Source organism: Marmota flaviventris, chromosome 6 (assembly GCF_047511675.1).
Source record: "Marmota flaviventris isolate mMarFla1 chromosome 6, mMarFla1.hap1, whole genome shotgun sequence".
Classification (NCBI taxonomy): domain Eukaryota; kingdom Metazoa; phylum Chordata; class Mammalia; order Rodentia; family Sciuridae; genus Marmota; species Marmota flaviventris.
The window spans coordinates 143,410-285,667 of NC_092503.1; the positions used below are offsets into that span (position 1 = coordinate 143,410).

Sequence of the window (142,258 nt, forward strand, 5' to 3'; positions counted from 1 at the left end):
GAAGGTAGGGTGACCCCTCTTCCTGGAACCAGCGGGGTCTTGTGTGGAATCACGTTTAGTAGACAGCTCCTGGGTCTGTGCTGTCCCGGACCGCCTGCGTCTCAGAACCACAGAGTCCCCTGTCCTTTCCTCCAGCACAGTGTTCCTTTTCTCCACCAAACCCCTTTTAAGACGTTTTTTTGGATTTCACTCTTCCATCTGCCCGGGGTTCATGTTGGTGAGGTTCAGAGCTGCTGCCAGTTTCTCTGGGAGGCTCCTGGGAAGGTCCAGAGATTGCCACTTGCCACATGCTCTGCTGGGGCAGCCTGCAGTGTCACGCAGGACCTCAGGGCATGTTTCACTGTCTTGTAGAACTAGTTGCTCCATTATTTGTTTGTTTTTCAGGATTGCCTTGTCTACTCTTGTTTACCTCTTCACACGCGGATTTGGCCCTAATGGTTGAAAAACACCACTGTTTATCTGAGGTTCAGAGCTCTGGTGGCCAGGCCTCAGTCTGCAGGTCCCTTGGACACATGGCTGGGCTCCAGCTGTGGGTCTCACACATTCTTCCCACCACGTCTCCAGAGGCCTCCTTCCCTGGGCCCTGTGAGGTTTTCTCTCCCCCTTTTCCCAGCCATTCTGTGTCCAGAGCAGGGGCCGCTGGCTGGTTTGCGGTGTTCCAGCCGCACCCCAGCAGGGAACCACCTGACCTCCTTCTCCACTTCTGTGTCCCCTTCTCCTGTCCCAACCGCATGGCCCAGAGTCCCGCCCCTTTTGTCGACTTCATCCTCGACCAGTGAGTGCTTTCTCCTCTGTGTGCACGAGTCTGGACGCTGGGCTTCGTCCACGTCTTGGCATCTTAGCAGAGGTCGCTGCCGCAGCCTCGCTGCTCTCAGAGTGGTGGCACCGCCAGTTCCTGCCTCCTCCAGTCCTGTGTGCGGCCTTCACATGCCCTGGGATGCGCTTCCCAAAGGCGCTATTTAGGGTTTCCACATCGATTTTTAAAGACACAAGAATGGGTGGTGCGTTTCTTTACATGGATCTTTTTGGTGGTAATGTGACATGGGCTTGGGAACAGCTAAAAACATGTTGGAATGGATAGGGGTACAACACAGCTGTAAATCGACCTCTTTCATTCTTCAGCCAGGTCGCCTGGAAACAGGTCTTTTAAGGGCATCTGTGATAATAAAGTGTAAGAGTAGGAAACCTGTGAAGATTCCAAGTCCAATTTGTTCCCAGCACATGCTGTTAATTGTAAGTCAAATCCAGAGTTTAGTTTATTTATTTATTTTTAAACTAAATAAGCTGGATATTTATTTTTTTCATATTTTTTTAGTTGTTGCTAGACCTTTATTTAGGTGGTTATATGCGGTGCTGACAATCGAATCCAGTGCCTCACACAGGCAAGTGTGCTACCGCTGAGCCCCAGCCCCAGCCCCAGTTTAGTCTACTGATATAACTTGGCTTCTGCAAGAGCACAATGAGGAAGGCTCTGGAACACCGGCTGAACAAAGGTTGGGTCCAATCTCACAGGAGGCGAGGCCATCAGATAAAGGGTCCAACTCCCGGGGGGCGGGGCCCAGCTCCCAGAGCGGCTCCCTCCTGACTCGCTGGCCTGGCCCACATCTGGGACTTGCCCAGGCCCCGCACCGAGGACAGGGCATGTTCTCCTGCTCCGGAGGGACATTTCCAGCAGCCAGAGCAGGATTCTGGGGCTGTGACCACCAGAAGCGAGGACTAGGGGCAGCCTGGGTAGGACTTCAGGAGCTTGGGCTGGCTATTTTCAGTTGTGGCTTCTTCTTTTCCCAGTGGGCTCCCTGTGACATGTGGAAGTGCCATTGTGCATCCTCACTCCACTCTGCCTGCACCCAGACTGAGGATGCCCCAGGGAGACAGAGCAAAGCCTGGCCTTGGCCCTGGGCCTGGTGTGCTGGAGGCCAGGCCTGGGCCTTTCATCCTGAGGTATGTGAACACACTTCCCTGAGATGAGCTCATCGCGGCCTCTGTGTGCCTGCAGGCAGAGCCACTCTGAGCCTCCAGGAACTTTGGTTTCTGCTAGGCACAGAGGAGGCTCCCACATTGCTGCTGACTGTGGAAGGGCAGAAGTGCCATTTAGACTTTGTGACACCTGATTCCATCTGACACAGAAAAGAACAAAGGTTCAGTGAGACGCTGGTCTTGTGCCAAGGTTTGGGTCCCATGCAAGGTCCAGGCAGCCAGGAGGAAGTCAGGAGGCACTTTGCCTGGACTGGCTGACCACTTCTTCCATCCAAGTTCAACATTCAGAGTCCTCTGCAGCTGCCGCAGCACAGTACCACTCCTCTACTCACAGGAATGAGCAGACTGCTTCCCAGGCAGCTAAGGACAGCTTATCTGCTCCCCTGACCCAGCTCTAACCAGCATGGGGTGGACAGATATCCCACCCTGGGGCTGGATGCACTGGTAAGACTGTGCTCAGATGCCAGTCTGTGGTCCTGCCAAGGCCTGCTCTGGACTGGGGCCCATGAGGACAGGCCAGGGCCCCACTCTCAGATTTAGGGGCCTGCTTCCATGCTACCTGCTGGGGTGGGGGCAGAGTTGTGGGTGGAGTGTAGAGGGAGCCCAGGCAGGAATACTGAGGAAGGAGAATGTGGAGAAGCACCTCCGGCCTGTCCCTTCCCCAGCTCCGCCCCTGCCTGCCCCCAGCCCCATTCCAGAGCACAGATAAAAGTGAAACCTGAGCAGTAAATGTTTGCAGAGCAGCCGCCAATCAAGAGCCTTGTCTCCAGGGTAACGGGCACACTTCATAGCTCTGTGAACAGATGGTCAGTGAGCAACAGGCGGCATATGTTCCCGTGAGCCTGACACGGGCACAGATGGCGGGTGGGCGGGAGGTGGCCTGGGACATAACCTGACATTTCCTTCTCCCCCTTCCCGCTGAGGCAGCATTGTTGGAGAGCAGGCAGATCGGCAGGGGCCTGAAGAGCATGGGGGCTGCTGGGGCACCCATTACTGACACCCCAGTGCAGCTCTGGTGCAACTGACGGTGCCGCAAGACCCTCAGCAGCAACCCTGTGCCTGGATTACCTGATAGCCTCTGCTTTCTGTGGCTTTTTACGGCAGAAACCAAAGTTCCTTTTGTGGGAGCCAAGGGAGAGCCAGGTCTCCACTCAGCATTTTGAGGGTTACAGTGGGCAGAGGCTGGGTACCTTTGGGGAGAGGCCTCTAGCTGAGGGGACCCAGTGTGCTTGGCTCCAGGGCCTCAGGTATTCTCCGCATTTGACTTGCCCTGGAAGTGGTGACGGGGGATGTCGACAGCATGGGCACCACCCAGGGCTGTGACGGCATCTCTAAGCGCAGGCTCTCAGAGCTGCCTTACCCTGGGTCTTGCGGAGCCAGCCTGCATGTTCCCCACCAACAGGCAGCGAGCTCCAGGTTCCAGACCGCCAGGCCCAGCGCACTCTGGGAAGGCCCTGGCCTGCAATGACCTGGCTGTGTCTGACTGGGCTGGAGGGCTGGAGTGGGCTCAGCACGGGGTCCACTGCCACCAAGAAAGGTGACATATGCTTGCCCTGCACTCCTTTCTGCAGTGTCCCTGGGCCAGATATGTCCTCAGTGGGCAGGCCTTTGGGCCCTCATTATGTCCATGGTCTCTGTTCTGAGGCCTCTGCCCAATTCAAGACCCTGTGAGTCCACCACTCACTGAAGCCCAGTGACAAGAGCCATCTACTCCAGGACCCCAGGCAGACCTCCCCGGCTCCACCCCACTGCAGGAACATGGACCTGTGGCTTCTGCGCAGGCGACATGAGTCTCGGTCCTGAGCAGGGCTCTGCCCCGGGGACTGTGGAGATGCCTTCTGAACTCTGCCCCTGGACCAAATGTAGCAGAAATCCGTCTCCCAGTCTGAACGTCACTAGAAGAGGCCATGGGGAGCCACTTGGTCGTCCTCTTCTCCACACCAGACAAGGCGCAGTTAGGCAACCCTGAGCCACCAGAGAGACAGATCCACTTTCTATGGAAGCAGATTCCCAGCTGGGCCAGGGCTGACCTCTCATGATGGCACCTGCCAGTCCATCCATGCTGACAGCCAGGACCACTGCTGGTGAGGGGAACATGAGGGGTCATGCTCACGGTGTGACACGGGTCACTGGGTGAGGGGAACATGAGGGTGTCGTGCTCACGGTGTGACACGGGTCACTGGGTGAGGGGAACATGAGGGTGTCGTGCTCACGGTGTGACACGGGTCACTGGGTGGGGGGAACATAAGGGGGTCATGCTCACGGTGTGACATGAGGGGCCTCAGGTCACTAGGTGAGGGGAACATGAGGGGGTCATGCTCACGGTGTGACATGAGGGGCCTCAGGTCACTGGGTGAGGGGAACATGAGGGGGTCATGCTCATGGAGTGACACGGGTCACTGGGTGAGGGGAACATGAGGGTGTCATGCTCATGGAGTGCCATGAGGTGCCTTGGGTCACTGGGTGAGGGGAACATGAGGGTGTCATGCTCACGGTGTGACACGGGTCACTGGGTGAGGGGAACATGAGGGGGTCGTGCTCACGGTGTGACACGGGTCACTGGGTGAGGGGAACATGAGGGTGTCATGCTCATGACACGGGTCATTGGGTGAGGGGAACATGAGGGTGTCATGCTCACGGTGTGACACGGGTCACTGGGTGAGGGGAACATGAGGGGGTCATGCTCACGGTGTGACACGGGTCACTGGGTGAGGGGAACATGAGGGGGTCATGCTCACGGTGTGACACGGGTCACTGGGTGAGAGGAACATGAGGGGGTCATGCTCACGGTGTGACACGGGTCACTGGGTGAGGGGAACATGAGGGGGTCATGCTCACGGTGTGACACGGGTCACTGGGTGAGGGGAACATGAGGGGGTCATGCTCACGGTGTGACACGGGTCACTGGGTGAGGGGAACATGAGGGGGTCATGCTCACGGTGTGACACGGGTCACTGGGTGGGGGGAACATGAGGGGGTCATGCTCATGGTGTGAGGAGAGTGGGGTTCCTCTGGGCTCCACTCGGCTGGGAGAAATGGGAGATTCCACACACACAGTGACAGGTGCGTGAGGTGTCTTGGACTCCGCTGGATTTTGCTTTTGTCTGAATTTTCTTGGGATCCTTGGACTGTAGTTGGCTGCTGCAGTTACTGAGCAGCCCTCTGTCCCCGGTGGACACCTGCCCCTGCAGTCTTTGAAGTCTGCTTCATGCAGGTGGCCTGTGACCCCCCCTCCTGGCTGTAATGGTCTTGCTCTGGTGTTCCCTGGTGGTGGCCATAAGTGAGCGCCTGAGCACGCTGGCCTGGCGATGCAGCCTGTGTTCTGTGTGCATGTGAACTGACAGCCCTGCACAGAGGAAGAGCCTTGCCTGCCCACAGTGGCACCTGCTGCCTTTTGTCTGTCCTGATGAAGCCATGCCTGCCACCCCCACAGTGCTGTCCCTAGTCCTCATCATATGCGGCTCACGTGCCATCTCGCTAGCTGTGCTGCCCATCTGGGAGTTCAGTACAGAGTTTCTAGAAGCTTCTACTGCATGGTTAGGCCACAGTGTGGAAATGCTGAGGTTAAACTCAGCCCTGGTCATTTTAATCCTGCATGAAGAAATGTGTCACCCACAGTTGTAGCCCAAAGCACAGGGCAGCAGCTGTCTAGGAACCCCTCCAGCGCTGGACTGAATGAACAGAGTGGACGTTCAACTGGTGGCACTGGAGTGGCACTCCTGGAAGGCTCCCTTGAGTGGCAGCCGCTCTGTCTCAGGTCTGGCTGTTGTGCTCCCTGGGGCTGTGGGCACCAGCCAGGCCTCTGGCCCTCATCAGCTGAGGTCTGAGATGAGGGAGGGAGTCCCCCTCCACACCCGAGGTCTGTAACTGGGCCTGAGACAGGACAGGAGTTTGCTAGAGGCCAAGGTGGCAGCCCAGTGGCTGTGTGGGCTGGCAACTGAAAACCATACAAACACAGAAATACCTTTTTGGGGGGGTCAGAGATGGCTCTGAGGCCTCAGGTGTCAGCTCCCATGCTGGAGGGCAAGGGGAGCAAGGGAGGCAAGAGGCAAGAGAGAGAGCACACCTGAACCCCCACCCCCCACACTATTTATTGTGGAAAAGCCATTCATAGAATATTCTACTCAAATAAGGCAAGGGATTGGGTTTTAAAGGCTGGCCTTGCTTGGTGATGTCTTGTGGTCAGCAGGTTGACTGACACCTTGGAAAGCCACACCCATCTCAGGTGCTGTGTGGGATCACAGGCAGAGTGAGAGTAAAGGCACTCATGTGTGGCACAGCCCTCAAAACGCATAATGCCAGACCCCTCGTAGGCACAAATGCACACAGTTCACACACACAGCCCACGGGTGGCTCGCGACAGCAGCTGAGTCATCCAGTCTGCAGAGGTCCTCATAAACTCTCGCTCCTGATCTCTTCTGCACCTCACAGACTGGACAAGATTTCTCCTGGGCTGCAGTAACAAACCACCACCAACCTGGAAGTGCAAAGCAGCACAGGCTCATCTCACAGTGGGGCCTGACTCTGAGAGCAAGGCCTCCCCAGGGGGCTCCTCCTGACCTCCAGGGAGGGCCGACCCATCCTCCCCAGATCCTGAGACTGTGTACTCCTTGGCTGGTGGCCGCAGCTCTCCCACCTGCTTCTCTCTGACTGCCTGCCCTCCTAATGACCACTGGGGAGCCTAGGCAGACGGCCCAGGGCAGCCTCATCTCAGGTCCTGGGTTCCCTCACACCTGAGTCCCTTTGCAGCCCCCAAGCTGGTGGGGAGTATAACGCCCCCTCTCCTTCCCCAGTGGGGGCTCCCAGAGCTAAGCCTGCCACCTAGGGTCGTGGGGTGGCTGGCCTGCACGTGCCACGTTCCCACCCCATCTCTGAGCTCTTGGACATATATGTCCAAGAGAGGTCTGTGACAACCTTGGTAAGGTCAAGGGGGTGACACCACCACCACACCAGGAGGCAAGGCCCAGGGCAGTGAGGAGCTGGGACCACCGCCATGTCTTCACCCCTGGCCTCGCCCTGCTAGAGCCTTCCTGTGGGATGAAAGGTGGACAGGGACCTGAGAGGACGCTGACCCCTGTCCAGGCGCCCTGTCAGCAGCAGCAGCAGCAGCAGCAGCTCCCTGGGGATGTGGAGGGCCAGATCCTCTTTTGCTGGCAAGGGTCCCAGAGGTCAGGCCTTGGGGGCTGTGCATGCAGAGCTGGCCCCTGCAGCATCCAGCTGGGCCCCCGGGAGTGGCTCTCCTGTCACTGAGCCCTCAACACAAATGCTGCTTTATTTATTTACACATTGAGGGGTCACGGGGCAGCAGGATCCCTCGCTGCAGGCAGAGGGCTGTCGGCACGGAGTTGTCACTCCCAGCATCTCACTGGAGCCTCTGGGCAGGCGATGCTGTGACTGGCTTTCTCAGACTTGACAGGAAGGGCCAGGTGCATGATGAACTGCTTCTTCCTGCCTCTCTGCCAGTACTTGTGCCCCTTGCCCTGCCAGGTGAGGACATGGAGAAGGGGTTCATCTCGCATCCTTCACCATGAGCCTCTGGAGTGGTCCTCATCATTTAAAAAGTGACAAGCACTGCTTTGGGGGCATGTTGCACCCACTACCTGCTGGGAACCTCAGGAGAGGCAGGACCCAGGCAGGGATTCAAGGCCTGGTCACCCACCCTGGGGCTGCACAGACACTGTGGACAAGTAGAGGAATACACACTCAACTCTGTCCTCAGCAGTGCTACAGGCTGAGAGGCTCAAGGGCCTGCAGGCCTTGCTGGGCTGCTCTCCTTGTGGCAGACACTGTTTTGGCTTGTCATAGGACAGACAGCTTGGCAAAGGTGGAAGGGCAAATCCTACCCACTGGTGTTCTGAATGTCAATTAATAATTTTGTTCTGCCTGGAACTCAGCTGACTTCATCCATGTATTTTTCTCTTGGATTTTGGTATTTTCAGGAACAATAAAGCCAGATGGATACAGACTTCTGAGTGGCTGACTGATGGCCTGGCAGACAGGAGTTATCTAGATGCTGGCTGAGCAAAGGTCCTGGAGCACAGATCTTGTATCAAGACCCAGGTGCTTGCATGGGCCCCGGTCCCCAGGGAGCACTGTGAGCCCCTTCTTGTCCCCTTCCAACACTGCCTGGAACCCCAGTCCCACCCACAGCTTCTGGACAAGCAGGGCTCTGAGTGGCAGAGCTGGCCTAGGAGCAACTCTCAGCCCAGCTGTGGGCACAAAGGCTGCTCAACACTGGCAATGGGTGGACAGGTGGCATCCACAGCTTGGCTACCTTGCGTGGGGAGATGGCTCAGCAGGGTGCTCCAAAAAAAACAAGCTCCAGGTTGAGTAAAAACAGTGAACACTTGTGTGGCAAATTAAGGAACAACAGTGAGCCACAGAGGAGATGGACACCCCAAGACAGGCACTTGGAGAAGGAGTTAGCTGTGGGCGGTCTGCCCTGGTGGGACCCCATGTTCGAGGTGCCCACAGGTCTGGCACACTCGTTTTCTTTCCTGCAGAAAGGTCTTGCTTCCTGTCCTTCACTCATGGCTTCTAGGAGACCCAGTGACAGAACAGCCATTTCTACCAGGAGCTGAGATGTATCCCCATGGGGCAGAGCAGTGGGAACAAGGTGCTCCCAGGCTGTGGAGCACCTGCCACAGCCAGTGGGTCCTAGTGCTAGGGACCTTGCCCACTGGGCCGGCCCTGGGGCTCCCAGGTGAGGGCAGTTTTAGAAAGGCCATCCATGATGGCCTGCAACTCCAAAGCCCTGCAGAACCCAATCACATGATCAAACACAGGTGGTCAAGACATGGCAGGAGCCAGGAGAGGTAGGGCCCACCATACAGGACGGAGCCCTGCCCTTGGCAGTCTGGACTGGGAGGGCCAGTAACATGCAGTGGAGATGGGCCTGCACCCAGCACCCTCTGTCTCCAGGACATGTGGCTCCTGGGAGGCAGCTGCCTTGGGGACAGCCTTGCACCATCACCCACACTTGGCCCTGGAATCATACCATCACTTGGTGGAAGCTTTAGTACCCTAATTGTGTTTTTCCTAAGACACTTTATAATCAGCCCACTTTCCCTGCGTGAATGTCATTTGGGCAGACAAGGCTACCAACCCGCCCAAGGGGCAGCATGGGGGCAGCATTGTGAGCTACCAATCTGGGAACTTGGGAGCTGGGCACTGCTGGCTCTCTTCACCTACCCAGGCAGCTGCGCGGACCCTGCCTTCCTTTGGCTGCAGGTGGCTGCAGCAGAGGACAACTTGGGGTCTGTGTTCACCTGGGGCCTCAAGACAGCAGTGCAGTGCCAGGCAGCCAGAGGCAGGCTGCTCAGGACATAGGCTGGGCAGCTGCGGCCTGGGTGCTCCAACAAGTGGCTGGATGTGTGAGGGGGACGGTAGCCCTGGTCCAGATGGCCTTCCCTGGTCCACCTCCTGCATTCTTGCGCTGCCCACAGACTACTCTCCATCACCCTTGGCAGAGCTGCCAGTCCCACTGACTGCCCACCAGAGGGTGGTCACCACAGCTGGGAGACAGCAAGCCACACATGGGACCTCTCTGCACACTGGGAGCCTGTGGTAACATGGGACTAGATACAGCCCATGGTTGCAGCTGAGACCAAGCAGCCTACAAGAGGCCACGCAGCCTGAAGGTAGGGTCAGAGACACCCCCTCTGGGACCCACTGGCCGTGCCAGGGCTCCACAGCCTGGGGCTACCTCTTTTTATCCACCTCGCGTCCTGCAGGGTGAGGATTTCTGGGTTTAAATTTTTGGTGGACCAGTTGGCCAAAGGGGAAGAGCAAAACAGCTGTCAGGGCCTGGCACACTGGCCGGAACATCACGGCAGAATTCAAGTCAGGATGGCACATCTGGAGTCAGCCCTGGGCAGGAGAGGTAGGGTTCAGGCTGCCTCCCAACTCCTGTGCTGCAACTCAGTGCTTGAACTGGGTGACTTATGAAGGAAGGTTGGAGGGCCTGGTGCCATCTCAACTCTGGCAGGCAGCAGCTGTGTGCCTCAGGGCGGCTGCTCCTCATGACCAGGGGAATGAACCTGGGTCAGGTGAAGGGCTCAGAGAAGCACCTGCCATCCTGGAGCTCCCACGCAGCAGCCCCACTGCCTCCCACTGGACTCCTACCTGCTCCACGCAGGACAGGGCCTCAGGTGTGTCCTGAGTCTAGGAGGGAGTGAGCCTCTGGCTCAGCAACCCCAGACAGCACAGCAGTGTCTCCAAGGGTCCAGACAGCACACGGCACCGCCGTGAGCACAGTCTTCATTGCAAAAACATATCCACATTATTTTTTTACTGATTTGTTTTAAAGAGTCGTGAGATTGTTTTTAAAAGAGAGAGAGAGAGAGAGAGAGAGAGCGTGATGCAGGTGAGCGCTGAGCCCAGCTCCCTCTGAAGGTGCAGTGCACATTCAGGAAAAGCCAGCCTGATTCTGAAGCTGTGGTGGTGGTCTCCAGCCTGCCTCCCTGCCTCCTGTTGCCCGCCGGGGTGTGCTGCTGCCTGGCCCCCTTCAGCTGTGGCTCCAGCTGGCGGGGCCACCAGCCACTGCAGCCCAGAATGCCAGCCTCATGAGGCAAGGCCAAGGGCAGAGACCACTCTGCCTTGTGAGGGCTGGGCTGCCAGACTCCGAGGGCTGCGTCTTCCTCACTCACCAAGGAAAGAGGGAGCCCAGCTGTGCTAAGGACGCCAGAGACCAGAGACATCCGGAAGTCAGGCAGACTTGCCGGAGGCACCTCTGGAGAAAGAGTGACCCCTCTTCCTGCGGCCTCCACAGGGTGCCCCCAGGGTGCTACCTGCACCCCCCCCCATGTTTCCTGCAGTCCTCCTGCACCGCTGCCTCTGACTCCTCCTCTCCCCACCTGTCTCCTCCCACCACACCACACTCCCCTCAGTGCAGAGTGTGGGAGGTGCCTAGAGTCCTTACCCCCAGCTCCCATGGACAGAGCGGGAGGCCAGCCCTGCCGAGCAGGACAGTGCAAGCCTAGCTTGCTTGGTGCCTGGGAGGAAGCCTGGCCAGCTTCCAGCAGACGCCTCATGGGCACGCCACCCCTGCCAGCCTGGGCCCTGTCTGGCAGCCCAAGGTGTAGAGCACACCTCTGAGATGAATGGGGGAGTGACAGATGCTGGCCCCGACCTGTGACTCTGACCAGCACCCTGTGTCCCTCTGGCTCCTGAATCCACCTTTCTCAGGGGCAGACCTTCTTTCTGGCCTCAGCCTCACCAAGTGCACACTCAGGCACACAACATGGTGGGCAGATGCCAGCGGCCCACATCTGGCACACCCTTGTCATCAGAGGCAGCATCAGACTCCAAGGGGTGAGAGTCAGTGCCCAGCACTGTCCCCTTCAGGTGCCTCAGGGGCCTGGGGGGTTCACCCGTCCTCTGGCCGGCAGCATCAGGGGATGCTCATGGCCCCTATGGGACTTGATGGATGGCTGAGCTACTCACACAGCTGCTCTACCACAGGGGATTTTTTTAAAAGCACAGCCAGCCACCCAGACAAGGGGCATGTGGGGCAAGTCTGCAGGGCCCTGAACACAGGAGCTTCCACGTGGGAGTGGGGCACCTCTCCTGACTGTTCTCCTTGACTCTTGGGAGATCTCACGGGCAACATGACTGACAGGTCATGGGCCGCTGCAGAAAGAAGAAAAGAGATGGAACAACACTTTTGGCATCACTGACATCCTCAGAGATGCAGAAGAAAATGTGTTAGCCTGACAGAGTGCTGCAGAAAAGGGGCATCCTGAGTCCTCAGAGGCCACAAGTAGCAACCTGGAGGAGATAGATGAGCAGACTTTCCAGAGCAGAGCCAAGGACAGTGAGGCTGGAGTGAATAGGAAAGCCAGTCCCTGGACAATCGCACTGGTGCAACCTCCCAGGCGAGCAGCCAAGCCAGAGAAACAGGAGCATGACATCAGCGTCATCCCGAAAGGCTCCCAGACATAAGAGGTAGGATTTGGCTTTGTGCAGCCCTCCATCAGGCACAGGTGTGCTGGGAAGGAAGGCAGGCTGGACCTCCATGGCTCCTTGTCCACAGGTGCCATGGAAGCAGAAGAAGGAATAGCCACAGGGCATGAAGGGAGAGACAGAAGCAGAGACAGAAGCTTGCCTGGAGCCGGATGCTGGCTCTGGGAGGCAAGTGATGCGTGTGTGTGTGTGTGTGCGCGCGCGCGTGCCTGTGCGCGTGGACCCCCAGTGCATATCCCGCCCTCCTGATGACCTGGAGACAGGCGGGAGCCTCAGCAACACAAACAGCACTTCCTGCTCAGGTGGGACTTGGGATGCTTCTTATGCATTTCAAATCATGTAGAAAATAAAAAGCAAAGTTGCAAATGCAAATTACAATAAAGATAGCTCTTAATAATTGCTACTATGTATTTATCTTTCCTGGAGGTCTTTATTTCTTCAGGTGGCTTTAAGTTCAACCTGATGTACTTTCTTCAGCATTTCTTGAGCAAGCTTAGTATTAATGAATCCTTAGTTTATGTTTGGGATTATTTTAACTTCTTCATTTTTAAAAGTTTTGCTGGACAGAGTTCTCAGTTTTTCAACTTTTCTCTCACTGTTGCGAATGTATCAACCCATACCTTCTACCCTCCAAGACCTCTGACAAGAAATCAATGATGAGCCTACTGAGGGCTCCTTGTGATAAATGACTTCTCATTGCTGCCTTCAAGATTCTTTGTCTTTGGGCCTTGACAGTTGGGCTACAATGTGCTTCAGTGTAGATCTCTTTCCAAATCATTTTATTTGTAGATTTCCTTTATCAAATCTAGGGATTTTTCAGCAGTGTGTATTTAAATAGTTTTTTTCTGCCTCTTTCTCACTCTCTTTAAGATTCTCACAATGTGTATCTTGGTCCACTTGAGGTCCTTAAGCTGTTTACTTTTCTTCATTCTTTAATTTTTCTAAGCTTGATATCCTTCTGTCTTCAAGTTTGTGGATTTTTTTCCCTCTGTCTACTCAAATCTGTTTTTGAATATCTCTAAGGAATTTTTCGTTTTAGTTATTGTACTTTTCAGTTCTAGAATTTTTTAGTTCCTTTTTATAATTTGTGTCTATTTATTTAGTCTCATTTTGTTTGTACATCATTTAATGGACTTCGTCCATGCCTTCTTTTAGCTCTGTGAGCATCTTTAAAGTAATTGTTTTAAGAAGTCTTTCCTAGTAACTCTAAGGTCTGTTCTTCAGGGCAACTTCTGTCCCATGGTTTTGTTCCTTTGCAGGAACGATACTTTTCTGCCTCTTTGTGTGCTTTGTGACATTTTGATGAAAAACATGTGAATCTTACAATGCACCTCTGGAAATCAAATTATCTACCTCTTTAATGTTTTTATTCTTTTTTTTTTAACAATCCCAATTGGCTTCGTTTTTAATTTTAAAATCAGATAACACTTCATTCCATAAAACAGTTTTCCTATGAGCCAAGCACTCATCAAAAATAATTTGATAAGTTAACATCAGATTATTTATTTTTCTTACACAAAATAAGGACAAGGGAACTTCACTATTTCGCCAGTTGAGAATGGCTGTTCTCCCTCCAGTCCAGATTTCTCTTGGAGGACCAGATGTGTCAGCTTGGTTTGATTGACTCCATGTTGTTGTTGTTTTTCCCCCTGGACTATTGTCTCTGTTGAAAAATTGGCTTCACAAAGAAGGTGGCAGCAGGAAAATTTCAGAATACAAAGCTTAAAAATAAGTCTTGGGCAGTGTGGGGTTATTTTCTGTCTGAGGGGGATCATCCGGTGTCCGAGGCCTGGGAACAGAGGCAAAGTCCACAGCCGCCCATCCAGGAGATGTCACTCTCAGTAGTGTCTGGTGTCCTGACCTGTGCTCGCCCAGGATGACGGTGGGTAAGGAGCAGCAGGTCACAGGGGCCCCCTGACCCTCTGGGAGACAGAGCTCTCCCTGGGCAGACCCCAGGGCTGAGGTAGAATCAGCAGCCAGCCAGGGGAGAATCATGGTGACAGTCCCCACCTATGGTCCCTGAGGTCCTGGGGCAGGGATGCAGGAGGCAGCCAGTGTCACAAGACGTCCCCATCCCCAGCCAGGCGGGGCACCTGGCTAAGTGAGGAGAAAGATGGTGTCCCTCCTCAGGGCCTGGCCCCTGTGCCTTGTCTCACTTCCTCCCCGGCACTGCCTGGAAGGGGAGGAAGTGACACCCAGGGGAAGGCCTAGAAGTGAGGCCACTGTCACATTCAAGCTCAGGGTGCGACAGCTCCGTCTGCCCCCCAGCAGGCCCCATACTCAGCTCCCCTTCATGGGCCATATCCCTTCTGAGAGTCACGCCCTGCCCTTTATAGGCACAAGGAACCAAAAGTTCCAGGGACACGTCCATGTTTAGGCCCTCAGATCTGGAAGTGCCTCAAGCATCCATGTTTAGGCCCCTGGATCCAGAAGTTCCTCAGACATCCATGTTTAGGCCCCTGGATCTGGAAGTTCCAAAGGTGCATGTCCATGTTTAGGCGCCCGGATCCGGAAGTTCCTCAGGCGCACATCCATGTTTAGGCCATAGCATCCGGAAGTGCCTCAGGTGCACGTCCATGTTTAGGCTCTAGGATTCAGAAGTTCCTCAGGTGTCCATGTTTAGGCCCCCAGATCCGGAAGTTCCTTAGGTGCACAGCCATCTTTGGGCCCTCGGATCTGGAAGTTCCTCCGTCCTCCATGTTTAGGCCCCCGGATCCAAAAGTTCCTCAGTTGCACGAACGTGTTTAGGCTCTAGGATCTGGAAGTGCCTTTGGTGCATGTCCATGTTGAGACTCTAGGATCCGGAAGTGCCTCAGGCATCCATGTTTTTCTGTTTTTATTCTTTTTGGATTGGTAAAGAGTGCCTCTGTGTTGGTGATCAACCTAAAGGGGCAATTTCAGATCTTCTCAGACTCCTGTTTTCCTGACCACACTTGGTGGTTTTGCAAATTCCTCTGATACATGGTTGCTTTTGAAGGTCCTGATCCTTAAACATCTAGTTTCCAAAAGAGCAAAAATAAACCTCTGAAGGCCAACAGGTGTTGTTCCTCTAACTCCTGTGGGAGTCACTTCAGTCAGGGGTGGGACAGTGGTGGTCAGCCTGCTCCTGCTTCTTGGCAGCCCAGTGTTTAGAGGTCAAGGTCTCTTGCAATAGGCGGCACACGAGGCTGTCTGCCACACGGGTGGGAATTAACCACAACTTAGCATCCACACAAATTTAGGATCCAGAGTTGCAGAATAGTGTCAGACAGCCTGTGCCAGGGCAGCTGTCACCAAGGTGGGTCACAGATACCACTTCTTCCTGTTCAACCACTTCTTCCTGTTCTACCACATGGCAGAACAGGAATGATTTATTTAAAAGTTCTGACTTTTATTTCTTCAATAAGTATTCTAGAATGGTTAATTTCTAAGTAAAAAGACTTTTGCTTTTTATTTATTTTTTTGTTGATTTATAATTATTTATTTTCTTATAAACAGAAAATATGGCTTGTAGGATTTCAGTAAATTTGCTTCTCATTATTTTGATTGAAGTTTAATTTGGAGTCTAATATGTCATTATGAACTGTCTACATGTATTCGGTAAGAGTGAAAATAAGACATCTATTGACATGTATCTCTTAAAACAAACTTGTTCATTGACGTGTTCAAACGTATGTCATTATTCTTGGTCTACTTGACATGTTGATTCCTGTGAAATGTGTTAAAACATCATACCAATTTCTCCTTGTATTTACTTAAAATTTCAATTTATGATTTCAGTATAAAGATTAAAATTGGTAAGACCCTCCTTTTTTTTTTTTTTAATTCTAGTGTATTTCCTTACTTTTTAGCACACACTGTAACATACATTTTAGTATACACATCTGGATTTGACAGAAACCTACGTTCTAAGTAGTATGCCTTTTTATCACATTACCCAGAAACACACATCACTTTCCTTATAATAACCTGGGACTTTGGTCTCACAATTGTTTTTGCTTATTTATTTGCTTTTGGTTAGTAATTTCCTGGCAATACCTGTGCATTTTACTGATTTCTTTGCTTGCTCCCAGGATTCTTGTTAAAATGAAGGGCCCATTTTGCTGAAGCATCCATTTCCTCTTGGAAAGATAGGAGGGTTAGAGAGGAAGTGGCTGTTGCCTCAGTGTGGTCAACAGCTTCAGTCCTCTCCTGGAGATGCATGATCACCTTGCCCAAGAGTAGACAAAATGTGGACATTGTCTCAAGCTACCCTGAGTGTCTTCCCCCAGCACCCTGCCTGTGAGTTCTGACCGGATGACCCAGCGCTCGAGGGTGGGAGGAACATGGAACACAGCAGAGGGACACATGCAGCTGGCTCTGGAGAGTGGAAGCATGGATGGTGCTGGGCAGTGCAGGGCTCACTGAGGCTGGGGAGCATGAACTTAGGGTGGGCACAGCAAGGATGGCAGTAGGGCTTTCCCTAGCCATAGTCCAAATGCAGAGTTGGGTTTAACCCAGGTACGTGGTCTCACAATGAAACCAGTCTTGAAAATTAGGACCAGGTCCCCCAGTGTCGAAGATCAAATACCCAAGAAACACTGGGGCAAGAGCAAAAAGCAGATTTTATTAAGGCAAAGAGGGAGACAGGAAGGGAGAGAGAGTCTTGTCCTGTTAAAAACTGACCAAAAGGGCAGGAGGAGAGTGTCAGGGGTGATTGCTTGTGTTGGAAAGTGTGTCCCCCCACTCCCCCGCAGGCTGTTAGTAACCAGGAGATGGGGGTGGTATCTACTCATTTCCTTTTCTTTGATAATCAGCTACCTGTCCTTTGCCCTGGCCTTAACAGCATGAAGACTATACAGAAGCAGAGGACACAAGAAACCACTCTGCTAGGTAAGCAGCGAGGACAGGCAGGCTGACACACAGCTGCACGTGCCAGGTCAGTGGGCTGGCGGTCAGACCTGAAGGGCTACCAACTCTAGATGCTGCAGGGAAGTGTTTGAAGCTAAGGTCACGAGGGAGCAGCAAGGCCACAGGTGAAGTCAACAGCCGAGAAAGCAGAGAGCTAAAACCCTGAGAAGGCTGAAGGACCACAGCTTCCTGGGGGGGGGGGGGGGGTGACAGCTGGATGGCATGAGATTCAGCGTGCTGCTGTATGTAAGGGGGAACTTTGGCGGGGCTGGCCATGGCAGACCTTCAGCACCCTGCTCCTGCCTAGCAGGAGTATCAGCTTCATCTCCTGAATTGGACAGGCCTTTTTAGATACCTGCGTGAAAAGAAAAGGGCAAAAACGAGATGCTGCAGGACTTGAGGCAAGGCTGTGAGAGGGACAGGACTGCTGCCTGGCTCTCCAGCGTTGGAGATGCTCGTCCTGCACCTCCAGAAGCCCCTCTGGGAAGAAGTCCACGCCAGCCTTGCAGGCAAGTTCTCCAGGCGAGAGCGAGGAGTGGGCGCCCATGTGTGGTGGAGTGGCCCGTGACCACCATGCCCAGCCTGAACTCCTGACTCGGTCTGGGCCCACACCCAGTTCTGGGTGATGCACTGTGCAGGGTGCAGGGGCCACACCAGGCTGAAGATTGCACGAGAGAGACAGGCACAGAGAGCTGGCTACTCATACCTGGTGTGACTGATCAGTGAAGACCGGGACGAGAGGACACCACTGTTTTTGAGTGTAATTTGATAGCATCAGTCAAAATTTTAGATACATACGATAAAATACCATCTTTTTACATTGATTCGCACAGACACATACCATGTTTTAGTCAGCTCTTTCTCTGCTGTGACTAAAAGATCTGACCAGAACAATTTTAGGGGTGGGAGGAGTCGATTTGGGGGCTCATGGTTTCATAGGTCTGTTTATAGACAGCAGACTGCATTCCTCGGGGCTCAAGGTGAGGCAGGACATCAGGGTGAGGAGTGTGGCAAAGGATGATCAGGGAGCTGAGAGACTCCACTGACCAGACACAAAACATATACCCCACCAGCACACCCCCAGTGAACCACCTCCTCTAGCCACACGCCACCTGCCTCAGGCCCCCACTCGGTTAATCCCATCAGGGAATCAATTAACTGATTAGGTTAAGGATCTATGATTATAAGGGTGAAATTTCTCCTCTAAACCTTCCTGCATGGTCTCACACATGAGTTTTTTGGGGACACTTCACATCCAAACGCTAACACTGTACATGTAGCAGCAGAGTGTGGTTCGTGGAATGTTAGATACAGAAACATTCTGCATAGCTTTGGGTCCCCAACAAATTAAATTCTGATTCTAGAGGACATTTTTTCAATAATATCAATGCAGGAAATGAAATCTTGTGCAGTCTCAGGCCACGTCACACATACGGGGCTGTGCAGGGCCTGCACCTCCTCCATCTTCCTGGGCCTATCCCATAGGGACACAGGCCTCCCAACAGCCTCTCTTTCTTCATAAACATCCCAATTTACTGAATGTTGAAATGTCTTCCAAATTTAAGAAAATGTAAATTATGAGTAAACAATCTTTGCAATTAAAAATTGATACATATAGATTCTATCAGGAAACCAAACTCAGAAATAACTTATAAACAAACAATATTAAGATTACAAAACATCCAGTGCCCTGGTTTTCAAATGGAATGCAGGTCACACCAACACAACTTAAGCTTGTGAAAAGAACATAAATATTTTATTGATGAATCAGAATTTAGGTACTACGAAGGGAAATGTCTGTCTCAGAAGTCCATTTTCAGTCTAAGGGGTGAGAAATTTCACAGAAACACACACAAGCAGCAAAGAAAGAGGATTTCTAAAGGCAGCTGTGGTTTCAAAGGAGCAAAAGAATGAACAGGAAGTGGATACTCAGGTACATGGCACTCACAGGAAGAGCGGGAAACACCTATTTCCAAAGCCAGGAGGCAGAGCTGTAGACGCTGCGGACTCCCATGAAGCATAAGCAGGCACATGGACATCCTCAGCAACAGCTGCACCGAGTGGCCACTGGGTTTTCAAACCTAAGAAACACAAATGTGCTCAACGTCTGGAGATCACAGCCTGCTTTGCCAAGTACAAGACAAGCAGCAGGTGGAGTGCTGGGCAGGGCACTCCCTCAGGGGCAGAGGGAACCTGGATGTCAGTGTGCCGGGGGTTTGAGTTTAAACACAGCAGCAACCAGAAGGGAGCATTTCCTAGGAGAACCAAGCCTCTCCAGAGCTGTGCTGTGGCCTGGGAAGGACCCTGACAGGGGCAGCCAGCTCTCAGGGACCACGTGGAGTCAGGCAGCAGCCTGAGGTCACACAGTCTTCTCAGCCTCACCCTGAATGCTTTCCACCTCCACTCCCCAGAGGTGAAGCTCCTACAGTGTGGGGGGGCCAATTTCCAATTCTGGGGTTACTTGAAAATTCGGTGGAAAGAGCTACTCTGAACTTGGATTCATTTAAAACATTTTTTAAAAACAGAGGCTCTTCATTGCTCAGAGGAAAAGAGCAGTGGGTGTTCCACTCCCAGGGTCATCGCCCTGGGCCTCCCATCTGGCTGTTGAGAACCAGCCTGCCCTTGTGTGCACTGCTGAAAGAACTGAAAAGGCAGAGTGACCAGGTGAGCCCCTCGCCTGCCCTGCCCCAGCAGGACACCTCCCACCGGGAAGGTATGTGTACTTGTGCCTTCCCTTTCTTCTTCTTCTTCTTTTTTTTTTTTTTGTACTGAGGAATGAACCCAGAAGCACTTTACCACTGAGCCGTATCCCCAGGCACCTACTTAAATTTTTTTTATTTTGAGACAGGACCTTATTTTGGTTGTGAACTTGTGATCCTCCTGCTTCAGCCTCCTGAGTTGCTGGAACTGCATGCATAAGCCATCGTGCCCAGCTGTTCCTTCCTTTCTTTCAAACATTTCCAAGAACCAAGAGAAGAAATAGTTGGAAACTTGACTTGTTAGAATTTCCAACGAGAAAACAATTTGTGAAATGCCACATGACTGTCAGATACCACACGTCCAGCGCCTCGCAGGGACATGGGAAAGTATCCTCACAATGTAGTGTCCAGTTAAAGAACAGGTGAGGTCAGGCGCCAATCTCCTGGAGAAAGATGTCAATCACGTGTTACGTAACACAGAAGTTAATGATGACTGTTCTGGGCCCTGCAATCAAGCACAACCCGGGACACATGGGGAGAAGTCGCTGGCAAGGGTTTTCTCTTTTCAAGTGAACTCTGGTCCCACAGCCACTTTCCTTGCAGCTGCAGCTGGGCAGGGTGGGGTTCAGGTGCTGCGTCCTCCTCATCTTAACTGCAGGAGGCGAACTTGTCAAATCCAGCAGCATGTGAGCCCTGGGAAGCCGGGCACTCGGCAAGACTCAGTGGTAGACGGCTTCTCCTGGCACTTCTGGGGATGCAGGTGGAGACACTAGTACCTCCTCCACTGGTCATGCTCGTGGGTTCTGCTTCCTGCACCAAACAACATGACAGCCCAAGTCAGAAACCTTCCTCACAATCCAACAGAAAGCTGCATGTTTCTGAGTGCACACAAGAACAGAACTTTACTCTCTTTCCAGCAGTGGCCACCAGGCATTAAAATTTTCTTCTACAATCATCCATTAGAGTGGAAGCAGTCACTCCAGAGGTCGGGCTATGAGTGGAAGCTGACATCAGAACTGCCCTCTGAACACCACGTCCCACCGTCTACACAAAGCCCACTGCCAAGATGGCTCTCCCATTCACAGGGCTCACAGACAGAGTGTGTGGCTGCTGAGCCCAGAGCTTCTGTCCCCAGCCCACAGGGCACTGGCTGCTTTCTGCCTTTCTGAGAGAGAGGGAATGCTGAGAAAGGACCTGGGCAGAACCCACCTCCTGGTAAGAAAGGTCAGAGTTTTCCTAGCTTAAAAGTAACACTTACCTACAAATTTCATGCCTACTCTTAGTTTTCTTCTGGCAAAAGGAAGCATAGCCCCACGGCCACACCTGACAACCCCGTGTGAGGGCTCTGGCTCCAGAAGGAGGCTGGTAGCTGAGGTGGATTCCAGAGGGCATGGTTCCCACCATGCTGCCCGGATAAGCAGAGCCTTCTTCAGACCCACCACAGAGAAGAGAAGGTGAGACTCACAGGCACCTTTCAGCTTCTGACTGGAATTCCACACAGGACCCTTTGCTGGTGGGGCTGAGCAGGGCGAGGGGAGGGTGCACTGCTTTGTGGACCATTTGTGCACAAAAGCTGGGCCCTAGGCTTTCATGTGCGCCACCTCTGGGGTGTAGCCCAGTCTTCCCAGAGGCCTTCCCTGCTAAGACCCTGGGGCCTCAGCTCCACACAGCACACGGTGGTCAGGGCAGAGTAGGGCGCTGGAACCTGCCAACTCTGGCAGCAACTAGACCCTTTAGTTACAAGGTTCTTGGTGTTTTTTTCCTAACAGAAAGACTTTTGCCTACTGACACTGTCCTGGACATAGTGGCAACTTTCTACTCAGACTATTTCAATATCTGCAAGAAATACAAAAATGGGAGTTCAAGGTGGGCAAAACACAGCGGTTACCAGTGAAAACCTACACCCCAGTCCCAAGCCTGACTCTGCAGCAGCATCTCACACAGAACGTCTGAAAGCAGAAGACACCTGCACCAGCGGCCAGCCTGAGGACTAGGACGCCTGAGGCTGTGCCTGAGCCTCCCCTCGACACCCGCCAGCAGGTGGCTGCAGGAGCCCAGACCTGCGTGTCCTGGTGCCTGCCCGTCTACACCTTGCTGCCCACACTCTACCTCTGCTCCTCTCTGGGTCAGGAGGAACTACACCATTTCCAGTACCCAACTTTATATATGTGCCTGGAACCCTAAGGCAACGTATGTCAGAAATGAAATGTGAACATGTGTGCGCTGGAATTACAGCCAGAACCTGGGGCCCGTGACAGTGGGCTGGCATTAAACACAACATCCAGCAAGAGGGAGCCAAGACTCTGCACCTCAGCACCGAGGCCTAGCTCAAGAACATGCACGTCCACATGGTAAGAGCAGGACACGGGTGCCAGGCAGCCACAGCCGCACGGTGCTGCCCACTGAGCCTCTGCTTCATTGGCTCAGTGTGCACTTAGTTCCTACAGAATGCACACCTGGTATGGCAACGGCACCAGGGCCTGGAGCCTAGGGAGGACCAAACCCTGAGGGAAGAAGGGACACCGCAGGCAGAGAGAAGAGTTTCCATAGACCAGGCTGAGGTGTGACCACTGATGTTCAAAGAGGAAGAGCCTAGTGGGGCTGAGGAGGGGATGGGGGAGGCTGCAGGGCTAGGTATAACCCTGGGTCCTGTGCCAGGTCTCCAGTTTCTCATGGGGGCAGCCTGTCCTGTCCAGAAAGGAGTACAGGACATGACCCCTTATGAGCCCATCCCTCCTGGGCCCACACCCACCTCACCTCCACAGAGCCAGTCTGCCGGCTCCTTGCCTCTCTGGACTCTACTCACAGGGCTATCTTCTCCTGACCACCCCACATGACAAGTGCCCACAGTCCAGGCCCTGCAGAGCTGCCCCCCCCCCACGGGTGCTCAGGGCCACCATCACCCTAAGCCTGCACTGCAGTATCACAGGCCAGAACAGCTGCCCACAGGTGGGGCCTGCAAAAACACGATGGCCCTGGTCTCCTGTGGGACCAGCAAGGGCTTGGGCTAGGACAGGCTAACGTGCACACAGAGGCCCAAAGAGTTGCTGCCCTTGCACGGGCGCCAGGTCGCACACTCCCTCCAGCCCAGGACATACCTGCTCTCTGCCCTAGGGAAGGCCACTACTGTCTTTAACTGCCTGAGGAGGACAGGGTTTTGGATACTGTTGGTACTCTCTGCTAACTGCATCTGAAGAAACCAACTCTGTTTCCTACCAAAGCCGGGAACAGAGGTTACCGCCAAACTCCGGAATGCTCCTGTCTCTCCACAACCACCCAAGGAAAAGAACAGAAAACTTGCAATGTGGGCTGGGGCTGTAGCTCTCAGCAGCAGAGCACTTGCCTGGCACACATGAGGCCCTGGGTTTGATCCTCAGCACCACATAAAAATAAATACAATAAAGGCATTCTGTTCACCTACAACTACATTTAAAAAAAAAAAAAAAAGCAAAGAACAGAAAACTTGTAATGTTCTCTGGGGCATGCACTCAGCCTGAAGGCCATGCCCTGGTCAATCCTGGTGCCTGGAAGATGGCTGCTCATGGGGGGTTTCGGTGGGGTTTCTTGCTTTATTATTTTGAAAGCAAATACACTGAGGTAAAAGCGACTATTTTGTTTTTGATAGGAAATGGTTCACATAAACATTAGGTAAAACGCTATAATCAAGGCCAGGAAGGTAACACTGAAATGCTTGGGACAAGGCTCAGAATGGCGATGGTGATCCCAGGTAAGTGCTGATGAGGCGAGCACAGCTGTGCTAGGAACCTTGAGTGCTGGCAACACCTGAGGACCAGAGAGGTTTGCAGGCTTGCGGTAAAGGAGTGGAGCCCAGCCTGCAGGTGGGACCTGCTGTGGAAAGCTACGGGCTTCCTCTGGAGACTGCAGCAGGTAAGAAAGCCTGCAACCTTCACTATGCCATGGGCGGCAGGCCCAGGCACAGAACTAGGGCTGGGACTGGGCCTGTCTTTGATGGCCGCTCTATGACACCCACCCCACCTTCCTCTATTTGTCCCGTTGGTGTACCACTGATTATTGCTCACCCACTCTGAAAAACCAGGATCAAAATTGCGGAGCTATGGAGACAGAGAAGCAATCCCGTCTAGTTTCCTGATGAAAAGCATGAAGAACCTGGGAAGTCACCCAAGACATTGTCCCTCTCAGGAGACCTGGTGACTTCCAAGCAGGGCTGTGCTCTTCTCATCAGGGGCAGTGTGCTGACCCTGCCTGCAGCACACAGCCTCTTCCCTGCCCTGCTGGCCCGGTCACCACCTATCCTCACCTAGGATCTGGACAGAGCAAGGAAAGGGACAATCCAAAGCTAAAAAAGTGTAAGCACAAGGTCACCTTCCTCAGCACTCTTGGGCAAGTGTGGGGACTGCTCACTGGAAAGGTTGGAAGTAGGGTAGCTCCTCACCTGGCTGGGAGTAACTGTGGCTTCTGCAGGGGGGAGACCTATTCCCATCCTGTCAGATCAGCTGGCTCAATGTGAGGCCACCAGCTCCTGCCACAGTCTAGTCCCACCCGGCTTGCATGACTGGCTTCATCCAGGGGCCAAAGCCTCAGTGCATAGCCCTGACCTTCATTGGGTGCCAGGCATTAGAGCTCCCTCACCCCAATTGGCTACTCCAAGCCAGCCCCTTGCTTGTTTCAAGCCATTGTGTATCAGGGCCAGCTTAACACAGCAGGCTTGTAGCACTTTGGATGGCCACTGGTAACTAAGGCCAAATGTCCCTCTGCCATCAATTTCAAGTGCTAGGTCCTTTCCTTCTGCAAACACAGACCTCCTGCTCCCTGCTGGCCATCCCCTCTCTGCCCCATGTCCCTCATACACCTGGCAGCTGCTCCCACCCCCATCAAGTCTTTGCTTATACACTGCTAGTGGGAAGCCTTCTCAGACTCCTCACTGAACTAGCAGGGGGCAGGTCAGCCATGAGGTCTGCATTTCATTTTGCACCCAGCTCACTTGGAACCCTATCAGCCTTACAGACTGAGAAGCCAAAACACCACACTCTTCTCAGGCAGCCCATACATGCTCTGCCCAGCAGAGACAGATGGATTCTACAGGCCAGCACCAGCTGGCCCATGTGCCCTGCAGCAGGACCCCAGGGCTACCCATGGGTTGCACCATCTCATTCTAGGCAAGTCAAAGGCCTTCTGGTCATTTGCAGGGTCCCTGTTGGTGGTTTAGTCCAGTGAATTTTAGTATCTCCTAAATTAAGAGCAAGCTCAAGTATTCTGAACAGGAAGTTATACTGCTCAGGCAGATGAGCAGATTGCTTAACTGGCAGTGAGGTGGCTGTGACCCTCATGTGTTGCTACACTAGAGACCATGAGAGAAGGTAGGTGACTGAGGAGGTCCACTTGGCCAGGGAGGCCCAGGTGGCAGGCAGGATGTGGAAGAGCAAGGTCTGCAGGTTTCAGCTCAGGGAAATGTCCAAGCAATCTAAGCCTACATTAGCAGAGCCCTTCTACTGCCTGCGGGTGGGCCCTGCAGAGATACCCATCGGCTCTGGTGTTTGCTCAATGTGCAAACCAGGACAAGACTCAGCATTGGGCAAGACTGTGCTCAGATCCCTGAGGCAAGCATCTTGGTGACGACCTGCATGAGCTGTTCTCAGAGGTGGTGCCACACACAACAACTGGGTTAACGCTCAAGACCTACTGTGCCTTGAAAGTAAACTGAGCCACGTGAGAAGCTACCACACGATTTAGAGGTTAGAAACATAAAAATATCATGAATTAAAAGTGTGCATGAAAGAATAAAATGATAAATTTTAGATAATTCTGAAGTCTATAAAGTTTGATTCTCTAAACTAAGGAATCTGAGCTTAAATAACAATGAGGTTTTCTATGTATTTAGATGTGAATATTACATACTAAATTCAGCAAAATATGTGCACTAGATACCTGTGCTACATGTACAAGAAACCAAGGATAAGGCTCATCTCCCACACCACGTTTACGTGTGTGTGTATCCCTCATGTATATGACTGTGACATGAACATGACCAGAATCTTCCTATTTGTGCTTCACTCTTCATTAGAAGGGTGAACTTTTGACATGTAACTGTGTAAGAGCCTTTGTTAAGGAAACTCCAAAAGCTGGGTACTTAGGGTGATGAATGAAGTGGCCGGGAGCAGACAGATGCCCACACACAACGCGTCTCAGCAGTGAACCGCACACTCGGGACAGGAGGAGCAGTTTGGCCAGACCGTGCATGGAGGCTGGCACACATGGCTTCTTACCTGGACCCTGGTCTCTCCACGGCTGTCCTTGCCCAGAATGGCCACACGAAGAGCTTGTCCTGTGGGAGCTGGAGCCCTGCCTTCCCCACCTCCCTGTGGGAACACAGTCAGCATGTCAGCACAGCACGCTTGCCCTGGCCCAGGTCTAACAACATGGCAGGAGGCACCGAGTCAGCAGTCCCCACATGTTCAGTGGGCTTGCGATGGAAAGGCGCTGTGGGTGCACACAGGACTGCAGCACAGGAGCCGCTGCAGGGAATGTGATCCTGTGCCCAGGGCCGAGGGCAACAGCCAAACATGTTCCTTCCAAAGGAGGTCTCAGGTTCACTGGGGCCCCGAGGGCGATGGGGCCAGGAGCTCCACCCCTGAAAAGAGGTATGGGCCCCACCTCTGAATCCCTTGGCCAACTCATCCTTAGGGGACGTTCTACCTAGGACTTCATGAGCTCCTCAAACTCGTGGATACACACTTCACAGTGTTCATGACTTCCCAAACCCTCTACCTTTTGCCATCTGTCTCTACTAGAAGACCTGACTCAGTATTATTTCCTTCAGTGTTCTGGTACTCCATAGTGATTTACAAAGACAGAAGTTGAGATGTGGGTGCTACACTGCTGCTTACAGCTCTGGGCCACACGCACCAAGCAGCATGGCCTTGGCCAGTGTTCCCTGGTGTCTCAGGCACAGCCCCTCTTCTGCCTGGAGCCACTATGGACACAAGGAACAGTCCACAGCCCTTGGGGTTCTCATCACGGTAAAGGAAGAAGACTGCACTCAAGGGAGCAGCCACATGCTGCCAGAGTCATCCTGGCTCCCCTTCCAGCACCACTTGTCTGGGCCCAAGACGGCCTCCAGTCTGCTTCCTCATCCCCATTCTCTGCTGCTGATAAGGACACCTTCCTAAATGGTATTTCTTTTTTTGGTACCAGGGATTGAACCAAGAGGCACTCCACTATTGAGCTAAATCCCCAGCTGTTTTGTTTTTTATTTTAAGACAGGGTTTAGTAAGTTACTGAGGCTGGTCTTGAACTTGTGATCCTCCTACACCAGCCTCCCGAGTCCCTAGGATCATAGGCGTGCACCACTGCATCCAGATGAGAGCAGTATTTCTGACTGCTTCACTTTAAAAGCCTTCAAAAGCTCTCTTGATTTGCACTGGATAAAAATGTCAACTCTTAAACGTGGCAATCAACAGTCTCCTGTATCCAGCTCCTACTAACCTTTCCTGGTTCATGTCCCACTGTGGTGATGTACCCAAATCTCACCAGTGGCCTTCCACCTGCTTGCCATGGCTCCAGCCCTGGGCTTCCCTGGCGAGCCGTGACTGCCACCCTTGCTGCTGAGCTACCTGTTTGTCATGTGTCCACTGTATCCGACTATCACATCACACCTCCAGCTCTGGAGGTTTCTGCGGGGGCAACGCTGGATCCGCGCCAGCGTACTGAGCTGCGTGTGACCCTGTGTTCATGGCTGTTGAGTCTAGAAGCCAACTCAAGGGAGGTGGGCTGTGGGGAAGCCGCCATGCAGCTGTGTGAGCAGGCAGCAACCTTAGCACCAGGCATCTTCTCACAGCACACATGGACAGCGTGACCAGAGAGAAGTCTGGGTATGCAAAGCCCAGTGACAATGGCCACCTCAAAACACCCGGCACACAGCCTTCAGCAAGGCTCTCTGCCATCTGTCCCACTCTTGAGCCGTTTGAATTAGGAACACATCCATGCATAGGCAGGCTGAGCCCAGACTGTCGACTACCCTGAGAACAGTAATGCAGAGATGGTAGCACAATTATTCTGTAGTGCTTTTGGGTCTCAAATTCTACCCAACTTCAGCTGTTAGGTTAAAGCCAAAAAACGGAGGAAAGGTTAGCAAATGGATAAAGGCACCACCCTGTCCTGGTCTGGGGCAGCTCCCCACCCAGCTGTTCTCCCTAATGGGTCCACACTCAAAGTTAGGAGGACTGGACACCTGAAAGGATGGGTGCTCCAATCACACACAGCCTCCAAGGTGAAGTCTGCAAGGCTGGTGCAACTGAGGCTCATGAAGATAGCCTAATGGGCAGGGTCTGGGGTGAGCTCTCACTCCATCAGCAAGAACATCAGGCTGCCAAGGGTTCAGAGACCAACCAAACAAAGACAGGGAGAACAACGAGACACCCACCAACAAGATAAGCAGTGGGGCGTCCCACACCACGATACACAGAAGCATCCAATCAATGAGATGAATGAAAAGGAATACACCCTTAGGTGCTCTCAAGTGTGCCTCCTAAGACCTTTGGTCACTGCTGGTAAAGGTGCGAAGAGATGAAATGGATCACAGAACACACGCTGGCCACACTTCCCTGAATTCAACTACACTTGACCTACAATGCTGTGTTAAGGAAATGACACACACAGAAGTACTGTGAGCCACAAGAAAGTTGGAAACAGTTGCGCAGCTCTGAAGGGGGAAATCGAAAGCCTGTGGCCATCTCAGAGCCACATGCTAGGTGCTGCATGGCAAAGCCACATGGAGAGTGGACCTCAAAGCTGAAGCACAAGAAAAGCTCACAGCAACCAGTCCTCAACACCTGTCCCTCAGGGTGACAGAATGAGAGGCTTCTATGTTTCCTTTCTTACTTTCTTTATACTCTTACGCTTTTCTTTCTTTCTTTCTTTTTTAAGAGAGAGAGAGAGAAATTTTTTAATATTTATTTTTTAGTTTTCAGCAGACACAACATCTTTATTTGTATGTGGTGCTGAGGATCGAACCCAGCGCCGCACGCATGCCAGGCAAGCACGCTATCGCTTGAGCCACATCCCCAGCCCAATACTCTTAAGCTTTTCTTTGTTTTATAAACACTCCCTGGTGATCTCTGTCCTAGGAGAATGTGGAAGGCAGGACATGCACAGAGAGAGCTCCTCATCACTCAAGAACAAATGGCTCCCTTCTGAACACTTTCTCAATGGGACCGAATTTAAACCATTTGGTAAAGTCCTATCCCATCAAGGTTAACCTTTTCTTGAACTTCTATCCACCTCTTTTTGGAGTTCTTACCAAAAAACCACAGAAGTGACTGGGTCTATCCTGGGCCCACAACACCCAGTGACAGGTGTGCTACAATGCCCACCCCTTGCCCACCTGTGTGGTGTGAGCTCCAGTGCCCTCTGCCCACAATGCGTCGGTTCTCCTTCATGCAGGCCTTGCAGACCACTGCTTTCAGGTTGTGGAATCTGGTGAGCCAGGACCTCTGCAAACAGATCAGATGCAATTGAGAGCTAGTTCTGTGTCACATAAATAGCAAGGTCACACCCACGAGGGGCCCTGTGCCCAAGGTCACTGCACCAGCAAGGATGGAGGCCTGACAAGAGGGCTTGGAAGTCTGTTCCCTCATACCCCCTGGCAAAGCATCAGCACGCAGCTGTGCCTGTTTCGTCTTCCACAGGTTAAACCGACCTGTAGCCCTGCTGTAACCAGCTGGGTGACTGCCACACCATCTGGCTGAAAAGCCTGTGCAATTAACACACCTTGTTTCCCATCTCCATGCAAGAGCACTCACTGGGGAGACCAAGGTCACAGATCGCGGCAGATGGGGAGGCAGCGCGCTCTCTCCTTGCAGCCTCCTCTTACTAGTGAGCACTCTGCCTTGTATGCCTGGATCCTTGGGCGCTGGGTTCGATCCTCAGCATCATATAAAAATAAAATAATGATGTGTCCACCGAAAACTAAAAAATAAATATTAAAAAATTCTCTCTCTCTTTAAAAAACAAACAAAACAAACCTGCTGTCACCTGTGCTGGCCAGAGACCAGGTACAAGAAAGAGGCCTGTGAAAGGACTCCCAGCAGCACCCTCTGGCTGTCTCCTGTAGCCTCCGTGGCAGTGATGCCCACAACCGAGGCATGCTTTTCCTCTTATTCAGCGTTTGCTTTCTGCTCTTCATCTGGGCTGCTCCCAAGTTCTGAATACTTAATAGCCCTATACCACCCTGGACATTTTTTCTTTTTTCGTTGGAAAATGATGGTGGATGCATTACCAAATGTTTCCCCTGAAACACTCCACATGAGCTAGGTGTGAACCTTACTTAGAAGTCTTGCAGGGATGGGCAGCAATGGTGCTTAGAAATCAGGAGCAGCACATGACCTCAACAACATGGGGAGCCTCCAGGGGTCAAGGTTCCCAGGCTGGCCTAGTGTTTGTAGGCCCCTCTGCCGGGAGAGTGAGCTGCAGTGCACATCTGGTGCTATGGAGAGCAGCCATGGAAACAGCCAGTGCCCCAAGGTCAGCCGAGACTCCTCAGTGCCTGGGATGGTGGGGAGGTTTCTGGGGAGCACGTTTGTTTTCCTAAAGCAACACGCCCATTAGGACTGACAGCTAGTTTGTCTTCCGATGTCAACTCCAGGACTCTGCAATTTCAGGTTGCTGGATTTGTTTTCGAACGTGCAAAAACCAGAACTCACATTTTGTTCCAAAAGAGCCTCCACAGAATATCCTTTTTCAGACTGTAGGTACTTCAGATGGAAAAGCTTCCCATCAAACACGTTCCAGGGCATGAACTCACTTGTCTTCCAGGGGAAGCCACACGCACTGTTGACCAGGGCGAGAGTGGTGAGGCCACGGACAAGAAGGGAACCCAGTTGCACAGCTCTGGGGCTGATGTACTCGAGCTGCAGAGACAGAGTGAAGAATAGCAGTCAATACCTGGGGCACAGCAGTGGCCACCAGGTCAGGCCTCATGGTCTCTGCTGCCTTTACCATAAATAAACTTAATTTAATCAAACGCTTTTTGGAATCCATTCATGTAACCACCTTTTCCCTCATCACTGTGTTAAGAAAGCAAACCATGGTAATTTTTTTTTTTAGTTTTAGGTGTACACAATATTTTTATTTTACATTTTTTTTTTTAAATATTTAGTTTTTAATTTTAGGTGAACACAATATCTTTATTTTGTTTCTATGTGGTGCTGAGAATCGAATCCAGTGGCTCACGCATGCTAGGCGAGCGCATTACCACTTGAGCCACATCCCCAGCCCCTTTATTTTACATTTATATTGGTGCTGAGGATCAAACCCAGTGCCTCGTGCATGCTAGGCAAGCGCTATACCACTGAGCCACAAGCCCAGCGCCCCCCTGCCCCCCGACCAACCATGGTAATTTTCAAGTGTTAAATCAACCTTGGATTACAAAAATAAACCCGCTTGACTATCATGTCCCATAAGCTTTTACATATTACTACTAGACTCAATTTGCTTTTTTTTTTTCTTGGAAATCTGAATTATTTTTCATGAAACAGGGCTAAAATGTTCATTTTTCATCATGCTGCTGTTAGATTTTGGTATCGAGGTTCAGCTGAACTCATAAAAAGTGCTTAGAGAGCCTTCCCTTACCCAGCTGCTCCTCAGGGGTCTGGGAAACTCACAGGAGCCCTCTGGCCTGGAGGTCTCTGTGGGGCAAATTTTCTACAGACAACGGCTCAAGCAGCCTGTCTCCTCACATGTCACTGGCACCAGGCCCAACGCCCACAGAGAGGGTTCCAGTGACCTGAGCTCTCCTGTACCAGCAGGAAGTTCTCCCACTGCATCTTTATGTGAGCAGTGTGCTATGTATGTACACTCCTTCTACTGGCAGCTGAACTTCTCCAATTCTTACAGATTCTCAGAGGTTACTGATTTTACTTATTTTTTTCAAAAAATTCTTTAGATACATCCTGCAACTACATGCAGAGCCAGCCCTGCTCTCAACACCCCACCAGGGATTGATTGTCTATCAAAACTAAGGGGCCTACGAACTCGCCAACCAACGTCCGTAGCTTTCAGGAGAGCTCACTCCATGCTGTAGACTCCACACGATCCCACCAAGAAGTGTCATACAGAGCTGCTCCCACTCTAGAAGCCCTGGGCGGCCTTACTCCTCCTCCTCCCTGAGGACCTGTGACCATGCAGGGTCTCACACACAGAGCAATCTCAATCACCTTCAGTTTTAGGCCACTCCAGCCCTCAGCAGTGAGCAACAGGAAAAAAAAGGGGAAGGGGTTGAAAAGCACCAACCCTCTTCTCTCTCAGCCCCAAAAGAACTGGAAAGGACAGTCTGCACAGCAGTGAGCACCCACCCATCCTTGTCAAGTGTTCCGACCACCTCAGTGGGGATGCCTCTTCCATTAGCCATGTGTCCTCACGACCTCGCTGTGCTCACTGGTCCATGGACACACATGTACGTATCCATATTTGTTTCTCTCTCAGTTTTAGCATTTTTATGATAATTACTTTTTCTTATCTTTTGAGGGTTAGGACTTTTGTTTTGCATTTTTTCCCTTATTTTTCTCTCCTCCTCTTTTCAGCTAAATTCTTATTCTTTCTCTCTTCATTTACTTTTTTTTCTATTTTTATCCTCCGACTTTATGATCACCACTTGCCACATCTCTTCTGCATTTACTGTTCACATTTTGAACACTCTAAACTCTTCTACCTTCTTACCACATTTTATTTTCTCTTAATGAATTTTTAAAATAGTTTTTTTAGAACTATTTGGTTTCTGTGACTCCTTTCCCCACCACTCATGTTATTGCAGTTATTAGTGCTATGGAAGACAATTGATACCTACTTTTTATTTCAATGCTAGATCTAGTTCATGGTCATTTATTGTTTTTGCTGCTGGCAACCCTACCATTCCTGTTTTTGTGGTAATGGTGTTGTAGATGTCATAGTAGCAACAGGTATTTGTTTTAATGCCATATGTTGTTTGCTTTTGTTGTTACTGTTTTGTTCCCCTTTTCTGTGAGATTTTGGGAATCCACAGGGACACTGTGCGAGTTCACAGGATGGAGAGTCTACTGCTAAACTCAACTCAGCCAAAAGACAGCACACCTTGCACCATACACAGATGACATTCAAACTCCACTGCACTCCAATATAAAAAAAAAAAAAAGGAGAAAAAACAAACCCCCAACTAACAATTAGGGTGGAGTGGTAGCTCCCCAGTCCCACTCATGGACATCCACTGCCATGGCAAAACCAGAGTTAGCACCAAGGCTGGGACACCAAACCTAGGAAGAGGTCTCCGTCTAGATTGTGTGAGGACACACTGGCAAGAGAAGGCCCATACATGAGAGAGAGAGAGAAGTTCATTCCAACAGATGCCTGAAACCCAACAGAGTAAATCAAGAGACACGAAAATGCAAGGTAGCACAACACTTCCTAAAGCTCACGATTCACCAGCAAGTGACTCTAAAGATACTGAAGTGAATGCAATACCAGATAAAGAATTTTACAAAACGGTTGTGTAAACGATCAATAAATTCCAAGAAAACACACACATACACTCCATCAATGAAGTCAGTATAGGGTATGAACAATAAATTCGATAAGGAGAGATACTGAAAAAGAACCACAGAAATCTTGGAAATGAAAGATAATAATAAATCAAATGAAATGTTCAGGTTAATGTCTAACAGAGTAGATCATGCTAAAGACATGATCTCAGAGCTGGAAGACAAAATGCCAACCTTGAACATTCAGACAGTACTAAAGAAAGAAAGAAACCAGACCAGAATATGCAAGAACTCTAGGACAGTAAGAGATCAAGATAAAAAAATCACCGGAATTGAAGAGGATGATGAAACACAGACTAATGGCATGGATAACCTCTTCAGGGAAATAATAACAGAAAAAATTTAAACCTTGGGAATGAGATGGACCTCCAGATACAGGAAGCATTCAGAACCCCAAATAGACACAATCAAAAAAGAACCACTCTGTGATACACTAAAACAAACAAAACAAGAACAGAATTTTAAAGGCCTCGAGAGAAAACATCAGAACACATTTAGAGGCAAGACAGTCAGAATCATTTCTGATTTCTCAGTAAAAACTCTTAAAGTGGGCTGAAGCTATAGCTCAGTGGCAGAGTGCTTGCCTAGCATGTGTGAGGCACTAGGTTTGATCCTTAGCACCGCATAAAAACTAAACAAATAAAGGCATGATATCCATCTACAACCATTAAAAAAAATAAAATAAAAAACAACTTTAAAGTGGGGAGGGCTGGAAGGCTGGGCTGAAGCTCTGAAAGGAAATAACTGTCAGCCAACACTGCTACATCCAGCAAAGATACTCTTTTTTTTTTTTTTTTTTAGTTATGCATGACAATAGGATTCATTTTGACATAATTATAAAATTATGGAATATAATTTGTTCTTTTTTTTTTTTAATTTTTTATTGTGGGTTGTTCAAAACATTACAAATTTCTTGACATATAAAGATACTCTTTTTTAAAAAAAAATATTTATTTTTTAGTTTTCGGCGGACACAACATCTTTGTATGTGGTGCTGAGGATCGAACCCGGGCCGCACACATGCCAGGCGAGCGCGCCACCGCTCGAGCCACATCCCCAGCCCCCAGCAAAGATATTCTTCAAAACTGAAGGGAAATAAAAATCTTGCAAGATAAACAGAAACTAAAAGAATTCCTTGCTACTAAGTCAGCACTAAAAAACTTATTTAAAGAAACACTTCAAACAGAATAAAAAAAAAACCTCCAGAGCTCACAAATGACAAATCTTATCTAAAAGGTGGTTAAGCAAATGAGAAAACCAAATTAAACATTAGATATGAATCAAATGATAGGTATTTATACACAGCTCTCTCTAATAAAAATGAATGTAAATTTCAATTCTCCAATCAAAAGACACGTTGGCAGAAGGGATTAAAAAACAAGACCCAACTATATGTTGTTTGCAAGAGATGCACCTTACAGGTAAAGACCACCACCGGCTGAAAGTAAAAGAATGGAAATTGATATACCATGCAAATGGAGCCCCAAACCAAGCAGGAGTAGCTACTCTCGTATCTGACAAAGCAGGCTTCAAGCCAAAATTCCTCAAAAGAGACAAAGAAGGTCACTCCATACTGGCAAAGGGAACAAAAAGATATAACGATAGTGAATATTTATGCCCCAAACATTGGTGCACCTAGTTACATAAAACAATATTCAAATTAAAGATTCAGACTCCAATACAATGATATTGGGTGGTTTCAACATACTTTTCTCACTGAAAGATAGGTCATCCAAACATAAACTCAGTGAATAATCTTCAGACTTGAAAAAATATTATAAAACTGTCTTAACAGATGTTAAGTCACCTAAGTTAAGTCTATCTCACTACTAATAAAATTAGTAATAAAAAGCCTTGCAACAAAGAAAAGTCCAGGACTGAATGGATTCTTAGCTAAATTCTATTAGACTTTAAAAAAGAACAAATGCCAACATTCCTCAAATTATTCCATAGAATAGAAACTTCAAAATTCATTCAAGCAACATTTTCAAATCCATTCTGTGAAGCCAGTATCAAAAGCATATCAAAACCAGGTAAGAAAACCTCAAGGAAAAAAAAAAAAAAAAAACACAACTATGAACCAATATCCCCAATGAACTTATGATGCAAAAATCCTGAATAAAATATTAGCAAATTATAATCAAGACTATATTAAGAAGATTGATCATCATAACCATTTGGTTTTAACAAACGCAAATCAATAAATACAATGCATCACATAAATACAATTAAGAACAAAAATCAATTATCTCAAAATCAGCCCCCCACTCATGATAAAAACACTGAAACAACTAGGGACAGAAGAAACTCACCTCAACATCATAAAGCTATATATGACAAACCCAAAGCCAACAACATAGCAAATGAGGTAAACGAAAAGCATTTCCTTTAAAATCTGGAACCAGACAAGGATGTCCACTCCATCCATTCCTATTCAATATAGTATTAAAAATTCTAGCCAAAGCAATTAGGTAAGAGAAGGGGCGAAAAAAAAGGATAAAAATAGAAAAAGAAGCAGTTAAATCATCACTGTTTTCAGATGACATGATCTGATAATTAGGAGATCCAAAATGTTCCACCAGAAGACTGCTAGAGCAATATGCAAATTCAGCAAAGTAGCAGGTTACAAAATCAACCACTGAGCTACATCCCCAGCCCTTCTTGGTTTTTGAGATCGGGTCTCACTAAGTTGCTGAAGGTCTCACTAAATGGTGGAGGTTGCGATCCTCCTGCCTTAGCCTCCCAAGTTACTGGGATCACAGATACACACCACTGCCAACTGACAATTCTGTTAACATTCTTGCCCTCCCTCTCCAACTCAAACTTCAACTCCACTGTCCCAGTTCATGTCCCCACAGGCCCTTGCATGCCCAGCTCGGCTCCACCCTCTGGTGACACATGCCCAACACGCAGTCCCCAGAGTCCTCTCACTTTCCTGCATGAAGCTCTGAATGGCCGGCCCCAGCCCCAGGAAAAGGCTCTGCACTTCCATGTGCCTGCAGCTCCATGAACCCTAGGCTTCCTCACTACAAACTGAACCATGAAATATACTATTCAGAGTCGCCCACCGGCGGCTCCCAAACCTCCATGGAGTTTCTCCGCCCTATTTTCTGAAACATCCCTGACTCCCTGAAGCTGCCTAAAGAGCCAGGCCAGGAGCCTTGGCCCTGTGGCACCCACTTAGCCAAGACAGGTGCCATCGCTGCTTCTATGCCTGCTGCAGTTTTCACATTAAACCCATTTCTTACTGGCAATTCAGACAAGTGGAGAGCTCAAACCTGGATATGGAATCCCATCCTAAGCAGGCTAAGGAAAGACAGTTTCCAGGAATGCAAGGTGGCTATTGGTGGCAGGACAGGAGAGGCACAAAGCCCCTAAAAGCCAGAGACCACACCACAGACAAGCTCCACCTCGTGAGGCCACAACACGAAGGTCTTATTTTCTTGTCCAAGTAAATTTTATTATTTTTGGCAATGAACTCCCATTTTTTTCAAAGTTTTTGCTTTCAGAAGGTTACTTATTTAATGTAATTGTTTAAAAATCTATAATAGGGGCTGGGAATGTGGCTCAAGCGGGGTAGCGCGCAGGCCTGGCATGCGTGCGGCCCGGGTTCGATCCTCAGCACCACATACAAACAAAGATGTTGTGTCCGCCAAAAACTAAAAAATAAATATTAAAAAAATTCTCTCTCTCTCTCTTTCTAAAAAAAAAAAAAAATCTATAATAATCATGATATTTGATAAACTCCAACACATTTCACATACTGGTTCTTTCAAAAATTTGTCCTGCTGCAGATGGTGGCACATGCCTGTCATTCCAGTGACTTGGAAGGCTGAGGCAGGAGGGTCCCAGCCTCGGCAACTTAGCAAGACTCTTGTCTCAAACTTGAAAAAGAAAAAGAAAAAGAGCTGGGGCTCAATGGTAAAGCACCCCTGGCTTCGATCACAGTACCAAAAAAAAAAAAAAAACCCAACAACAACAAAAAGTTTACCTTAAGACCCATTTTAGTGAACAAATTTTCATGCAGTAAAAAAAAAATATATTACTTAAAGAAGAGAGTGGTCATCTCCCCCTGGGAATCACACCATAATTTCTAAGTAGTGCACATACATTCTCCAAGTTATGTTAATAATTTGTATCTAAATAATGAATGTGTCCATAACATATGTGTCAGAATATAAAACTAAAATTAAAAAATTTTAAAGATTTATATAAAAGCAAACAAAAAACCAAACTAATTATTAAGTTTGAGACTTTGTCATCGGCTCACCTAATCTGAACGGTCATCTTCTCTGCTTACACATCAACTTTAAAGTTCTGTAGCACTTCCAAGGCATTCTGTTTCTGTCAGTATAGACCGGAAGCTCCCTGGCTAAAGCCTGATCCCAGTGGGCCAGGATCAGGAACTTCCATCCTAGGCCACTACTCCACCACCAATCCATTCACCACGCAGCAAATCTGTGGGAGCCTAGCCTGGAATGTCCAGTCTCCAGATCCACACTGTGCAGGCCCACACCCGTCTGGCCACAGGCTCAGAGTTGTGGGGCTTCGCCTTGGGTAGCATTATGCCTACGTTCTAATTAGTTATGCATGACAGTAAAATGCATTTTGACACATCATACATAATGGAGTATAACTTCTCACTCTTCTGGTTATATATGATGTGAATCACACTGGTTGTACAGTCGTAATATACACTCGTTGATTCTAAAATGAGTTAAGAATTTTAGCATTACTTTTTAAATGAATATGATTTACATGTGAGTTCAGAAATTTTGGGGGGTCAGAAGCAGAACACTGTGGACTGTTTGTATCCTTGTTGTTTGCAATCTCGCCCCGACGGACGGCATTGGGAGAGGGTGATGACGAGGTACAGGTGACTTCTCCATGCCCTTGAGAAGAGACTCGAGTGCTGGAGCAAGGAAACAAAGGGGGCACCGGCACCTCAAGTGGAGGGCCCTCCCCAGACACCAAACCTGTGGGAGTCTCACTTGGGATTTAAGTCTTCAAAACTGTGAGAAACGAAATGTTTGTGGTTTAAGCAACTCTGTCCACAAAGGTCTGTTGTGGCTACCCAAACTGACACACATCTATTGTTTCATTCCTGCAGTTTCATTTAACGATAATAAAAGAAAGCACTTTTCTAAATGCCTCTTAAGTACATGTTTAGACAATTCTGATTGTGCTGATGTTTTAGGGTTTATTCAGGAAAGCACTACTCTGAGGGTTTGATTAATGTACTCCCCAAGTATTTTGGTTCTATCCACAGAACTTCAGGGTTCACCGGCAAGAGCAGCACTAGGAGGGATCTTCACACAGAAGGGTCCTAGGCATACCTTCTACACACAACATCCTTGAGCAGCATTCAGAGGTGCTGTAGAAGGAATGAAACCCAGACCCTAGCCTCTTCCTCATTTCCCACAGCACCAGTACCTAGACCCTGAGCTAATGTTTCCACCAAACTGGGTTGCAGAGCCTCCTGTCTGTGAGATTGAGGAGCTGGGCAAGGTAGTCTGGCCTCCCACTATGCCAGCAGTACTGCAACTTAGGTACTTGACAGGAATAAGGCAATCTGGAAGAACAGAGCATCCACAGGTGGCAGAGCCACATCCTCAGTGCCTGTGGACTTCCGAATCAGGTTCTATTGTACAACTGGGTGGAGCAGAACTCAAGAGTTAGGAACTCAAATTCACAGCTCTCTGTCCTCCTGGGAACCACTACAAGATGCAGAGCTCTTGATGACTTCTTTTCTACCTGCAAAACAAGATGAGACCCATTCACCTCAAAAGAATGACATCAGAACTAACCACAGAAGACCTCAGAATCATCACAAACTTGCCCGCCTCATGCAGGGACTCAAGGTGTCCTGGGGTGTATTTGGCTGGTAGATCCCATTCAAGGACATGGGTACACTCCTGCCCTTCTGCCATCCCTCAGCCTGCTGTCCTACCTGCTCACATGAGCCAGGAACCAGCGTATCTGCAAGAGCACATGGCTCCTTCACAGTGTCTCAACTCTGCATCCCAGACAACACAGCACAATGAATGAGAATTGCTGAGTGCCATAAAACTTGACTTCAGGCACTGAAACGTTCATTTAATGTAATTTTCACATCATGATGTCTCGTTCTTCTTTTGACTTCTCCCTTACCATTTAAAAATGTATGGTGTGGGCAGGTTCTACCTCATGCTTTCTCTATCAGGGCCTAAACGTGGATACAGCACTTAAAGGAAAAAGAGCCCCTATCAGAAATGACCCCAAGCTCCTGGTGTCAGGCTGAGAAAGACCTGTGGGGCTCTGTGTATCACATCCACAAACAACAGGACTAAAGACAGAACAAGGCCGGAATCACTGCTCACTTGATGTGTTTATTTCAACAAATTACCTATTTGCTGGTAAATAGCAAAATGCTTTTCAACAGCATGCAATGACAGGAAACTCCTCGCATCCATGGTCCTTTGGTCTCCTGCAAATCCTACACCTCAGTGAGCTCAGCACAGCCCCACCCCCCATGCATCTCAGAGCATGATCTTCTCTGATTCTCCTCACCCATCTTCCTATCTGATGGGCAGGTGGCCAAGAGTCCTGGGAAGTGTTCCCTTGTGCCCTCCCCACTCCAGTAGGTTCCAGTGGGATGGCCACCCAAGTCACACCCTTTCTCTATCGCCCCTCTCCCTTTGGGCAAGTGAGACAGTGTGGCAGTCCCCCATCCCACATCACAGAGTTGCTTTGGGGGCACTCTGCATCCTACCAGTCTTTGGGCAGCAGAACCTGACTCAATGGTTGCAACACAGTGCCCCTCCTAACCAGTGGAGAAAGACCTGATTGTATCTCAAGCCTGGACTCTGGACCTATCACTGAAAGGTTGCATTCCACACTGCCCCTCACTGGAAGCAGCCCTCTGACTGGGTGGCATGGCTTCGTTCTCCTAGTGGGCCCCCTGAAATCTAAATGGCCCCTCTCCCACATTAGTTCTCCCACTGGGCCACCTGAAGTCGAAGTGGACCCTCCTCCACGACCCTGCTAGGCTTGGAAAGTCATCTCCTTTTCACAGCTCAGCTGGGAGAGCCAGCTCCACTGCTCAGCAAACAACTCTCTGAGATAAATCCTCCCCAGGAGCCCTCTGTCCCACAGGGGACTCACAGGGTCATGGCCCAGTGTCTGTATCACTGAAAACACTGTTCACAATCTCTTTTTTCAGACATTATTTGAAAACAGGGACAAAATATAAAGGTAAGGTCCAAGATCCACCTCTAGTTTTAAAAGGCCAAGGATGCATCACCCAGGCCACCACAGATGCCCACGTGGCAAGGCAAGGATGTGAGACCAGGCAGTAAATAGATCCCAACTCTCCCACCCACTATCTCGGAAAGCCCCAGGTATCACCCACACCCACATCCTCAACTCACAGGTGCAGCTGTGCAGACCCACACCTCCCATGGCTTTGCTTTATGATACCTGGTCTCAAAATCCGGATGGCCTTGAAGTGCTCACGGCTTCTCTCACATGAAGGTGCTGAAATTAGAAGAGGCAGCCTCCAGATAGGAACCACAGGACATAGGCAGAATGTGGTGCTCAGCCAACACGGATCCTGGCAGCAGGGGTGCACTGCCACAGGGCACATGTTCTTCTCCCTCCCTTGACACCATCAACACCAGAGCCCTAACTGGCTTTCCAACCTAGGAGCCCACCAAGCAATCCCCAAATCATTCCAGTTATCCACACCCACATGTGCCAAGGGGCTCCTGGCTTCACCAAATTAACAGACCTGCAGCACTTCCATGCAATGGAGTGGGTGTCTCCAGAGGGAGGAAAGGCACTCTCTTCTGACTTTCTGGGATCCCAGGGCCAGTGCCACACCCCGCAATCAGCTCTTCCAAGGGTACTGCTGGGAACCCCACAGGGAAGGTCAGGGAACATTTGCAAAGGCAGCTTCATGCAGCACTACATGCAATTATTTTTTTTTTTTTTAGAGAGAATTTTTAAATATTTATTTATTTATATTTTTTTAGTTTTCGGCGGACACAACATCTTTGTTTGTATGTGGTGCTGAGGATCGAACCCGGGCCGCACGCATGCCAGCCGAGCGCGCTACCGCTTGAGCCACATCCCCAGCCCCCACTACATGCAATTAAACAGCCACATGACTGGTCCAGATGGACACCGCCCATCTCAGGAACTGCTGGTGTACCTTTCAACTGCAGAGGATAATGTTTGTTGGCAGTGTACTGGGTACTGAAAATAACCAGGAGCCAAACATGGGCCCCTTCCTTCCAAGAGGTCACAGTCTGGCAGAGGAGGGCACTCTGAAAACCACCAGAGGGCACGTGGTTCACTGTCTTGACCTTGGATCCCACAGAGCAACCAGCCCAGGACATGCTCCAGACCCACCTTGTGGGAGGTGTGTGTGTGGAGGGGGGCAGCACGCACCCTCAGAGCAAGAGCTGCACTTAACAGAGAAGTAGAAAGACAGCACAGGCTCAGCAGAGGAAACCCCAGAGGTGCAGAGACTGGGTGCCTACTTGAGTGGCATCGAGGGGCTTTTAACTTGTGCCTTGGTGGTTCTGTGCAAGGGGGAGCAGGATTTTCACTAGAAGGAACTGAAGGAGAAATGAAGGAGAGAGGGAATATATACCCATGTCGCAGAGCTGGCCTGATGACCAGAGAGGCCCAGGAGTGGAAGCAACGCTGGAGAACAGCATCCTAAGGTGGAGACACTAGGGTTTTCCAGCCAGGAGGCAGAACCAGCAGAAGAGATGAGGGTAGGATGCACACAGAGAACAGCTGCTCGAGGGACTGAGCCCCAGGGCCTTGATGAGAGGCCCCACGGGCTGAGCGCAGCCCTGTCACTTTGGAGAGAATAGTGGAGATGACATATTTTAAGAGATCTTCCAAATCATTCCTAGAATCTTTACAGCCCAAATTATCAGAGTGTGAACGTTTCAAATATGTGTGAATCATGGGAGATACAAAGACTGTTAGAAACCTGAAGCTAACAGATGGCAGTTTCAACTCACCCAACAGAGATCCCAACAACAAAGGTTCAAGAGTTTGGTGCAAGATGTGAGAATGCCTGGCTCAGAGGGCTACAAACTGTCGCAGCAAAGTTGGTGTCAGGTGACTGCTGAGCACACAGGGCCCTAGGTGAAGGCCTGCAGAACCATCGCTGGTGATGCGCCAGCCTGGACAGGTCAGCACACAGCTAGCTCCCTGCTTCTCCATGCTCCTCTCTGCCCTTCAGAGTACCCAGGGCTGAAGGAACTCTGCTCCACACCCACGAGCAGTGGGGGACTGCCTGGGCTCCAGCGCTCGCCCTGGGGCCACCTGGCAGAAGCAGCCCATGCCCACAAGCCACTTTTCACCAGGGCACAGCTTGGACTTTGTGAAAGGATTTCTCTGAACATCAACTAATGTTTTTTTCTTCTAATTCCCCAATCAAAATATGACTAAGAACTTCTTAAGGAATGGCCATGCAAAGGTGGCTAGCCTCTTGGAGACCCCAGCTCACTGAGCTCTCAGTGTGAAAAAAAGATCCAGAAGTTTTCAGCTGGGGGAGTCTTCCACTTGACAAGAAATGGGGGACAAAGCTGCAGGGGGTGGGGGCATTCTTGTACAGAGACCCATAGAGACGACAGGAGGGCAGAGAAAGCTGGAGGAGTTCTGCAGGTCCTCCAGGGGCCACAGGGAATTTTAGATGGCCACTGAACCCCAGGCCAGGCACAGGCTCAAGAGGCATCCCAGAGTGTGGACGCCAGGGCTGGCCCCAGTGAGGCTATATCTAAACCACCATAGACCTGTTTTATAGAGGAATTTATTCTGACCAAACATCAGATTGCTACAAAGCACTGTGGGGTGGACAAGGTGGCTATCACCCCCTTTTAAATTATGAGACAGCAGGTAGCCCACTTGAGTTAGAAGTTACAAAGTGAAGCAGCACTCATGGCTCTTCCCACTTCACAAAGGCAGGACCCGGGACGTGAGCATTACACACCAGTGTCCACAGCATTTATGTCAGGGCACACTAAGACACTGCCCAGCCAGGGGACCTGAGCCAGCCACTCCTTGGCCCTGGCAGAGCTCTCCTCAGGGGCCAAGACCCAAGCTCCCGTCCTCCAGGCATCTGAAGAAGGGCATCCTTGGTGTCTGTTCTGATAACTCTGTGCTTAAGTAACTTACTTAATTTGAGTAAAGACAATTACTCAAACTCTAAAACATCGGCGTGTGCACATGCTTGTTTTCACACAGGCTGTTATCAACCATGTGACCCTACTAAAGGGTGAAACACAGGCATATCCCCAGAATTATAAGCTAGAAGCCCATGAGGCCAGTTACACTGCAACCTGCAGACCAGAAGATGTGGTCTGACCTTCCAAGGGAAGCTCATGTTCCTCCTCAGGCCCAACAGCAGTGTCCCAGAATTCGCAGGACTGTCCTTCACACAGCATGGAAAAAGCCATGTTCTGTTCTCTGCTAAATGGAAATACTCCTTTCTCTTTCTTTCTCCTGGTTCTCCTGATGTGATTACTGCAGCTCAGGACTTGTATTTCTTGATTTCCTATCTTGGGGATTTCTACATGTGTAAACAAATGGGTGAATAATCGTCCTTCAGCACCTGCAGGGGACTGGCCCAGTGCTCCCCAGAAACCAAGCCTGTGGATGGTCAAGTCCACGCATGAGACTATGTATCTTTTTGTATGTTCTGCACCCCTGTCCCTACCCCTGTGTGCTTTCAATCATTTCTGGATCATATATAACGTCTGACACAGTATCAATGTTATAAAAATAGCTGCTGCACTGCATGGTTTAATGCAGTGAGTAGTGACAAGGAAAAGTGTGCACGTGTTCAGTCCACACATATGCACACACATGCAGCATGCACATGGAGGTAAAGAACAGGTGCTACTTCCCCACAGTAATGCTAACCAAGAGCCCAGTAAGCTCTTCTCCAAAACCACGAGACCATCGGGCCAGGGCCGAGAACCCATGGCTTCCTCGGACCTGGAACTCAGCAGCACCATCAGCATCTGGCCTGGGGCCCATCTCAGAGCCACGCAGCATGAAGACAAGCTACTGCCCGAGAAGAGCCCTCGGCATATACGACTTCTAATCCTGTCAATGGAATACCACTGCAGTGGAAAGGGATGGAAGCGCACAGCCTCTGGTCACAGAGTGGCCATCTCAAGACCGGGGCACCTGGCTGGTGGGGTCTGTACCTGCAGGTCCACAAGCTGTGCGGTCGATCTTCCCTGGAGGCACAAGGCCTGGGCAACAAAGGCATGCAGATCCTCCAGGCAGAGTGTGTCCACCTGAAAGCAACAGAAAAGGTCTGCATTAGGTCACAAGAAAGATCCAAAGCTTCTGTAGTTGACCTGAGTCACTGAACATGGGCCTGCCACATATACACAGAAACACAAGTAGGAACACAGGTGGGCACACAATGCTTCTTAAGCTGGGGCAGCAATAAGGCCTGCCTGTGGGAAAGCGCAGCTGCTCCGCTTCCCCTACACAACCCCCGGCTCAAAGCCCTCTGGTGTCCTCAGCTGTGCACATGACTCAGGTTAAGCTGGACAGGGGAACCTGGATTTCCAGTAAGGTCTGGCTCCTCTCAAGCCAGGAAGAAAGGCTCAGATTGTCTGGGAGTGAACAGGAGGTGCCAACCAAGTCAAGTCTTAGAGCAATATGGCGAGCACTTTGGGCACACACCACAGAGCAGACCACACAGGCTCTCCAGACAGCACCCACAGCTAGGCAGAGCTGGGGTGGCAGGAGGGGCACATCCACCTCCAACAACCTGAATGGAGCTGTGTTCTTGCCAGAGTCCCACAGCATGAACCCTCTCATTTTTTGTGGATTCAAAAGGGCTAACAGAAATACAGAGAAGAGACAGAGAAACAAGGGAAAGAGACAGAGTGGGAAAGCTGAGTCTCAAGTGAGCCGTGGTAACGAAGAAGCCGGAAGAGCAGAGACAGACTGTGCCTCTGCCTCTCTCCTACCTCGCACACACCTGAGACTGCCACTGTCCTCGTGGCCACTGCACTACCCAGTTACCCCCGACTCCACTACTACACAAGAACGCAAGGGCTTTTCCCAGATGGACAGCAGCACAATGTGGCAAGTGCAGGCTAGGGGGAAGAAGCACAACAGTGAACTTAGGAGTCCGGGGTCCCCGAGCCCTTCTGAGTAATAAAGGCTGGCACGTCCACTCCCAGCAAAGGGGCCCACTGTAACTTTGAGAGACCATCTATTAGGGAATCCTGCTGACCCCAGCCACGAGACACCACTGGAAAGACACCACATGGAGCTTCGAGTATGTGCCACCCTACCCAGGCAGATAGGCTCTCACCAAGATCTGGGCATGTTCCATGTTTACTCCAAAGTGCTGTCACCTTCACACTAGGGACAGTAATGTAAATTATTTCAGGAAAACAGCTGCCTATGTACAGTATTCATGATCAGGAAAAAGGATGTCAATCTTAGAAGCAAGACCAAGCAGGAACTCCCATATCTCTGCTCAGACTGAGGCTGGCTGCAATCCACCCTCTCGCCACTGTTGCTCCGACAGGCTCTTCTTCACCACCCGCCTCTGAGAAGGGCACTGCTCTGTAACGCATGGAGACTCCTCACAGTCTGCGCTGGGAAGTCCGACCTCCTGTTGTCAGCAGTGGTTTTCATTAGACAGCGCACCTTATATAGTAGCTGCTCCACTGCAAACCGCTCATCTGCCACCTCCTCATGAGTCCTGGTCTTCTGTCATTGCTGTTAACTTGAAGGTTTGCCCAAACAAGAAGACTGAGTTCCTCTACAGCTTCCATACACTGCACAGCATGCAGTTTCATCCCACACTGCATAGCAAAACACCAAACTGAAGTGTAACTACACAAAACTAATATTTTCACAAATATACCTTTGTGGCTTCCTATTCTGAGAATCATCATCCCTATATCTGGAAGCACAGCACCTTTCCACCCTCAAGGACACCCTGTGGAAAGTTCCTCTGCAACCAAACTGACATATCCACTTGCGCCAAGAGAGGTCATGGTCAGGACAGGGTGGAATCCTCGTCTCCCTGCTGCCTTGTTCCAAGTCTCAATGAAGTGGACATGACGCTAACTCTGGGATGCTGGGCTCTTCCTGCCTGCACAATGAAGGGGAGCACAGGAGAGCTGTCGCATGACCAGAGATGGATCACAAAGCCATCTCCACTGAGGGAAAAGGCGCTCAACGTGCCCATCCCAAGAGTGCTGATGCATGCCACTCCACTGCACACAGTACTGCCAGCAAAGCACTCATTGTTATGGGTGAGAAAAGTCCACTTTCTGGCTATCCACTGCTTCCCAGTTTTCACTACATCTCAAATTCAACCATAGACATATGAAGATAAATGAAAAATGGATGAAAAAAAGTAACCAATGATATACTGATGGACAGTTAACATGCATACCAAAGAAATTTTAACACTTAAATATTACAAAATTCCTGACATCTATATAAATTTATGCTTTTCTATCTTGTACAAAGAAGTATTCTACTCAATCCAGTAACAAAAACTAAAGTTTCTACTACTATATGCTATAAAATCAGTAACAGAAGATCTGTCTAAACACATTCTGTTTTTACAAAATGGTAGCTACAGAATGGGCAGAGAATACTTAAAAAAGAAAGTCGGTGTACAGGTACAATTCCACAATAGGGAAGTTTTTCAAAGATAACCAATAACTGAATGACATTTCACTCTACACGACTAGAAGCTGAACAATACATGCCAGAGCAGACCCACCCCAGAGGCAGGGCAACAGGGAGATGGGGCCTGACGTTCACAGGGCTAGTGACTGTCCTGACGGCTGTAGAAGAGACACACACCACAAGCAGGAATGATGTTTCTGAAGACAAGTGTGGGAAGGAGACACCTTTAACAAGTGTCCACCACGATCACAAATATGGGGGAAAAAAAAACAAAGAAAAGCCTTTTAATTGGCTTTTATGATTTTCTTACATAAACTAAGTGTAAGACTACTGAAAAACAAATAGACCAACTTGCTGAGTGACACTAACATGAAGGATCTGGCACTGCAATTCTTACAGCGCAGTCCATAGCCAGGGCCACATGAGTTCCTTAAGGCAGGAGAACATTAGTGACAAGAATACCGAGGACATCAGTGGACATCGTACAGGGCAGTACTGCAAAACGTTTCACGTACTCTAGAATATGGCTTCCAATAACCCCAGAAGGCAGCTATTGCTATTATCTCGTTTGCAGATTGGAAAAGGAAGTTATATACTCAGTAAACATTTTTGGATAAAGGAATGGACATGACCTGAGGAAGCTGCAGGGACTGCCCAAAGGCAGAGCGACCAAGGGAGAAGCCAGCCACTTTCACCCACCACTCTATGGGACCCAGGAGCAGAAGGGACATAGAAGCAGAAGCCACCCACTAATCACAGGAGGACCAAGGGCAGGGGTGACAGCCTGAGACAGTGAAACCAAAGCACCTCACCTTTCCAAAGCTTCTGACTAACATGTACCATAACTCCTGAGTTTAGAGCAGAGACAGCCCTTGGTCACATCTGAGCAGAAAGCCTTTTTTTTTTTTTTTTAAGATGTTGATAGACCTTTATTTTATTCATTTATTTATATGTGGAGCTGAGAATTGAACCCAGTGCCTCATACAGACTAGGCAAGAACTCTTATCACTGAGCACAACCCCAGCCCTCACAGAGCCTTCTTCTTCTGTGAGCAACTCGAAAGACTAACAGTGTTCCATGGAAGAGACACTGGGAAAAGATACCCCAGGGACAGCCACAGCACCCCAGGAAAAATGGGCCAGAGTGAAGATCAGCTTCAGACACAGCAACAAAACTTAGTGTTACCTGGACAAAGAGGTAGATCAAGAGGCAGCACAGAGCTCTCAATGGGCTTTCGACAGCCAGCAGCTCGTCTCTTGAAGAGGAGAGGTTGAAACAGGCTAGGAGTGCATCCAAACGCCGGGCCTGCACTGCTGGCTCTTGGTTCAGCCACAGTGATTTCAGGCTGGGTGTTCCCCCTAAAAAAAAAAAACCCTTCTTACTCTTTTTATTTGCAGCACCAAACTACTAACAAGCTTCCTCTGGAAACACAGCAAGTGCAAACATCTCTTCCTTCATTATATACTTGAGGCCTCAAACCTTAAAAGAAACTGGAACATAAATATGAACACAGCTTCCCAGTTTTAAAAGAGAACAAAACCTGAAGGGTCAGTACACATACTTCACTGAAAACCTTCTTCTGTGGGAAGCTGGGACTCTAGCTCCCACTGTCGGAAATGCTTCTGAAAACAGACTCCACTGGGCAATTCCAGAGTGTGACAAGGGGCGCCACCCTGTGGTGGCACACCTCTGGGTGTGCTGTGAGGGGTGCAAGAGAACGGGCTGCAGGACCACTGGATGTGTTTTCCTGGGATCTGTGGGGACGTTCTGCTCAGGGGAGGCGTGCCAGGGATTCTACAAGCCAGGATATGGGCATCTCGACCTCACGCTCTAGAAAGCACTGCCCTAAACTTCAGAAAAATTCCTAAAAAACTAATTTTTAGTGTTTCATTTCTGTACTTTACACATAAATTTCTTTAAAAATCAAAAGAAAAACCCTTCATCTACTTAAGTCAGGAAAAGCAGCAGTGAATGTGGGGAAGACACAGCAGACATGGGCAGCTCCACCCTGAGCAAACGAGAAGGTGCCGCCATGAGACTGGTGGAGGGTAAAACCTCTCCATGATGCTCAGCAGCTCTGACATCCTGTCAGGCCACTGCTACACAACATATGCCAAAACCACAGGGACGGCTGGGGTAAGAGTTCCCATGTGTTGGGCTGGGATTGTGGCTCAGCGGTAGAGCACTCGCCTAGCACGGGTGGGACCCAGGTTCGATCCTCAGCAACACATAAAAATAAAGGCATTGTGTTGTGTCCATCTATACCTAAAAAAATAAATACTCTTAAAAAATATATACAAATTTAATTTAAAAATTTATATCCCCCCAAAAATGAAAATAAAATTTGAAAAATGCCTAATTAGGCTATGGATAGGTGGTTGTAGATAAGTTCTTGAATGTCCAGACTAGGAAATATGTGTTTACCAAGAAACAAGAAACAAGAGCGGCTAACCAAAAGGCACCAGAACCCAGGGTCTCAGAAGGAAGTCTTCACTCTCTTTTGTCCCTTGAACCGTCCAGTGTTCTCAGGGGTACTTCTCCCACTGTCAGAAGTGAGGCACTCACATGTGCTAGGCGAGCGCTCTACCACTGAGCCACAACCCCAGCCCCAAGGTCACCTCAAGGACAGGAAACTCAGGCAGCGCTCAGTTGAGGGCAGCACTGCTGTCTGCCTGGCATGGCCACGAGCAGAACAGGAGGCAGCAAAGCACCCTGCAAGCTCTCCTGATGGGGAAGGAAAGGTCAGTCTGCAGGATCCCACAACTGCTACCCAATATCACACCACCAAGAACACCTGTGATGGGGAACAGACACTCTGCCTGCCCCTCCAGTTCAAAAATCACTCCACAATATTCGTCATGCCTATTAAAAAGCATTAAAAATGTTAAAATCTTATCCTTTTTACTGATTGTTATCAACATAACTATAAACAAAGAGCCACAGAAGTTCCCAGTCCTATTTTTAGCTTTCTAGCTAAGGAACACACACGTGTCTGAGCCGAGGCCTTTGGGGACAGAAGAGGCAGCAGGCCATGGTCCATGGCACTGCACACACCATCTGCAGCTCCAGATGCCAGGCAGAATGCTTTCAGGACCACCAAAAGGAATGTTTCCAATACTTACCTGATTTCCAGAGTTTATATACAGCAAACTTCAAAATTAACACATGATATGATGAACAGCCAAACATTCTAATTTGAATCATGAGAAAACTGTAATAAGCCATTTCCATGTAACTTTTGGAAAGATACCATAAGATGGAAGCTATACGTATAACAAAGCACTCTTGGAAAATCATTTTGGCTACCCTATAAAAAATTCTTCTTAATGTAAAATCAAATGTCAATGTGCTTTAATCTATTTTTGTGATAACTTCTTTTTTAGGGTTGAGTCTATCACAGCAAAACAGCTAAACAAAAAAGGAAATATGCCTTACAATAACTTTTCTCGACACTTCTCCTGGTATAATTTCACTTATTAAAAAAACTACTGGCAGGGCTTGGATCCATATTTGGTAATACACTCATGGAATGTAAAGTGGCAATGCCAAAGAATTAGCATATGAAAATAGAGTATCAAAATTTTAGAAAAAATATTTGTTTCTGAAATAATGACATGGGCTACTAAATATAAATTCTAAAACCCACCCTTCCTTCTCCAGAGCTATAATACGCAGGACACAGCCCAACTGCTGGGTGCCCCAACAGTGTTCATATGTTGAGAATTGTGCAGAGAAAGGTTGATGTTTGGATTCACTTCAGCTGCTTTTTCATGACCTTTGTTTTTCCTTCCTTTTCACAAAGCTCTAAGGCATTGGCCATGAAAAGAAAACTTACTTTTCCAGATCCAATAAGTCTCCTTGATCTCCCCTTTCTAGTACTATCCCTAGAAAAAATATATTTCTGAAGACACGAGCTTATTCAAGCAGAACATCAGGAACCCTACCTTGTAAATTCAGAGGTGCTTTCAGCACCCAGAGGCAGGTAGGGCACGGGGCAGCAGTGGCCTCTGATCACAGCCTCACGTTTCTTCCTTGCCACTGCTCTGGGCCTTGAGCAAGAAGAGGAAGAAGCAGAAGCATGCAGCAGACAGGCCCAGAACCTGTCCTCTAATGCATGAACACCTTACCAGAGATGCGCTCATTTAAGGCCAAAGGTTGAAAGGAAAATCAGAGTTTGCACAGCACCGCAGAACTCATCACTGGGCTTACGTCCTACATCGAACAGACCACGGCTGTCTATACCTGGAATGATCATCGGCAGAGGCCTGACGAGGTCCGGGTGCCGCAGTGGGTTCCCAGGGTACACAAACCACTCCTTCACAGCCAGGCTGGCGCTGATGTCATCTGAGGAAAGACAGCAGGTCAGAGGGCAGGAGGCCCACTTGGTCTGTGGGCACGTGTCTGCCCCATGAGAGGTCCTCTCCCCGAGGGGACCTGACTTGGTCAAGGCACTGACAGCTTTTTCCTTCCCTGGCCTGAGGACAGCCCTCATTCCAAGGAAAGCCAGAACCTGGGGACCAGACCTGCCAGGTTCCTCCCCCTTTATTCATACTCTGGCAGAAAATACTGAGAGAAAAATGCTGGGAGAGAAAAGTCCTTTCGGTCTTTAATAGACTCTGAAAAAAGTTGGTACAGTAAGCCAGGCACATTGGTGCACACCTGAAATCCCAGCAACTCAGGAGGCTGAGGCAGGAGGATCACAAATGTGAGACTAGTTTCAGCAAACTTAGTGAGAACCTGTCTCAAAATAAAGTAAAATGGGTTTGGGATGTAGCTCAGTGGTAGAGCTCCTCTGGTTCCAGCCCCAATACCAAAAAAAGAAAAGAAAAAGGTTGGTACAATAATCCAGAACAAAAGGGCTTACATACAACAGATGAAGAACTGTAGGAAAACTCAGCTTGACCTCACTTCTGTGTCTCACTCAGCGTGCCAATGTGAAGGGCACTTTCTACTCAACACTCCTGCTGGTCTGGAAACCCTCAGGCACAGCGGCAGGATCTCCATAGCAACAGAACAAGCCCCTGCTCCACACCTCCCTCCTCCTGCCCCCAGGGCCACTGGCTCCCTGGCTTAGAGGGCTCTCTGCACCCAGTATGATATGAGTACCAGAAAATACAATAGGGTAATTGACTAGTGTCAATAATCTATTAGTTAGTGTGTGTGTTAGATAAAGACTTTAAGTATTATGTCCATGGTGTAATGTAGACTACAAAATTCAGATACTAACTACAGAACTTAGGTATGACTTAAGTTAGTGTTGTAAGAGTCTACGTCCAGGGGGTAGACCCCAGAGCCCACCCAGTTATCAGCTACAAGCACAACTGAACTAGGACTTGAAAACCCAGCCTTCTAGGGCCAGTGGGACTAATCAGACCCCGATAGAGAGAGAGACGGCTGTCTCTGTTGTTCCCCTTGCACCAGACGCCTCTGGCATGGATCGAGTTCCAATGACCTGGACTTAAAACACAGCACAGGTGAATGCCTGGGACCCTTGTGTGTAGCCTCACTTAGGACTCAGAATTAGGATGTGTATCTGAAGTGTAATGAGCGTTAATAAGACAGATTTGGTTGAATCTAACTGCACCTCAGACTGAGTCTGTAGAAACCGCTTGTGACACATTGCAGGCATTGTTCCTGTCTCCTGAGCCTCTCACCGGAGCTCCTTTGTGTTCAGGTCTCTGAGTCCCCCACACCCCTCTGGGGTCACTGCTTCCTGCTGACCTGGGAAGCCAACGCCTTGCTCACTGCCCTCACATCCTTTGTTCAGGTTTGCCCCACCCTGCTCTACTGAGATGTCGCTACCCAGCAGACACTGTGTGTTTATTCCACTCTCCCTGCAACTGGCCCCTGCCTATCAACACCCCATCCCTCCTAGGCTCCTCCCAACGCCATCTCCTCCTTTGCAAAGCTGCTCTCTTCTTGCCCATCCCTAAAGCTAGTGTCACGGGTTCAGCCCTGCCCTGGTGCACAACTAGACCTCTGGGACTGCCTCTAGCCTGCCTCCTCGAGCTCCAGCACGAGCTGGCCCTCACTGGCCAACAGCAGAAACGCATTCTGAATGGAGCCCTTACAACTGCACAACAGGTAGATCACACAAGAGGAACAAAAGGCCAGAGCAGGGTCTGAGCAGAAGGCCTGGGCAAGCCAGGTGCATCTCTCCAGGACATGAGACTGCCCTACACTGGCTTTTTTCCACAGGTGCCCAGCATCAACAAGCCTGAGCCTGACCGTCTCTCCACACATCATTTCCTACCCACTTCCAGTACCCAGGCATGCCCATCACATCTAGGCTGTGCCCTGCCTGGGAAGAGAACTGCCCCTGAGATTGCCCCCTACCCCCGTCCTCCACACTGGCACTGAGGAGTGCTGGCTTGTCCTTGGCCCTCATCTGCAGTCTTAGCCTCAGCCAAGCCAATCTCCAATGCAAATGGAGGGGTTTTTTTGTCTTTTGCTTTTTTAAAATGAAAATTTAACCAGGCTGCTGCCTGATTAAGATCTCCCCCAGTGGCTGTACTCCTGAATACAAGTGCCCGCTGCTTGCCTCTGCCCCAGAACTCTTCTGGGTCGCCTACCTGGCTGCAGGTCCTCAGGGCCTCCCACTCACTGTTCCTCCTTTGCTGGCTACAGTGTTCCTTTGCTCTGGAACTGTCCCTTGCCACCTCCCTTGTTCTCCACTTGGTTACATCCTCTCTCCTTGCGTCTCAGTGTGGCCTGTGGCCTTGAGTCCACACAGCAATGCCTTCCCTCCTATCTTCTCTCCAATGCAGAGCTTTGGCCAGGTACTGCTGATGCCCACTTATTAACCACAGGATACAACCCCAACTTTAAGCTTGCCATAGCAAACTCTGTTCTTAGCAGAAGGCCAGACCAGACGCTCATGAACTGAACTGAATGAACACTTCAACTCATCCTGAATTTCACACACACACACACACACACACACCCTGAAAAGTATTCTTACAGCTGTTAAAAACAAAACAACAAAAACACCCACTCTGTGTGGTCCAACTGAGGTGATTTTTGCTGCACTGGAAGTTCCTGGGTGGATAACATGCTAAACCACAACTGGCTTTCCTCCCTCACTGGAGACAGCACTGCCAAGAGTATCCTTGAGAAATTGCTGAATACAGATAGCTATGTACTACGCAGACTCTGCACAGGAAAACTCCTGGCTGCCACCCATAGAACCAGCTGGCTAGAGGACAGAAGCTAATTATACTGCTGGCTTGATTTTTTATTGCCCAGATAACATTTCATCTGAAACTGGTAAACCCCAGGGAAGGGCGTAGGAGAAGAACTGGTAATAAATAGACAGGTGTTAAAGTTGCACTGTCCCTTGGAGTACAGGTGCAGGGACATTTAAATCAGAGCCAGGAAGCCAGACAGTGTGCCAGACTCTGTATTAGCAGAAGTCACATCTGACTCTGCTGGCAGGCTCTGTGCAGCTCTGCTTCCCCCTGGCCGAGAGGAGGAAATATAGCACTCAGGGCTAGCCCTGTCAGCATCCATGAAGAATAAGCTTGTGTTGTCAACATCCAGTTTGACCTTTCAGATGCAGCATTTTCAATCCCTAGTCCAGATCGGTACTGTCACACCTAAAAAACTCTGCTAGACACTACACACACACACACACACACACACACACACACACGAGCTCTTAAGTACCAGCTCCCGCCATCACCGGCAAGATCAAGGAGTGGGGTGGGCTACATTGGGCAGAGGGAAAGAGAAGGAGCAGCAATGTCAGCCCTTCATTATGGGGATGTTCCAATTTGGTAATAATCTCCCAACTTTTCAAAAGCTGTATCTTTCCTTTTGGTTCTGATATTTTTATATTGCTGCCTTAGTCTATGTATGTGTATGGCCTCAGTTCATATGTTTGTGTATGGCCTCAGTTCATATGCTAGTTTTTACACACATCCGAAAAGTTACCTATTGAGTGGCTATTTAGGATGGGCTGGACTCAGAAGGCCAATGGCTGTCCTCTGACAATATACCAACCATCCTGAAGTTTCCCTGGTTCCTGGGATGTCTGTTGGAAGGAAATGAGGCAAAAGGGACAATGGGTCCAAGGCTGCCAGCACGCCTGGGCTCCCCCAACACCGTCAACCAAGGATAGCTATAGGAACAGAGCAGACAGACCCCACCTCTTACATGGAGTCTCTTTTACACCCTTACGTTTAATGGAAGCTTTCACTGAATGATTCAAGCTATGATATATCCATTAGAGGAGACTTAAAAAGGCAAGAATGGGTCTGAAGGCAGGGACTTTAGGGCTCCCACCCTGTTGACCACATGCCATCTAGGACATTCAAACACCACATGCTCAACTACACAAAGCACACATGTGGCAATACCAACACACACTCCCTTGAGGCTCCCTGTGAGACATCAGGTGAGCTGACATGCCCGAGATCAGGGTCCAGAATGTATCCTTGGGGGGAGTTTGTAGGACCAGCACGCCAGCCCATGGCCTGAGACTTGAGATTGCCAACTCAGGCCACGTGAGGCTGGGCTGGGCTCTAGGCTGGGTCTGCACCATGAGAACGAGTGGTTCCTCCATTTATTCAGGCTGGCCTGGAGACTGCTACCAACCCGAGAAGGCTGCAGAACATGTCTCCCACCTGAGTGTTAAATCCAATCACAAGTTACCTTCTCTGCATTGCTAACTGTAGACACCCTTGAAAATCTAATATTTTAACTAAACATTCAAAACCCTTAAACTCAAGACCTGATGCACACCAAGAAACCCACCAGGGGCAGCAAAAAACCATCATGCCAACATTTCAGCCCAGCAAGAAGGACAGACAACCAGGCACAGGAATGAAAGCACAACTGTGAAAAGCCTAAGCATGAGAGCCATCATTCGCTATAAGAGCAATGGACTTTAGACTGACAATAAGGGGAGACATGGAGGAGTCAGTTTTAAGGACTTGAGGGATAAACAGAATTGATCAGACCTATGCCTAGGGTTAGCATGGTTTAAGCCAGAGAAAGATTCTGTGCTGTCAACCTGGGCAGTTCCTCAGGAACTGCCAGAGACAGCTTGGGTATAAATGTGAGGACTCTGCCATGTGGAGTTTGGCAGATAGCTGGAGCCCAGAGGGAGGGAAGGGGGCTCGATCCCAAAGCCAAAGATGCCAGCGTGATTCCCATCCCCAGGCTAAAGAGAGTGGAGGACTTCAGGAGGAGAGGAGAAGCAGTGAATTTCATGTAGGTCAGGGCAAGTGGTCTTGGGAGCTCAGGTGACTGCCCAGGAAGGCCCTGCCTAAAGAGCAGGGTGGTACCAGCTCCAAGGCATAAACTTTCAAGGACTAGAAAATTAACTGCTAAAATAATAGACCTCAACAGCCATCCTAGCACCTAAACGTTCCAGCAAGCCAACCAAAGATGCCTGATGAGAGAGTAAACAGAAGATGAGAAGTCAAGACAGACTTGAGGAAGCTGCGAAGGGAGCCACGCCACAAGCAAATCTTGATGAAAGGAGGCTCAATTTCTTTCAAAAACAGACAGGAAATAAAAGCCCACAGATCCAAGGAGCTCAAGAAACTCACAGGGGAACAGAAACTCGAACAATGAAAAGCTCTTCCTCATAAAACTGCAGAAAACCAGAGCAGCTCAAGAAAAGATAGAGAACATACAGAAAAAGCAATGTGAAGGACCTGTGATGTCACAGGAGAAACACACCAGGACCTTTCAACATGCTGAATGCAAAAACAACATGCCTGAAGTTCCATATTCAGCAAACCAAACCTTGAAAATAATAAATTTTCAGGAAAAATGCTCAGGATATCTAAGGCTGCACCATCAACAATGTTGGACAAGTTCTTTTTTTTTTTTTTATTTTTTATTTTAATATTTATCTTTTAGTTTTCGGTGGACACAACATCTTTGTTTGTATGTGGTGCTGAGGATCGAACCCGGGCCGCTCGCATGCCAGGCGAGCGCGCTACCGCTTGAGCCACATCCCCAAGGACAAGTTCTTCAGATGAAGGAAGGCAGCACTGACTGGACCCTGCAGCTGTGCAGAGGGATGAAGAACTGGCAACAGCACAGAAACACTTTCTGTGACTTTAAAACACAGCTGTTCTGATATCTTTAAAACACAGCTGTTCGGAACAGGGGTTGGAAAGCTACATTCATGGCCAAACCTGGCCTGCTTATTTTCACACAGCCTGAAAGCTAACAACGCATTTCATATTTTAAAGTGGTTGGAGTTGGGTGTGGTGGCACACACCTGTAATCCCAGCAACTTGGGAGGCTGAGGCTGAGCAACTTAGTAAGACCCTGTCTCAAAAAATAAAAACGGTTGGGGATGTGACTCAGAGATTAAGTGTCCTTGGGTTCAATGGCACCAATAAATAAATAAGAAAGAAAGAAAATGGTTGGGAAAAAAGGAGGGCACTTAATGACTCGGGAATGATGTAAAATCCAAGGTGTGTCACAGAGAGAGGTTTGCTGGTGTGCAGTCACACACATACATCCCCATCACTGGAGGCCTCTCACACTGCAGCAGCAGATCTAGGCCGCAGAGACAGATGGTGGTCCTCAGAGCCTAAGATGCTTTTCTGCCCTTCACAGAAAAAGCTAGCTTGGCTTAAACTAACAGTCACAATCATGTATTGTGGGGTCCAACCCTGTTTGCAATCTCCAGAGGTTATATACCACAGACCACTGTATTCTCGAGCAGAAACAGGAGATGGAGAGCAGCTCAGCAGCCACAGGGGAAGGATGCTAAGGGCCTGCCAGTGCTCTGTGCCTTGCTTATGGATGGGCTCACAGGAATCCTAGCATGGGAGACAGCTATATGGGACTGCATATGTGCATGTTGCACAGTTACAAAGAAGCTTGTGGTGCAGGCAGTATGACTGCAGCAGGGTCAACTTCCTGGTTTTGATGTATATTAGGGTCCAAAAAATATGCCACCTGGGTCAGGGTTGTGCTCAGTGGTAGATCGCTTGCCAAGCATGCATAAGGCACTGGGTTCGATCCTGGCACCATTTAAAATAAACAAAATAAAGGTATTGTGTCCATCTACAACTAAAAAAAAAAAAAAAGGACACCACCTTTAGAGGAAGCCGGGAGATGGTGCACGAAAATCTCAGTGCTATCTCTGCAACTTCCTGTGAATCTATAATTATTCCAAATTTGTTCTTAAAAACATACAGAAGACATGAAATAATAATAAAAATATTGAGAGGAATAAAAGGTCTTTATGCAGAAGGTGAAGGTGGAAAGGTACTATGTGAAACTAAAGTGTAATGTTAAAGATACACATGATAAACCCTAAAGCAACCACTAAAAAAACCAAAAAAGAGAGCATGAAAAAAAAAATACTAAAGATTATCCAATGAATCCTAAAGTCAAAAAAGGAGAAAGTACAGAACAAAGAACAAAGTTGAAGGCAACTCCAGAACGTCAGCGATCACACTAATGCAAACAGACTGACCGTTTCACTCATAGAGATTGTTAGACTTGACATGCTATGTACAAAAAGTGCACTTCAGATAACAAGAAACACCTTACAAGGAAAAGGACAGAAAAAAGACACTATACACACAGTGACACAAGTTGAGTGTACACAGTGACCCGACAAAGCCAACTGCGGAAAAGAGTATTCCAGATTAAAAAATAAAATAAGATCTAATTTTCAACTTTTTACAAGGGTCAATTCATTAAGAAACAATGAACTGGTGCAATGTATGTGCACCACACAACTGAGTTTTAAAATACTTAATGCAAAAGCTGACAGAACTATAGGAAAAAAGATGAATCCATGGTAATAGCTGGAAATACCAGCCCTTTTCTCTCAGCAACTGAGAATGAGCAGACAGGAAATCAGTACATCACTGACATTCACAGAACATTTCAATCTGTAACTAGAACACACAGCACCTTTAGGTACACACGGAACAATAACTTAAGTCAGGCAAAAAACAGAGCACACTCCACTGTTAATCACCATAGATAAAGCCAAAGCATTTTATTTTTATATTCTTTTTTTTTTTTTTTTGGTACCAGGGATTGAACTCGGGGCACTCGACCACTGAGCCACATCCCCAGCCCTATTTTGGATTTTATTTAGAGACAGGATCTCACTGAGTTGCTTAGCACCTCACTTTTGCTGCGGCTGCCTTTGAACTGTGATCCTCCTGACTCATCCTCCCAAGCCACTGGGATTACAGGCATGTGCCACTGCGCCCAGTTTTATTTTCGTATTCTAAGAAACTAAACTTCATGTGCAAATCCATAAAGTTGAGGGGGAAAGAAAGGAAGTAAAGATAAAATGTGAAGACAAGTTCTATTTGAGTATTTTTTCTTATTTATGTGGTTATCTAATAACATTATCTGTAGGGTTCTAAGTAAGTTAAATTAAGAAAGAAAATCTAGGTAGTAAATATCACTTACCAAAATAGTCTAAACACAATACCTAGTAAATATTATACTATAATGTAAATTTTTTTTTCTTGAGAAGATATCACCTTTTAATCACTAGAGTATAGAATTATTAAAGTTAAGAAAGAATATGGGGATGTGGCTCAAGCGGTAGCACGCTTGCCTGGCATGCATGCGGCCCGGGTTCGAACCTCAGCACCACATACAAACAAAGATGTTGTGTCTGCCGAAAACCGAAACATAAATATTAGAAAATTCTCTCTCTAAAAAAAAAAAAAGAAAGAATATGGGGGCTGGGGTTGTGGCTCGGTGGTAGAGCGCTTGCCTATCATGTGTGAGGCACTGGGTTCGATTCTTAGCACCATATATCAATAAATAAAATAAAGATCCATCAACAACTAAAAAAAAAAGAAAGAAAGAAAGAATATGGGCAGAAAGCCACATCGGTGGCGCACGCCTATAATCCCAATGGCTCAGGAGACCGAGGCAGGAGGATTGTGGGTTCAAAGTCAGCCTCAGCAAAAGTGAGGCAGTAAGCAACTCAATAAGATCCTGTCTCTAAATAAAATACAAAATAGGGCTGGTGATGTGGCTCAGTGGTTGAGTGCCCGGGTTAAATCTCTGGTACCCCCCACCAAAAAAAAAATTCAAGTTCAAACATTTGGCATTTGGTCCTAGAAAATTTATTTCTGTGCTTTAGCACCTTCCTTGTGTCTGCACAGCACACGGGAGAAGGCAGTGCATGCTGTGTGGCACTAGGAGTCTACTCAACCAGGAACTCCAAGACCCTACTGTCTCCTCCCAAAAGAATGACAGGGAGATGTAGCTCAATGGTAGAGGGCTATATGCCTTGCACAAGAGCCTGGGTTCACTCCCTAGTACTAAAAAACAAAACAGAAACCAAAACCAAAAGGAAGACAGCTTTTTCATCTGGAAATTGCATCAGTACCTTTAGATTATGCAAACATCTACCTTCTGGAATAACAGACTGATCTTAAAAATATTGATATGTCTGGAAATACGGTGCTCAGTCAAGCAAATGGGCCCCAAGCATCCTCTTATTTGCTAGTTTCAAACCATGTTCTTAACCAAAGTTCTGTCCAATCAGAGTACCTGTCCAATCATAAAGTACCTGCCTAAGGTCTCCTTCTAAGAGAAGCAAGGCTTCACACAAAGAACTAAACAATTATGCACCCCTGGTTTCTAATATGCGGAGCTCTTCTTCACTCCTGACTCCCTCAAACTACTCCTAATAGTTAGTTATGGGACCTGATTACCTTAACACCTGGTATACAAGTCCTTTTTACCATTCTGGACATGCATGGTCCTCTACTATCAATGGCTAAGCATTCAATGGAAATAAGAGATAAAAGAAAATATAAACTTAATTACAAAATTCTAAAGGAAAAAAAATGACTAGATATTGTATGATTATTTAAAAAAAAATTAGTTTGAGCAGCATCTAAGTAGACACTGTCTTCTAATAATAAGTAACTGTAGTCCTCAGGCAGGAAAGAGTGTTCATTTAAAAAAAACAAAACACAAGTCCTTTTAAGGAATAAACAACGCATTCTTCATTAATGAGTGCTGATCCACTGCTTGCTAATTAAAATAGACATCTCCTGGCACTGTTCCTTAATTATTTACAGATGTTATTCTCAATCAATGTTTTACTGAGAAACAAAACCTACTTAATTGTCAGACGGAACTATAACTGAGAAAGACCATCCAGCTCTTACCTCTGCAGCTGCCCAGGAGCAGAGTATAAACACGCTGTCGGACAGGACGGTAAACGAAGGCCTGGCTGGGCAAGGCCTGGTCAAGCTCATCTTCCAAGGTGTTGCTGCACTCGATCTCTCCACTGCTGACAATGCTGTATACCAGGTAGCTTTCTGCCTGGATGTGATGCATCCTGGCGACCTGTTCAAAATTCAGATACAATGGATTTCTCCTTAAAAACAGTGAGTGGCCTTCAAAAGAAAGTCAATAACTTTCATTTCATGCCGGTTTTGAGAAGGCACTAAGAAATGAGTGCCACTCAAAATCATGATATCAAGTAGCATTTGTTTTCTTTCCTTTGAACTTCCAAGTTTAAAACTCTGTTTATATTCCTTTTCCTTTACCTTTCTCACTCCATCCACCAGTCTTACTAGTATTACCTCTTCAGTGATCATTGCTTTTTCCACTTGACACCTCCCAGGAGCCGGGTGCTCGCTACTTTTCACCAGGGTCACGGCTTCATGCCTGTCAACACTTCCACTTGGAGGCCCAACTCCACCTTCCTCAGTTTCTAGCCCCATCCTTTTCCATGCAGAAAGCACTTACAAATGCTTCCCAGTAAAAGTTGTCATTTTCTTTTCTTAAATCCTCATCCTTTTCCACTATAACTCTCTTCAAGAATGAGTATAACATAAGCGCTTCTGAGAAGTGACCTCCAACTTGTGAGAGAAGAGAACATGAACAGTGTCAAGGAGGAGATGGGCAGTGGGAGCTTTCCAGGAGGAGGAGGACATGTGTGAGACAGTGATACTACAGAGCTGGAGGAAAAGGGGAAAGTCGGTGGTGGCCAGGTGCCAGTGAACTGCGGCCACATTCAAGCCATTAGAGTTTGTCCTAAGAGTTACAAAGTACAAATAAAGGGCTTTATTTCTATACACAGCATGACAAATAGACTGGAAGGGGCAAAGCTGCTCCAGAAAATGTCCTTAAAGGTCATGACAGTCATCCTGACAAGAAGTAGCTGGAACTGAGGTGGCAGAAATGAACACTGCACAAGTTCACAACTCATTTCCTAGGTAAGAGTCAAAAGTCATGAAGACTGACTATGAAAAGTGAGAGAATTCCCAGTCCAAAGCTGTGTAACTAATGAAGATGGCAAAACTCAGATGCTATGAGCAACTAAAGGTTTTGGGTAAGCACAGTTTGTTTCTGAACTTGTTGAGATGCCTCTGTACTTTCAAGTGGACAAATACCTGTGAAACCGGGGTTAGGGGTGGGAATATAGGTTAGGGGTAGAGCAAACGACTAGCATGTGCAAGGCCCTGGATTCAGTCCCCATCACTGGAGACTGGAGAAAGGTAATGCTTATCTCACAGGGCTGTTGAGGGCTAAATGAGAAAAGATAAGCATTGTGCCAAGCAAAGAACTTTATACAAACGATACTTATTAGTGGCCCTCCATCAAAACTCTTCAAAGGTTCTATACCATGTTCAGATTTAGTGCAAACTCCTAGTGTGGCATTTAATAACCTTCACAGTCTGGCTGTACACCACCTTCCCCAGTCCTTCCATCCTTCACACCCATATTGTAGTAACAGATTCCAAACACCACATGCTTTAGGGCTCTTACAACCCCAAGTTTTGTCTATTCAAAGCAAATGCTGGCCTCATGGAGATCTGGATCTGGTTTCACCTCTTTGGGGAACTTCTCCCTTTATCTTTTTTTTTTTTTTTAAAGAGAGAGAGAGAGAGAATTTTTTAATATTTATTTTTTAGTTTTCGGCGGACACAACATCTTTCTTTGTATGTGGTGCTGAGGATCGAACCTGGGCTGCATGCATGCCAGGCAAGCGCGCTACCGCTTGAGCCACATTCCCAGCCCATCTTCCTTTATCTTAACCCACAAGAGTCTCTCTCCTTAGAATTCCCACAGTTCTTGCCTGTCATATTCATGTGACAATATCAAGTATACATAAAATCTGCCTTCCTATCTAAACTCAAAGGTTCCCAATCTGTGCCTCCCCAAGTCCTTAACCACTGCACCAATCACTAAATATTTATTAACAAATCCATCGGTAAAGATATTTCCAATCATAACATCTTTGACTGGAGTGGGCACATTCACCTACCTTTAGGATTTCAGGGTCTGAAACCAAGGTTACTTGTTGTTTTATTTCAGAATCCATATCCATGGGTTTATCTTCTTTAATTTTAGGATGGGCATACATGGGTACTTCTAGATTAAAGTCAGAGTCTGTTTCTACAGGTAACTGTTGCTTGATTTCAGGGTATGCACATGTGGGAACTTCTTGTTTGGATTCAGGCTCTTTACTCATAGGAACTTCTTGTTTGGATTCAGGCTCTGCACACATGGGAACTTCTTGTTTGGGTTCAGGCTCTACACACATGGGAACTTCTTGCTTGGATTCAGGAACTGTACATATGGGAACTTCTTGCTTGGATTCAGGATCTGTACTGATGGGAACTTCTTGCTTGGATTCAGGCTCTGTACATATGGGAACTCCTTGCTTGGATTCAGGGTCTGAACTCATGGAAATTACTTGCTTGTCCAACATTATTAAACCTTTGGGTTTTTGGAAGAACCATGGTGAGCTCTGTCCTGGCAAGAGATATGATGCCACTCCTTTATAAAAAAGAGCCCTGTTTGGTCCCAAAGGCAACATCTCTTCTAATTTTTTCTCTCCTTGATGCAAATGAAGAACTTTGGATATATGATCTGACACAGCTAAGATAACGTTACCTTTTTTATCAAAGTTCTCTTTTACAGAAGTGTAGGAAGACAAGCACTTGAAACGAAAGCTTTCAAACATGCCCTCTGGGACTATGTCATTGCCAAGTAGGCAGGCTAGCAGGGGAAGGTCTGCCACACAGAGGCCCAGACTCTCGCAGAGCTTCTCTCGACAGAGCATGATGGTCTCGAGGCTCTCCAAGCAGAGCTCGCTAATTGAAAAGTAGGGGCACGTGTCATAAATTAAGTAATCAGTGTCTTCCCCAAGAATCCCAAGACAATTGTACTGGAGACCATAGGAAGCCACCTCATAGTCTGCCTCCTTCAATGAACACAAAGTTTCCTGACCCAGAGTCTTCAGAGCGAACCGTGTAAATATAGCCAACCCCGAGGGGATGAAGAACATGTTTCTGCCAGGTTGCTCCCTGTGTGACCTGATGTAATGGAAAATCCTAGAGATCTCCCTGTTGTTCTTAAGTCTTCGTTTCACCCACTCATTTCTCTTACCCTGTTCCACCATACCATCAAAGAAGAATACCAACTTGATGCCAACAGATGCAAAGGAGTCAACAAAATCTCGCAAAGCAGAAAAGTATTCTCGCCATTGGCCACCACAGACCCAAGACTCTGGAGTATACCAGTATCGGAGACAACACATGGCATCCACCACAACAGTAGGAGTACATCCAGGGTACTTGCTTCGGTGATGTTCTGCCAGCTCTCTGAAATTGACTACTGTACATATATGTGGGCAGGTACTTCCCACAAACCCCTGCAGACCTCTCACACCCATAACTGGACTCTGGAAAAGGATCTGCAAAGAAAAAGAAATCCATAATTAGCAACTATGGCATTTTCACTAGACATTTGGCACTTTTCAAAGCAAACACAAGGCAATATTTAATATTCCAAAAGACTCATGTCACCAAACATGACATGCTGGCTAGGAGCCTAAAGAGTGTTCAATTAAAACACAAAGCACTTTATCTAATCTAAGCATACATTAATGACAGGAGTATCACAAGGACAACACATGTAGCAATCTTTTAAATTTTTACTATTATTCAAGATATTTCTCAACCACATTCAAAGAGAAGTCAACACTTTCCAAAAAAGTAATTATTACTCATCCAGAAACTGAAATAGTATTTTAAAAACCTACAACACATATTACAATACACAAAATGAAAAAATTTCGAAATACATTTGCTGACAAAAAAGGACATACACATGACTCAACTTGTAAAAGTTCTAGCTCCCTTAGAGCTAAGATAGTCTGTAGTGGCAGAAAGCAGAGCAGTGGTAACCACCATGTGGGGAGCAAAGCACAAGGAATTCCCAAGGGGACACTATGTGGTCATAAACAAGTGTACTACTTTGTGCTGAGAGTTTTACAATTGCATAATGCTATCATAAAACTTGTCAAACTGTATACGGAAAACTGTTATCAAGCAGATCTCAATAAATGAATTGAAAAGAAAAATTCATACAAATTCACCATATTAAGCATCGTACTATCTGAATTTGTGATTGATGAAAAAAATAGCCCATTCTAAAAGCTAAAATCAAATAGAAAATGCTCAAAGAATTAAAATAGTTTATAAAAATAAAAATGGAACAAAATACATTTATATCATATGATGTCCTCCTTTAGGCAAGGAAAAATCATCAATGCTCAGAAAATATTCTATGAGGACCTCCTGGATTTCAATGTCTACATATTCACTATCATTTCCTCTGAGCGATCAGGGTCACATACAAGCACACAATCACTACAGTCTCCTCTGAGCTGTCAGGTCCCACATCCAAGCACACATTCACCATGGTTTCTTCTGAACCATCAGGGTCATGTCCAAGCACATATCAGCAGCCCTCATTTTTCAGTGCACTTACCAGCTACCATGCTGAATTGGGCATCTACACATACAAACTTTAATCTATAAGGCAACTCTAATGAAACCCTTATAGAAGGGCTGGGGATGTGGCTCATATGGTAGAGCGCTCGCCTAGCATGCGTGAGGCACTGGGTTCGATTCTCAGCACCACATAAAAACAAAATAAAGTTATTGTGTCCACCTAAAACTAAAAAAAAATAAATATTTAAACAAAAAAAGAAGAAACCCTTATAGAAATCAAAAGTTCTAATTCACAAGTGAAGGAACTGTAAACAAATCACTGTGATGACAACAGACACCCTCATAAGACTCTCTTAAAAAATATACTTATTGCTACTGGACACTGACCTGTAATGGTTTAATCTGAAGCTATCTGTTTAATAGTCATTAAAAATGAAAATATATAATATATGGGCAGAGATAAATATCACCTATTATATATGGAAACTCATCAAAGTCCTGACCATATGTTATTAAAGAGACTATATGAATACATATGCCTCAAATCACTACTCACTATCACTAGTATAGAGTTTGCTATGGAAACAAAGTCAAAGTATTGAGCTACTACAGTAGAAACTGGGCCTCATAACATAATTATCTCTTAGCTGTTGGGTTTCTGTTGGATTCATGGACATGGATCTTTTCTCCACGATGGTTACACTGCTTTTTCATGTGCTAGAGATCTAACATATAGCCTCACAGGAGCTAAGCAAGAGCTCTACCACTGAGATATATGCCTGGCTCCTAAAGGTATTCCTCAATGTTGTTATAACATAGTAAGCAGGGGACAGGCTTTGGGAAAGAAATAAAAATGTTGGTTAGAATAGACTCTAGACTATTATTCTATGCCTTACTTTGAATTAAGCAGGTCAAAGATAAATCTTATAAATCAGAGACTAACTCAGTTCTATGTCCTTCACAGGTCTGTGCTGAGTGCTGGGGTATCCCAGAGTGCATGGCTAGCCCCTGTTGATTCCTTTCCCATAAGCCCTCAGTTCAGACCGCTCCTGGAAGTTCTGGCTGGGTCACTCAAGACACAGGAGAAAACAACACACAGGTGGAGAGAGAGCTAAGAGCTGGGCACAGAAACCCCACCAATCGCTTTCCAGAATGACGCCCACCTGCACAGCAGGTTGTGTCACAGTTGAACTTGTCTTTCTTGCCTTGACATTTAAAAAAAAATCCTTCTTTTTGATGCAATCATTTTCTACTGAAACTGTAAATGACAACAGTAAATTTCTCAAAATAACCACTTTATTTTGCAAGAAGCCAGACTCTGCTTTTTTTTTTTTTTTTTAAACAGGGGGAGAGAGAGAGAGAGAGAATTTTAATATTTATTATTTTTTAGTTCTCGGTGGACACAATATCTTTGTTTGTATGTGGTGCTGAGGATCGAACCCAGGCCGCACGCATGCCTGGCGAGCACGCTACCGCTTGAGCCACATCCCCAGCCCCCAGACTCTGCTTTTATTCAGATGTTTCTGCCCCTTTCTCACACTAGTAGTGAAAAGCCCACTGTTTCACCTGAACAAGCACAAGCTTTTCCTGTCTTTCACACTGCCAATTTCTCACATTTGAGTCACAGATAAACCTCAAGTATGCGACATGAAAAAGTGTTCTCCTTTGGCATTTACAAAAAAGAACCAGGGTAGGAAAGGAGTTGGGAATCATGAAGCTGAAGGAGGCCTTCCCATACTTCCATGAATTCAAGAGCTAAATACTTGCCACGCCCACTTTGTAGAGCAACGTCCCTGATGGCCAGGTCTGGAAGCATCACCCAAGCACAAGTGCAGTCAGCATGAGATGACAGAAGTGTCCAAAAGGACAGGAAACTGCGCCTATCACCTCAAATAATTACTTTTTGTTTTCCCTTTACTGTTGAGTGCATATATAGAGGCTTCTCCTTCTATAAAGAAATAATAATGCAGTTATTAAAGAATGACTGAACAAATACATATAATTTAGATTTCAATTAATTCTCCCTGCAATTCATATAGGAACTTTTTATATGTTGATCACTGCCGTTTAGAAAGAAAGTAGAAATCTTGTCTCATTAGGTAGGAGTCTCACTGCCCTAAATATAGTGTGGGACACTGGGGAATCACCACTGTTAAGGTGGGCCACTTGGGACAATGACATGTTTATCTGTCTCATCCCAACAGCTAGCACAATGTCTCATATAAGGGGCCCCAAATCTATTTGAAATAATAGATAAATGCAAGGGCAAAAAGAATAGAAATCCACAAGGATTTCTAAAAAGAATAGAAATCCACAAGGATTTCTGAGACCCCACATGTATCCTAGGATAGAATGCGAAGAAATGCTGTCCTCCAGCAGCCCAACACAGGGCTTGCAAAATCAACACCAACATCAATGCAGGAAGTTCTGAGGAGCTACAAGGAACTGCAGGCACAGTGGATCTGGAGGCTGCTGCTCCTAGGCCAAGCTGCACTTTCCTCTGACAGCGAAGCCTGTCTCAACTGCTGGGCTACTAAAACGTGAAGTGGAAGGAAAAAAGACAAATCCAGGAACTCCTTTACTCCTAACTTTCAACTTCTAAACATCTGTGGAAACTGACAGAGCAGCACACCTCAGCCTAGCCCCACCTGATGCTGACCTATGCCAAGGTTCCTCTAGGTCTCTTGGGCACATGAACAGTTCACGTGTGCCTGACCCCTGCACAAGGACAACTGTACTTGGCAGCCTAACCAAATTCCCACACTCACCTAAGTAAATGTCCAAGGAGTATTTACCACACTCCAGAGCCCTGCTAGGGCTGTGGATAAAGTATGAACCAGATGGTGGCTCCTGCAGGACAGAAGAAAATCTGGAGGCGTACACATGTCAAAATGTGACCAATGGGACACTTTAAATGTGTAATTTATTTCAAAAGCCCCGTGGCAGATGGGCCCCCTAGTCCCACACATCGGTTTTGTTCAGCCTCTTTTCTCAAGGACACATTGCAGTAAAGGTGTAGTTATGGGGGAGGAAATTGACAGTGTGTGCTAGGTGAAAATAACCACTTGCTTAAGGCCACAGATATTAACTAACAGGAATGGCAGCATCCAAGCCCACCAATCTCAAAAGCCTGTCTTCCTTTCCTTAGGCCTCACCTCTCCACTGACACAGATGCATCTGAGGGTGACCTGGTCACTGCACACCAGGAGGGCCTACAGTCTCCTACCCACAGGTTATTCCCAGTCATTCCCAGGGCCCTCCAAGGATAACAGTGACAAGAGGGTCTCTGGCTTTTCCCAACAGCCCTTTGCCTTTCCTTACCCAACTGCAGTTCTACAAATCTTTTTACAAGTGCAGGAAGCACTGTGAAAACGATGTCACTCAACACACACAAAAATGTGAGTATACCTACAAATAGTTATGCTGCCTTACTTATCCAGGATTCAGAATAAGGCCTGATATATATCAAAAAATCCACAAGTTAAAGCTAAAACAAAATTTTCAGGAGAAACTCCTTCAGGCTCTTATAGGCTATGGACTATTTTTTCTCCTCAGTTCTAACAACTGAACCCAAAGTAGCAAGTAGAGAAGAATACATGATGGAAAGGGCAACCTTAGGCAGGTATACTGACAGCAGTAAGAAGTTCTGACAGCTGACACAGGGAAACTAAAAGAAAAAAAAAAAAAAAGAAAAGAAAGAAAGAAAAGAATTAAAACAAAAACAAAAAGACCCCACTAAAAAAAAGCAGAGACCTAAAAACTCCAGGAAAGATCTGCATCTGCATCCCTGTTTATATCACAACATTAAAAAACTACATACAGTTCAATATTCATTTGAGACCACTGAGGAATGTTTGTCACACTAGGCAGAAAAAGAACATATCATAGAACAATTTCCATCCTAAATGTGTTATCTTGGTGCTTAATGAGCAAAAACCTAAATTGTCCCAAAATCTCTATTCAGGAAGTTGCTTCTCTGTTTCAAGTTGGCAATGGTTATACTGTAAATGACTTTGTAATAATTTGCAAGAATCTGTAGTGAGTTAAATTTGGGTTCCTAATGCAACAGTATTAATACTGACCACTTTTACAGAACCTGGCATACATATGCAGATGTGTGCAAGCAGATACACTAAAGGATATAATGTGGCAGACTTTATATTAAAAGTACTAAGGGGTTGTGGCACAGTGGTAGAGTGCTTGCCTACCACGTGTTAGGCACTGGGTTGGATCCTCAGCATCACATAAAAATAAACAAAATAAAGATATTGTGTCCATCTACAACTAATAAATATATTTAAAAAAAGTTCTATAATAAAATTGACTTACATAGTCTTTCTCACTGAGCAATACTATGTCAATCAATGGTGCTCAGGAGCTGGCTTTTTTTGGCTAACAAATGCACAGATTCACTTTATGAATGAAGACAAATCTACGTACTCACTAATAACTTGTAAAAAATAATAATCTACCTCCTAAATCTGGTAGACTCTAAACTACTAAAAACTCCTCTAGAAATACTTTAAGCATTATTGTTTATTTTAATAACTTAAACTTTAAAATCCCTTAAGATTTTCCAATAAAATACCTTACAAAGAAACATGTCCAAAAGCAAACTAAAATACAATTATTTGTTTATTATTATACTCTATAAAAATAACTGATCACATTAGGATTGCCCTGTTTTCAAAGTAATAAAATAAAGGTTGCAATAAATTCCTCTGAATGAATTCCCAGTGTACAACTCTAGTTTCTATGGAGTGCTTTCATGACTTCAGCTAAGTAGATTCCTATGCATTTCACCATCAACCTCTCAAGGAGGTAGCAATTCTGTAGGGAAATGACTCTAACAATACCTGCACTTACACTTGCAAGGCAAGAGTTATAAGGTCCTGCCCAACGAGCTGAGTTAGCTCATGCTTAACCCCCTTCGTCCATATGAGCACCCCTAGAAGATGAAGGAGCACGAGTTAGGGAGGGAAAGGTCGGATGGACAAGAGGGTAAATCTCAAGGCAGCAGAATATGACAAACGGCAAGTTGTATAGGGAATGAAATATACAACTTGGGGTTCTTCTTTGTAAAAAACAAAATACAAATTATAAACACAGGATAGCAGAGTTCCCAGGGCCTTGGAAGCAACCCATGCAATTGAGGGACATGAAAGACTGAACTTCATTAGTTTCAAGTAAATCTGCCTTATAAATGATACCCAGATTCCAATTCAGGAATAGGGTAGAATCTTGGATTGCTATAAAACCACAAGGGACCTCAGATGTCACCTACTGTATTCCTTTCCGTGGGCCAAAGGTTTGAAAGACTAGGTGGTGAGCGATTTTAAAAACTGGTAGGCAAGGAGGCCTAGAAGAGCAGTGAATGACCTGACACTGCTGTGCTGGTGGCGCTTCTTCCCAAGAGCTCAACCGGCAAAAAAGCACCGCTATACCTTCTAAACTAAAGGAACGGCTGGGTCAGGGGAACCCAATGGCGATGGCGGGAGATGGGGGAAAGGATGAGAAAATAAAAAATCAGAGAATGCATGAAGGCCGCGAGCGAGGCAAAGGGACCAACAGCAAGTCCCAGGACCGGACGGTCAGAGATCATGCACAGAGTTGGCGTCAAAAAGGAAAGGCTCTGCACACCGCGGCCGACTGGCCCCCACCTCGCCCTCCCGGCCTCCGCGTCCCCCTCCCCCGGGCCTCCTGGCTGTGCACGCCCAGCACCGCGCGAGCCTGAGCCTCCGCCACCGCCCCCGACCATCCCGGCCGCCACCCGGGCCGCCGCAGAGGGCCCCTCGTCCGCACCTCCGCCATCCCTCCGGACCCTCGCCACCACCCCGGCGGCCCACAGGCCACTGTCAGGTCGCTAGGCCTGCCCTACCTAGAGACGCGAAGAACAACCGCCAACACACACACCCCACCCTCCGCCCCGCCGCCTCTGCTTCACTTCCGTTTCCGCCCAAGTGCTTCCGCCCGGCCGTGGAAGCGGGGCGGGGCATGGACGGCCCGGACGAAATGCAGGGTGCGTGGTGCGCAGGCGCAGGGGGAGGCCACAGCGCGAGATGCGCATGTGTATGAGCGGGGGCGGGCGCGAGGTGTGTGTACGGGAGCCTTTGGCGCGGAGGGGGAAGGACGCCTCGGCCTGTTGCCCCGGCAACCATACAACTTCCGGCCTCACTTCCTCAGGCGATTAGCGGACTTCGCCATTTTTCCTTTTCTGCCCTGCAGATAGAGCGTCCTGCGGGATGGAGTGCCAGTTTGTTCTTCGTAGGCCTAGGTCTCATTGCGAGTGTCCGGAAGCCAACTTCCACGTCCCGCAGCTCGGATCCTGCGACGGTAGCGGGCCCTGGCCCGCCGCTGCACCATGCTGATCCGGGCGAGGACTCCACGCTGGCGCTTTGGAGGACGGCGCGGCCGCTGTGCCTGGTCACTGCGTCGGGTAGAGGGTGGGGGCCGCGCTCCCCCGGAACGACCCCTAGTTTCTATTCCACTCTTTTCTCTACAATCAGGAGAACGTTTGGGCATCTACATGTATGACAGGACCTTGGAAACAATGTAATTCATTTTTTAACTTATTGACACATTCCAATAATAATAGGCCAAAAGAGGATGTATATCCGACTTCCTGGACGCATACTGTGTCCTAGTAAGTCTGCTCTAAACCCTGGTGAGCTAATGAGGCTTCTGCCAGGGGAGTAAGATGTTTAGGTATCATTCTGGGATACACATTTTGTGATTTCCTTCAGAATCTCTGGCAAAGCACTTGATAGAGAACTCAAAATATAATGCCAAATTGAGGTGACACCACAGAAGCACTGAAAGATTTGTGAAGGAATCTTTCCAGCCAAGAGGCTGAGGCTTCATACTAATTTTTTTCTTCCAAGTAAAATCAACAAACAGTGCGTAGCACCCGTTGCAGACTGAGGATGGTGGCATTCCATCACAAAAGCAGGTGAAACAGCATCCAGTCTTAAGGAGTACAGATTGTGGTAGGAGACACAAACTGATGGGTGAAATGTTAGAAAACAGGTGAGACATATAGCAAGGGCCATCATGTTATGTTGAAATCTAATTTCCACAGTGATGGCATTTGGAGGTGAGGCTTTGGGAGATGATTCGGTCATGAGGGTGTAGCCTTGGAGAATAAGAGTAGGGCTCTCTCACCTTCTTTCTTCCAGGTGAGGACACAAGGAGAAGACAATCTGCAATCCAGATGGGGGCCCTCAGAGAGCCAGCCATTCTAGTTTCAGTCACCAGTCCCAGGACTGTGAGAAACCTGTTATTTCTAAACCACCCCCTCTACAGTACTTTGCATTAGCAGCCTCAGTGGACCAGGAGGGAATGAGAAACACCACAAGGAGATAGTAAAAGAATAAGTGGGTTAGGAATGACCTAAGGCAGAAGGTGCAAACCTAGGAGAGAAGGGTAAAAACCAAGTGCTATGGCCCAGCAACCAGGAAAACCATCCTCCCAAGAAACAGGAGGCTCATTCAGCAGTGGCAGGGTGTCAGGGATGACCAGAAGGCAAGGCCCACTATATTATAATTCTCAGGTACCACATAGAGTAGAACATTGCCTTACTCCTGAATGTACATAAATAACAAGGATCAACAATCACTGGAGGAAGAGAAAAATCTAAAAGTAATCAAAAAAAAATGCAAGGGGAGAAATGTTATAAAATGCTTTATAGTTGGCAGTCTCTGAAGATAATATTACAAATGAAAGAGAAGTCCACCTAGAGAACAAGAAAGACCTCCCCAAAATTAAAGAAGCAGTGAATTAATAGAAGACAGATTCAACAACACTCTTAGATGACAGAGAAAGAGCACAAGAAGATTAGAAGATAAACTCAAGGGGTCTAACATGAAAAATAGGAATTACATGAAAGGAGAATAGAGAAAATTATGAGAAGGAGATGAAGAAATGACGCAAGAAAACTTTCCAGATCTTGAAGACATTTTCTCATGGAAAGGAACCACCAAGGACCCAGCACAAAACTTACTTTGAAAGGATCCACACCAAGGTATATCATTACAAAATTTCAAAACATCAAAGAGAAAATTTATTAAAGCTTCTGGAAGGGGAAATAAAAAAGCTCACATTTAAGGCATACAAAATTACAATGGCATGGAAATTCTTTATAGAATCCCACTATAGTGCATACCTCTAATCCCAGCTATTTAGGAGGATGAGGATGAGGCATGAGGCTGGTCAAGTTCCAGACCAGCCTGGGCAACTTAGAAAGACCCTGTCTCAAAAAACAAAAAGGTCTGGGGATGTAGTTCAGTGATAAAAGGCCCCTGGGTTCAATCCCCAGTAGCAAATAAATAAAGAAAAAAATCCCAGAAAGCCAAACTGTGCTAGACCATTAACTTTAAGATTCCGAAGAAAATAATCCATTAAAATCTTAAATTCTCAGCAGAATAAAGATACTTTAAAGTATGCAAGCGCAAAAACGTTGTCTGTCAAATACCATAACTCAGAAAGCTGGTGGAGGATATTCTCCAAAATTAATAAGTCAAGAAGAAGAGTATTAAGGGCCTATAAAACAGAAGAGAAGGGGAAACCCAGGACAAAAGCTTGGAGAGTGTAGGCCTCCAGAAGAAACATCTGCAGCAAAGATGAAGCTGTGAAGCACCTCATGTGCTTGAGGTTTAAACAAGATCTTCAGAGTTTGGTGATGATCAGTAAAAGCCACACAAGAGAGCTGATGAGCAAAAATCCAGGCAAAAACTGAAACCAGCAAAAGTGGAGATGTAACTGCAGCCTGTGCCTCAGCTGTGCATGATCATCACGTGATAAGGTAGATACCGAATGGTGCATTAATGGACAAAGTACGGCCACAGCCATTTTTAAGAAAGAGGGTGACCCTAACTCTGTGTAGTCTTGGGTTTTCATTCAGGAAGTGAGGGTGCTAGAGCTAGGATCCAGAGTCCACACATTGGAAATAAAGGCCTTATAAGAAAGATCTTTTCAAAATCAGAGTAAATTCCAAGTAAGTAGCTAAGAGATAAATGTGGTGGAAGGAATTGGGAATGGGAATGTGTAGTGTGGGCAAAGACTATTTTTGTCACAAATTAAGCAGCACTATTTGAATTTTTAGATGAGTATATTTGTTAAAGGAAAATTTTAAGTTTTAACAAGTACAAATGGCACAATTAATCTGTCTACATTCTAAATTGTGATTATTAGAGTATACTACAGTGAAGGAGAGGAAAACTCAAACACTACCTCAAGGTCTTTTTCTTGGGAGACTAGAAGAAAAGTTGTACATAGAAATCAATGTGTGTGGGGGGGACTAAACCCCTCTTCCTTCGTCTCTTACTTCACATCATAGACATGCTTTCTATGCCTTAGTATATACACCCAATCTGCTCGTTAGGGAGACAATCTAAAAATAGGGAATTGAAGGTTTATATAAATAAAAGAAAAAAATAGAAAAGAACGAGGAAGAAAAAAAGCCAGGACTGAATGGGGACTAAGGGAGGGTAAAAAGTTGAAGAAAAAGATGAGAGAAATGTGGAAAAATGAAATGGTAGGGTAACAAGTTGATCCTCTCAGTATACCTATTTATTAGTGATAGTTTCATTTAGATGCTGAACTGAATTTCTTTGAATGCAACAACCACATATGCCCAATATTTATTTGGCTAACAGTTCATCTAAATGGGAAAGAAGAAATGCCACAACTGAAAATATGGTTGGTGCACATTACATGTTACCGGAGTATTTCATTGCTGATAAGAGTGGTATCTAGGAGGAAAGTGGCCATTGCTCTGTGTAAGACTTCAGAACCTTGGCAGATCTCCCAGAGTTCGGAATAGAGCTAACAGCACAGACAGCAGAGGGAGGGGCTTGGCCCTGGTGGAGCCACTCAGTCACCCACACTTAGAGCCCTTCCTTCTGATCTCATGAAATATTCTCCTTGTGAGAATCAGGGTTTTCTGTTACTTGGAGCCAAAAGTATCTTACCTGTTTCAGTTTCCACCCAAGAAAGAGCAATTCCTATAGAAGTTGTCCATAACTGTAAACAACTAGGAAATTGGACAGAAGTGTGGAATTATTGTTTTCAGATGATAGAAAATAGGAAGTAAAGATGGTGATTCCTGACCAGAAGAAAGCACAAGTGAGTCTAATGGCTGCCCTAATTTCTGCCTAGAGCAACAGAGAAAATTAACAAAAAAGGAAGGTCTGTTCTTTGACAACACACACACACACACACACACAAAATGGCTGCACTGATCATGATATTGAGGATATTGAGAAAGTGCAGGACCTATTCCTTCAGATGTCACCACAGTAGAGTAGGCTATCTGAATAACTTCAGATGAAAACAGGTTTCCTAGAACCATGCAAATCACCAGACCTGAACAAAGAAGAAATAGAAAAGCTGAGCAATCCCTGTATCGATTAAAGAAATTGAATTTGTAAGTAAAAAACTTCCCACAAAGAGAATCTCAGTTATTGATGCCCCCTTGGTGAATCCCTCATCCTTTTAAGGAAGATTCTTAATCTTGCACAAACCTTTTCAAGAAATGGAAAGGCAGAAGAGCCACCTCCAAGACATTTTATCATTTGTATTGTGGCAGACCACAGGTCCGATCTCACATTGGTCTCAAGCCCTGTGTGATCAGTAAGGCAAAACCAAAGAGGAGCCAAAGGAGCCATTCTTCCTGCCATGTCTGACCATACCCCTTGCTCTGAGTCATTTGTGGCTTCCCATTTGCCTGGACATGGCTGTTACTGAAGCCAGATTTAAAATTAGGTAATCAGTGTAGTTAGGTAAATCGGGTCTAATATCCAGTGACATCTAAAATGGAGGCCATGCTGACAATGATTCCGGGAAACACAGGACAACTCAAGGAAAGTTAATGAAGTCCCAGAAAGGCCCTAGGCCAAAGTCCACCCCAAAGAAATGTTAATGGAACCCAGGAAACAGCCCCCAACAGATTTGGAGGTAGCCCATCCCTGAGAGGTGATAAGCCCATCCCAAAAAAGTGATAATTAAGTTCTTCCTTCCCAGATTACTTGTTTGGCCCACCTGTGACCTAACCCTTCCCCCTTGCATTCCATCACCAAACCTATAAAAAGGGGAACACATTTGCCTGCCAACAGATTCCACCTTTTGGGTCCCCTTCTTCCTCCGGGAGAAGTCTTTTCTGCTGTTCTACTCTGACCTTGCCTTGGCGTGCTTTTCTGGTGTTATTCTTCAACATGGGGGAAGCAAGGACTCGTCACCGGCCAACAGCAGTAACATTACCTCCAGTGGCCTGACTTCATGTGGCTCTGAGAAGTAAGGGAGGACCTGACCTGCTGGCAGTTGATGGGGTGGTTTCTACCAACACACCCTGAGCCTGGAACCACCTCAGACAGTTCACCAGCAGGAACAGCCCCAACCACCACATCACAATGTGTGACTATTCCTGACAGACTCGCAAGTGTTCCTACTGCCTAGCAGTGCTTCAGTGCCTCCTGAAAGCACATGCAGCCCTGTGTCATTAGAATGGCTGATGAGCATGCCCAAGCCCATGTTCCTAAAAAGAAGAGAGAACATATTGCTCTTTGAAAACAAATGTTGAGGGTGACCCAGTGCTGCCCCTAGTTTCCTGATGGAAGCAGTGGAGGGAGGGGTAGGAATTTAAGACAGCAGGAAGGAAGCTGAAGTGTAAGGAATGCAAGGTTAGCAAGTATGTTTTACATTCTGAGATTAAAGAAATGTGTTGACTTGAGGTGAAAAAAGGTGCCTAAATGTGTCCCCTGCTTTTCCTCTCCAGTACTCAAGATGTTTATTGGGGTCCCTTTCTCCCAGCCCATTTACTGGAGCAGGGCTTTGCAAAGCTGGTCTCCTAGCAGCCAATGCAGAAGGCCCATTCATATGACAATGGATGGAAAGGAAAGAAAGAGCTTGGTTTGTTTAAACTGCCTCTGTCTTCATTCACAGCCTGATGTCCATGTACATTGTGACGTCCACAATGGCACTAAAGGACTCATTGTGGCTGAAAACAAATCAAAATAGAATAAGGGATGCTAAGATAAAAGAGTCCTGCAACAAAATTGCTAAAAAAAATCTAAGTCTTACATCTGAGATTTATGTTACCTTTTGGCTGTGTGGCCTATTGACCAGTGTTTATAATAACCACGAGAGTTTAATAAACAAAAAGATAAATGGGAACTTTATATACATTTTTAAAGGAACTCACACAGAAAGGGTGAGTATGCTGGGTTGCTTTGGAAGCTGTTCAATAATTATTGTTCTTTGTTTGCACAACATTTGGGGAGCCACACTCCACACTTGGTGTTTATTTTCCTTCTGATAAACACGCCCTGGCTATGCCCATGTGGCAGGCAGCACCCCATACAGTGCCCCCACCCACTACTCACCCCCTCCTGGCCTGATCCAGCCTTGGATGTTGCAGTGACCCAGCCCAATTCAGGCAACAGGTGGAAAGTTGAATAACTTCACACGTTTTTCGGTAGAGGGGGTGGGCGGGAGGCGAGGCTTTGGGGAGCCGATTTAAGGATTAGATCAGATGTTATTGCTAGTGAAAAATTAAACAGCCCGTGCTCCGGGGAGTACAGATTAATATATTTAGTGACTCTCTGCACACAAAGGCCGCTCATTGTAGCCACGTTTGAATGCCTGTGAATAGGACGGAACATATGCAGCCTGTCACCGCAGGTGCCCACATCTGTTCTTCCCCGGGCAGATGCTCACAGAAAAGGGGAGGTGGGGGAGGCCAGGGAAGGACAGCGCACTGGAAAGCGTCCACGGTCGCCTTGTCAGGGCTCTTCCATAGTGGCCTTGGGCGATGGCCTGCCTAGTGAGGACACTCCTGGGGAGGCCGGGAGGAAACTGAAACGCATGTGTGGGACCATCCCTGCCTGGGGAGTGACCCAGAGGAATCCCAGGGGCCCAGTTAGGCCCTTTGGCGCAGGCCACCTTTCGGGGTTTTTAGGTCCTCTGTGGGCCTGGGCTTTAACCACCACCCCAACAGCGTGAGAGATTGATGGGACTCCCTGGGAATGGGGACGACAGGTGCCCACGACCTCCCCAGGGTAGGGGCACATACCGGGGGAGCGTAGGGCTTCGCTCCTACGACCCTCTCAACGCCTTTTCCTTTCTCGGCGTCGTCTTTTTACATAGTCACAGGCTTGCCATTTCCAGGTGTGAGGCCTCGACCCCTGATGGAGTAGTGAAAGGGGCTGCCACGCGTCCCACAGATGCCCAGGCCGAGGCCTGACCATGCTGGCCCGGGCGAGAAGCCCACCCGCGGGGGCGGCCGCAGCACTCGTGGAGTCTGCCCCTCTGGGGCGCAAGGTTTGCGCGGAGAGCTCACCCAGGGCGCCAGACTGTCGGCGCTTGCCACCCCGACGTCTCACAGCCGGCCCTACCCGGCTGCATCAGCGAGGTAGGGCGAGGGCCGGGGAGCGGCCTGGTAGAACGGCCCTGACTTGGGCTTTAGGCGCTCGGAGGCCCCGAAACTCGCGCGTGCGCAACCCCTTCGGTGGCCAGGGATGACCAAGGCTTGAGCCCCAGCTTCCGCACTGGCGCCCTCCCAGCACCCGCCCGGCGCCTCCGCCTCCTTCAGGAAGCCCTCGGGGCGTCGGCTCCCCGTCGCGAGGCTCCGGGTCCGGCCCGTACCAAACCGAAAGCAGCCTCTCCCGGGGCCATAGGAGCCACCCGACGCCCCCACCCCCATCCCGTTCGGCTCGGCACACGCGGTGACAGAGTTCGCTGGGGCAGTGCAGCCTCGCGCGGGAGGCTGCGCGCAGCTGCCGCGGTAATCTGATCCCAGGACAAAGGCGCGCCCGCCGGTGCCGCGGCCGCAGGTAAACACACGCTTTGTCATGGAGATGAGCGCAGGACAGCCCGGAGCAGATGACCCGCGGTTCGGAGGAAGGAGCGGCGGGCGGGGCCTGGAGGGGCAGCGAGCCGGGGCGATCTGTCATCTGCGCCCGGGCCGCCAGCTGAGCCACGCGACTCGCCCTTTCTCATGCAGATCAGCACATGCCTTTGCAACTTCCGCGGACCTGCAGCCCCCACTCGCGGTCCACGCACGCAGAGTGGGAGTCTCCGGCGCACAGTGTGCTCGGTCTACCGACCTGTACGAAAACCAGACCATCCAGTGAATTGGGCATTCCTTCTTTTTCACAATACGGCTGCCTCTCCCATTAAAAAATAAAAATTAAAAAAAAAAATAATAAAAAGTCGTGACATGCCGTGACCCCACCGCACAGGGGAAGTTGGCGGTTGATCCACTCTGGAGGCCGCCACCGAACCCCTCCAAACGCGGCCACTCGAGGCCAGCCTCACCTGCACCTGAGGATCAGCGCGAGCAAAGTCTCCAGTCTAAATAGACCGGGAGCCCAGTTAGGCTGGGATGAGTGGATGCCCAGGTTAGAAGGCGAGGGCCAGACAGAACTGCAGTCAGGTGTAAACATAGGTTATACATGCAGGTGGGTGTGGCAGTTAAAGGAGACGCTAGAAGTGTGTCCAAAGACACCTAAGGATGAGGAGTTGGGCACTACCAGAGCGGCTGTGTGGGGGAGAGGTTTGCCACCAGGCCCTCTGGCTACCAGTGTCTCAAGCATGCAGCGGGAGTCCTCCGCTATTTTAACTGCTTTGAGATTCCACAACTGTGGCTGAGAGAGAATGGGCAGAAGGGGTGTCGGTGAGATGTGACACTAATGCTAATTAATAAACAGGCTTTCCTCCTCCCCCCCCTCCTCCTCCTCCTTTTCTTCCTCTTCCTCTTCTTTCTTCTTCAGGCAAGATGGAATGTTTGATCAACACCAGATTTGCTGCCTGGAAGTTTTTTTTTTTTTTTTTTTTTTTTTTTTTTATCTTGTTGTTTTGAACAAGGACCCTGATTCTTCTTGGGAATAAGAGAACCTCTCTGTTGGGTATACAGCATTCACTTGGTCTGAGAAAACACAAACCCCACTCAAGTCTCCAGACTTGTTTACACAGAACACTGAACCTGCACTAGGTGGAATCTAAGCTTGTTTGGGATGTTCCTTGCAATCTGCCCAGACCCTGGGCACATACTTTGGGAGTTAAGCCTTTCTTGGGTGAAGGGGACTGGAATTGGGTGATCACAGTTTTAGGTCACACACTGCTGAGGATGGACATACCTAATTGGATAAAATGATGAACAGGAACTTTTATTCCCCGGTGAAGAAAATAATCTCTATGGAACAGAGAACTGAGGTGTGTTGTGACCATGGTTCTGACTGGCACCCAATCCAGCCTCCCCTCCACACTGGAGTTATTCAGACCACAGGACCCCCACCAGGCAGCAGAGTCCCCTGCCCGCCACCCCCCCCCCGCCCCTGTGTCTGATGTAAGCCCTAATGAGCCTCACTTTGTACAGTAAATTTGCTGAGACATCAAAAAGTATTTAAAAGGAAGTTTTCTGCATTCTCCTAACGAGCAAGGTGAGGATTTATGGTGGATGGGGGGGAGGGAATCTGGTGGCAAGGGCTGACACTGCGGCAAGTCTATTTAACACACTCGAGCTTAAGCTCCCTCCTGCATTTGGGGGGTTCAGAGTACTTGGTTGTGGGAGTACAGAGACATGCAGCTAGGGAGTGAAAAAACGCCATTTGGTTTGGAGCAGATGGCTGGCTAGGGGGCTGATGGCGTCTAAAGGCGTGTCATCCCCCTCCAGCTCGAATCCCTAAGGGCTCCCCTTGTCTTCCCAATCAATGAAAATTAAAGTGCAAAGAAAGGATGAATAGTTGGACCTCGAGTCTCTCCTTTGTTCACCCCAGCTACTGGTGCGCAGGAGTTAAACTACAACAGGCTCCTATAGAAACGCTGAAGTTAAACAGTCTCCCCGTTAGCTAGCTCAGCCTTTAAAAGAGAGGGGAAGAGGAACCAATTTGGGTTGCAGGACAGAAAAAAAGGTAGAGAAGAAAAAGGGGTGAAGGAGGAAGAAAAAGAGTAAGAGGAGGAAAAAGAAGAGGAAAAGAGAAAGAAAAGGGAGAAGAAGAGCAGGAGGAGGAGGGAGGAGAAGAAAAGGGCTTTCTGCTTGATTTCCTCAATACAGAATCGCGTGGCATAAATTAAGTTGGGAAAGAATGAACGCTTTGGGCAGGATTCTGATGGATTTTACGATGCCTTTCAGTTCCGCTTTGCCGCTGTAATCGAGAAATCTGTGCTATGTCAATTTAACAAATACTTGATACTAAGGGGGGTTTGTTAAAGATTTGGGGCAAGTCTTTTCTCTCTCAAGGTTTAAGCCCTTGCGCGTGGAACTTTTTATTTCCAGTTTTCTAAACAGGCATTCAAATGAGACTGTTTTCCATTTCCATTTTCTAATTAAAAGGTTCCTGATATTTCATTTCTTCCTGAGATCTGTGCTCAGTCTTCCAAGCATCCAGGATTCTGCATTCTGATCTCGAATTCCTTTCTTGGTTTGCATCTCCCCTGCTCTGGGAATTCTCTCACCTACCTACCCCCTCACCCCCCAGCATAGGGAACAGCTTCTGAGCCCCAGGGATCAGAGATCTCTCTGTTTCTGAGGAAACATCAACCTAGTCAAAAAGGGATGCTGACACTAGGTGGCAAAATTAAATTAGTATTCAAGCTGGCCCAGTCTTGTGATGATGTAGCAAGTCCCTACAGAGTTTGCAGAGGACAGGGACACTGGGTTTGCCTCTGTCCTGGGGATGGCAATATCTTTTGAAGCTTCCATTTGTTCTACATCACACAGTAGGAGATTCTTAGTGGGGCCCAAGGCTGCCTTTCTCACCTCAGCCTTAAATACCCTGTGCACATGGTGTTTGGTCAACTCTGGTTTTCTATGAGGCAGAGTTGGAAAGTATAAAGTGAAATCTCTTGTTTATCCTGAAATTTTACAGGTACTTGGGAAACAAGGTAGCCAGGACAGGCTGGGTGACTTGAAATGAATGATTCCAGCTGCCTGACAGCCAGAGGAACAAACTGTTCAGTCCTGTTGCTTTGCTGGGTTTTAGAGGACTCCCTTTTTGTATTTTTGTGATGTGTATGAGGACCTGGATGACAGTGAAACTGCCAGGACAGTGCAGGTCCTCACCATGGGGCTGAAACACCTACAACAGGAGACTGCCAGGCCCACTCTGGTGGTTGCCATACAATCAGAGGGACAGTCACTCCAGCACTTCTCTAAGAAGGAGCAGTCAGGGAGAAAAAGTGGCAACGTGCCTGCCGAGCACAAAACCAGAAGAGTTTCCAAAGAAGTCTATGCCTGCACTTACTCCTGCTTGGCTCCTGTAAGTAGGAGAGTAGTTTAGGTGATTCATTGTGATACGTGTGTTCTCGGCCCTCCCAACAAACTCATTTCCCTCAAAAAAAGAAAAGAAAAAGAAAACAAAAGTTCTAGTGTCTGATGGACGTGTAAAAACCTAATAAGGTGACGGTTGTGTAAAGGTTGTGGGCTGGGGGGCCGGGCTGGAGGGGCCTTTGGAACATGTGCCGGACATTGTTGCAGAGGCCGTGGCGCGCGCGGAGGGGAGCTCTTTCTCTCGTATTGTGCAGGGAGCAGGTGCTGTCTGCATTACCATACAGCTGAGCGCACAAAGAGCCACTGATTCAGCTTCGCACAATAACAGACTGCCTTAATGACAGCCACGCGAACGACACACACCAAACTCACTTTTACCAAGCGGAGGGAGGCTAAGGGGGGAATACCCAGGAAAGAGGGGCCCAAGATCCAGGGAAGGTGGTGGCGCCCGAAAATCGACCGGGGGAGGATGTGTGTGCACTGGGGAGAGGGTAGTTTAAGGCTTCGGGTTCTCCGGGCTCCAGGGACGCGTGGCCGGGATAGGGACCCTCATCCCAGTTGTAGAGGACCATGCCCGGACTCCAGGGGGCGGGGACGCCCGAGTCTCCGGGGGCGCCCCGGCCGTGCGCGCCGGATCTACGTTTCCCGAGGCGCAGTATCCATCTCCGCCGGGAGGTGTATCGGTGTCTGACCTCCCAAACTTCCCGAAACTGACGCCGGGCTCCCGCCACCCTTGGCCCCCAGCTCCGCCCGCCCCTTTCCTACAGTGCCCCCTCCCCTGCCCCCGCCCCGCCCCGCCCTGAAGACTCCTCCTTTGGAAGCGCCAGCCGCGAAGGAAGGGCGACCGACCGAGAACGCTGGACTCCAGCCTCATTCCACGCGCCCTCGGAGCCCCCTTGGCGCAGCGGGCCGAGGAGGCCAGGCGGCGGGCGCCGCGGCGCAGAGCGTTCCTGAGGCGGTGGCCGGCGCGCTAGGAGGGCGGTTGGCGGCGGGCGGCCAGCGCGGGCCGCCCCCGAGGGCCGCCGAGGGTCTGAGCGTCTGCGGCCCAGAGGGTGCGGAGGGGGACGGGGCGGCGGCTCTAGCTCCGGGAGCAGAGGGGATCCTTGCCGCGAACATTTTGCAGGAATGTAAATGAGTGCGTTTTGTGCAGTGAGGGAGGAAGGCGGAGGGGGCGGGGGCAGGGAAGGACGGGGGGGGGCGGGGAGGGTGGGGGCGGGGAGGAGGGTTGCACATTTTACAGCTCACTGACCATTTGGCGATCCATTGAGAGGAGGGTTTGGAAAAGTGGCTCCTTTGTGACAGCTCTCGCCAGATTGGGGGGCCGTTCATTTGCATCTCATTAGCCATGCGGGCGGCCGGCGGAATATAAGGGCGGCAGGCGCCGGCCAGAGCCAGATCCTCGGCGCGCACCCGTGGAGAACCGGCCCAGCCGAGGGCAGGTCGCCTGGAGAGGACTGGCAGCCGCAAGGAGCCTCCCACATCCCGGGCCTTGGTTTCTGCGCGCGTTTACTTGGATGGCATTGGCTGGATTCTTCGGGAAGACGCGAGTCTTTGCGGTGGCGCAGGAGATTCGGGTCCACAGCACTACCGTAGCGACCGCCGCCGCCGAGTGACACCCGGCCGCGAACGCAGGGCGCGCGCCGCGCACCCGCCCGCCACCGCTGACCGTCTGCTCCGCGCGCCCTGCGGGGCCCCGGATTATCGCCTCGCTCGTGGGATTTCCAGACCGCCGCTTTCTAATCGGCCTCCGAAGGAAGCCTCTGTAGCTCTCTTGGGAATTAAGCTGACTATCTGGACGTTTCCCTTCTCTCTCTATCCTTCCTTCCTTCCCTCCCTCTCTCGCTCTTTCCATCTCTCTTCTTTCTTTCCTGCGAAGAGGATTAAGACAAAACCAGGAAGCCGGCGACCCTCACCTACTCGTGGATTGGAAGAGAGGAGAAAAAGGAAAGTTGCGGCTCCCGTCTCGACAGGGAGCCCTTTCTCTCGCCCATCGGGGAGCTGCGGGCAGCTATCGAGGGCGGATCTACGGAACCGCAGCCTCTGAAAGAGCAGAGAACACCGCTGAAGCCAGGCGTCTTGGTCGTCCCAACTGAAGCAAAGCGGGGCTGCTTTCCTGCCCGCGCTCCTTGGGCACAGTGGCCCTCCTGGCCACCCCCGCCCTTTGGAGAAGAGGAGAGTAGGAGGGCGACGGCGTCCAGGGGGACCATGGGCCGTCGAAGTGCGCTGGCCCTAGCTGTAGTGTCCGCCCTGCTGTGTCAGGTAGGCAGTCGGGCGGGGCTGCAGCGTGGTGGAGGGCGGGGAGTCGATGAGCGGCATCTGGCCGCTGAAAGTGCGCCCCGTGAGCGAGCGAGGCACCTCGCTGACGCTCCGGATAGGGCGCTAGGCGCGCTGGCCCCTGCGCCCAGACCGCCAGCGCCGGCCGCGTCCTCAAGCCCTCCCCCTCGCAGGTCTGGAGCTCGGGCGTCTTTGAGCTGAAGCTACAGGAGTTCGTCAACAAGAAGGGGCTGCTGGGGAATCGCAATTGCTGCCGCGGGGGCGCTGGCCCGCCATGCGCGTGCAGGACCTTCTTCCGCGTGTGCCTCAAGCACTACCAAGCCAGCGTGTCCCCCGAGCCGCCCTGCACCTACGGCAGCGCAGTCACACCGGTGTTGGGCGTTGATTCCTTCAGCTTGCCCGACGGCGAGGACGCCGGAGCCGACGCTGCTTTCAGTAACCCCATCCGCTTCCCCTTTGGCTTCACCTGGCCGGTGAGTGCCGCACCTGCGCGCGCGGGGCTGGATGGACGGAGGGAGGAGCGGGCGGACGCAGGCTCCACGACAGGCAGGTGGCCTCGCTTGAGGCCTAGACTCCTCCTTTCAATGCCGCGGCCAAGATGCAGGGTGTCACCCTGCTGGGCCAGCAGGGGACACCGAGGACCACAACCGTTTTAAGGACCCGGACATTTTGCATGATCTATCTCGCCAATGGAAGGAACCTCTTAACAGTGGGAAAGTTCTGGTGCCCCTGTCCCAGGCCCGCTAGTTGTCATTACCCACTCAGTGACAGCCCCCACCCTCAAGGTCCCCTCCCCGGAAGACGAATGACAGCTGCCCTCTGGCCTGGTCCACCACCCCACCCCACCTGCTCACACACTCTTTTTTTAAACATAATATCCTGTACTAACAGGCTGAAAAAATGCATCAGGAAATCACTCTTTTAAAAAGTTTTCATTTCCTTAAGGAAGGTGAGAGCAGGCAGAGATGTGGAGCCCTTCCCTGAGTGCCCCACACAGAACTGGGCCATCAGGCCTTTTTCCTGACCTGCTTTGTCTGCAATGACTTTGATTAGGGGGAAAAAAATCCAGAAATCTGGTTTATTTTATATCCCTCTCCTTTCTCCCAGGGCACCTTCTCTCTGATCATTGAAGCCCTGCACACAGACTCTCCTGATGACCTAGCAACAGGTAAGACCAAAACCCAGACCCCAAAACTACAGATGCTTCCCCTGCTTGATACGTGTTTGACATCACTTACCTCCCGCGTCTGATGACTTTCCTACTGCAGGTGCCCCAGAGTGCAGGGTGGAGGGGCCTTGGTCTTCCCACTGAGCACCTCTGCCCCCTCCCCTTGGTCTCAAGCTTCTGGGTTCTTGGTCAGAACTGACAAAAACATCTCTCCCCCACCTCCCAGAAAACCCAGAAAGGCTCATCAGCCGCCTGGCCACACAGAGGCACCTGACGGTGGGCGAGGAGTGGTCTCAGGACCTGCATAGCAGTGGCCGCACAGATCTCAAGTACTCCTACCGCTTCGTATGCGATGAGCACTACTATGGGGAGGGCTGCTCTGTGTTTTGCCGCCCGCGGGACGATGCCTTCGGCCACTTCACCTGTGGGGAGAGAGGGGAGAAGGTGTGCAACCCCGGCTGGAAGGGCCAGTACTGCACAGAACGTGAGTCCTCCAGGAGGCCATTTCTACTTTTAGAGACTATTCATGAGCCTCCAGAGTTCTGGATTTAGAGGGGACTATAGAGATATTCTGGGGGGAAACTGAGGCCCATGGGGCAGAATTGCCTTGCTAAAGCGATACAACAAGTTAGGGTCAACTCAGGCAGTTTAACATTCAAGACAGTGTTAACCTCCCACAGGAAGCTGCTTTTCTTCTGAGGGAGGAGCTGGAGACAGGGCCAGGGGTCAGGAAGCAAGGCTGTGCTCCCCCAGGGTGTGTGCACTGGAGAGGGAGGGGAGGAAGGAAGGGAGGAACAGAGAGCCAGTTTGTTGGGCATGCTTTCCACCAAGCCCTCCTTGCTATGACAGTGCCTCGTTGGGAAGTGCCCTTTCCTCCCTGGAGTTGGAGTGCTTGACCTGTGTACAGAGCAAGCCATCTGCAAGGTCCCCTACAACTCGCACCATTCTTGCTATCCAGAGGGGTCTTTACTCCTGTGATCTGTGGACAGTGCGGGAGTGTGGGTTGAGGTTGGCCTGCCAGGCTTCATAAGTGAGAGGTGTCTGTGCCCTGTCTTGTCTGAGTGCTGCCACCCTGTTTGCAAAGAATATGTAGGTACTGATGTCCAATGTGCCCTGGCAGGCAGGGGGGCCAGGGCCACAGTGGGGGACCCCTTGGCTCTGGATCATCTGGACTTCAGTGGGCCTCTCTTCAGCTTTGAGGCACTTCTGGGGCTCACCACTCCAGCCCATTGGCATATGAGCTGCCCAGATCCCCAACCTTTTGAACTTTCATTCTCCTGCCCTAAAGCAAGTAGACTTTGAACTCTGAGGCCCAGAACCTCTTGGGAGTGGAAGGGAGAGTACAGTTTCTCAGCTTTGATTTGTGCCTAAAGTAGGGGGTGTTCAGTGGGTGCCTAAATGTCCTTATTGCTTAGTTTCCCATCTCATGAAGTGTTCCCGAACTCCTTTTAAGCCCCGCCTTGGCCTGAGCTGAATCTGTTTTCTTAAGAACTGGCAGAGCTGCTCATTAATGAGTTTCATAACTGGGGAACGGAGCCAGCTCAAAGCCTCAGCCCACCCTGCCTCGGGTGCCTCTGGCCTTCTGGACTGCCTCCCACCCTAGCTTCCTCTCTTTTCCTCAGTGATTCTGGGGGAGTCAGAAACCTAAACTTTTTTCTTCTTATTCAAACACTGGAGTCTCCTCACCACCTCACGCGTGCCATAGATTAGATCTCCCTGGGTTAGGCAGCAGGGACTTTGCCTGCTCCCATTGGTAGAGGGGTGTCTGTGTGTGTGTGTGTGTGTGTGTATGTATGTATGTGCACGGCACCCGTGTGCACATGCTAGGACTGTGGGGGGGGGCGCGGGTGGGGGGCGGCATTGTTGCACTGGGGCAGCTGCCGGGAGGGCAGAGACAATGGAGCAGCTGTTCTGCCCTGGCACCCTGCACACCAGCTGTCCACTCTTATCTGCACACACACTTTCTGGGATATTAAGAGGTGGAGCTTTGTGCATAGAATTGGGAAGTGGGGGAGGAGGAGGGGGAAGACTTCTGACCCTCTCTTAGAAGAAAAGGGGATGGGGTGGGGGGTGGGGGCTTCCGAGACCCTTTTGTCCTCCAGCCACTGTGTTAAAAAGAATGCTCATCCCAGGGCTAAGTAAAGTCCAAAGCAGCCAGCCAGGATGGGCCAATGCTCCACAGCCTGGGATCCACTCAGCTGGGACACACAGATAGGGCCCTGGCTGTTATGCCCCAACCTGCAGTGATGCCCTGGAGGCCCTGTTGGGGGGCTCAGCCTGTGCTTTTATCTGCCTGCAGCAATCTGCCTGCCAGGGTGTGATGAGCAGCATGGATTTTGTGACAAGCCAGGGGAATGCAAGTAAGTTTGCAGAAGTCGTTTCTCACTTTTTCTTATTATGCTTTATACATGGAGTATTTGTAAAGCATCCTCAGGTGGTTACTTGAAGAATTGGTAAGATGAGTTGAGTGGCGGGGGGGGGGGGCGGGTAATTGGAGTTTTTATCTAATAAAGTTTTGGGAATGTTTAAGGGAAGAGGTTTGCCATTCATCTAAGTTTCTAATCATTATGACAATGTACAGGCAGCAGTTTAAAATAAGTTAGTACAAAAGACCATCCATCCTCAAACCTTGCTGCATGTTAGAATCACCTAGGGCCCTTTAAGAGGCCAGTGCAGGGTACCTTGTGCCTGTCTTCAGAATTCTGAGGCAGAACCAGCTCAGGGTGTCAAGCTGCCACAGTGACCTAGTTGAGAACCAGGGATTTGTTGGTGCCAAAAATGATTTCTAATGCATGTTGTTATGGATCCAGGAATGGCTAGTATCCCTCTGACTGTATTATGCTTCTTTTCTAAGGTGCAGAGTGGGCTGGCAGGGCCGGTACTGTGACCAGTGCATCCGATACCCAGGCTGCCTCCATGGCACCTGCCAGCAGCCTTGGCAGTGTAACTGCCAGGAAGGCTGGGGGGGCCTTTTCTGCAACCAGGGTAAGCCCCCTCTCCCAAGGCTGCCTGGTCCCCTCCCGAGCAGCCCTGGACTTGCCTGGATCTTTGGCCCCTGGAAAAATAACGTCTTCCTGCTTTTGACGCTGGGCTTCCTCTCCCTGCCTTTTCCTGTCTCTCATCTGGCAGACCTGAACTACTGCACACACCACAAACCCTGCAAGAACGGGGCCACCTGCACCAACACAGGCCAGGGGAGTTACACATGCTCCTGTCGACCTGGGTACATGGGTGCCACTTGTGAGCTGGAGATGGATGAGTGCGACCCCAGCCCCTGCAAGAATGGAGGAAGCTGCATGGTGAGTGGACACCGTGGTGTCCTACCTGAAGCTGGGAGCCCCAGTTTGAAACAGGGTGTGAGTTTTTTGGAGTGCCTTTGGAAAGCCCTCTTTGACTCCTTCGTGCAGGACCTGGAGAATGGCTACTCCTGCACCTGCCCTCCCGGCTTCTACGGCAGAATCTGTGAGCTGAGTGCCATGACCTGTGCAGATGGTCCCTGCTTCAACGGGGGGCGCTGCTCAGACAATCCTGAAGGGGGCTACACCTGCCGCTGCCCTGGGGGTTACTCTGGCTTCAACTGCGAGAAGAAGATGGATCACTGCAGCTCTTCACCCTGCTCTAATGGTGAGGGACTACAGTGGCTCAGACTGTCCAGTGCAGCACTTAGGGAACTCCTGTGGGCCTCATTTCAAATGGCCACAACACCTTGTGAGCTGCCTTGAGTTCCTTGAGCCTGAACGTATCCAGACACCCTCAGCAGGAGCTTGCTCTTGGGTCTACCCTCGGGGGAAAACCTGGGCTGTAAGACAGTGCTTAACCAGGATCAGCCCTGCTCAGGGGCAGGGGACTGTCCCCAGAGCAGCAGATCATGTTGCCAGGAGCACAGCAGTATTGCTTTTGGAAGGGAGCCCAGTCCCCTGGCTCAGCAGGGGCAGTGGTCTGGGGCCTTAGTATGTGAGGAGGGCTGTTCTGTGGACCCAGAGCCTCTGGCTATGAGTGCGGGCAGGATACCTGAGGCAGATTCGGAGACTAAACTAGGGCCCCACGGTCGCCTCTCCCTCCACCCTTCCTTTCTGTCCTCCTCCCTTCTTTCCTCCCTCCTTCCTTCCTTCTCCCTCCCTCCATTCCTCTTCTCTCCTTTCCTCCCTTCTTCAGTCCTTCCTCTTTTCTCCCTCCTCCCCACCCCTCCCTCCTTCCTCCTTCCCTGCTTCCCTTCTTTCTCCTTCCTCCTCTTCCTCTTCCTCCTCCCTCTCCCCCTCCTCCTCTCTGTCCCCCCTCCCTCCCTACTTCACTCTTGCACTAACAGTGTAGCAGTAGGCAGCCATGGTGCCCCCTTCAGCCTAGTTTCCCCATTAGAAACCTGGCTCCAGTGTGTCCTTTGTGGGCACAGTGGCGAAGGTTAGTGTAGTAGCCAGGAACTTCTAGCATGTTGGACTTCCCCTAGATTCCTTCCCACAGGCCCTGAGCTGTCTCGGTTTCTCTGCCGTCTTTCGGTGAGCCTTGTTCTTGTGGACACAGGCAAGATGCTCCCTGTGTTCCAGGTGCCAAGTGTGTGGACCTCGGGGATGCCTATCTGTGCCGCTGCCATGCAGGCTTTTCCGGGAGGCACTGTGAGGACAACGTGGACGACTGTGCCTCCTCCCCGTGTGCGCATGGGGGCACCTGCCGGGATGGGGTGAATGACTACTCCTGCACCTGTCCCCCTGGCTACACGGGCAGGAACTGCAGCGCCCCTGTGAGCAGGTGCGAGCACATGCCGTGCCACAACGGGGCCACCTGCCACGAGAGGGGCCCGCGCTACATGTGCGAGTGCGCCCAGGGCTACGGGGGTCCCAACTGCCAGTTCCTGCTCCCTGAGCCACCCGGCCCCATGGTGAAGTACGAGGGTGGGCCCTTCCCCTGGGTGGCTGTGTGTGCCGGAGTCGTCCTGGTCCTCATGCTGCTGCTGGGCTGCGCTGCTGTGGTGGTCTGTGTCCGGCTGAGGCTGCAGAAACAGCGACCGCCAGCTGACCCCTGCCGGGGGGAGACGGAAACCATGAATAACCTGGCCAGCTGCCAGCGCGAGAAGGACGTCTCGGTCAGCGTCATCGGGGCCACGCAGATTAAGAACACCAACAAGAAGGCCGACTTCCAGGGGGATGGCGCGGACAAGAATGGTTTCAAGGCCCGGTACCCTGCGGTGGACTATAACCTCGTGCAGGACCTCAAGGGCGAAGAAGCTGCAGGCAGGGATGCGCACAGCAAGCGAGATGCCAAGTGCCAGCCTCAGGGCTCCACAGGGGAGGAGAAGGGCACAGTGGCCACACTCAGGGGGTGCGTGCTGCTGCCGGCGGAGGGTGGAGAGCGGGTGGCCGGTCCTGGCCTGTCCCCTCCCATTGTCACTGCTCTGCGGTTTCCCTTTCAGGGGAGAAGCACCTGAGAGGAAAAGGCCAGAGTCCCTCCACTCCACCTCGAAGGACACCAAGTACCAGTCGGTGTACGTCATATCAGACGAGAAGGACGAGTGCGTCATAGCAACTGAGGTGAGTGTGCGCGTGCGCGTGCGTCCGGGCTGGCGGGTGGGGCCTGCGCGCCTCCTGCTGCTCATGCTCTGCCCGGCCCTAGGTGTAAGCTGGAAGATGCGGCAAGATTCCCGTTCCTCTAAAGTAGACACGATTCCAAGGATATGTGCCCCCACGAATGCTGCTGAAAGAGAGGAGCCCACGGCTGCTGCAGAGGCGAGGCCCGCGCACTGCCCGCTGGGACCCTTCCGTTGCACTATGGACAGTTGCTTTTAAAGAGAATATATTTAAGCTAGCGGGCTCCGTCCCTGCTGAGAAGCATGCACTGCCACGTATAGGTCTGAGGTTCTTATGAGCCGATTTGTTCCCGACTAGAAACACAAACTGCCTTTACTGTACTTTTTGATACTGAGATGTGTTTTTTCTAGATGGAAAAATGTGTGTTATTTTTTGGATTTGTAAAAATATTTTTCACAATATCTGTAAAGCTTGAGTATTTTGTGATGTTTGTTTTTTATAATTTAAATTTTGGTAAATATGTACAGAGGCACTTCGGGTCTATGTGACTATATTTTTTTGTATATAAATGTATTTATGGAATATTGTGCAAATGTTATTTGAGTTTGTTTTTTTACTGTTTTGTTAATGAAGAAATTGCTTTTTAAAATATTTTTCCAAAATAAATACTACGAATGACAATGTGCAGGTGTGGGTCCCTGCTTTTGCCTTGTCTGGGGCATCCTCCTCCCATGCTCACTGCACAAGGCCCCTGGGTCTCTTGTAGAGTCCTTGCCTGGCTCTGGGTCCCTGGAGAGCCTGTTTTCTGCCTCTACCTGGGGCTCCTGCAGCCCTGGCCAGGGCAGCTGCCCATGCTTCTCGATGCCATGTTTGGTCAGTACTTAGGAATTTCTGAGGCTCAGCTATTTCCTCTGAATCTTATTTTTTAAAAGATGAATAAGACTTTGTTTAAGGTCTGGCAGCCATGAAGCACTTTTATATTGCATGACAGGGCTTTTTGCCTTAGAATAATAGTCATGTGTGACTTTAGTTGCCTCCAAAAGGTGTTGCTTTCTGTGGAAATGCTGTCAGAGTGCAGTAGATAATAGCAATAAACCCACTCTTTACTGAGTAGCTCCTGTGTACAGGTCCCTATCAACCCAGTGACTGGTCTTGCCTGCAGTGTCACTGGACAGGTCACAGGTGGGGTGTTCAAGCTCTGAGGAGAGTTCCTGGCTGGGTTGTGTCACCCAGAGTAGGCAGTCTAGCCAGACCCGCACTGAACTATCATCTGTCAGGAACTCAGCTTCTTCTTGCCCACAAGTTCCTGAAGACTTCACAGATGTCAGATCTGGTGTGACTTTGAGTCTGAGAGTGTGGTATGGATTGTGACTCAGACAACCAGTCCACACTGGGAAAGTGGCTTATTTGTGGTGCCCTAAGGATGCAGGCATCAGGATGGCACCTTCCCAACCTTATCAGTGGGATGGAAGAGGCAAGCCAGCCCATGTCTCCTCTTCTGTATGAAACAACCCAATCAGGGCCCAGGAGAGTCGATGCCGACAACAGAGAGGGACCAAGCCCAGCACGGAGCCCAAAGTGCCCATGCTGCTTCTGTTTCCAAGATGGACCCCAGCACTGTCCCGACCCTGTGACCAGCTCAGCTGTTGTTTAGGAGGAATGCTCAGTGATGAGAACCTCTGATGACTGACTTTGCCCTCCCAAGAAGCAGGGGCAGGACCTAGGACCCCACTTTTGCTCTCTCCCCTTGCTCACTTCTGGGGAGGGCAGGGTGACCTCTGTGTTGCTGTGCCCAGGAAAGTTTGCGCTCACTACCCCAGACCACTGATAGTCCCACTCTCCCCTTGGGAAGTAGTCAGACTGGGGCATGAGTCTAAGGCTCACCTGTGTCAGGAGTACCCACCCTGCTGTGTCTCCTACAGCTCACTCTGTGAAGGTTACTCTCACTTTCCTCTTCCTGGGCTTGTCCTGCCATCAGGGAAAGGCTTATCTTTCATCCGGGAAGCAGGACAGAGCACCTTCTCTTTTCCTCAGTGTTTCACTCAGAGCTCAGTGGGGAACACATGGGGCCCTGGTAGAAACAGCCACAAGGAAACACAGACATGTGTGGGCCCGTGGTGACTCGCTGGGCCGGCGACGCCCAGCCATGGCTTGCCTCTGGCTACCTCTTTAAGGCAGGCATCTCCCCAGGCATGCAGTAGGAATGAGGAAGGAGGAGCCACAGGCACACCTAGGTGGTGAGGTGGCAGGAGGTGGAAAGAACAGGTCCCCTCCATGGGAGTGAGCTTCAGCCCAAGCGCCTGCCGAGCTGAGACAGGTGGGCATCCAGCCCACTCCCACCAGTGAGATGAAGGCTGAGGTGGCAGGAGCGGCTGGCCTCCGAGTTCTTTCCCTTTCGCTTTTCATTTGCGCATGACTTTGTACTTTCAGAAGTTGGAAGAATGGTACAAAGAATCTCGTTGTTAGAACAGGTCTGTGTGGTTTCCTGGTCCCTGAAGCCCTCGACAGTGTTCCTTGGCTTTCCATGGTGAGGATAAGCACCCAATTTTGCTTCCCATTCATACAGAGTGGGCTCTCGGGCAACCCAGAGGTGGCAAGTGACCACCACCATCTGTGGCTCAGGCATCAGATAGGGGGGTGAGTCCTGACAGCTGGCCTCTCTGGAGGTGGCCACTTACACTCTGGCCCTCGCTACCCTCTGACTTGCTGGCTCTTTGTGTTTGCCCTTTTCTCATCAAGTTGGGTTTCTTTTGGTGGAGAACAGCAGAAAAGCATTTTTCCCCCCTTTGGTATTGGGAATTGAACCCAAGGGCACTTTACCACTGAGCTGCATTCCCAGCCCTCTGTATTTTTTATTTTTAGTCAGGATCTTGCTGAATTGCTCAGGCTGTTCTCCAACTTGTCATCCTCCTGCCTCAGCTCCCAAATCTTTGGGTTTACAGGTGTGTGGCCATGACCAGCTCAGCAACTGCAGTTTCAATGTTGTGAACTTGTGAGGCTGGAAGCAGAGACAGCCATCCAGGGATAAGTGGGGCAGGCCTTGAGAAGCCCACTCACCTGTCGCCTGGACAGCTTGGTCCCCCACACTGTGTGCTGAGTCAGCATTGGAGACAGGCAGCATCAGAGGGGAGGTGTCCCCACCTTCAAATGGAACCCCTGCCCACAGTCACTGTTCTTCCTCTCATCACCAGTCATAGGACGGGAGAGTCCCGGGAGCCTGCAGGTCAGATAACCTGCCAGGACAACAAGAAAGAGATGGAAGGGACCTATGGATGGGTCAAGTCTAACATGTCAGCCTACATGGTGCCTGGACTGGTTCCTACTTCAAGCAGTTCAAAACTTTAAGAACCAACTGGAGAAATCTAAACTCTGACTAGCTGTTCATGGTTTTGCAGTGTATGTGCTGGGTGAGTGTTTTAGATGTGCTGTGTTGCTACTACTGAGTTAGATAGGCAAATGAGTCCTTATCTGCTAGAGAAAACTCTGGACTGATTATGGAAGAAACAACAGGAGGTATGGGATTTACTTCAAGCCCTCCAAGATGTGTGTACTGGAAAGTGGGTGGTACACCAAGGCAGGAGGGCCTGCACTGGTGGACAAAGCAGGGCAGTAGGTACATGGGGTTATGATCGCTGTTCTCTTGTGTGTTAGGAACTCTGTGGAAGCAGAAGCACTGAGACAAACTGCAGTGAACATACACAGGTGTGCAGTAACCTGCAGGTGGTCCACAATGCTGTCTGTCACGTGGCAGGTATGATGAATGGCAGGAGGTTTTCTGCCTTGTCTACACACATTTCAGATGAGAAGACTTATGAGATGCAAACAAAGTAAATTAAGTTGGGTACAGATGAGCAGTTTGGCCCAGAACTTTTTTACTAGAGCCTTGTCCAAACCCAGCGTCTGCTTCTTGTGGCTCTGCACTTGGAGGGGCCACTGCCGAGCCTGGGGCAGGATGATGGCACCATGGCCACGTGTCTGTTGTGCTGTTTGAGGTTGTCTTCCAAAGCACAGATCTGAGCGAACGCTCTGCTCACCCCATCCTGGCTTCCCGCTGCCTTCAGCCAGTTCAGGGTCCTTGAGCTGGCTCCCGGCTGTCTCTGCAGCCTCCTGGCACATTCTCCTCCTCTTGACCCTTTCGCTCTTGGCCCCAGCCACACTGATTGTGGGCAGCCTGGCCTTCTGCACAGGGCCCTCCACCCTCATGGAACTGTGTTCTGCTGTCACTCAGGTCTACCCCTCCACAAAGATGTCCTGTTGCTCAGAAGCTGCTCTTTTTTTTTTTTTTTTTTTTTTTTGATACTGGAGAATTGAGCCCAGGGGTGCTCTCCCACTGAGCCACACCCCCAGTGCCTTCTAGGTTTTATTTTGAGATAGAGCTCACTAAATAGCCCAGGCTGGCTTCAAACTTGAGATCTCCCTGCCTCAGCCTCCTGAGATCATCTGAGCAGAGATGATCACAGCATGTGGCTTTTATTCTAGTAACAGGTCACCTACACAAAGCTGTGGTGAGAGTGACTTCCCTTGGTGACCTGTGAACAGAGCTTTTTTTTTTTTTTGGTGTGGAGGAGGCACCACATCACCTTATTTCTTTGGTTTTCCAACTTCGCTGTTTGACAATGCACATTCAGCCTCCTGCCTGCCTGACCATCTTGCTGACCCTCACTGGAGATGGAGCTCAGGCTGTGAGAGGAGGATTAGTAGAAAGGCAGCATCCCCAACAGCCAGCCAGTGTGGCAGACAGACCAGGCCTGCCTCCCATCCCTTCCCTCAGTCCTGCATGAGCCAGGCTGTACCTCAGTGGCCTTAGGTGCCCTAGGAGTCCCTCAACTCTGACCCTTGCAAAAGGGTCAGGGAAGATCAATGCTGGAGTGTGCACATGGGGCTGAATGCCAGAGGGCTCATGCACAGGTGCACAGCATGTGCCACCACAAGTGTGACACCCCAAAATGCTTTGGAATTTCAGTATTTGTCATTTGGACGCAAGGCAGGGATGTTTTTTCAAGAGGACACGTGTCAGAGCAAAATGCTAGCATTTCTTTACAGAAGAGCTTTGATATGAAGGGAGTACGAAATGGTTTTAGAGAGACTGAAGGACTTCCCCAGTCACTTGTCCCTGGGGAGGTGTGGGTGCCAGCGACGTGTCTGACTCACATGCCTGGAGATCGGCAAGCTCTGCTTGTGTTCCTGTGTCTCAGTGAACATGTACTGCTCCCCATCTGGACTTGGCGATCCATGTTCTAGAAATTTCAATTCTGATAGAAAGGATAGTGGACACAGGACAGGGCATGACAGCACACACCAGTCTCTGTCTTTCCTGAAGCATAGGGAGCAGTCACTGATCACATCCTTGAAGGAGAAACTGGGGTCTGCACAGAAGATGGGTGCAGAGTCTTTGTGCAGAGGGATGGCAGGCCTTTGACCAGTGCTCTGACTCTCAGAGCTGAGGGACACAGTGGGCAGCCTGCCTGTGCCCACAGACTCAGTGTTTGCTTGTCATGGTGACATCAACATTGACACAAAGTGTGTTGATTTTTTTTAAGTCCACTTGAGCTTTAATGCTACTGAATCATCTGCTCTGAGGCCCAGGACTCTTGCTCCTCCGGCAGGACCGTGATGGTTAAAATCGCCACTCAGTCTGGATCAGCATCAGGATTTCTGCCAGGGGCCTGCCAGGCTGAGCCCTGTGACAGCAGGAGGAGGCTTCAAGTGGTCAGACGCGGTGGTGCTTTGCTGGACGTCTAGGGTCACTCTGTGGTGAAGGAAGCAGCCTCAGGGTCTCTGACAGGACTAATGCTGTTTTTCAGCTCTGCTCTGGGGCATCTGGTCCTGAGCACTGTGAGGTCTGACGGGAGGGCACTCTGCTCTCCAGTGGGCACTTCCCATGGGGCCTATTCACGCGCAGCTAGCAAGCATCAGTTCTTTAAGAATTAGAATAATTTTTTGATGTTGTGCGTTTCAGCCTTTCCTCAGAAGACTAGAAAAATATTTGGTATGAAAGGCCAAGTTACAGGTAGCATTGAGAGGGTGTGTTGCGGGGAGGGCTCTGGGCTTCATGCTCTGGTTGTGATATGCACAGCATGAGACCCTTTTTGTCCTCAGGCTGCACCCTGCGCCCAGGAAGGTGGAGAGAGGGAGACCCTCGTGTGGCAGCACACAAGGAAGAAGGGCATTCTTAGACATGTGTTGCAGTGAAGGATAGGCTCAGGAACATGCTGGGACCCACTGAGGCTGGTGACAGGTCTATGGAAGGTGGGTCTGATGCAGAACCCGGGGGAGGTAGAGCTGGCATCCAGCTGCTGCCCTGGCCTTGGCGCTCAGGTTGCTTTCCACCCTGCACAGTGCATGCTCGCCCCACACTTTGCCCTGTAGGAAGCTCTGTAGGAGCCACAGTGTCCTCTGGCCTCCATGGAGGCCAATGGAGGCTGCACTTGTTAGCACAGCAGTTCTGCCCCAGAGGACAAACTCAGTTCAACAAACTGACCAGGGCAGAACTGGGAAGTCAATGAGCTGCAAACCTCTTCCCTCCTGCCTCATGGTTTTCTCTCAAGGTAAAGCATGTCTTCTGCAAGCTCCAGCTTTGGAATCTGTGCCTGTACCCTTAGCACCCCGGGATGCACTTGTGAGGGCGACCACTCTGCACCATGGAAAGGTGCTGGGAGCTACTGGTCCTCAACTCTGTGCTTGCTCTCTCCTGGGGTTCCCAGGAGAGAGCAACAGCAGAGGGCTCCAGGGGAAGGTCCTGATGGAATGCTTGGCCAGAGCTTGGTTTCTGGACCTAGCCACATAGAGCAGCCTGGGTGAGTTATACTCTCACTGTGCAGGGGAAGCATGTGTCCCTGCTTGGGCTTCTCTCATTTCTGAGGTCGTGGTTGATGGCCTCATGGTGGACTGGTAATGCCTTCAGGCATGTATTATGTGTATGTGTGTGCATACATGCATATGTGGTGTCCATTTATGTGTGGTGAGTGCATGTGTGTATGCACACATGTGTATGCAGCATATGGCATATATACACACGAACATGTCATGTGCATGTGTGTATGCATTTGAATAGGCATGTGGTGGTGAGCATGTATGTATGTGATGAGTGCCTATGTGTGCATGTATTCGTATATGTGGTGTGGGTGCCTGTGCACATGTGCACATATGTATGAGCACACATGCATTTGAGCAAGTGTGTGCAGGCATGTGTAATATGTGTGTCTGCATTGCAGCATGTGTCTTTCTGCACATATGCATGTAGAGATGTGTCTGTGCCTGTGTTTGAGCATACAGGCATGCGGTAATTGTGTGGAGAGTGCATGGGTGCTCCTGCACACCCACCTGACATGTGTGCTGGTGGATTTGGAAGAAGAATCTGCACGGCTTCTCCTGGTCATCTTTCTCCCTTCCCATCTTGAAGAATGGGTGACAAACGCCTCTCAGTGATTGGTTACTCTGATCTGAGTGGAGTGAGATGGATGTAGGAGCCAAGGCCTGAGCTGCCTGCCTCTACAAGTCTGTCCTTGTGCTGTGTGTTTTCTGGAAAATTTGTGTTGCTTTTAAGTGCAGCTCATTGATCCCTGTGCACACTCTCTGAGCACTTCCTCCGTGGCCATGCTGGTCTGCATTATGGGGAGGGGTTAAGAGTGACCAAATGAATGGGGAAGAGAGTGCATGTGATGTTCACCTGGTTCAGCTCTTCCTCCTTGGGAGCACAGAGACCTGAAGCTCCCCAGTCGTGGAGTTGTGTGTGACCATGTGACTGCTGGGGCCTAGGACCTGGGAGGGGGGTGAGAGAAAGGTGCTTTTGGCTGCAGCAGCACATACAAGGCCGGATCTCTGGGCTCTCTTTGCCTCCCAAGAGCTGTAGCACCTCTTGAGATCTTTTGTGTGGGGACTGCACCAAGTCCTTCAAAAAGAACTTGACTTCAAAATTTGATGTTTGAATTAACCAACCAATAAACAGAAGGACTCAGTATTCATGATGTGGCTGGCAAATCCTGGTTGGAAGAAGACAGAGATTTGCTTTTCTCTAACTGTATCCTAGCACATTTTAATCCTTTTCTTATTAAGATGTTCAGTTTATTTCCAAATGTTGGCCACCTAATAATATTTCATTGAACTTACATGTGCTTCAGTCATGGATGGTCTTCGTTTTTTATTATAATAATTTTCTAGAAATGAAATTATTCCAAGACCAGCCAGGCCCAAGGGGATAGCTCCTTCTGAAAGGACTGTTGGTTTGCTGGGACTTCCCCTCCACAGACCCCTTGAATTATTCAGAGAACACCTGTGTGTTTGGGGCTTTTTAATTTTGTGGTTGTAGTTTTGTCTTTGTTTTTAAAGTCAACATTACTCAAGCCATGACTCACATGCAGTAAGACACAACCACATTAAGCACAGAGGGGGATGGGTTTAAGACCAGAAATCTGCCAGAGAGCTTTGGGCAGCACCTTGCTGTCCACTGCCCCGAGTCACCAGCTGTGGAGGTTCATATAGGAGGGCTCTCCATGTTTTGGAGCTGTAGCTGTGCTGCTGCAGTGTCGGGATGGGGGGGGCGCTGAAGGGGCCGCTCCCTGCATGCCAGTGGGCGGGGCAGGCTGTGGGCAGCCCTCCTGTTCCCTGCCCATGTGGAAAGTGGGCCTGGCTCCTGTGGGTCCTGCAAACGGCTGCAGTTTCTGCTGAGGTCATGAATGCCCTCCAGGGGCTGATGGCCTTGGTCTCTGTCCTCCCTTCTTGAGCCCAGCCTCCTGGGACTCCTTCAAGGCAGCCACCGTAGAAGGTCCCAGGCGGCCTGCTCACAGTGGGCTCCTCTAGGAGGTCCAGAGGCCAGGCTTGGCCTGGCGAGGAGTGGCTGCCCAAACAGCAGGGCATGAGGTGTGGTCAGGGGCCCTGTGTGTGAGACCACTGTAAGGCAGACCGTGCAGGCTGCCTCGCCTGCTCTCACTTCACCCACCCTCCTGATTGCTGTCTTAGAAATACAGATTCTGGGTGAAAATGTGATTATTTACTTCAGCACAAAGAGCAGCAGTTCTGGGCGCAGCTTCTAGCACATTCCTCCTCCCCTCAGCCTCAGGTGAGTTTAGGGACATTTGCTGAAGAAGAGACACGGGTGAATGGAGTCTCCCCAGCAAGGGACAGTGTCCTTGCCAGATGAAGGCAGGAAACATGGAAAAAGTGGGGGTCAGACCTGCCTCCAGTAGGGCCAGAACAGAGCTGTCCAATGCTATGGAACATACTCAGCTGTCCTCATGAGAGCCGTGATCCTGTCTTGGTCAGCACTGGGGCGATGAGCCCCCTCCAGGAAGAGGCTGACCCCCTGGGCTCAGGAGGAGCTCAAGAGCACAGGGTGGGGGATTTGACACACTTGGCACAGGCCAGCAGCACGGGCAGCCAGTGTGTCCGGCCAGAGCCTGAGTGACCTAGCCATTCCCACAAACCAAATCTGAATCCTGGTCCCAAGTCCTTTCCCTCCACCTAAGTGAGAAAAGGATTAAACTGGAAGTGTTTTTAAATGATTCAGAACCCGAATTCAGTACCATGTTCAAAGGCCTGGGCCACCACAGGGTTCGCTCATGTGTCATTACACCAATCACCTTCCGAGGCCATGCAGCAGGAGCGTGGACACTATCGTACCCAAGAGGAGAGATTCTGAAAGCATGAATGGAAGTGTCCAAGTGCGCAGGCATCTTGGCCAAAGGGAAGGAGTTTCAGAAACTTTGGGGAGCCAAGAGGACCTGCGGCTATCAGCCCTTCTGCAAGGAGCTCAGGTGGTCAGGAGCAGGCCTTGAAGCCTCTGCAGACTGCCTTCATACCAGCCTCCTCAGAGGACCCTGCTCGGGGTGGCCCAGCCAGGCCCAGTGAGAAGTGGGCTGAACTCCTTTCCGTGGACCAAACTCACCTCTGCGCCTCACCAGGGCCTGCACTCAGGGGGTTCCTGCTCGGCTCCTGCTTAAGCCACGCTCCTCTGACCTCATCCTCAACTGGGCCGGGGGATGTGGTCAGCAGAGTGAGCGGAGGGACCACTTGCTGGCCACTCCTTCCATCTGGAGTCCTGAAGGACCCCCACCCTGGTGATGGCGGGTGAGGGGTGAGGGCACAGACGACTGAAGCTGGAGAGCACTGTGAGCTCCTGCCCAACAATGGTGCAGTGGGCAGGCCAGTCACTTAGCCCCTGGCCCTGGCCCTGCAAACCCATCACCTTGTATGGCAACAGGACCTGGCTGTGTGATGGATTAAGCCAAGAGCCTTGAGATGGGGGGTCTCCTGGACTACCTGTGGCCCTTTGTGTCTCCCAAGGGAAAGCAGGAGGCACCATAGCCAGAGAGGAGCAGGAGGTCAGAGGACAGAAGCAGGCCAAGTCAGAGGGAGGAGGATGGTGCTGGCTCTGAGGGTGGAGCAGGGGCCAGAAGACTTGCACAGGCCTCCAGAAGCAGACAGAAGCAGGAGGTGGGTCCTCCCGGAGCCTTGGAGAGGGACCAGCCCTGTCAACACCTGCGTTTGTACAGTGCAGCTGTGTAGGCCTGCAGAAGCCTAAGGAGACAGTGTGGGTTGTCACGGAGATGTGTGGGTTGTCACGGAGATGTGTGTTGTCACGGAGACAGTGTGGGTTGTCACGGAGATGGTGTGGGTTGTCACGGAGACGGTGTGGGTTGTCACGGAGACGGTGTGGGTTGTCACGGAGATGTGTGTGTTGTCACGGAGATGTGTGTGTTGTCACGGAGACAGTGTGGGTTGTCACGGAGACGGTGTGTGTTGTGAAGGAGATGGTGTGGGTTGTCACAGAGACGGTGTGGGTTGTCACGGAGATGTGTGTGTTGTCACGGAGACCGTGTGTGTTGTCACGGAGATGTGTGTTGTCACGGAGATGTGTGGGTTGTCACGGAGATGTGTGTGTTGTTAAGGAGATGGTGTGTGTTGTCACGGAGATGTGTGTGTTGTGAAGGAGATGGTGTGTGTTGTCACGGAGATGTGTGGGTTGTCACGGAGATGTGTGTGTTGTCACGGAGATGTGTGTGTTGTGAAGGAGATAGTGCCTGTGTTGTCCAAGCCACTGTTGTGATGCTGTCATGGCAGTGAGGGCCCGGGTGAACCACAGCCCCTCAGGAGAGCTGCAAGTAGGCAGGGAGAGGTCGGGGGCTGGTCCGGGCCCAGCATTTCCTAGCAGCCTGCTGCTAGCATCAGAGGTCCCATGACCAGAGCTCTTTTCTGTTCCATGAGGATTCTTATTCCAGCTGTCCTACACAGGTGGAATTCTATGGAGATCCCTGACCCTCCTCTATGACCCCTGTCCCATTAGAGATGAGCACAGGGCAGGCAGGGAGGAGGGAGGGGCAGGACCTGTTCTGTTGTGGATGCACCTCCCAGACCCTTTTGTCTTAGGCAACTGTGTGCCCAGAACCAGGGTACTTCTCCAGGAAAATGCTCAGTTCTTTCCCAGATGCCATGAGGATGTCAGCAATGGGAGTGCATAACAGGTGCCCGGAGCAGCTGCTGCTGACTCATGGCCCTCTTCTTTCAAGCCTACTTTCTGTGGGGAAGCCAAGGTCTTCAGCAGCATCTGCTCTGAAGGCTCAGGGGTTGTTTCTCGCTCTTTCTTGTTGCAGCAACACTGTGTTTGTGAGCTGAGTCAAGAGGCAAGGGAGCTGGGAAGTGGCAGGCCAGGGGAAGACTCTCAATCACTAACCCTGCAGTTGGCTCAAAATAGTGCTCCATCTTCCACCGGCATCATTTTGAGACGGAATCGCTGGCTCCTTTGCAAACCCAGGCTGTGACGGGCTCTCAGAGTTTATATCCTACTGCTGTCACATGGGCACTGGTGGCACTGAGAACCACACCGGGTGATGGGCAACCTGGCCATCTGACCTACTGCCATTCAGTGCTCTGCCAGGCAGAGTCCCCACCTGACTTGTCCTGTGCATAAGGCTGGACACACTGAAGCCAATGGACGCTCACACCACACACTCCACAAATGTTTACTGAGCTTCTCTGTGCCCGGCCTGTGCTGCTCACAGTAGGGAGTTTATGGCCATGAGACAGATGTGCAGGGTATCAATTCCTGCACAGGAAGTGAAGTGAGACCCAGGCTTGTACATGGTCTGTCTACCATCAACAGTGCTCTGTGGTCTCCATGATTCAGACCTGGAGCTGCCAGACACCAAGAGTGTCCACTCTGGACTTCCAGTCACGCTCTGAGCTGCTGTCTTAAGCCACAGTGGAGCTGTTTTCTTTGGTTTGGTGATTGCAGATTCTCCTGCTCGCCACACGTAGCGATGCTCACACGCTGCTGGTCCAGCCGGGGCAGAGAGATCTGCTTAGGGCTATGAGGCTCAACACAGCAACAGGTGTTTCAGAATCAAGGGAAGGATGTTACCTTCAAGAAGCAAGAGCTCACTCGCCCGGGTGTCATTTGGGCCCATCCACGGTGCCAGCGGGTTCGGGCGAGATATCTCTCACTGAGGCACGGTCTGCATGTTTCTCCAGACGCACAGGGTTCCATCTGAGCAGCCAGGAGCAGCCCCAGCTGGACTCTGGACAGGATCTCCTCATTCTCAGGACAGTGGGAAGGTGTGGTCTTTGCCTTTTCCTACAGTCCACGGACCCACAGTAAAGTGGGAGTATCCAGTCAATCTGAGTAGCAAGCCCAGATTTGGAGCTTAGGTTTTCTGTCTTGTGGATGCATCCTGGTCTCTGCCTCTGCCTCCTGTGGCCTTCCTGTGTCCCCTGCATGACTCTCCTCTCCTTAGGGGGACACCAGCCTCTACTAATGTGACCTCTCCTTAACTGCAGCAAAGATCCTGTTCCAGCACAGGGCATGTGAGGAGGCACTGAGTGGATGTAAGGCTTGGGGTGCAGAGATGCTTTCTTTACCAAGAATCAAAGGTGCTGGTCAAACACATCTGTTGTCAGATTCTCTTCAGCACTTTCTGGTCCCCATTTGTTCAAAGCATCCAGGAAAGAGAAAGAAGGTGAGAATGGTGTGTTCCTGTAACTGGAGACACCTACAGGATCCCTGGACCTGCAGGTGTCCCAGGACGGCCCATGTGGGTATACACAAAAGAATGTTCTAGACCAGACTGCACATGGTGGCAGTGTGCAGGAGTCATGGGCTCCTGAGTCATGCGGGGTTGGGATGTACCAATAGGATGCCCCTAGAGGCACTGTCCTGTGTCACTGGAGGAGAAGGAAGATGAAGGAGGAGGAGGAAGATGGAGGAGGAGGAGGAGAAAGATGAAAGAGAAGGAGGAGGAGGACAAAGATGAGATGAAGGAGGAGGAAGACGAAAGAGAAGGAGGAGGAGGAGGAGGAGGAGGAGAAGGAATAGGAGGAGGAATGGCAGTGTGTTGGATCTGGTGATGGGAGCAGTTTTTCTGAGTGTTTCAAGAGACACATCCTCACCATATCCTGTCAGCCCAACCTTCAATCTTTTGAAAAACAAAGCAGAACTTAGCAATGTGTCCACAGCACCTGGAGCCTGCGTTGTGGCTGCTCAGGCCACAGGGCCTTTAGCTCTGGTGCCCCAGGCCTGCAAGCAGGAGCCAGGGAGCCCACCAATCTCAAACCCCATGCCTGGCAGTTCTTCCTCTCCCAACCACCTCACTTTGGTTTGGTTCTAGTTTTTTAAATAATGGCGGGTGGACCTGCTCAGCAGCACTGTGCATGAAAGGCCCCTGACATACCTGCTCCTCACTCTCTGATTGTCCCAAGATGCTCATGGCCTTGCCAGCTCTAAATGGGAGGTGGGGCACCCTTTCTGCTGGGATCCCCTGCTGGGGGGTGGGGGGCTGGGGGGGTTTCAGACTCTCCTGTGCCTCTGGCCTGGCAGGTGGAGGCCTTTCACTGGGCCCACAGACGCTGGTGGTGTCTTGTCAGTCTGCTCTAGGAAGGTCAGTGCCTACCCTGGGCACCTGTGTTCAGAGAACAGCACTCCCTACCACACCAGGAGAGAGGGACCCCGGGCTGGGCCTTGCAGGAGGCAAAACAGGCCATGACCATGTTACCAGGTCCCCTGACTTCAGTGGCATCCTGGTCACCCAGGTTGATGGCATTGTTCCTATCTCCAGAGGCTGCTGGGAGGGGGCCTTTGTGGACTCACTGCAGCCCTGGGCTGCCTGGCACCAAGAGCAGGAGTGCGTCCTGTCCAAAGGGTGTTTCTTCCACCTCCTCCAGGTCAGGTCTTTCCACGGAAGCCACAGCACAGTGAAGTCCCAGAATGGAAACACGGGAAACAAGTCCTTCCCTGGGGTCAGTGCAAGACAGGAAAAGAGTCGGCAGTTACTTTAATAAACAGAGCACAGAAGACGCGAATCTCAGCACAAACCAGCTTCGAAGTTCTGACCTTAAGGGAGAGAATCATAGAAGACGCAGACGGCCCAACCCTCAGCAGCCGTTTTACCTGCGAAGGCTGGGCTCAGCTCCAGGGCATCTTGCTGTGGGTCTGTCGGCCATCTGGGAGCAGGTGTTTCGTGAAAGCTGTTTTGTGGGTGTGTGAATGAGTGTATGGTGGGTGTGTGGGCGGTTTGTTGAGGGTGTGTGAGAGTATTGTGGGGGGTGTGTGTGTATGTATTGTGTCGGGGGGGCTGGGGTGGGGGTGCGTGTGGGTATATGCATGGGTGTTGCGGGTGTGTGGTATGGGCAAGTGTGTGGGCAGGCACATGGGTATGTGCTCAGGTGTTGTGGGTGCGTGGGCTGGGGTGAGTGTGTGGGGATGTGTGCAGGTGCTGTGGGTGTACGTGGGTGTTGTGGGGTTGCCAGCAGGCACATGGGTGTTTGTGTGGGTATTTTGGGAGGTACATGGGTGTTGAGTAATTTGACACCCCGAGAAAATCCCAATTCCTCCTCACCACAGTGCATCATGATGGCAAGGACATGGCAGTGGCTGAGTCCCAGAGATGCCGAGGGTGACGTGTGGGCCCACACTCAGGTCCCCACCTGGTCCTCTGAATGTGTTGCCTTGGGAGGACAAAGATTAACGAATGGTAGCTGCACGTACTCAGGTGGGGTGAAGAGCAGGCTCTGCCCCACACTGTGTGGGAGCTGTGTGTCCCTGCTGGCGCTGAAAGCCTGCCATTCAGTGCTCACAAGTCCACAGGCCTTGATGCAGTCTACACTGCAGTTTGGAAGTCCACACTGTGGACTCGGAGCAACTGTGAAGACATGCTGTTCTGTGGGGGCACCCTGAGCTGGGGGCACACTCAGGGTGCCTGGGGCCAGGCTGAGGCTGGGAGGAGTGTCTTCTCTTTAGGAAGGGCAGCGGGGACCTCGCACCCCTGGAGATAGGCGTGTGTGTGCAGAAGGCTATGGATTCTGCCCATGTTCTCCTTGGTGCCTGGTGACTCGGGGGATGCTGAGAGGAAACCAGACCCATGGCGCACCCTGGACCGTGGGACCCAGCTCTCCCTTCTGCAGCACTGCCGTTCCCTGGGCTGGAGAGGGGCACTCACAGTGACCGCCTTGTCTCCATGCTGGTCTCCCCAGGGTTGTGCTGCCGCAGGGGAACCACAGCCTTGGAGAGCTGGGCTGCCGTCCTGACCAAGCCTGAACCAGACGGACTCCTGAGGCATGTCCACATGGTCCTCCCTCACCTTGCATCTCCCCAGGGCCTGCTCAGAGCCTGCCTCCTCCTCTTGGGCATCCTGTCTCCTTCTCCATTCCTCGCCACCATGAAGGACACTGACGGGCCGTGCGCCCCATGCTGCTTCTACCATCCAGTCCCAAGACACCAATGTGGTTCTGCTTCTCCACTCATGGGGCCATATCTCCCTGAATATGGCACCAACGGCAGCACCGCCCACGTGTAAGGGTCCCTGTTTCACCAGCTTCTTCATGAACATTTCTGTGACGTAGAAAGAGGAATCATTTAATTACACTGTTGGGCCACGAGCAGTCTCTTTTGCAGATGAATAATTTTTCTTTCACCTTTATGTAACAGAATATTCACAGTTTTCCTAACGGTTTGTTTGATCTTCTTCCATAATAAATCATTCCTTTCCAGTGTTGCTGTAACTTCTTTCAAATTCTCTAGGGTTATCAGAATACATCAGGAACGTCTAGGGCCCTTTTCGTTATTTTCCTCATAAAAAGTTTGGTTTTACTTTAATTTGTATTACTGTTTGTGGATCAAGAACAAATTTATCTGCCAAAGAGGGCAGCTGCTGGGGTTTGCCGCCAGCACACCGGCCAGACCTGAGACGTCCCCAGTCAGACTGAGAGGCCCTGGCCTGCTCACCTGCAGCGTGGAGCTGGCAGCAGCTGGGGATCCCCACAGCTCGTGCTGGGATGAGTGGCCTGACATCCTGCATGTCAGGCTGGCCTCTGCTGCCTCCTCCTCTTGGTCTTTTGGCTCCATTTCCTGGGAAGTTGAGTGTAGCCAGGGGGAATTCTGCTGTCCTTCAACCTGCTGGCAGTGAGGCAGGAGGTGCATCAGGGGCCAGGTCACATCTGCACTCTGAACCCAGGAATCCGAGGAAATTCCCAAACCAACTTTCTGTCTCCAGAGCACTGACAGAGCTGGGCCAGGGAGATCCAGGCATGTGTGGTGGCCACCTGGTGCCTGCACACATGGTCTATGTCTCTCGCTGCGACTCTGAAGGCTGGTGCCCTTTGCGGCTGGCTGCAGGACCCCAGGCTTCACAAAGGTGAGAGAGCTTCCTGGTGCCTGGCCCTGTCCAGCCTCTCACTGGAACTGGCCAGACAGAGGAGCTCTGGGCCCCATTTCCACTCATTTAGCCCCAGGAATTTTGTTGAAGTTGATGGTTGTCCAACTCTGGGCCACACTTGGACTTCATGTGCTTCAGAGAACTTGTCTACAGATCCATTTTCTTTTCTTTTCTTTTCTCCTTCCTCCTCCTCCTCCTCCTCCTCCTCCTCTTCTTCTTCTTCTTTTTTTTTTTTTAGCACTAACCATGTATCAGACAAATCCCCAGAAACGTGTTAGCAGATGACTTGCTTCTCAAAGCAGTGGTGGCCACAGGGATCAGGGCAGAAGGGCCCTGGGGTGCCAGCTCTCAGGAGCAGGGCAAGGTGCCTGGGGAGCATGAAGCCTTTTTGGTTTTGTGATATCCACAAAGGCCTGGCCTACAGCAGTTAAAAGGTCTCCTTTCTCTCATTTCTTGGATTCACCCAGATACTTGACTGCAAAAGCAGAGGGTTAGATTGCCTTTGGGGACCAGGAGTCTGGGGCCTGGCAACCAGCACTCTCTTGGGGCATGTTCATCAGCTCCTTGCTTAGGTAATTCAAATCCTTTGGACCTGTTTCCTGAACCTGAAAAATGGGGGCAGCATCCTCCTCGGTACTGCCATGAGGGCTCAGTGGAGTTTGTGAAAGTGCTTGGTGGAGCTGGGCTCAGCGCTGGTTCCCACTCACACCCCCTGCGCCCAGAGGGAACTGCCATGTGCTGAGCCAAATGTACTTCACACGCCTCAGGCCACAGCAAGTTTATAAGGAAGCTTATGACGCTGAGGAAGAGCCCCCTTCTCTCTGACTGCGAACTTTTTGAGGGTCATGCTTGGTTCCTATCAGCCGGCAAGTGTCTGGGCCACCTGTATTGTGGTCCATGCCACCCAGTTGGCCAGCTCTTCCAGGGCAGGAGCCATGTGCTGGACGCCCAGGGAGCCCACAGCGTCTCGAACAGGGCTGGTGAGCCAGCTACCCGTGGCAGCAATAGCCCAGTGGCAAAGTACTGCCTCCCACCAGAGGGTCGGCTGACCTCCAGTTTTGTAGGGCCAGACGAGGGTGGGATCAAGTGTTCCACGCACCTCAGCCAACTCCCAAGATAGGTCTTTGTGTGACAGCGATGAACCAAAAAAAGAAGTTCTATTTTGATTTGGCCATTTATTGGCAGGAAGTTTTATTTTTGCCCCGTGGTGGTGATGCAGACATGCTGGTTTGTGCCGATCACAGCTGTGGGAGGCCCTGTGGTGCCGTGTGCTCTGGACCAATTGTAGCCGCTGGCTGTGCAAGGCCAGGCCTCGGTCTGCAGGGAAAAGCCAGGCAGAAAGCCACTGCCGCCACCATCTGTGGCCAGCACCATTGCCTTCTGCAGGTAACTGTGAAGAAAAGGCTTGGAGCACCCGGCTGGGGACGTGGCCTCAGCCCACACTGCTTTACATGAAGAAAACAAAGGGAGAAGAAAGAGACCCCGAGGGTTAGGAATGAGGAGCTCCCCCCACCCCTGCCTCCTTGTCCCATGTCTTCATGTTGTCATCCGTGAGGGGCAGCTCTCCAGCAGGGTGGACTTGGTTATGGCTCCCGGCATACAGACATGGCGGCTTCTGCAGATGTTTCCATACCACCGGTGTCTCGAGAGGCCTGAGTGTTGGGAGTCCATGGCTGTCTTTGGGCAGTGTCCTCGGTGGTGGGACGCTCGAGGTCACATTGTGTGTGCACTCCAGGAGGCTCTTGGACACTCAGGTTAGAAGTGCCTGGGCTAGAGAGGCTTCACTCCACATTCCAGGCCAAGCCAGAGCAGGCTTGATGAGCTATCACAGGGACTTCCCCGCCCAGCTGGGTGTCCTGCTCTCAGAGGCCCAGGAATACTGAGGATGTGGATGTGGGAGTTCAGTACAGGAGAATGTGCATGCCCTTGGGCCACAGTGTCACCTCCTCCTGACCAACGTCACTCCCAGCCCCAGCGAGACAATAGGTCCCCAGCAAAACACATGTCTTCAGGCAATAACCTCACAAGGACAAGCACACAAAGCCAACAGGCAGAGGGCACGGGGAATTTAACGGAATAACACTGCAGGGCCGATGGAGAACCACGGAGGGCAAAGGGCCTTGTGACTGATGGGTGGGCTGGTAGGAAATGATGGCCAGAGCTGTCTGCATGGCCTCATCCCCTGACTTTCCAGAGAGCCATCCTGTGGTGGCATCCTCTCGAGCCCCCAGCATGGTGACCTGAGAAAGATCAGTGATGATTCCCACGGTCCCAAGACTATAATCCCCAACAAAACTCTTCCTCGTGGATATTGGTGACAGAGGGAAACCCGTGTTCTGCTTACTTTTCTTTTAGGCAAAAGTGGAGAGCTCATGGGCCCTGGTTTCTCGGGAAGCAGACTCATTTTCCAACTGCGACAGCTCCCCCACAGGATGTGGTGGATGTGGTGTGGGGAAGAACCCTGCCCACCGGAGTCTGCACATCGCCAGTGTCTCTTAACAAGAGCTCCATCCTGCACCTGGAGACACGGGGGCCAGTGCTGTCTTGGCTAGGAGGTTCTTGTCCATGTTGCTGCACAAAGCACTGCTCACCTCATCTGACCTGGGCATGGATGAGCTTTCCCCACTTCTCATGGCGAGACCGTCCAAGGAGACTTCATCCTCCACAGAGAGATGGCTCTTCATGGTGACACTGCCCCCAGACAGGCCACGCCTCATGGCAACTGCCAGTGACTCTGAAGCCTGGGACAGCTAAAGGAGAGAGAGACAGAGACAGATGAGAGAGACAGAGAGACAGAGAGAGGAAAGAGATGGAGAGAGACAAGGAGAGAGAGGTAGAGACAGGCAGGGAGAGACATAGGCAGACAGACAGACAGGGAGAGAGCCCGAGACAGACATCGAGACAGAGGAGGAGGGGGGCAGTAGGTGAAAAACAGAGACAGACCCTGCATGGCCCACTGGAAGGGGCCCTGCCCTGCCCTGGGCCCGTCCCCTGCTGCTAGAACCCTCTGGCTGTGGCCCGCTGCCCCAGCTCTGGCCTCCTGGGGTGGCAAAGGGCTTTCCGGGGCAGGTGGCAGCCTTCCCCTCTGCCTTGATGGGCTTCTGCTCTGGGTCTGGGGGCCTGATCGGCCTGTCTCATTCAGAGTCTGGGCCCCCAGCCAGCTCTGTGCCTCTCCACCTGCTGCCTCCCTAGTGCCCCAGAGCTCTCTCTTTGGGCCTGCTAGTAACAGCTCCTGTCCTCAGTGTTTTCAAGGCAGGAGCTCTGGGAGAAACACAGGGAAATACCTTGGCAGGGCTCCCAAGTCCCACACGGCCTGATTCAGAAGCCCGCAGGAGACTGCCGCCTGGGCTGGCCTCCGAGGCCTGGGGCTAGTCTAGGAGGAAGGGCAGTAGCACGCTGTGTGGTTGGCCACTCTGACTGCCTCCCTCTCAGGGGGTTCCTCTGGGGGACTGGGCTTTCTTTATTGTATATTTTACATCTTATTCTCCACTGTTGGGTATAAGGCTGATTTGTAGTGGGTGCTTGTTGGTGCGGACGGACCAGTGGCTTTCTGGAAGGGTGCTCAGGCAGCCCCTCCTCCGCCCGGTCCATGACTCTCGCCTTGATGGGTTGGTGGGGTTTCTCGCTGGCCCACGGAGACTCCTCTTCCAAAGCCGTGCAGGTCTCTACTCAGCATGATGGCCGTCATCTGCCTGGCGCTGTGCTCCTCGCACCCAGGGCCGTGGGACTGGCACTGGTTAGGCGGAAAAGGTACTTGGCAGAACAGCAAAAAGCTAAAAAAGGACAAAATATGTATTTCCAAGGAAGAGGATCCAAGTGCTCTCCACCTGGCTGGAGACTGGCTGGGCCTGAGGAGCACAGCTGATAGAGGTATGGTAAGAAGCACAGAACCAAGGCCACAGGGGAGATCAAGAAGATCCACGTGGTTTCCAAAGTCTGCTTTAACAAACAGCCCTGGCTACGGGCGGGGTGGGGGGATGTGCATCCCGGAGGTCCCTCCCCCTGCTTTCTCCCAGGAGAAGCCCTGCTCTGCGGGTGCCAGGACCTCCATCTCCTGTGGCCTCTGGAGATGCCACTGCAGTTGTCTTTCCACCCTGTTCTCAGGAAAATCCCCACTGTCCTCGGCACAAGCTCATCCCAGCACAGCGCGGTGGTGGCCCCACACAGTGTCCCCGCCTCTCTTTCCTTTGAGTGTGGCACAGCCGTGGCACACACTTGGCCCCTGTTGGATGCGTGGTCAACTGATTTAAAAGACAGAAGCACTGAATTAGCATGTGTGTCTCATTTTCTCTGTATCAGATTCCTAAGATCCCTGCCCTCCATCCTGTGCACACACAGGTGAGCTTCCCCTCACCCCAGGCCAGGCGGCAGTGGGGAGGGACTCCCTTCCTGTGAGTTTTGTCTGGCTGCTCAGCTAGATGCTGGGCCCACCTGGCAGTGTCTCAGCAGTATCTGTCCTGATGCAGAAGAGCGAGTGGCTGGCTCCCGGGACTTTTCAAGGGTAATGGTGTGCTGTCTGCTTGCCAGGCATGGCGGGGTGCTCATGGCCAGCAGGCCCATAGCTGGAGACGGTGGGCCTGAGGAGCCAGCGGATACGTGGCATCTCGGTTCTGTGGTTCCTTACATAATATTGAGGATACTGGGGACAGGCAGATGACATTGTACTGTGGTTCTCTTGGAAACTTCAGCTAAGAACCTGGAATTGTGTTGTATGGGGCATCCTGGGTCAAGGGCTGGAAACCTTGATTTGGGTGGCCTGGAAGGCAGAACTGGTTCTGGCTGTGCTTGTAGGGTGCCACCTACACAGCTTGACAGCGATGTGGCCGGCCACCTCAGTGAGCACTGTGTGTGGAGTGTAGAGTGCTCCTGGATGGCTCTGCCTCCTGCCGGGAGCAGTGTTCACACCCTGGCACATTCTCTGTCTTACCAGGTGTCCGTCTGTCAGGGCTGATTGTAGGTGGCCTCTGAGGAGGTGCCATCACCGTGGTGTTCCCTGGTTAGGACTGCTCTGTGCAGGTGGGTGGAGGTCAGGTTGAGAACATCTGCATCTGCAGCCTGGCTGGAGAGGACAGCAGCACTCAGGAGAGCAGAGGTTCTGCAAGACGTCACATGCTGGGTTCTGGACAAGCTGGGCACCTCTGGCGGGTATGCAGTGTTCCAGCAAGTCTGTTTCTAGACTTGCACCAAGCCTTCCACCCTGACTTGGGGACTCAGTACCGAGTATCCAAGCACCAAACATCCTGGTGATCACGGAACCACAGGGAGACAAGGGTGGGCAGGGAGACGACTGGCCTGGCAGCCCCAGCTGCTGGGAGAGCTGTCTGACCCTGGGCGTTTGACCTGCTCTGGTCCCTCCTTGCAGAGAGCTAGGGAAGGGTGCTCTAGACTTGCCGAGATTCCCTCCCCGATGTGACCACAGACAGGATGACCAGACCTCACTCCTTCCCTCAGTGTCAAGCTTCATTTGCTGCCACTTGAGCTTGTTGCTGGTGGCACAGGTGGACATCGGCTGCAGATCCAGGTTTAGATGAGTCAGTGTAGGTCAGGCAGGCGTTTTAGTGAAAATTTGGTGCACACTCTTGACCTGGTTGGTGTGGTATTAAGTTGAGATGCTGAAGTGGCCACGGATGGGACAAAGGTGGAGAAAGGCCATCTTGAAGTGTGTGTGTCTGATCCATTGAGGGTCAGCCAGGCACAGTGACACATGCCTGTAATCCCAGCATCTTGGGAGGCTAAGGCAGGAGGATCGTGAGTTCACAGCCAGCCTCAGCAACTCAGTGAGACCCTGTAAAATACAAAATAGGGCTGGGGATGTGGCTCAGTGGTTCAGTGTCCCTGAGTTCAATCCCTGGTACTAAAGGAAAAACAACAACAACAACCCATTGAGGGTCCTGCTGGGCTGGAACTCAGCCCTGGGCAGGTGGCTGTGGTGGAGAGGGCTAAGCTCTGTCTACTCTTTGTAGCTGTGTGGACTTAGCTGTACTGCCCCTCTCTGAATGGGACTCGGACTCCTCCCTGGCATGTCATGAGAGTCTTGAAGGCCATGTGTCCACAGTGAGGTAGTGGTATAGCCTGGGCGCCGTGGGCTGAGGGGAGATCCTGTGGAGAGCACTTGGACCTTCTGCGCATGGCTCCTTCTGTGGCATGGTCTCCACACTTCCGTTCTATTTGACACGGAATGGCCACTGTGGCTAGTTAGCTGCACTCATGTCTGACCTGCTAGACCCCCACTTATAGGCTGAACAGGGCAGGGCAGCTGTCTGCTTCCCACCTGAGGCGTAGAGTCTTGGGGGACTCTCTTTCGGGTTCAGGATGGATGTCTGCTCTTTGAGCGTCCGCAGGTGGGAGCCGCAAGCTGGTCAGTGAGAATCCAGCCTCTTTCCCTTTCTGCCTTGGGCTTTTCAGACCATTGAACCAACCGACCAACCGACGGAAGGCGACAGCTCTTGCTGGGAAGACTTGTCCCCTCTCCTTACGGAAGCTGAAGCAGAGGCCAGCCTCAGGCAGAGGAGCTGTGAGCTGTTAGGAACAGCAAGGGCTCAGTTACGTGGCGCTCCACCTGCTCCTCAGAAAGCCTCTCCCAGGCTTCGGTCTCTCTGTTTAAACACAGGTTGTAGAAGGCCATTTCCTCTCCCATCCACCCCCGGGAGGTAGTGAGGACCAACCAGGCCATTTCTGTAACCAGCACAGAGTACACAGGGAAGGTGGGCCGCCGTGTGGTGCTACACCTTGCCTCCACAGCTGGTATTGGGTGCCTGGCCACCTGGCCTCTGCAGTCCACCACACAGGCCTGCTGAACCCTGTGGCCAATTGCACAGCCTCAGACTGACCAGCCCCCAGCCAGTCTTCCAAGAAGAAAAGTGCACCTAGAGGAACCTTAAACAAGTTATATAAATAAAGCCTATTTTCAAAGACATATTTTAACAACCCTTAAGAAAAGGACAGACTCTGTGCCAGTGCTGCCCTTCGGGGCCGTCAGGGCAGTGATGGCCGCTTCTTGGAAGCTGGCCCCCAGCTTGTCTTCTTGGAGCTGCAGGGACTGCTGCTCCCACCTGACATACTGAGGCCTCCACATGGAGTTCAGGCTGCTGCGGCCTGGGCAAGGCCTGCTGGCCAGGTCTCGCTGCAGCAGGAGACGCTCTGGGAAGAGCAGAGTGACAGGGACACCCACAGGAGGGCCCACAGACGACTCCACAGGAAGGAGGAGAGGAAGCAGAGGATGCAGGGGGTGCTGCAGTGCCCGGGACCCTTGGCACATCAACTGCCGCTATGGGCAGGCGCTAGGGGCAGCAAGAGTGTAGAGATGTCCACGTTCAGCCAGGCCTGTGGCCTCACTTGTGAATGAGGCTGCCCTTGTGGTGCCTCCTTGGGCCTCAACTGGGACTCACAGCTCCTCTGCCTGAGGCTGGCCTCTGCTACAGCATTCCACAACAAGAAGCCTCTTCCAACAGCAGAGGAGTCACCTGCCAACTCCCAGTGCTAAATCACTCCACTGCAGGCTCTGAGGCTCTCCACACACCTGGCCATTTGCTGGAGACCATTTGCTCCTGGGAGGTGTGAGGTGCCATTCCCAGGGCGTCCCATGGGGAGGCTGCCCCTCCCCTCCCTTCCCCCACTGCTCCTCCCCCCGGGGCCCAGCATGCATCCCCCTGAGACCAGCTCCAGGAGGAGGACAGACACGGCCACAAGCAGGTCAGATGGTGAGTGTGAGATCCTGTGGTCACCAGCAGCTGCATGGCACCCTGTTAGCAGAAGGTGTTCACAGCTAGACATGAAGAATGGCATCCATGCACACACCTTCTCACGGAGCACAGCAGCCAGGTCAAGAACCTGGAGAAAACAGTGCGTTTTAGGTAAAAGTGCACTTTAAGCTGAAGTGGAAAGAGAGCCAGGGCAGGGGGTGTGGCGCTGCTCTGCTCTTGCAGTGCTTGCTGGGAGCAGGCACCTCCCACCACACCGGCCTCCCAGGCTGCATGTCCTGGTGTGCAGGGCCAGGGCTGATGGCACAACTCAGCCACGGTATCCTGGGTCACGGACAGCAGCCAGCAGAGCCAGCAGCAGGCAAGGGCTGCAGCGTGGGAACAGGCGGGTGGACCACGTCAGGGCTGGCAGTGTGCAGAGGGCCACCTGGGGAAGAAACGGCATCTCACAGTAGGCTGGGGAAAGTGAGAAATAGGAGCAGATGCCGGACCCAGGCAGCAGATGCCTTCTGGCCAGCAGGCCAGCCAACCAGAGCACAGGCCTGAGCTGGGAGCGCTTCCTCCGCCCCGCCTTTGTGGGAGGGAGCCGCAGATACAGGCAGATACAGACTCTGCAGAGGAATTAGGAGAGCAGATGGCGGCAGCAGGGTCTGGCGAGGTCAAAGCTAGGTGTGGCAAACACTTGGCGCTTCCATCTTGCCGCCCCGTCCGTCAGGCGTCAGGCGTCCAGGCCTCTGGCGGTGTTCCACTGGCCACCTCTACCCCTTCTGCAGGCCCTCCTGGGAGCTGCTGCCCGCCACGGTGCTCCCTTTCAGCCCCTGACCCACAGATCAGCTTTTGGAACTTTCTATCTGGGTAGCAGGTTTAAAGACAACACATGCTGAGTGTTTTAATTCAATTTGTGCCTCAACACTCCATGCTGGCCAGCACCAAGTGTGCAGTTCCCAGAGCCCCAGTGCTTGCTTTGACCTTGTCAGTCACCTGCCCTGCCCTGTGGGGTGCCTTGTTCTCTTGAGCTGACCTCACTCCTCTTGGTATGAGCGCCCAATTCCCCCTTTATCTTCTGGTCTTTGCAAAGGGCGTCAGCCAGGAGAGCCCCATTGATGTCCAGAGGAAATTCTTGTAAACTTCCGGTCCCTAGGGGCAGGGCAGTTGACAGAGGAGAGGGCCACATTCTTTACAACCTCAGGGAATGGAAACTCCACCCTGCACGCTCTTAGGTGGACCTTCTTACTTCATTAAAAGGGCAGTGTCACTGGGTGGGCACGGTGGCACATGCCTGTAATCCCAGCAGCTTGGGAGGCTGAGACAGGAGAATCGCGAGTTCAAAGCCAGCCTCAGCAATGGTGAGGCACTAAGAAACTCAGTGAGACCCTGTCTCTAAATAAAATACTAAATAGGGCTGGGGATGTGGCTCAGGGGTCGGGTGCCCAATACCAAAACAAACAAACAAGAGATGGCGGTGTCTCTGGAGAGGACCATGGAGTGGAGGAGACTATTCTTGTAGACATGTGTCTGGGTGTGTTGGTGTGTTGACTGGTTGGTGTGTGTGGGTGTATCTGGATGTGTTTGTATGTCTGGGTGTATTAGTGTGTGTGTAGGCATGTCTGGCTATGTTCATATGTTGGTGGGCATTCGCTGTGTCTGGGTATGTTGATGTGGGTGTGTTGGTGTGAGAGGACGCGTTGGTGTGTCTGGATGTGTTAGTGTGTATCTAGGTGTGGGTATACTGGTGTGTCTGGGTGTCTCTCTGGGTGTGTAGATATGTTAATATGTGTTGGTGTGTCTGGGTGTGATGGTATGTTTTTGTATCTGTGTTTGGGTATGTTGGTATGTTGGTGTGTTTGGATGTATTGGTATGTTGGTGTGTACTGGTGTGTGTGTATGTCCAGGTGTCTCTGTGACTGGGTGTGTGGGTGTGTCTGGGTGTCTCTGTGTCTGGGTATGTTGTTATGTTGGTATGTGGCTGGGTGTGTTGGTTTGTTGGTGTGTGTGTATGTATGTGTGTGTGTGTGTGTGTGTCTGGGTATATTGGTATGTTGGTGTGTCTGCATTTGTCTATGTGTTAGTATGTGACTGGGTGTGTTGGTATGTGGGTGTGAATGGGTGTGTCTGCCTGTCTGGGGGTGTGGATGTCCAGGTGTCTCTGTATCTGGATGTGTGGGTGTGACTGGGTGTGTTGGTGTGTGCATGGATGTGTCTATGTGTGTCTGTGTGGGTGTGTCTACCTGTCTGGGTGTGTGGGTATCCAGGTGTCTCTGTGTCGGGGTGTGTGGGTGTGTCTGGATGTCTCTGTATCTGGGTATGTGGGTGTATCTGGGTGTGTTGGTGTGTGTTGATGTGTGTCTGTGTGGGTGTGTCTGCATGCCTGGGGATGTGAGTGTCCAAATGTCTCTGTGTCTGGATGTGTTGGTGTGTGTTGATGTATGCTTGTGTGTCTGTATGGATGGTGTGTCTGCCTGTCGGGGGTGTGGGTGTCCTGGTGTCTCTGTGTCTGGGTGTGTGGGTGTGTGTTGATGTGTGTCTGTGTGGGTGTGTCTGCCTGTCTGGGGATGTGGGTGTCCAGGTGTCTCCGTGTCAGGGTATGTTGGTGTGTGCTGATGTGTGTCTGTGTGTCTGTGTGGGTGTGTCTGCCCGTCTGGGTGTGTCTGGGTGTCTCTGTATCTAGATGTGTAAGTGTGTCTGGGTGTGTTGGTGTGTGCATGTGTGTGTCTGTGTGTATTGATGTGTGTCTGTGTGGATATGTCTACCTGTCTGGATGTGTGGATGTCCAGGTGTATCTATGTCTGGGTATGTGGGTGTGTCTGGGTGTGCTGGTGTGTGCATGGGTGCATGGGTGCGTCTGTGTGTGTCTGTGTGGGTGTGTCTGCCTGTCTGGGTGGGTGGTATCTCTGTTTCTGGGTGTGTGGGTGTGTCTGGATATCTCTGTATCTGGGCATGTGGGTGTGTCTGGGTGTGTTGGTGTGTGTCTGTGTGGGTTTGTCTGCCTGTCTGGGTGTGTGGGTGTCCAGGTGTCTCTGTGTCTGGGTGTGTGGATATGTCTGGGTGTCTCTGTCTCCGGGGTATGTTGGTTTGTTGGTGTGTGGGGGTGTGTGTCTGTCTGTTAACTGGATATTTGAAATGGTGAACACTTTTACAGACAATGCTGGGGTTATTTTCTTCATTATTTTTAATCAGGAGTAAAATTTGTTTCTAAAAGCTAAAAACTATCCAGGACTAGAGCCCTGGAGAGGTGGGAATGTGGCAGGAAGTGTACGCTTTTCCTACTGACCGAGGCGGTAGACATGTTGGGGAGATGCGGAGAATGCCAGAAAGGAGCTTGAACACAGCTGCTGTAACCCTCCTCCTGGTCGGCATCAGGGACACCATATCACCCTTCCCCTCGTCCTAGGTCAGCATCAGGAACATCCCCAACACTCTCCACCTCCTCCTAAGGCGGCATCAGGAACGTCGTCATTACCCTCCACCTCCTCCTAGGTCACATTAGGAATGTCCCCATCTCCCTCCTCCTCCTCCTAGGTCACATCAGAAATGTCCCCATCTCCCTCCTCCTCCTCCTAGGTCACATTAGGAACGTCCTCATCTCCCTCCTCCTCCTCCTAGGTCAGCATCAGGAACGTCCCCATCTCCCTCCTCCTCCTCCTAGGTCACATCAGGAACGTCCCCATCTCCCTCCTCCTCCTCCTAGGTCAGCATCAGGAACATCCCCAACACTCTCCACCTCCTCCTAAGGTGGCATCAGGAACGTCGTCATTACCCTCCACCTCCTCCTAGGTCACATTAGGAATGTCCCCATCTCCCTCCACCTCCTCCTAGGTCACATCAGGAACGTCCTCATCTCCCTCCTCCTCCTCCTAGGTCAGCATCAGGAACATCCCCAACACTCTCCACCTCCTCCTAAGGTGGCATCAGGAACGTCGTCATTACCCTCCACCTCCTCCTAGGCCACATTAGGAACGTCCCCATCTCCCTCCACCTCCTCCTAGGTCAGGATCAGGAACGTCCCTATCTCCCTCCTCCTCCTCCTAGGTCAGCATCAGGATTGTCCCCATCTCCCTCCACCTCCTCCTAGGTCACATCAGGAACGTCCCCATCTCCCTCCACCTCCTCCTAGGTCACATCAGGAACGTCCCCATCTCCCTCCACCTCCTTCTAGGTCACATCAGGAACGTCCCCATCTCCCTCCACCTCCTCCTAGGTCACATCAGGAACGTCCCCATCTCCCTCCACCTCCTCCTAGGTCAGCATCAGGATTGTCCCCATCTCCCTCCACCTCCTCCTAGGTCACATCAGGAACGTCCCCATCTCCCTCCACCTCCTCCTAGGTCAGCATCAGGATTGTCCCCATCTCCCTCCACCTCCTCCTAGGTCAGGATCAGGAATGTCCCCATCTCCCTCCACCTCCTCCTAGGTCAGCATCAGGATTGTCCCCATCTCCCTCCACCTCCTCCTAGGTCACATCAGGAACGTCCCCATCTCCCTCCACCTCCTCCTAGGTCACATCAGGAACGTCCCCATCTCCCTCCACCTCCTTCTAGGTCACATCAGGAACGTCCCCATCTCCCTCCACCTCCTCCTAGGTCAGGATCCAGAAGGTCCCCATCTCCCTGCACCACCTCATAGGTCAGCATCAGGAATGTCCCCATCTCCCTCCAACTCCTCTTAGGTCACATCAGGAACATCACCATCTCCTTCTACCTCCCCTAGGTCAGGATCAGGAATGTCCTCATCTCCTTCCATCTCCTCCTATGTCAGCATCAGGAAAGTCCCCATATCCCTTCATCTCCTCCTAGGTCGGCATCAGGAATGTCCCCATCTCCCTCCACCTCCTCCTAGGTCACATCAGGAACAACCTCATCACCCTCCATCTCCTCCTAGGTCAGCATCAGGAACATCCAACCTCCTTCCACCTCTTCTTAGGTCAGCATCAGGAACGTCCCCATCTCCCTCCTCCTCCTAGGTTGGCATCAGGAATGTCCCCATCTCCCTCCACCTCCTCCTTGGTCAGGATCAGGAACGTCCCCATCTCCCTCCACCTCCTCCTAGGTCAGCATCAGGAACATCCCCATCTCCCTCCTCCTCCTTGGTCAGCATCAGGAACGTCCCCATCTCCCTCCTCCTCCTCCTAGGTCAGGATCAGGAACATCCCCATCTCCCTGCACCTCCTCCTAGGTCAGGATCAGGAATGTCCCCAACACTCTCCACCTCTTCCTAATTCAGCATTAGGAACATCCTCATCACCCTCCACCTCCTCCTAGGTCAGGATCAGGAACGTCCCCATCTCCCTCCTCCTCCTCTTAGGTCAGCATCAGGAACGTCCCCATCTCCCTCCTCCTCCTCCTAGGTCAGCATCAGGAACCTCCCCATCTCCCTCCACCTCTTCCTAATTCAGCATTAGGAACATCCCCATCTCCCTCCACCTCCTCCTTGGTCAGGATCAGGAACATCCCCATCTCCCTGCACCTACTCCTAGGTCAGGATCAGGAACATCCCCATCTCCCTGCACCTCCTCCTAGGTCAGGATCAGGAATGTCCCCAACACTCTCCACCTCTTCCTAATTCAGCATTAGGAACATCCCCATTTCCCTCCACCTCCTCCTAGGTTGGCATCAGGAACATCCTCATCACCCTCCACCTCTTCCTAGGTCAGGATCAGGAACGTCCCCATCTCCCTCCTCCTCCTCTTAGGTCAGCATCAGGAACGTCCCCATCTCCCTCCTCCTCCTCCTAGGTCAGCATCAGGAACGTCCCCATCTCCCTCCACCTCTTCCTAATTCAGCATTAGGAACATCTCCATTTCCCTCCACCTCCTCCTAGGTTGGCATCAGGAACAACCTCATCACCCTCCTCCTCCTCCTAGGTCAGCATCAGGAACCTCCCCATCTCCCTCCTCCTCCTCCTAGGTCAGCATCAGGAATGTCCCCATCTCCTTCCTCCTCCTCCTAGGTCAGCATCAGGAACGTCCTCAACATTCTCCACCTCTTCCTAGGTCAGCATCAGGCACATCCATGGCTCTCCACTCCCTCCTGAATCAGCATTATGTACATCCTGCTCACAATTGGTGTCCTTGATTTTCATTCCAGGGTTTTATAAATTGGGTGAATACTTACCAACGCCCATTGCTGCCTGGCTCCATGTGCAGGTCAGGGTCTTTCCACCTGGCATAGATGTGGGTTCACCATTCCTGGACTTGCTTTGTTGTGAGCATCTCCCTGTTACCAAACATCCCTCAGGATGCAATTTAGAATGTCTTCAAGGCATTCATTTACATATTCTATAGCTCCATCCTTCATAGGTTACCAATGTGACATCTGTTTATTATTATTATTATTATTGAGTAAAACTTTGATGAATGTCCTCATATAAAATTTGTTCTGTGAACTTAGAGTTCACTTATTTCCCCCTCAGTAGAGGGATTGAACCCAAGGATTCTTTTTTTTTTTTTTTAGAATTTTAATATCTTTTATTTTTTTTAGTTATTGGCGGACACAACATCTTTGTATGTGGTGCTGAGGATCGAACCCGGGCCGCACGCATGCCAGGCGAGCGCGCTACCGCTTGAGCCACATCCCAGCCCCCAAGGATTCTTTATCACTGAGCCACATCCCCAGCCTTTTTTATTTTGAGACAGATTCTTGGCCCCCACACCCATCCTAGAGAGCTAACTCTGTAAGACAAACTTGGGAATCAGATTCACTGGTGAAATGGCAGACAACCCTCAATTTCCTAGGCTTTTTTTTAAAATATATTTTTTAGTTGTCAGTGAACTTTCATTTTTATTTATTTATATGTGGTGCTGAGGATTGAACCCAGTGCCCACACATGCTAGGCAAGTGCCCTACCACTGAGCTACAGCACCAGCCCTCCCAGGCTCTTTTTAAATGTTGTTTTATTTTTTATTTCCTCAGTGCTGGGGACACAACCCAGGGCCTCATATATGCTAGCCAAGTGCTCCTCCACCAAGCTGTACCCAGAGCCCTCAAAGTTCCTGAGTCTGTGCTGCATCTCACTCCAGAAGTGCAGCAGTGAGTTCCCTGCAGCGTGTATGATGGGGCATATTTCCTTTATCTCTGCCAGCACTAAGTTTAGATACTTCACATTTTTTATTTTATTTTTTGCAAACTTGAAATGACCTATTTACATTTTGGTCTACATATGAACTTGGGCTTCCTCTTGGTGAACTCTAAAGCCCACTTAGGGTCTTGCTGCCTGAAGATCTGCTTTTCCCCAGTGTATGCCTGTGGAGACCCTGGGAAACAGGTTTGAGGACAGTGTCTCAGTCTTGGCCCACCTTCTCCTGGGTCTGGCACTTGGGATGTGCTCCTCCCTAAGAGGAGGCTGAGCGACATTTGCTCTTGTGCTGCAGGAATGAGAATCCCATGGGCACTTCTCGGGAGCGCCCGCCCCCAGCAGACTCCCTGACCCTCTCTGATTTTCCATGGGGTCTGAGGATCACACAGGCGGCAGTCCAGCATTCTGATCCAGGGTCCTGGGAGAGGTGGGCTCTGGGTTTTGGGGGCTTCACTTTAGTTGAAGTTGGTAATGTGGGAACAAGGCTGGGTCCCATTGCTGATGAGTGCTGCCTGCAGACTCTGTGTGGCCTCACATGCAGGGGCTTCCATTTCGCTTCAGTGCTAAACTAGGGATGCAGATGGCACCAGAGACTTGGGCCACCTGGACTGGCGCTTTTCACCTTGGGTCTTGTAATCTTATGACACTCTTAAAACTGCCCAGGATGTTGGGTAGCTCTGAGTTGTAGTGCTTAGTATCTTTTGCTATCTTGTCAAAGTGTCTGGGTCTCTCAAATGACCAAGTTATTGTCATACAGGGGAAGAGAGAAGTTAGACATCTGAGATGAAGGCCAGTGAGCTGCCAATCACATAAATCCACAGAGGCATTGGGGCTCCAGGGAATGTCTCAGGCCTGCATGATATGGTGAACTCCTTGCTAAGCCTCCAGAGGCCCTACGTGCTGGTGAGAGACTTTTGAGTGGGGATCCTGGTGTCTAGAGGTGGCTCAGGTGAGCCTGCATAGCATTGCGTTCTGCATGCTAACATGCATGCTCCTGGGCTTTCTCCCCCCTTCTGCTGCTCAGCACACACCTGCTAACATGCATGCTCATGGGCTTTCTCCCCCCTTCTGCTGCCCAGCACACACCTGCTAACATGCATGCTCATGGGCTTTCTCCCCCCTTCTCTGCTCAGCACACACCTGCTAACCCGCATGCTCATGGGCTTTCTCCCCCCTTCTCTGCTCAGCACACACCTGCTAACCCGCATGCTCATGGGCTTTCTCCCCCCTTCTGCTGCTCAGCACACACCTGCTAACCCGCATGCTCATGGGCTCTCTCCCCCCTTCTGCTGCTCAGCACACACCTGCTAACATGCATGCTCATGGGCTTTCTCCCCCCTTCTGCTGCTCAGCACACACCTGCTAACATGCATCCTCATGGGCTTTCTCCCCCCTTCTGCTGCTCAGCACACACCTGCTAACATGCATCCTCATGGGCTTTCTCCCCCCTTCTGCTGCTCAGCACACACCTGCTAACATGCATGCTCATGGGCTTTCTCCCCCCTTCTGCTGCTCAGCACACACCTGCTAACCCGCATGCTCATGGGCTTTCTCCCCCCTTCTGCTGCTCACCACACACCTGCTAACATGCATGCTCATGGGCTTTCTCCCCCCTTCTGCTGCCCAGCACACACCTGCTAACATGCATGCTCATTGGCTTTCTCCCCCCTTCTGCTGCCCAGCACACACCTGCTAACATGCATGCTCATTGGCTTTCTCCCCCCTTCTGCTGCCCAGCACACACCTGCTAACATGCATGCTCATGGGCTTTCTCCCCCCTTCTGCTGCTCAGCACACACCTGCTAACCCGCATGCTCATGGGCTTTCTCCCCCCTTCTGCTGCTCAGCACACACCTGCTAACATGCATGCTCATGGGCTTTCTCCCCCCTTCTGCTGCCCAGCACACACCTGCTAACATGCATGCTCATTGGCTTTCTCCCCCCTTCTGCTGCCCAGCACACACCTGCTAACATGCATGCTCATGGGCTTTCTCCCCCCTTCTGCTGCTCAGCACACACCTGCTAACATGCATGCTCATGGGCTTTCTCCCCCCTTCTGCTGCCCAGCACACGCCTGCTAACATGCATGCTCATGGGCTTTCTCCCCCCTTCTCTGCTCAGCACACACCTGCTAACCCGCATGCTCATGGGCTTTCTCCCCCCTTCTGCTGCTCACCACACACCTGCTAACATGCATGCTCATGGGCTTTCTCCCCCCTTCTCCTGCTCAGCACACACCTGCTAACATGCATCCTCATGGGCTTTCTCCCCCCTTCTCTGCTCAGCACACACCTGCTAACCCGCATGCTCATGGGCTCTCTCCCCCCTTCTGCTGCTCAGCACACACCTGCTAACATGCATGCTCATGGGCTTTCTCCCCCCTTCTGCTGCTCAGCACACACCTGCTAACATGCATGCTCATGGGCTTTCTCCCCCCTTCTGCTGCCCAGCACACACCTGCTAACCCGCATCCTCATGGGCTTTCTCCCCCCTTCTGCTGCTCAGCACACACCTGCTAACATGCATGCTCATGGGCTTTGCCTCCCCTTCTGCGGCTCAGCACACACCTGCTAACCCGCATCCTCATGGGCTTTCTCCCCCCTTCTCCTGCTCAGCACACACCTGCTAACACGCATGCTCATGGGCTTTCTCCCCCCTTCTCCTGCTCAGCACACACCTGCTAACATGCATGCTCATGGGCTTTCTCCCCCCTTCTGCTGCTCAGCACACACCTGCTAACATGCATGCTCATGGGCTTTCTCCCTCTTCTGCTGCTCAGCACACACCTGCTAACATGCATCCTCATGGGCTTTCTCCCCCCTTCTGCTGCTCAGCACACACCTGCTAACATGCATGCTCATGGGCTTTCTCCCCCCTTCTGCTGCCCAGCACACACCTGCTAACATGCATCCTCATGGGCTTTCTCCCCCCTTCTCTGCTCAGCACACACCTGCTAACATGCATGCTCATGGGCTTTCTCCCCCCTTCTCTGCTCAGCACACACCTGCTAACATGCATGCTCATGGGCTTTCTCCCCCCTTCTCTGCTCAGCACACACCTGCTAACATGCATGCTCATGGGCTTTCTCCCCCCTTCTCCTGCTCAGCACACACCTGCTAACATGCATCCTCATGGGCTTTCTCCCCCCTTCTCTGCTCAGCACACACCTGCTAACATGCATGCTCATGGGCTTTCTCCCCCCTTCTCTGCTCAGCACACACCTGCTAACCCGCATGCTCATGGGCTTTCTCCCCCCTTCTCCTGCTCAGCACACACCTGCTAACATGCATCCTCATGGGCTTTCTCCCCCCTTCTCTGCTCAGCACACACCTGCTAACATGCATGCTCATGGGCTTTCTCCCCCCTTCTGCTGCTCAGCACACACCTGCTAACATGCATCCTCATGGGCTTTCTCCCCCCTTCTGCTGCTCAGCACACACCTGCTAACATGCATGCTCATGGGCTTTCTCCCCCCTTCTGCTGCCCAGCACACACCTGCTAACATGCATCCTCATGGGCTTTCTCCCCCCTTCTCTGTTCAGCACACACCTGCTAACATGCATGCTCATGGGCTTTCTCCCCCCTTCTGCTGCTCAGCACACACCTGCTAACATGCATCCTCATGGGCTTTCTCTCCCCTTCTGCTGCTCAGCACACACCTGCTAACATGCATGCTCATGGGCTTTCTCCCCCCTTCTCTGCTCAGCACACACCTGCTAACCCTCATGCTCATGGGCTTTCTCCCCCCTTCTGCTGCTCAGCACACACCTGCTAACATGCATGCTCATGGGCTTTCTCCCCCCTTCTCTGCTCAGCACACACCTGCTAACCCGCATCCTCATGGGCTTTCTCCCCCCTTCTGCTGCTCAGCACACACCTGCTAACATGCATGCTCATGGGCTTTCTCCCCCTTCTGCTGCTCAGCACACACCTGCTAAGATGCATGCTCATGGGCTTTCTCCCCCCTTCTGCTGCTCAGCACACACCTGCTAACATGCATGCTCATGGGCTTTCTCCCCCCTTCTCCTGCTCAGCACACACCTGCTAACATGCATGCTCATGGGCTTTCTCCCCCTTCTGCTGCTCAGCACACACCTGCTAACCCGCATCCTCATGGGCTTTCTCCCCCCTTCTGCTGCCTAGCACACACCTGCTAACATGCATTCTCATGGGCTTTCTCCCCCCTTCTGCTGCTCAGCACACACCTGCTAACATGCATGCTCATGGGCTTTCTCCCCCCTTCTGCTGCTCAGCACACACCTACTAACATGCATGCTCATGGGCTTTCTCCCCCCTTCTGCTGCTCAGCACACACCTGCTAAGATGCATGCTCATGGGCTTTCTCCCTCTTCTGCTGCTCAGCACACACCTGCTAACATGCATGCTCATGGGCTTTCTCTCCCCTTCTGCTGCTCAGCACACACCTGCTAACCCGCATCCTAATGGGCTTTCTCCCCCCTTCTCTACTCAGCACACACCTGCTAACATGCATTCTCATGGGCTTTCTCCCCCTTCTGCTGCTCAGCACACACCTGCTAACATGCATGCTCATGGGCTTTCTCCCCCCTTCTGCTGCTCAGCACACACCTGCTAACATGCATGCTCATGGGCTTTCTCCCCCCTTCTGCTGCTCAGCACACACCTGCTAACATGCATGCTCATGGGGTTTCTCCCCCCTTCTCCTGCTCAGCACACACCTGCTAACATGCATCCTCATGGGCTTTCTCCCCCCTTCTGCTGCTCAGCACACACCTGCTAACATGCATGCTCATGGGCTTTCTCCCCCCTTCTGCTGCTCAGCACACACCTGCTAACATGCATCCTCATGGGCTTTCTCCCTCTTCTGCTGCTCAGCACACACCTGCTAACATCCATGCTCATGGGCTTTCTCCCCCCTTCTCCTGCTCAGCACACACCTGCTAACATGCATGCTCATGGGCTTTCTCCCCCCTTCTGCTGCTCAGCACACACCTGCTAACCCGCATGCTCATGGGCTTTCTCCCTCTTCTGCTGCTCAGCACACACCTGCTAACATGCATGCTCATGGGCTTTCTCCCCCCTTCTGCTGCTCAGCACACACCTGCTAACATGCATGCTCATGGGCTTTCTCCCCCCTTCTGCTGCTCAGCACACACCTGCTAACATGCATGCTCATGGGCTTTCTCCCCCCTTCTGCTGCTCAGCACACACCTGCTAACATGCATGCTTATGGGCTTTCTCCCCCCTTCTGCTGCTCAGCACACACCTGCTAACATGCATCCTCATGGGCTTTCTCCCTCTTCTGCTGCTCAGCACACACCTGCTAACCTGCATGCTCATGGGCTTTCTCCCCCCTTCTCCTGCTCAGCACACACCTGCTAACATGCATGCTCATGGGCTTTCTCCCTCTTCTGCTGCTCAGCACACACCTGCTAACATGCATGCTCATGGGCTTTCTCCCCCCTTCTCCTGCTCAGCACACACCTGCTAACATGCATGCTCATGGGCTTTCTCCCCCCTTCTGCTGCTCAGCACACACCTGCTAACCTGCATGCTCATGGGCTTTCTCCCTCTTCTGCTGCTCAGCACACACCTGCTAACATGCATGCTCATGGGCTTTCTCCCCCCTTCTGCTGCTCAGCACACACCTGCTAAGGGCTGGGCAGATTCCTGAAAGTGGGATGAGCACTCTCTGCACCTTCCCTAGAGCCTCTGGGCCCCCCGTGTTCCCTCTAGCCTGCTTCCACGTGCATTCCTGTGTGACCCAGAACTCCACTCCAACCCCCTCTGACCTGGGCTTCTGGTCTCTGTCATTAGCTGGGGGGGAGGTGTTCCTGTGAATCAGGACCTGTTGGTCTGGGGGATGTGCAGGCCAGGTGGCCTTGCCCATGAAGCATCTGGGAGACATGCATGTCTCCCACCCAGGACTGGGGTCTTCTGAATTGTATGAGAAGCCACACATGGTAAACCTGGCCTGTGAGCCCAGAGTGTCCCACCCTCTACATGCTCTGCCACAACCAAGCACAGACCTCTGCCCTGAGTGGGGCACCAGAGCTGAGACCTGGGGAGTCAGTGGGCGCTGTCCAGGCTAGGCAGGAGTGGGCTTCTGGAGAGTGACTGTGGGGATCATGTCTGTGGGAGTTCTTGTGGACGGGGACTATCCCAGATGACCTCTCTGCAACAGAGACCTCTTTGCCCTCCACAGACTCTCTCAGGGCATGACCCTGACTCCTGGCCTTGTCAGGAATACCTGAATGGTCTGCAAGGCTGGGCAGCTGCGTCCGTCTGAGCCACACTTGGACTGTTTATGGATGCCTCTGTCAGGCCCTCCCACCTGAATCTGCACTGGTATGTTTTTGGGAACAATGACAAGTTGTCACAGAGACCTGTGATCCTACTCCAAGGTCAAGTCCCCTTTGAGCTGGATGCAGCCTGCACAATGCCCACCTGCCCCAAGATCTGGCCCTGACCACATGCTTCCATCACAGTGGACACCAGGAGGACAGAGTGTCTCACCTTCCACATGGTCCACCACAAGCTGCACTGCCATGTCCTCTTGGACCAGGGCTCCTTGGTCAGATCAGGCAGCAGCTGTGTGCCCCTGACCCCACCTGGAAGTGGCTGGAGGTGGCTGGAGGTTGGGTGGCGGGAACAGAAAGCATGTTGGTCAGTGGTGAAAACCCCAGTTTTCAGTTACAGCCCGAAAGGTGTACTGCACTTCACGGGAAGGTATCAGGCCAAGGCAGTGCTTGCCTTTGGTTCTGGGACTCTGCAGCATTGTTCAGGTGCTACCTGCTGAGTCTGAACTGATGGGAATCCAGGGCTCTCCCCTAACTTCAGTCTTTCACACCCAGTTTCCAGGCATAGGGCCACGCGTGGGGAAGGAGCAGGTACAGGGGTTTGGGGCACGGCTCCGTGTGCATTGCTGTGGATGCTCCTGGGCAGAGAGATGTACGACCATGAGCTGGTGCCTCTCAGGTCTCCACGCCCTTTGACTGCCCACTGCTGGTGCTGATCCCACACACCCCTGGATAGTGGCTTGCACTCATCTTTCTTGAGTAGTTTTCGCCTGAGGCCAAAGGAGCTGTTCTGGCCACTGGGTCCTGTACTCCCACTGCCAATGGTGGAAGCAGTGAGCAGGTGGAGAGAGGGAAAGAGGGAGAGGCAGCCTACCAAACCCCCAGTGTCCCACACAGGGGAGAGGGGACCTCAGGGGCCAGGACCCATGGGGGTCCTTGAGCCACAGCGTGGGTGTCCGTGGGGAGATGGGACTGAAGGGCCAGGACCCTGGGCGTCCTTGAGCCAGAGCACGGTGAGGAGGGGGTCCCAGGCATCAGGACCCTGGGGGTCCTTGATCCAGAGCGTGGGTGTATGTGGGGGAGAGGGGGCTGCAGGGGCCAGGACCCTGGGGGTCCTTGATCCAGAGCGTGGGTGTATGTGGGGGAGAGGGGGCTGCAGGGGCCAGGACCCTGGGGGTCCTTGATCCAGAGCGTGGGTGTATGTGGGGGAGAGGGGGCTGCAGGGGCCAGGACCCTGGGGGTCCTTGATCCACAGCGTGGGTGTATGTGGGGGAGAGGGGGCTGCAGGGGCCAGGACCCTGGGGGTCCTTGATCCACAGCGTGGGTGTATGTGGGGGAGAGGGGGCTGCAGGGGCCAGGACCCTGGGCGTCCTTGAGCCAGAGCACGGTGAGGAGGGGGTCACAGGTGTCAGGACCCATCCAAGCCTTCCTCCTTCCAGGTGCTCCCACTGCTGGCCTTGGCCTGAGTGGTCACTCGCTGGCTTTATCTTGATGCGAGGCTGATTCTCTGCCAAGAGTGCGTCACATGGGGGATGAACAACACCTCCCACGTGGCTTTAAGTGCTGTGGGAAGCAGATTGATGGGAAAACCATGGTCTTTCTAAGGTCAGCAACTGACAGAGCAGAAACCCGTGCACTTATTCCCGTGAAGACCACCCAGCACTGCTTTTCTGCCCCTGCGGGGAGGCGCCTTGTCCCACCCTCCCCTTAAGTAGCCAGTCGACCATCCTCCCCGTGTGCCAGGGTCCAGATGTTCAGGACAGGTTCCCACAAGCCCTGCCCATCCAGAGGGTGACTGACCAGTGGGCAGGGAGCAGCAGCGCAGGCTTGGGGTGGCCCTCCCCCCAGCCTGTGGGAGACTTCACCTGTACCTCCTGCAGGCCCCAGGGCTGCACCGATTTAAGAAATTTTCAGTTATTGCTTCTTTCCCTCAAGAGAGACCAGGGCCCTGGCTTCCACACAAAGGCTGCCTTTACTTTTCTACAACAGATGTGCTCAGCTCTGTCCCTCCAGGCTGAGGCCTATGATTTGGCACTGAGGATCCAGTCACGCCCCTCCCCCATCAGAAGCCAGCCGTGAAGTCTGCCTCCAGTCCCCCGGTCTCGGCTGAGATGGTCTCCCCTGCACAGGAACATGCCTGGGTTGCTCTCTAAGTCTGTCTGATTGGCAGCGTAAACCCACAGTAGGAAAGACACAGAAGGGGGGCCACAGACGAGGGGGCATTCTGATGGTAGGCTTCTGCCTTTCCTAGCATCTGCATGTGCTCTCCAGCCTGCATCCTCACGGCCACCCGGTTCTCGTGAATGTCGATTAACTGGTTGCTTGGTTAATGGAGTTCACTCATGCAAGAGCCCACCATATCAAATCTTTCACAGATCTTAACATCTCCTGGCAGACGTTGTCAAACTTTCTAGTCAAGGTTTGAAAGAAACAGTGTCTGCCCTACAAGTAACATTTGGTGGAGAATCCAGCTGATTTTGCTGAAAAATCTGTCGACTCAGGTTCAGAGTTTCTGCTCCTGTGCAGGGCGGAGGGCACTGGCTCAAGCCACGGCACGTCTGGAACCACAGAGCCAGCGGGACAGTGAGGGGGCAGTGAGGGACAGTGAGGGGACACCGCAGGCAGGAAGTGAGCCTGCCAAGGCGTCAAGGAGCCCACTGAGCTGGCTGGGCAGCCGCCACAGCAGCATGGCACCCGGGCAGACAGCCCAGCAGAGCGGCAGGCGCAGGGAGTGCCGCCAGCGCCAGACAGCAGCTGTGCCCTGAGCAGAGCAGAGGACGGGCTGCCAGCCGAGCTCCCTGCGCCAGCCAAGCAAGCCTGACACTGAGATAGAGGCACTTCTTCACGTTCTGGCTTGGGGACTACAAATTACCTGTGATCCTCACTGGGCTATGACAATCTACCACACTAGGGAGCTAGCTTGGTGATGCCTGGTGGCCTTGATGTCCACCCCTCCTGCATGCGCTGAGTGTGTTGCACTCTTATTCCTGGAGAGGCACTTGGGTCGGGGGACCTGGGCATCCACTTCTGAAGTCAGCCAGTCTGCAGATCCGCAGCCCCCTTCTGCAGTGGACGGCAACACAAAGGTGTGTGGTGCAGCTGCCACTTCAGCCTGGCCTGGGAACAGGGAGGGCACAGGGCTCCCTGGGACCCGAGAAAAGCCACAGAGAGTGCACAGTTGTCAGTGAATGGAAGCTTTGTGCTGGCCCTGCCCAGTGCTGGGGAGGGCTCCGGGCCGCCCTGTCTCTGATCCCAGGCGCAGGCCACTGCTGGCGCTTTGCATCTTGCAGGCCTCACACTGGAGGGCCATGGTTCAGTCTCCCTTCTGCTGTGGGGTGCCTGCCTGCCGCAGGCCCCTTGGACAGACACGCAGAGGAGAGAGGCCCTGAGAGGGCACAGGCTAGGCCACAGGCCCCCTGGGCAGGGCCTCACCACCTTCTCTTCAGCACAGGTGGCTCTGTGGCCACTGTCATAGCCTGCTCGTCTTCCTGTTGCTCTCCAAGGCCCAAGGCCCCTTGCATAAAGTAATGTTACTGGATTGGGAAATGACACTGAGACCACAGGTAGAGCTCGAAAAGGAAGCAGGGGCGTTGGTGAGACTCTGGGTTCCCACTTGTCTGGACCATGCACCCAGGCAGGTCTGTCCCACCCACAAGGCAGGGGTGCAGGATTCCATCTGTGCAGGGTTGCTCTTTCTGGACTGAGGAGACTCCAGAGGACGGCAGCACACAGGAGCTGTGTCACGAGGTCTCACAAAGTGTGTGAACCTGGTCAGAACCTAAGGAGGCCACGGAGCCCGCAGCTGGGATGACACCTAGGAGCTGTCTCATGAGGGGGCGTGTCAGTGTGAACCTGGTCAGAACACAAGGAGGAGATGGAGTCCACTGGTGTGGCGATGTGGTGGTCCTGTAGGTAGACGCTGCGACGGGGCTTTGGTGAATCAGCAAAATCTCACAGACACCCCAGCACAGGTGTCCGGCTGCGTCCCTGCCCTGGCCTGGCTCCAGGTGGGAGCCTCCGGGGACCTGGAGTGGAGTCCTGCTGGGGCACTTGTTTCTGACTTCCTCTCTGGCCGCGGCTTCTGCATGAGGGTCCTAGAGAACTCGGGCACTCATTGCTGACGCATCTCCCCCGTTTTCCCTGGCAGACTGGCGCATCACTGGAAGAAAACCTGGCTCATGGCGGTGAGTGTGCAGAGGGCTGTGGGGTGGCTGTCCTCTGCTCGCTTGGCCCTGCTGTTCAGGGGGCACAGGGCGCTGTGTCACTGGGCAGGTAATTCTGCATTAGCAACAACCTGGAAGCTGCTCGGCTAAGTCTCCCAGCTCTGGGGGCAGGACGCGGCCCTCAGCCAAGGTTAGGAGGCACCTGGCTCAGCCTTCACATTTGCACCTTGAGGGTGAGTTCAGGTGCCATCCATCTAGCCAGAGCGGAAGCTGCCTCCAGAGCAAGGACTCACAGAAGAGTCTGCCACAGGTCTGCATCTTATGGGCCACACATGTGGGGGCTGTGGGGAGGAGGGAACTGTGCTCCTTCTGACCAGGTCCACGGTGGAAGGCAACGGGGACGCTGGTGTCCCATAACCTGTTTCGGGGAATTTCCTGCCAATAGAAACTGTATCCTTTTTCAGTCTGTCTCTAGCCTCCTGGAGACATTTCAGTCGGATCCTGCAAGGTGCCATTAGGCCGCTCCCTCTGGCTCAGTTGGTGGCATCCCTGGTGCCACAGTGGGTGGGGGCTGGGAGTTCAGGCAGAGCATAAGTGGTCACTGGAAGATGGCTGGCCCCCTCCCTGTGTCAAGTCTAGGGTGGTGGGAAGCTCTGTGGTGCTGGTGAAGACCGCAGGGCTCAACATCGCCCTGTACCCCAACGCAGGCCTTTGCTGTGATCCGGGTCGGCAAACGCTCTGAGATCCCAGGCTCAGCTCTGCCCCCAGGCAAGGCCAGGCCCTTGGTCCGGCAGGTGAGAGAGTGGTCCGCAGGCATGGTGCACACAGAGGAGGACGTGCTCCAGACTCACTGCCCTTCCTGCTGGGGCAGTCTGCTCCCCCAGGGGTTTGCTAAGGGACTGGACCCTCCTTGGACTATCCCGGCCTCACACGCTCTGAGGAAACCAGACCAGGGAGCTGCCTTCCCGCCTACATCACCTGTGTGCAGAGGCGCGGCCAGGTCCTGTGGCCTCCCGCCACGGCTGCACGGCAGGTGCAGGGCTTGGCTGGAGTTGAGATGCAGATTTGGCACAGAGCGGCATGCTGTGAGGGTCAGGCTGCAGCACACACACTCCTCAGCCTGCCCAGAGCGGGAGCCAGCGCAGCCCAGGTCATGGTTTCTGCAGCCGTGTGACTACCAGCTGCAGAGCTCAGGTTTCGGCCTCTCCCACCTGTGATGGAGACCTCCTTTGGATGTCTCTGCCTGTGTTCTCAACAAGGCCACTCAGGCACACTGTCCCTGGGTGGTGGGCAGCTTCCCTGGGCAGCGACTGTGAGGCCCCGCTGCTGTGCCACCTGGCCCTGGGACCGTTCGGGGCATCTTACTTCTTACCAGGACAGTTTGCTGATCATTGCCATAATCTCTAAGAATAGGGCTATGGCCCTCAGTTCCAGAAGGTTCTAGAATAAGCAGATGGAAGGAGCTGGCCCCCACAGGAAGGTCTCAATATGATGTGGTATTTGACTCCTGAACAGAATTCTCTGGAAAACACCTGGCTAAACTAAAATCCTGTCCTTCCCCTCACACTGACATGGGTCACCCAGAAGTGAGAGCATCAGGTAGAGCGAAGCTCGTGGTAGGTGAGGAATATGCCCCCTCTGGAACCATGTGCCTGAGTGGCAGGCAGCTAGGACCTGAGGGCTATAAGGACTCTCTGTGGGATTTCAGCTTCCTCCCCAGCCATGGTAAATTCCCACATCTGAGACGACTTCTGGGACTCTTGGCAGAGGTCCTAGGCAGCCCTGCAGGGCTGGGCCTGGCTCCTGGTCACTGGCCCAGACTTCTCTGGAATCCAGCATGTCAGGAGGAGGCCAGGGATGAAGGCCAGCAAAGAGCCTGGTTCCTAGGAGGTCCACGTGAGGGCAACACACAGGTGAGCGGCTCAGCTCACCTCGGTCCAAAGCCCAGAACTCAACCAGTGTCTCAGGGTGGTTGCTAGACCCTCCTGCCCCGCCCTTCAGTACTGGGATTGAACACAGAGGCGTTTTACACTTGAGCTACATCCCAGGCCCTTATTTATTTAAAATTTTTTATTTGTTCTTTTTAGCTATACATGATAGTAGAGTGCATTTTGACATATCGTACATACATGGAGTATAATTTATTCTAACTAGGATCCCATTCTTGTGGCTGAGCATGCCGTGGGTTTCACTGGTCGTGTGTTCATACATGAACAGAGGAGAGCGATGTCCATCCATTCTACTGTCCTTCCCATTCCCATCCTCCCGCTTCCCTCATTCCCTTTTGTCTAATCCAATCAACTTCTATTCTCCCCCCTATTGTTTGTTCGCATCCACATATCAGAGAGAACGTTTGGCCTTTGACTTTTTAATTTAATTTTAATTTATTTAACTAAAAGTTTCTGAGGCTGACCTTGAAATGCTGATCCTTCTACCTCTGCCTCCCAGTAGCTGGGATCATGGGGAACACCACCACATCTGTCTGAATGCCCAGCATCTTGTGAGGAACAGGCATGCGTGTCTGGGGTGCTGTGGTCTGGTGATCCCAAAGGCCCAGGTATGGCAGGGCTGGCCACCAGCCTGTGGTGCTACTGAAGGTGGTGCGACCTTGAGGTCATAGGCCTAGCGGGAGGGAGTTCAGTCACTGGGGCCTGCCCTAGAAGGGGACATTGGGACCCAGACTTCTCTCTTTGCATCCACCATGAGGTGAGCAGCTTTCCTCCAAAACATGGACCCTGGGATGATGTTCTGCCTCCACACAGGCTCAGAGGCATGGAGCCAGCAGCCCACGGGTGACACGGTGGAGCCTGCGCTCAGAGCCAGCTCCCCTCCCTGAGGTCCAGTGTCCAGGTACTGTGTTGAAGCTCTGCAGAGCTGACATCCAGGTGTGTGAGGGCAGCAGCTGAAGGACACAGTGTCACCATCTGCAAGGTCAACAGGGTTTCCTGCTACTTGGGGAATGGTCATAGGTCCTCACATTTCTGAGGGCAGAGGTGACACCCAGGGGAGGCCCACAGGTTAGGACTTAGTGACTCACTGCAGGGAGAAGAGATGGACACCCAGGGGAGGCCCACAGCTCAGGGGTTGGTGTCCCACTGCAGGTGGACACACAGGGGAGGCCCATAGCTCTGGGTTGGTGTCCGACTGCAGGCAGGAGACCCAGTATCAGGGAGCTTCCATTTTTTCTGACTTGGAACCTCATCATCATGAGCAAGGTGTGTTAGTGATTCTCATCCCTCCCTGCAGTGTGTGGTAGTGAATGTCTTCATGAGTTGTTTTCTCTTTTAGGTAGTTGGAGTTGATTCTTTCCATGTTTTCTCTACATGTTTGCGAGCTGTCTTTGAAGTGTGGTGGCAAATGGCACAAACTCTGGTCTGTGGTTGTGGACTCAGGGTGCATGGACAGGCAGGTTACCCCAGGGCCATGAGACAGCAGATGTGTAGGGCACCATAACCTTCGAGTCATGGTGTCCTCCTGGAGTTTCTGTTTCTCGGGGAATCCAGTGTTCCCTCAGCTTGCTCCTTCCCAGCTCCTAGACAGGTGCATCCTTCCACCAAGAACGTCTGCCAGGAAGAGTTGGTGTGAGCAGGGCCAAAGATGTCCTGTGCCCCCACCCTCCAGTGCCTCCCGCAGGCGTGGAAACAAGCTCCGGAAATGTCCTGTGGAGCTCTGGGGAAAGGGGGACTTGAAGAAACCCGACTTCTGCTCCAGTGGCGGGGAGCCCAGTTCTCTCTGCTTTTATCCAGGAGTTGTTTATGACCATTCCTTGGAGCTCCTCTTCTTTCTCAAATCTTCCACCTCAGAACAGATTGTCTGGCCCTCCTTCCTCTTCTGTGATTTCTTCGTCCCGTTGTCCTGCAGGCACTCGAGTTCTGCTTTCCACTCTTGGCTGCCTTGGACACTTAGCCCCGACCTTGCGGACCTTGCGGACCTTGCGGACCTTGCGGACCTTGCGGACCTTGCGGACCTTGCGGACCTTGCGGACCTTGCGGACCTTGCGGACCTTGCGGACCTTGCGGACCTTGCGGACCTTGCGGACCTTGCGGACCTTGCGGACCTTGCGGACCTTGCGGACCTTGCGGACCTTGCGGACCTTGCGGACCTTGCGGACCTTGCGGACCTTGCGGACCTTGCGGACCTTGCGGACCTTGCGGACCTTGCGGACCTTGCGGACCTTGCGGACCTTGCGGACCTTGCGGACCTTGCGGACCTTGCGGACCTTGCGGACCTTGCGGACCTTGCGGACCTTGCGGACCTTGCGGACCTTGCGGACCTTGCGGACCGTGCTCCTGCGCACAGACGCACACGTGCGTACGTTCCCGCAGTCCGCTTGGTTTTCTGGGTCCAAGATCAGTAGCGTCGCTCCCCGGGATCCCCGCTGCTGGCGTCAGAGCTCTTGAGTGAGATGGAGAGTCGTGCATGGTGCTGGCAGCCACTCGCCCCTGATGACCAGAGGGCCAAACCCCGTGCTCCCTATGAGGAAGTGCCGGGCATTACCGCGTTCTGTCCTGGAGACTGCTGAGCTGGCATCTCCTCGCCCCTCTGAAAGCACTCTGCAGGGAGCTGAGCAGCCCTGAACACAGATATTGGCTCACATCTGTGTGCCCGGGGCCGAGTAGGCACTGACACCGCAGGCTGACCCTGTGCGGCTGGGTTTCCCCCTGAGGTTTAGTCCAGGCCCAGTGAGTGCCCAGTGCAGGCAGCGGGCAGGTTTGCAGGCTTGCAGGGCTTCCCTGTTTACCCAGTGCGGAGGCTTTGCTCCAGGATTCAGGGCTTTCAGAGGTGAGCAGAGGGACATCCTGGGCATCAGGATGCTGGCCAGCCAAGATCAGAGTCAAGCGTGGGCAGGAAGTAGGGAGTAGGGTGCTCCATGGAGTCAGGTCATTGACATCAGCCCCTCCATGTGGGCTATGGAGAAAGTACTCCTTATAAAGTTGAAAGAAAATGAAGCCCCTTTGGGGTTTTTCTTGAAAGAAACAATACTGTACACTGGAAAGCCAGTGGACATGGAGCCCTTCGAGAGTGGGCACAGTGGGCAGGAGGCGAGGAGAGCTGTGTCTGAGCCTTTCTTGCCTTTGGCGAATGTGGCTTAGGTCTGCTTCTGTTTTCGTCTGTGCTGACCATGACCTGTAGGTGCCATTGGGGAAGGAGCTCTTCATCCAAACCCTCTGCTCAGCTTGTCAACAGAGAACATGAGGTCGCCCCGCATCTGCAAACACTAAGCTCTTGCCAGGTCATGATGATATTGCAAAAGTTGCATAGGTGCCAGGAACAGAGATGGCGTGGCAGGAAGATTCCACCCAGCAAGTACAAGCTCGTTGGGAATTTAGAAAGAAGGGTTCTGAAGCACACGAAGTTTGCATTTTTGAGGTTGCCCCCAGAACTGGGAATTTGCTGATGAGGGCCCCTCACCTGCATCCCTCAGTGGCAATAGGCACCATGATGGGGCAATTGGCAGCTGGCAGAGTATCTAGGTGATCCACCAGGCTGGTGCAGAGAGGGACCAAGCCACAGAGACTCAGCCTTCAGGCACACAGCACTCTGAATAGGCGTGTCCAGCCCTGAGGCCTTGTTCCTAGGGAAGGCTTGACAACATCAGAACACTGGTGCTGAACCCATGCTACAGCTTCAGGTAGGGTGCTGAGGCCTTCAGTTTCTGATAAAAAGTGCTGGTTGGGAGAAATGTGATCTAGATTCTTCCGTTTGTCAACATGTAACAAAAGCCTAATTTTTTAAAAAATAAAATAAAACGTGTACAAAATCCACATGTCCAAGGATCCCAAAGCAGCATGTGGATGTTGGTGAAGTCCTCAACGGGAGGTGGAGGCAGAGGAGAGCCTGCTAGGCTGCAGGTTAGCTGCGGGGTGGGCACCAGGCAGCACCTGCTTATCTGCAGGGAGGCCAGCCAGGATCCTGTCTTCACCAGCCTCCACTGGAGGCAGGAAGCCGGGGCTGGCAGGGAGGCTCAATAAGACCCATGAAGTGCCAGCCAGACCTGCTGCATATCAGGCCAACATGGTGCGGGCGTAGAGGGTGGACCTGTGTCTTCAGGAGTGTGCAAGGTAATGTCCCTGTCTTTAGCTGTGGTTGCCTCTGAACGGGTTGATTTTGGGGGTTGCCCTTTTGCTCAGCTAGATGGTTTCTGTAATCTTGAGCCCTTCCCAGCAGATGACATTCCTGTGGGGTGACGCGTTCCTCAAGTCCTGTTGGCAGCTGCAGAGCCACTTGGGATGCATGCACCTGGAGAAGAGGGTTCGGAGGGAGACCAATCAACCAACCAACTGTCCTCCTGCCCAGCACCTGCGCGGGTGTCTTCTGCGCGGGTGTCTTCTTGCTGTGGTGAGTCAGTTTCCTCTCACTCCATGTTTGGGTGTCCCCAGGCCACCTGGCTTTGGAAATCACTGGTCTATAGCCCTGGGACTTCCCTCCCTGAGTCACTGCATGCTGCGTCTGCCTGGTGAGCAGACAGGACTTGTGCTGCCCTGAGGGCCCATGGGCTCAGGCCTCGACAGGCAGGTGAGAAAGTGAATTCCTGAGCCCTGTACATCCTGCCTCCAGCACTGAAGGAATTTGGGGCTGCAGGCCAGGACGACGGGTGTAGAGTTGAGGGAAGCCAGGCGAGCTGGAGGGAAGCAGGTGTGGGCTCGTGTCAGCCCTGTCCCCACGGGCCCGGCACAGGGCTGTCAGTGAAGGCCGCTGGCAGCTGGTGGCTGAAGCAACAGGCAGCAGCCTGCCGGCCTGCATACTGGCCCAGCTCACTGTGGTCCTGGGCAAATCCTCCAGAGCTTAGGATTGAGTCCTGCCAGGAATTACGGCAAGGCCAGAGGTCCTTTCAGGAGAAGGACCACTCGGAGGGGGGCTTAGAAGGGGTCGAGGCTGACACAGGAAAAGCTGTCTTCCCATGGCTAGAAGCCAGTCACCATGAGGCCACCTAGTGCAGAGGCCACCAGCTCAAGAGAGGCTCCTGGAACTACTGCGCAGTTACCTGGAGCAGCTGTGCCAGGCATCCCCAGGCATCCCCAGGCACCCCCAGGCATCCCCAGGCACCCCCAGGCACCCCCAGGCATCCCCAGGCATCCCCAGGCATCCCAGGGACAGCAGCTGCTCGGGCCTCGCCAAGCATCCCCGTGTGGTGCATGACAATTACAAGTGGCACAAGATGACCCCCATGGCAGAGTGGACACAACAAGGTTTCCTCCTTGTCAGTTCTTTTTAATTTTCTTTTTAAATTTTAAAAGAAATTGAAACCTTTCCAATGTCTGAAAATGCCACTAAATCCTGGCTCTGTCTCAGATGCAGGTGGAGGACAGCTACTCTGGGAACACAGGACAGAGAGGGTGTACTGGCCTGCACCTGCTCCGGGGAGAGCCTCAGTTTCCTTCTAAAAGATGGGGTCTAAGCTCTCTCTGCCTTCCCCTTCCCAGGAGCTGTGGTGTGCAGCAGCAGGGGCAACACACAAGATCCAGGGGTATAAGCCTGGGACTGCTCTGGGAGAGGTCCTTAGAGTGGAGTGAAGAGAGCTAGGGCTGTGGTCACCTATGGCCTTAGAGGATAGAGAGCCACCAAGGCCAAGGGAGAAGAGCAGTTCCCTCCAGACAGCCATAGGAGGACTCCAACCCTGGTGACTCCTTCCTGACCTGTGTCATCCCTTCCCCTTAGGTCCTTACCCCTCCCTCCACCTCCAGCTCTGCTTTTGACTTCCTGTTCTGTGTCGTCCCTTCCTTTAGGTCCTTCCTCCTCCATCCTCCTCCTGCTCTGCGGTCTCCTTCCTGTCCTGTGTCCTCCCTTCCTTTAGGTCCTTCCTCCTCCCTCCTCCTGCTGCTCTTTGTCTCCTTCCTGTTCTGTGTCCTCCCTTCCTTTAGGTCCTCCCTCCTCCCTTCTCCTCCTGTTCTGTGGTCTATATCCTGTCCTGTATCCTCCCTTCCCTTAGGTCCTTCCTCCTCCCTCCTCCTCCTGCTCTGTGGTCTTCTTCCTGTTCTGTGTCCTCCCTTCCTTTAGTTCCTTCCTCCTCCCTCCTCCTACTGCTCTAAGGTCTCCTTCCTGTTCTGTGTCTTCCCTTCCTTTAGGTCCTCCCTCCTCAGTCCTCCTCCTGCTCTGTGGTCTCCATCCTGTCCTGTATCCTCCCTTCCCCTTAGGTCTTTCCTCCTCCCTCCTCCTCCTGCTCTGTGGTCTCCTTCCTGTTCTGTGTCCTCCCTTCCATTAGGTCCTTCCTCCTCCGTCCTCCTCCTGCTCTGTGGTCTCCTTCCTGTCCTGTATCCTCCCTTCCCCTTAAGTCCTTCCTCCTCCCTCCTCCTCCTGCTCTGTGGTCTCCTTCCTGTTCTGTGTCCTCCCTTCCTTTGGGTCCTTCCTCCTCCCTCCTCCTCTTGGTCTTTGGTCTCCTTCCTGTCCTGTGTTCCCCCTTCCTTTAGGTCCTTCCTCCTCCCTCCTCCTCTTGCTCTGTGGTCTCCTTCCTGTTCTGTGTCCTCCCTTCCCCTTAGGTCCTTCCTCCTCCCTCCTCCTCCTGCTCTGTGGTCTCCTTCCTGTTCTGTGTCCTCCCTTCCTTTAAGTCCTTCCTCCTCCCTCCTCCTCCTGCTCTGTGGTCTCCTTCCTGTCCTGTATCCTCCCTTCCCCTTAAGTCCTTCCTCCTCCCTCCTCCTCCTGCTCTGTGGTGTCCTTCCTGTTCTGTGTCCTCCCTTCCTTTGGGTCCTTCCTCCTCCCTCCTCCTCCTGCTCTGTGGTGTCCTTCC

General features: G+C 51.2%; 2 protein-coding genes across 4 annotated transcripts; one reads left to right on the plus strand and one right to left on the minus strand.

Annotated features, from left to right (window-relative positions):
* Window positions 1-16,505: 16,505 nt before the first annotated feature.
* On the minus strand, window positions 16,506-71,391 carry Fam120b (family with sequence similarity 120 member B). Of its 3 annotated transcripts, XM_027939444.2 has the most exons (10): window positions 71,336-71,391; window positions 62,982-64,415; window positions 60,874-61,054; window positions 50,981-51,082; window positions 47,924-48,096; window positions 44,269-44,361; window positions 30,188-30,394; window positions 28,870-28,978; window positions 25,754-25,846; window positions 16,506-20,318 (listed from the first exon to the last, which is right to left on the minus strand). In XM_027939444.2, the coding sequence occupies exons 2-10, from the start codon at window positions 64,392-64,394 to the stop codon at window positions 20,278-20,280; spliced, it is 2,412 nt and encodes an 803-aa protein (XP_027795245.1). In that variant the 5' UTR covers window positions 64,395-64,415; window positions 71,336-71,391; the 3' UTR covers window positions 16,506-20,277. The 3 variants fall into 3 exon arrangements, with proteins under 3 accessions (XP_027795245.1, XP_027795246.1, XP_027795247.1); XM_027939445.2 differs by lacking the exon at window positions 25,754-25,846; XM_027939446.2 differs by lacking the exons at window positions 16,506-20,318; window positions 25,754-25,846; window positions 28,870-28,978; window positions 30,188-30,394 and adding exons at window positions 37,591-38,809; window positions 40,514-40,570.
* A 13,532-nt stretch (window positions 71,392-84,923) lies between these two features.
* Dll1 (delta like canonical Notch ligand 1) lies at window positions 84,924-92,234 on the plus strand. Its single transcript, XM_071613864.1, has 11 exons — window positions 84,924-84,979; window positions 85,168-85,467; window positions 86,102-86,162; window positions 86,389-86,646; window positions 88,462-88,522; window positions 89,017-89,147; window positions 89,292-89,461; window positions 89,570-89,786; window positions 90,704-91,475; window positions 91,567-91,684; window positions 91,767-92,234. Exons 1-11 carry the CDS (start codon window positions 84,926-84,928, stop codon window positions 91,770-91,772), a joined length of 2,148 nt encoding a protein of 715 aa, XP_071469965.1. The 5' UTR covers window positions 84,924-84,925; the 3' UTR covers window positions 91,773-92,234.
* Window positions 92,235-142,258: the final 50,024 nt, after the last annotated feature.

Bases quoted from the DNA above. Each gene is read 5' to 3' on its own strand.
- Fam120b (XM_027939444.2), bottom strand. From the start codon at position 64,394: ATGGGTGTGAGAGGTCTGCAGGGGTTTGTGGGAAGTACCTGCCCACAT. The intron at 51,083-60,873 runs GTAAGAGCTGGA...GTCTTTCCTCAG, and splicing joins GCTCCTGGGCAGCTGCAGAG to ATGACATCAGCGCCAGCCTG. The intron at 20,319-25,753 runs GTAAGAAGCCAT...TGTTTGGTGCAG, and splicing joins GTGGAGAGACCAGGGTCCAG to GAAGCAGAACCCACGAGCAT.
- Dll1 (XM_071613864.1), top strand. From the start codon at position 84,926: ATGGGCCGTCGAAGTGCGCTGGCCCTAGCTGTAGTGTCCGCCCTGCTG. The intron at 84,980-85,167 runs GTAGGCAGTCGG...TCCCCCTCGCAG, and splicing joins TGTCCGCCCTGCTGTGTCAG to GTCTGGAGCTCGGGCGTCTT. The intron at 91,476-91,566 runs GTGCGTGCTGCT...TTTCCCTTTCAG, and splicing joins ACAGTGGCCACACTCAGGGG to GGGAGAAGCACCTGAGAGGA.